This window comes from Talpa occidentalis, unplaced genomic scaffold, assembly GCF_014898055.3.
Source record: "Talpa occidentalis isolate TD23 unplaced genomic scaffold, MPIMG_talOcc4v2.1 talOcc4.14, whole genome shotgun sequence".
Classification (NCBI taxonomy): Eukaryota; Metazoa; Chordata; class Mammalia; order Eulipotyphla; family Talpidae; genus Talpa; species Talpa occidentalis.
The window spans coordinates 22,774,615-22,918,793 of NW_023601433.1; the positions used below are offsets into that span (position 1 = coordinate 22,774,615).

Below are 144,179 nucleotides of genomic sequence, written 5' to 3' on the forward strand. Positions count from 1 at the left end.
TGCTTTCTGCAGACTCGAATCTAATTATTCCCAAGTACAATAACTCTGGATATTATGATTAAATACTTCCATCATGGTTCTTTCAACCTTTGTATTGACTATGCTAATATTTGGAATGGTTGCCTTGGTAAGGAGGCATAACAGGAAGTAAATTTATAGCTATACTGCCTGGGTCAAGTTCTACCAGCCACTGTTCTCAGATAGTGAAGACTGAAGATGAAGAATTATGGGTACATGGATACCTATGAATACATAACATGAACACATGGAATCTGTGCATGAATGATCATAGCAACTTTATTCATAATTGCCAAGTCTTGGAAGTAGCCAAGATGTCTTTCAGTAGGTGAATGGACAAATACACTATGGTATATCCAGACAATGGAATATTACTCAGCACTAAAAGATATGAGCTCTTCATTCATGAAACGCATGGCAGAACCTTTAGCATATTACCAAGTAAAAGAATCCAGTGTGAAAAAGTTACACACTGTACGGGTCCATACAAATCTATGGAAAAGGCAAATCTATGTAGACAGTTGCCAGAGGTTAAGAATAGGGAGAGTTGGGTGCTATTCTATAAGACAATGGTGCTAAGATGCCTTTATACATGTTAAAATCCATAGGATGTATAGCACCGCGAGTGAACATAGTATAAACGCGGACTTGGGGGCTGATGCTGTGTCATTGTAGGTTCACGGTAATAAATGTAGCCCTCTGGTGGGACATGCTGATAGTAGGGCAGGCTGTGCAGGGGGGCAGTGGGTATTTGGCTGCTCTGTACTTTCTGCTCAGTTTTGCTAAGATTCTAAAAATTGCCCTAAATAGAAAGTCTTGTTGGAATTCTCACAGTAAATTTAATTTCTTTCATGACCAAACTTTTACAAGTGACTGATTGAAGTAAACCAGTAAATTCCTCTCTGCATTGTATTCAGCCCGTAGTGCCAGGAAGCAGGACCTACACCAGCCCATCCCTGCCATGTATGCTTCCTTGCCTCCTGACAGCAAATAGCTCACCTAAAATATTAAAAAATGAGTCACATGCCCTCTCTCTCACTAGTGAGCATATTATAATTTCTCATATTCTCTGCTTTTCTGATTGTGATTTTCAAGGCTGTAAAGATTAGGAACTTAAGGTTTGGGGTGGGGAGAGCAGAGTTGGCAGATCCTACTGCCAAATGCCTTCACTGGTAACTCAACATGGGTTGCTATGACAGATTCTAGCCACTAGGAGGCACTACTCTAATGTTCAATAGCTCCATTTGCTAAAAAAAAAAAAGGGACAAGCGCTCAGAGTGACTTGGATTACTATCACAGCAGTAAAGATGCCATTGGAATTTACATTGGAACTCACATTGGAACTCCAAAACTGAAATTCACAAATATATTGGTAAATATAATGGGTTATAAACTATGAATTTATTGTATTTTAGATATTTTATTGTTTATATTTTGTTAAACTTATATATAACATAAAAGTTATCACTTTGGTCATTATAAACATACATTTCAATGGCATTAAGTACATTCATAATATTGTTAACCATCACAACGATTTCTAAAATGTTTCATCATCTCAATCAGGAACTCTGCATTATAACTAATAAAATACATTGAGTAAGAAACACTAAGTACTAAATAAATATTATCTTATTTAAATATTACAGGAACACGAGGCAGGTACTGCTGTGTTATTGGCAAAGTGAAGGATAAGGAAGACCAAACAAATTCCTCTAAATATAATATGTAGTAGAATCATAATTCAAACTTAAGTGCATCTACACGAACCTGTAAGCCCGTGAGATTTTGGGGTCCAATACCTAGTACAGAAGTCTGACTACTAAATTATATTTTGTTTTCTCTGGTTACATTTCATCATTTTTTTTTATTTTTTAAAAAATTTTTATAAATTTTATTTTTATATTCCCCATACAATTGCAACCCCCTTATTTTGACCCCAATTCCTCTTCTCCCTGCCCCTCACCCCTCATAGAGTGTCTCTGGTTCATAGTTTTTGTTGATTTTGATTTTCACTTTCTTATAGTTATTCATTTTCCTGGTCCCTTATTTAAGTTTTCTAGATTCCTGCTATGAGTGAGACCATCCGGGATTTTTCTTTTTCTTTCTGGCTTATTTCGCTGAGCATGATCCCTTCCAGCGCCATCCACGTTGCTGCAAATTGCATGTGTTTATCTTTTTTGAATGCTGAGTAATATTCCATGGTGTATATGTACCACATCTTCTTGATCCAGTCATCTATTTTTGGGCATTTGGGTTGTTTCCAGAGCTTAGCTATTGTAAACAGTGCTGCTATAAACATAGGGGTGCAGGTGCTCTTTGGAATTGATGTTTCTGTGTCCTTTGGGTAAATACCTAGGATTTCATCTTTGTACCACAGAATGGCAAAATATAAAATTTCCAGTGTTACATACACTTATCACTATGAAATTATTAAGCTTCTTGGTTTTTAAATGTTTCCATTTACAGATTCTTTTAATAATAGCTCTAGGGAGTAATTAAGGGTTGCACTAGTTCAAAAGAGAGTAGAGAAAAAGCCCTTAGTTTTCAAACACTGCTAATTATAGGTTTCACAAAAGGAGAACAAAGTGGTTTTTTAAAATTAGAACATAAGTTGAAAAGATAAAATTTCATTAAATAAATTTATTTCAGGGCCTCCCTGGTGGCACAAGGTGTTAAGCACAGCACTATGAAGAAATCTGTAGACTCTGCAGCACAAGTTCGATCCCTGGTCGGCCAGGGAGCTACCCACATGGTGCAGCAGACCTCTCCTATCTGGCCTGCTGCTCCCCTCAGCAGTGTGTTTTGGTTGGTCCACCTGTTCTGTTCCTCACTCTGTCTCTGGTGAATCTTCTCACCCCTGCACCTCTGGCCTGTACCCCAGCTCTTGTTTGAATGGATGGGTCTTTAAAAAAAATAAGTTTATTTCACTTAGATGGACTTTAAACTGGAAGATAAATACATAGCCATTTCATGAGTCTCTAGACACTTAATAGTTATCTTTTAAAATTCTCAAATTCCTCAGGTAAATTCTCAGAGCAATATTTTATCACACCTCCACTCAAATCTGCCAATGAATTCCCATTTTAATTTGCCACAGAAACACATTGACACCCCCACGCCCCCTTATACTAGCAGGTGATTGCCACCAGTTTACCTTTCTAGCCTTGTATACCCGAATCTCCTCCTGGATCTCTCCTCTTTCCAGCATTTGCTCTCTTTCTAGACAACGTCTTTCTCATTCATAGTTTCAGTTACCAAGTTTTCATCAGTCACTCACTCTTAACTTCCTCTCCCCAGTCCAGATTTCCACTTTGAGCTCCAGACCTATGTCTCTTCTATCTTGGTGACTTTTGCCCAACCTGTCCCTCACAGCGCACAGCTCACAGAGACTGACAATACCTTCCATTCTGGTCTGCAGGCGAGACATTAGGAATTATCCTTGACACTTCATCTCTTATCACCACACCGACCCTATCACCAGGTCCACTTGGTTTTCCCAATATATAGGGTGATTGCATTCAAGTGCGAACACTTTTATATTATTTTTTTAAAGATTTATTTATTTATGCATACAAAAGCCGGGGCACAGGCCAGAGATGCAGTGGGTGAGTAGACCAACCAGAGACTGAGTGGGGAACAGAACAGACTTACTGAAACACACTGCTGAGGGGAGCAGTGGGCGAGGCAGGGGAGGTCTGCTGTGCCATGTGGGTAGCTCCCTGGCTGGCCAGGGATCGAACACGTGCTGCAGAGTCTGAGGATTGCTTCGTAGTGCTGTGCTTAACTCCTTGTGCCAACAAGGAGGCCCCAAAATGCGAACACTTTTGAGAATAAAAAAGGGTACAATTAATCATGCTAGGGCCACAGAGACCTGTAAGATTTCCTACTACCTAAGTCCTGGTTTCTCTCCTTGTCCACTACTACCATCAACCCCTAATGTCCAGTCTTGTGTCTCTGTCATCCCAATGGCCCCTTAAGTTGCTGATGATCCTGGATGGACACCTACGTTGACCCTTGGCTCCATACTGCACAGAAGACCAGGAAGGAAGGATAACTGTTTCTGACTCAGCATGCCTGAGAGCCACCCCAAGATCTCGTACACTCAGATTGCTCAGCTCTACCCAAACTTTCTGATTCAAGAGGTCTGGGAAAGAATCCCCAAACTGCATTTCTAGGATATTCCTCAGTGACACCCGAATTTGAGAAGCCTTGGCCTATTGTATGGATGATCCCTGCCAACAGAGGGCAGGGGCCAGGGCACTTAAGGGCACCAGGGACTGGGGGCAGATGGTGTGAGTGCAGATCCTAGTTCTGCCATTTATTGGTGAAATCATCTCAGACAAGTTGTTCACTTCTCTGCACATACAGATGTTTCCACATCTGTAACATGGAGATGATGATAACAGTGGCGGAGTTAAAAGATGCAAAGTGTTTAAGCCATGCCTGGCACAGAGTGAGCACTTGGCTATCATTTACATATTAAATAAAATACAAGTTCTGGAAATGGAAAAAAATGGCCAGGACTTTCTAGCTATGTGACCTTGTAAGTCAGTATAACGGCAGGAATGGACACGGTGCAGGTTTTCTGATCCAGCAGACCGGGTAAAGGAGGAGTCAGAGTCCTCAGTGGTTTTTTGCAGGTCTTTTATTGGTGTTCACCGGGCATGTGGCAGGCAGGGGCGCTGGCTGGGCCTCCCAGCCCCCAGCAAGTCTTCACTCTATCTGGGCTCTCTGGCGTTCGTTCTGCTGCTTCTCGGCTTCTCTTTCGGCTTCTCCAGCTTCTGCTGCTTCTCGGCTTCTTCTACTGGCATCCCCGTGACGCCGCCCTTAAAAAGCACAGTCTTAGCGCAGGTGTACCCACTTCAGGTGCCCGCCATCAGGCATGCATTCAGGATCACAGGGTTCCCTCATCTATCCTGATGTCGGGAGGGCAGAAAAGCCTGATACCTTTTACCTTACCCTACAGTCAGTTAACCATTCTGAGCTTCAGCTTTATTTGCAAAACAAGGTTAAAAACTATACCTGTTTTGTAGTATTCTCATTATACTAATATGTCACTTATTAACTCTTGGCAAAAGATCCTCTTAACCATGTTACTGCATACAGGTTTTGATTCGGTGGGTAACGCTGCCCTCTGCTGGACAATTTTTAAAATTGGTTGCTCTCAACTTCCTCATCTCATCAAGCAAAAACTTCAAGTTTATTTACTCTGAACAATTTTCTTTGGTTGCCGCCAGAAAACATGATATAAGTCATTGTCAGTTTACATGGCTTTCCTCACATGGTGAACTAATGATCAATTGGCAACTTTGCTTGCAGCCTAGTTTCTAAATTTTTAGAAGAGGAAATGTGTTTAAATATCGCTGTTTAGGACCTCCCTGGTGTACAGATGTTGCTTGTTTAACTGATCTCCTAAAAGGATAAGCACCCCACAACACATTTGGGGCTAGTTAGGCTACCTGTTATATCACAAGATCCCCATCAATGTCTCAAACATCCAGGAAGGCAGGAGCAGCCCCTCCTCCCACTACCTCCCTTCAAATGTTTCAAAGAAATCATTGCGGGGGCGGGGGGTGGGCACTGGGTGCTCCATCCAGTCAGTACTTTCTAACCTGTTCTCCTGTTTAACAAAGTGGCCTTTCCTTCCCAGCAATGGGTCTTAGTCCCTCCAAGATTCCTCCCAAAGGGTGTCCAAGCAAGGGAAGGCTTCAGGGGCTCAGGGGCACAGAGGCTGGAGCAGGAAGACTGGCTCCAACCAGACTCTGAGAGCAGATCAGACCCAGAGGCAGGTTATTTGCTCTATCTACTTCGAAAGCATACCTTGTTTCCAGGAACAACAAAAAAAGTAAGTACTGAGCTATGCTTTGTGCTGTGTAAAGACATTGTGTCACCTATGAAATTTTAAGAGGGTAAGTTATAAATTGTTAACAGATATGGACTGATATTAATAATTTAGTCGTGCTAAAATAATCATTTTATTTGTCACATTTTACTACAATGGTGAAACAGATAAATGGAAATGCTTACACCTGTTTAAAATGACTGTTTTGGAATCCAGATTTCCCAGATGACTGAAATGTGCTGAATCTCATTTACTATTCCTTCAGTAGCTTTCAACATATTTTAAGCATAATTTTATTTTTACTCATGTCAGTTTGAATTCAATTTGGAAATATTTTAGTGTAAAATCATGTTTTTTTTTTGTTTGTTTGTTTTGTTTTTCTGTGGAACCCTCGCTGGTAGCCGGGGAACTAACTGGAGCTGCCTTCGCAGCCCTGTGCTCAACCGCTGTGCCACCAGGGGAGGCCCTAAAATCATGTATTCTTAACAAAATTATCATCTCAATAGAAAAAACTCTCCACAAAGTGGGTATAGAGAGAACACATTTCAATATAAAACAAGGCCATAGCTAATTTCATCCTCAATGGTGAAAAGCTGAAAGATTAGAAACATGATAAGAATGGTCACATTCATCACTTTTACTCAACACAGTGTTGGAATTCTCACCCAGAACAATTAAGGAAGAAAAAGAAATAAAAGACATACCATAAAGGAAGAAGTAAAAGAGTCACTATTTGCACATGACATCATATATATAGAAAATGTTAAGAACGATACCAACAAAAACTGTTAGAACTAATGACATGATTTTAATAAAGGTGCAGGCTACAAAATCAATATACAAAAATCTGTTGCATTTCTTTACACGAATAATGTACAATTATACCAAAAAGATTAAAATAACTTGGAATAAATTTAACCAAGAAGGTGAAAGACCTGTACTGATATAGAAGTTGGAGAGGAAAAATGAAAGTTTTTTCATTTCCATGGGTTGAAAGTATCAATACTGCTAAAATTTCCATAGCATCCAAAGTAATCTACATATTCAGGTCAATCTCTATCAAAATTCCAATGGCATTTTTCACTGAAATGAAACAGGCAATACTCACATTAGTTTGGAACCATGAAAGACCCCAAATAACCAAAGAACAAAACTGGAAGTATCATGCTTCTGATTTCAAATTATATTACAAAGCCATAAAAATCAAAATAGTATGGTATTGGCTTAAAAACAGCCATAGATCATTTTAACAGAGTATTGAGTCCAGAAATTAACTTGTGTATATATGGCTGATTAATATATGATAAAGGAGTCAAGAATATATAATGGGAACAGTAGTCTCTTCAAAAAATGGTGTTGAAAATTGGGAAGTTGCATGCAAAAGAATGAAAATGGACCACCATCTTTCACCACAGGGCAAAATTAACCCACAGTAGATTGAAGACTTGAATGTTAAGACCTGAAACCATAAAACTCCCAGAAGTAAAGATAAGTATGTAAATTCCTTGACATCAGACTTGGTAATGGTTTTCTGACACCAAAAGCAAAGGCAACAAAAACAAGTGGCACTATATCAAATTATCAATTGTCAGCAAATAGTCAACAAAATGAAAATAATAATGTATATTAAATATATTTTATAAGGAATTAAAATAGTAGGGTAGGGATGCAAAAAGCAGAGGATCACTTAGTGGAAAAGAATAGAAAACCCAGAAGCAGAAAAGTGTATTTCAGAATTTAATGTTAGATAAAGTATTTTAAACCAGGTCAGAAAACATGGATTGTTTGGGACAAGTGAAACCCATTTTTAAAAGTTTTAAATGTTACATTACGCTCTAAAAGAAGTATCAAGTTAGAGATTTAATTCGATAAAATAAATGCAAAACAATAAAGTAAAAAAGAAAAAAAAAAACGAGTAATGCTGGGCCCAATGGGAGAGTTGAGGCATTCAGAAATGCATTTTCACTTCATCTGAAATACGTGCACTGATTTCTCCTAAATTTGCACTTGATGACGTACAGTGCCACAACCTCTGGAACCATGAAAACAAACAGCTTTCTGTTTCCTGTTGTTGTATTTGTTAAATTCCACGAAGATGTCCTGGGCCCTGGGTGATGGAGAAGAGAAATAAGCTGAGGAGCAAGCATATTTAGAACTATTTTAGAGGAGCTTTCCGGGGAACGAGACCTTAAGCATCTTTAAAGTCCACGACAGTCGCCGACGCCACCGTCTTCAGACGCCAACCCCGCGCCGCCAGCCGGCCGTCGCCGAGATTTGAGACGCAGTGCCCTCGCGCACGCGCACTGCTCACCCTCTGGGAGCTTCCCCTCGGTGCGCAGGCGCAGTGACGCCATTTTTCCGAGGCGCGCCCGCGCAGTTGCGTGTGGCGTCGTTGCTTGGCTACCGCTAGCCTAGTCCCAAAGATTTAAATCCGCCGCCGCCCGGGCTGCGGCGACCGCCGCGGCGAGAGCCGGTTGGCTTCTCTGTGGACGGGAATTGAGCTCGGGGGCCGGAGGAAAGCCACGGCGGCGGCGAGGAGTTTCTGACGCGATGAAGAAGATTTTTGGCTTTCGGAGCGGGAAGGGCGCGTGGCGCCGGGGCTCCTCCACCAGCCCGCAGAGCGGCGCCGCGGGGTCCAGGCCGTCGCCCCGAGGCCGCCCGGGTCCTGCGCCCGCGCCCGGGCCCTCGGGAAGATCCACCGGGCCGCGAGCGCGGGCGACTTGGCCGCGGGGCAGCAGCTGCTTCTGCTGGGGAAAAACGGCGTGAACGATCGGGCAGGATGTCCAGGCCACGGGGCAGCGGGCCGGCTCCGGGGCGGGAGGACCCGGGAGACGCGCGCACGTTCGCGGCCCGGCGGGGCCCGGCCTGTCCCCGCGGGCCCGGCCGTCCTCGCGCCGACGCTCGGCAGCCGCTGGCCCTGGAGCCGCCGCGGGGCCGCGCCCGCCCGTGGGGGAGAACAGCCCCGCCGGCGCTCGCGCCCTTTGCGTCCACTCAAAACTACCTTTACTGACAATTTTAGAAAGATGCAGCTAGTATCAGTTATAAGAGTCGTGTGCAACATTTTATTTTTGCTGTTTGCATTTTCATGCCATCACACTCCATACTGTAGAAAAGCGCAGAATGAGAGCGACCGTTCCCATCCTAGAGCAACGCCCAGGCTAGACGCGCTTCGGATGAACTCCAGGACCCACCTGGTACCAGTCTGTACCTATTTCTATATATTCTTATGGAGCGACCTTCAAAGGAAACTTTGAAGGGGGAAGATGGCCCTGGGTTCTTGAACAGAAAATGTCATTTTCTCTAAGTGCGAGTTCTTCCTGGTATTTATCAATTTTATATAAACCAAACAAAAAAAATAAGGTTTTAAAAAATTTGAGTTACATATGCTGTCTTTTACTGTTGTGATGAAACTTACAAAAGGTTTGTAAGATAGACAAAAGCTTGCCTTCTGGATATCAAAATGTGGTATAAATTTCCACTAACTAGTAATTGGTTCACAACTGAAAATACACATAAATAAATGGAACAGGATAGAAGATGCCCAAACATCCAAATGCATGTGAATTTACTGGTGAAATATTATAATGGTGAAATACCAGCTAATTGTGTTTGGAAGAAACTAACTAGATTTTTTAATCTCATAAAAATAAGTTCCAGATCAAATAGAAATTAAAAATGTTAAATATACAAAACTAGAAAAGCACCAGAAGGAAACACAAATGTGTATTTGTTCATTTTTTATGTTGTCCAGGACCTTCCTAAGAATGACTTCAAGAGGAAGAAGTTCGATTCAGTAACATAAAAAATTAAAGCTCTCTATATATCAAATCATATTAACAAAATAAAAATGTCTACAGCATATCTGTATCAGATGAAAAATATGTCTTCATTTTAAAGAATTCTTTGAAATCAACAAGAAGGAAACTAATGTGAAGATTGGGCAGATTTATTTTTGCATATCTGGTCACCAGTGGACATGGGAAAAAATATTTAGTGTCCCGGGTAGGAAATGAATTTAAGTTAATAGATGAGCAAAATCACCTTTTCCATCCGCAGAGTTTGTGATGATGAGGAGCTGTGGTTCTTACACAGTTGCTTAAAGTTTAAGCTGCTTTTGATTTTTCAGTAGGCAACTTGGTGATAACTAACACATGTACAAATATTTATTTTCCTTTTACTTATGTGTATTCTAAAAATATCTTTAGGAAGTTGAGACCTATAATGTACAATTTTTTTCTAGTGCTGCTTAAAATAGCAATGTATTAAGAAAAACTCATAACAGAGTTTATAATTACAGTGCGCCCATAATCTAGAGTATGACCTTTGAAAGTGGCATCCACATAGATGTGTGTTCACAATCAAAGATGTACTTTAGTAGATCATTTTGATCTACATTCACTTGGATTACACATACACATAGACTGTAGTGTAGTGTTAGCCAAAAACATGTACAAGATGTGATAAAATGTTATTTTTGAGCTTTTGTATTTTAAGTGAATTTTTCTTTTTTTAAAAAGTGTGTGATTTCTATGTGGAACATGTATAAAAATTCTAATGAGTTTATTATTAATGAAATATTCCTGGGGAAGAGCAGACATGAATTTTGCAGAGATTTCATTTTTTTACATTTTTTCTTGAAGGACTGATATCTTCTGATAACTTTTGACCTTTCAGAAGTAAATAGAATCTTTTTATATGTGCTTGTAGATTTTATTTAGCATACACTTAATTATATACATTTTTTTTATTATATAGCTTTATTTTAATTTGTAAACAATTTTTAGTTGTGTATGAATGTAAAAATAGTAAACATAAATGATGATTATCATTTCTTTGAAGATTTTGAACAAACTGCACCCTCAGCTCTTTTACACACTTAACCTGTACATTGTTTAAACCTATTGTTCTGAATTCCCAGTTTATAATGCAAGGATACAGGTAGACTTTGCTTCGATAACTTGAAAGTGTATAGTGTATTAGAGATCTTGGGGAACTTTACTAGAGCTGTTAATGGAGATTATATATAGGTAAATATATACTTATATATGCATGTGTATGTGTGTATATATGTATATGATCTATTTTGAATTCTCCATCTACATTTATCCATTCTTTTTGTTCATCAGATATAGCTTGAATACCTGTTATATAGCAGATGTATTCTACTACCTCCCAGGACTCTTTTTCATCCTTAGAAACTAAATGTTGCCCAGCCTAAGTTATGAAATTTAAAACTGAAGAATGTATTAAGACCTAATCTCATTTGAGGCTTTTTCTCCATCCTTTCAAACAAAAGCATTTTGGAGGGTAGGAAGTTGTAAAAGATAACTTTTACTTGCTCTTTTGAAAATTTATAGTAGTATTAAGTGCTAATGTTAATTATTGGAAAGGTCTGATTTTTCACACCATCCCTGACTCAAAATAATTGAATAAATGAGCTATCCATATTCATGCAAATGTTCAGTTTCCTTTGACTTAAAGTTTCCTGAAAATTGAAGTAAGATTGACTTTTTAAAAATATGCTTTTGTTTTGCTATTTAGTCCCCTTTCTCCAGAATTTTTAAAAGAACTATAATTTAGTTAAATGCCAACCATGTGATTAGAACTGCAACGTGAATATGCTGTACCTCACTGTGGATTGTGTAATGCCCCTCTATCTTATGTACCAAAGACATATTTTTTTAACTGCCTCAGTTATAATTGTAAGACATTATGAATTATAAATTGCATTCCAGTGTCAGGGGTAAAATGTGAGAAAGTGTGCATCTTAGAATCATTAAAGTGCAGTGCTCTCTTTAATCTTAAAACATACTGCAAAGTAGGTATATTTGTATTATTTTTCTTAGTTTAAATGTCTTTGTAAAGTGGTGTAATGGCAATAAATAGAGTAATACTATCTAACAATACTGAGTTGCTTTTTACTGCAGGGATTGTTTAGAACACTTTGAAAGATTGTAACTTAAGCATCACAACAGTGCCTGTGAGACAATTCCTTTTCATCCCCATTTTATTCAAGAGAAAATGAGGCATGGAGAGGCTGAGCAATAGCTAATAAGTGACAGAGCAAAGTAGGATTCAAACCCAAAGTGAGCTGAATCCACACTCTAACTAGTCAAATGAACTGCTCTTTCACTACTGTGATGAGCAATAAGGGCTAATAATGTTGTACTTTACAATGGGCATGTGTTTAAAGACATGGGAATTTTGGCATTTAATGTTTACAGTTTTGAGTTAGTACACTATAATTTCCTAAAAAGCCTTCTCACTTTCATAGGACTGCTCTCCATTTGGCCTGTGCCAATGGCCATCGAGAAGTGGTAACTCTCCTCGTAGAGAGAAAATGCCAGCTTAACCTCTGTGACAGTGAAAACAGGACAGCCCTGATGAAGGTAGGTGGTAGCCAACTGTGTCAGTATGAAATGGACTTAATTAATACAATAAACATGAATTTATCTCATTTAAATAAAACTAATGGGTGAAATGTTTACTTTGAATTCCTAGAATTGACTATCTATTTCTTGTTCTAACACTGACAGGCAGTACAATGCCAGCAAGAGGAGTGTGCAGCCATTCTGCTGGAGCATGGTGCTGATCCAGACCTCATGGACATGGACGGCAACACTGCTCTGCACTATGCTGTGCGGGGTCAGAATGCAGCCGTCGTAGCCAAGCTGCTGGCACACAACGCAGATGTTGAAGCCAGAAACAAGGTCTAGACCAACCAACTTTATTTACAAACTATTTGTAGTACTGTTGTGTCGACAACTCCTCACTGACCAACGGGAGTCGTAGAGCAAACTGTCCAGTGCAGGATGTTGCTGAAAGAGCAAGCTCCTGGCCTTTTATTGATAGAATAATAATACAGCATCATTTGTGTGGGATAGGAGAACAAGGAAAAAGGATGGGTGAAACTGAACAAATGTGCATATGTATCCAGGGTTTCCGGGGGAAGGCAAGTCTGCTGACAAGTGTATTTTTTTATCCACTTGGTGACTCAGTATTGAGATGGAAACTGTACCTCAGTCCCCCTACTCCTGGTTCCAATCTTATTGATAAGACCTTCAGCTTATCAGTCTCTGGGAGGGCAGGGTTATGCATCAGTCAGTGGCCCTGTGCTCGAGTTCCTAGTCATACCTTGTGATTCATACTCATTGTTCCGGGATGATCAAACATCCTGCTCCTGTTGAATATGAAAAGAGCCTTGTAGGGTCTGACAGTCCTACATTCTTTCAAATAATTAATTGACTGGTCTGGACTGACCTTGTATTTTTTTTTTCCTGACCTTTTATTTGAATGCAGAACTGCACATAACCAAGATGGTGGCTGAGCAGGCCTTTTAAATCTAGGAGACCCACAAAGTACATGTGTTTTGTGTTTTTTTTAAACCACAAAACATTTCATGCATTGCCATGGAAACAACTCTAAAGCCATGTGAGGGTTGTGTCCTCCAGCTTGATCTGTCCCTACTTGGTTCTTCACTTACTGGGTCACCTACTTTGCTTCCATTAGCACTGAGCTTACAGTGCTTGTTTTGTTGTGTATTTTTTTTTTTTTTTTAAAGATTTATTTATTTAGGGCCTTCCCTGGTGGCGCAGCAGCGATAGTGCCCTGGGCTGCGAAGCTGCCCGCAGCCTCTGCAGCACCGGTTCGATCCCTGGCTGCTGGCGAGGGTCCCACATGGTGCGCAGACCTCTCCTGCCACGCCTGCTGCTCCCCTCAGCAGTGTATTTTGTCGGTCTACCTGTTCTGTTCCCCGCTCTGGCTCTGGTGAATTCTCTCACCCTCCCGCTCTTCTGACTGTACCCAATGCTTATATAAATAAATAAAATAAATCTTTAAAAAAAAAAGATTTATTTATTTATACAAGAACCGGGGTACAGGACAGATGCGCGGGAGGGTGAGAGGATTCACCAGAGACAAAATGGGGAATAGAACAGGCAGACTGACGAAATACACTGCTGAGGGGAGCAGCAGGCCAGTCAGGAGAGGTCTGCCGCGCCATGTGGGACCCTCGCTGGCTGGCCAGGATTGAACCTGCGCTGCAGAGGCTGCAGACAGCTTCTCAGCGCGATGCTCAACCGCCTGCGTCACCAGGGGAGGCCCTTGTGTATTTTGATGAAGATTTCAAGATTTGAAGACCGTCTTATCAATTTATAGTATGTTTCATATTTTTGTTAATCTCTTATAAATGAGTTTGAGTGTTTCAAATTAAAATTTCTCAGTGTTTTTAAGAAGTATACTTACATGTACTCTAAATAATCATATTGTCAATCAAATTTCTACCAGCCTTGTTAGGTTAATCACAGTTGAATAGATTATGCATATTGCACATAACATTTTATCTTTCTCCTCAGTATTCATCCTTAAAAAAGTGCAAGTGATTTAGTAGCTTTTATTTTGCTAAAATAACCCAAATAGGTCATTATTAGAATTTTTGTTGGTAAGCCATTGTATTTTTATTTCTAATTAATATTTCATATACAATAGAAAGTGATTTTAAGTAGGAATTAAAAATGGAAATCAGAATAAAAGTGGATTTTTTAAAAAGTACATATGTATTAAGGTTTCAGAATTACTATAATTGATAATAAAATTACATACTGAGCTTTCTGACAGCTAAGATAAAAACTTACTAGCTTGTAATAAGGGAAGCCCCATTGGGCCATTTAATAATAAGCAATCAAATTTCATTTGAAACCTGTATCTTTCATTCAGCGCCCATTTCCCTAGTGCCTGAAGGCGACATCTGGGATCTTGATGCCATTGAGGGAAGAGACCCACACAAGCTCATATTACCTGGAGAAATGCTTTTCCTTTAGTGGAAAATTCTCAAAACTATCACTGCAATTCCTAATTCCTCAAATGTTTGTGTTTGCCACAAAAAAAGTACTATCAAACAGGGATTAAGCAAAGTTAAACAGATTTCATTATCACTAGAGGTATAATGTTTTAAAATATTTCCAAATTGGGGCCTCCCTGGTGGTGCAAGGGTTGGGACGTGGCCTGTGAGGCTGTCCGCAGTCTCTGTGACGTGAGTTCGATCCCCAGCCGGCCGGGGGTGACCCACGTGGCGCAGCGCACCTCTCCTGGCTCGCTTGCTGCTCCCCTCAGCAGTGTACTTCGGTTGATCTGCCTGTTCTGTTCCCTGCTCTGTCTCTGGTGGGTCCTCTTACTCCCTACACCTCTGGCCGGTACCCCAGCTCTTGTATGTATAAATGAATAGATCTTTAAAAAAATAAAATATTTCCAAATAATAGATGATCACGGAATGTTTCCATTGGGGTGTATTCCTTAATTTCTGGTAAGGGTACATATTCTTTGGAATGTAATTTAAGAAACACTAGTCAAGAGATACTCAGCTTGATTATGAATGCAATAAAAATACTTAAAGCATTACTAGTATGTGTAAAGTTTGGCGATAGAGAAAAAAAATTAGCCTGTGCCCCCAAGAAGCTCTTGGTTTAGATGAGGATGGTTTAGATGAGGAATAATAAATTAAATACAATATACCATGGTAAAGGCTGTGATAGAAGTATGATTCTTGGAGACAGTAAAAGTTTGGAGTTTGCATTTATTGAAAAGATGGAGCAAGAGAAAAAGGAGGAGGAGCACATGAGAAATTACAGAGGTGTGAGAACAGATGGGTCACTTTTTCTTACATTCTGTATTACATATTTTAATTCATATTATCTATAAGTATTAAAATTCAGTTTAAAAATGTGTGACTTAGAAATTCTCAACTGTTTTTACTGTTTTACAGGATGACCTCACACTACTTTTATTTGCTTTAAGTGAAAACAAACAGCAAATGGTAGAATTGTTGGGAAGGAGGGAAGGAAATAGACATGCTGTAGATAACATTATAAGGTACAGTAATTTTTTTTTTGAACTTTAGTATTGTTTAGAGTGGTAACAGTCACTCAAATAAGAAGGATTAAATCATTAAGAGAATTAATTTATAATCCTGACATATATTGAAAAATATCAATAAGTCATCAGGAGGAAAAACAGTTATTCTGATGGGCAATATATAAAAGTATATAGCAAAATTTATTCCTTTTTAATGTTGCTGATATCATTTACAATCTGATTCTTTTAGTCCTATGATTAGCTAATGGAGTATTAGCTAATGGGGCTTCATATTTTGTAAATTGTGGACTCCAACTTTTAGTTTATGGTACAATTGACTTTCTTAACTTTTGTGGTATTTCTTTAACCTCTACTTAATATATATTTTCCTTTAAAGCTGCATTTGATGCATAACTAAGAGTTGATTTGGTTTCCATTCACCCTACTGCTGCAGTATAGCTAGTCTGCTATGCTGCTAACAGGCTGGTCCTGCTGGTCTGGTAATGATTGACCTTTGTTCCCAGGATAACCTTGCTGGTCCAGATTCCTCAGCCTTCATGGTGATCTGCATTTAGACTTCAAAGCTGCAATTTTTTAAAATTCCCTACATATGTTTCCGTCACTGCTTCAAAGCACTGACAGGTGGGCCTCCCAACTTTAGTCAAAGATAACCTTTCCCCTTCCTTCAAAACCCTTATGCCCAGACCGTCGCAGTAAGTTATCCTTCCAGGATCTTCTTTGATTTTCCCGCTAGTAGATATTAGTTGGGGCCATTCTAAGCTGTAGAGGGGTTCAAACAATGCTGCAGGAAGAGATGAGACTTTCCCTTCTCCTGTGTTACCAGATGTGTATGCTACTGCTGCTTTACGTCCTGTGACACCTTTTCTTGGTTGTGGAAAATCCCATATCATTCTGAGATAGTGGGTGCCAACATGCCTGAGATTCCACAATTAAGACTGAGCTCTCCAGTGATCTATTTCCTATACAAATGAAAATTCCCCTACGTGACTTATATTTATGTCAAATTTCAAATTATTTTCTGATTCTGCCTTAAAAGGAAGCCACTCAGCAGAAATCTCTAGATCTAAAGTAAGTTAGTTGACAATGGGAAAGCTAAGACCCATCCATGATTCACCAGTATCCATGAGTTATAAAAGTTAGATTATATTTTCCAAGTCAGTTAGAGATGAACATGGCAGTGAACACTATTCCAATAAAGATCTGCTGGTTCAGGGTTTGAGTAGGTAGAGAAGGACTAGTAGTAGTCAAAGCCAGGTTTGTCTTCTTAGTTTTCTGCTCTTGTTGTGATTAGCTAAATTATGATATTTAATGAGGTGACATTTATAATAAGTTTAGTTACAGATTTGTAACAGCTAAAACCTTGAGCTACAAACTACAAAGAAAGTCACTAATAACCCAAATTAATAACATTTTCTTGAAACTGCAACATTTCGTTGTCAGAACGTATGAAAAAACACACATTGAGATTTTGGGGGAATTCCAAAGTTGTTCCAGTGGTAAAGTTCAAGAACAAATTATTCTATTGCTTCACTATTTGTCTTATCATTTTCGGGAGGCCGTATCATCTCATTAAATCTTCTAATAATCTGATTGCCTTTAAAATAAGGCAATCAGATCCCCGTTTTATGGAGAAAGGTTTTGAGCTGAAGGGAAGTGACTTTGAAGCTGAAGGAAGGAAATAGCTGTTGGTTATAGAGCCTTGGACTCGTTCTGAGTTCAAGACGTCTTCCACTGTGTATGAGCTTCTGAGTTATACTGCCCTCATTTCACGACTGCTTCACCTTCCTCTTTTTTCTTCTTTAAATTATGGTTTTGGGGCCTCCCCAGTGGCACAGCAGTTGAGCGCTGGGTTGCGAAGCTGCCCGCAGCCTCTGCGGCGCTGGTTCGATCCCCGGCTGCTCCCCGGCCAACAGAGGAGGGTCCCACATGGCGCGCGGACCTCCCCTGCCGCCCGCTGCTCCCCTCGGCGGTGTACGTCGGTCCTTCTGCCTGCTCTGTTCCCCACTCTGGCTCTGGTGAGTTCTCTCCCATGCTTCTGACTGTACCCAGTGCATGTATAAACAAACAAACAAATAAATGAAATTAAAAAATTAAAAAATAAATAAATAAATTATGTTTTTTTTAAAAAGATTTATTTGTTTATACAAACACTGGGTACAGTTAGAAGCGCGGGAGGGTGAGAGAATTCACCAGAGCCAGAGCGGGGAACAGAACAGGCAGAAGGACCGAAGTACACTGCTGAGGGGAGCGGCAGGAGTGGCAGGAGAGGTCTGTTGCGCCATGTGGGATCCTTGCTGGTGGCCGGGGATCGAGCTGGTGCTGCAGAGGCTGTCGGCAGCTTCGTAGCCCAGCACTCAACTGCTGCGCCACCGGGGAGGCCCCTTTTAAATTACGTTTTGTAAAAATTTGTAGACCATACAAATTTGAAGTATACAGGATAATTATCCTTTTGATATTATATGAAACTACTGTTAAAATAGTAATATGATTATCACCTTTTTTTAATCACAGCAATCATCAACTAATTTCTCAATATGAAGAAGAAAAGAGACTTCATTCTTCTTCAGCAATTAGCATTCCAGGTAAGACTTTAGATAGTGAACGACTCTTGGTGTTCCTACTATAGGTAAAGAAAGAAAAAATAAGGGAGTTTTGATAATGAAAAAGATTAATGTGCTCAATTACACGTATATTAAGTTCTTCATAGTCTGGTTTTCACAATTGTTTAGAAAATTAATTGTAGATAATTTAAAATCTGAGACAATGTTGTCTTTCTGAAAAAAAAAGTCACTTATTTAGTTCCCATGGACCCTAAAATACCATATAACACCTTTTATAAAAAAGAAAAAGGTTATTAGTTAGTATGCTATATGTTCTTCCTAATAGCATCATAACAAATGGGACTTGTTTTAAAAATGATCTTTATTCAGTTTTTCCAACAAGTGGATTGCATATGTTAAATGTAAATTAATTATTACATCATGCTTTTTCTCACTAAAGAAGTAACTATATCTTGGGCCTCCCTGGTGGTGTAGGAGGTTGAGTGCAGCGCTGTGAGGCTGTCCGCAGCCTCTGCAGTACCTGTTGTCCTGCCAGTGGCAGAGATACCCACATGGCACTGCAGATCTCTCCTGTCTCTCCCGCTGCTCCCCTCAGCAGTGTATTTCAGTTGGTCTGCCTATTCTGTTCCTCCCTCTGTCCCTAGTGAATCCTCTCACCTCCCGCACACCTGGCCTCTACCTCGGTTCTTGTGTAAATAAATAAATCTTTAAAAAAAAAAAACTATATCTTTAAAACTGGAGGCTCAACAACACCTGTCAGGTACTCTAAATAGGTAGCAAACAAAAAAACTGCAAAACTTAGCCAGTGTGCACCAATACCAAGAAGAGATCTTTTATTTATTTATTTATTTTTATTTATATAAGAGCTGGGGTATAGGCCACATGCTTGGGAGGGTGAGAGGATTCACCAGAGACAGAGCCAGGAACAGAACAGGCAGACTGATGAAATACACAGCTGAAGGGAGCAGTGGGCAAGACAGGAGAGGTCTGCTCACCATGTGGGTTGCTCCGAGGCCGGCAGTGGGGATCGAACCAGCACTACAGAGGCTGCAGACAGCTTCACAGTGCTGCGCTCAACCGCCTGCGCCACCAGGGAGGTCCAAGAAGAGATCATTCTTAAGATGATCTATTGAGGGCCTCCCTGGTGGTGCAAGGGGTTAAGCAAAGCACTGTGAAGCTATCCTCAGCCTCTGCAGCACGAGTTTGATCCCCAGCCGGCCAGGGAGCTACCCTGACTCGCCCGCTGCTCCCCTCAGCAGTGTTTTTTCAGTCAGTCTGCCTATTCTGTTCCCCACTCTGTCTCTGGTGAATCTGCTCACCCCCTGCACTTCTGGCCTGTACCCAGTTATTATATGTATAAATAAATTTTTACCAATAAAAGATACCTATTGATAGGATAGAAGTCAAAAAAGTAGTAACAAAAGTTACTTGTTTTTGTTTTTGGTTGCTGCTTAATAAGTGCCAGATACTTTAAATTCTTGGTAAGGAATTTGAGTTTTTAAAAAGTGAGCAGTAGTGCAAAGACTTTGATACAGGAGTTAATTTTGCCGAATTCATAAGGTGTTCGCTTTGTTGGTATGAAAAGTGTGCTCTGGGAATGGCTGGGAAAGAGGTGAATAACTAGCGAGGGCAAGCTGATGACAGCCTGATGGTAGTATAAAGGAAGGACTCCTCCCCTGAACCCTGTGCACCTTTGGAAATTTATCAGGTAGAAGGCTTTTAGCAACAGTTAACAGGTGACTTAAATAACAGTGGCTGAAATGATAGGAATCAGGATTGTTTGGGGGTTCAGTGATATCATCAGGATTCCAGTTGTCCCTCTTTCAGTTGTGGGGTTGGGGGTGTTTTGTTTGTTCTCTTGCCTGGTTGGCTAATAGCAGTGATTCCAAGCATCATATTCTCCCATAACAATATCCAGAGGCTAAAAGGCTGCTTTTTTTCATGTGTCTCTTTTAAACAGGAAGTAAACTCAGAAGCTTGCAGTAGACTTCCCCTAACACTGTATTGGTTGGATTACATCATAAGCACACCCATAAACCAGTCACTGGTAAAGGAAACGTGGTTACTGTGATTAGCTCAGGACAATCATTTCTCTGTGGAACTGTGGAGGGGCTCCAACTCGAGATTCTTCAACAATAGCAAAGAGAATGAGAATGGTTGGCTATTAGGGAAGGTGCTAGCTCTGTTTGCCACAGGGATTCATTGAAGAATTTTCAGCATTAGAGTAACAAGCTTGGACTTGAGAGTTAGGGCACTGTGCTTATTGTATTTTAAAGCAGGAATTAGAGAGCTTTTCCTGTAAAGGCCTGTTACTAAATGTTTTAATCCATGTGGTCTTTGTCATGTCTGCTCAACTCTGCCATTCTAATGGGAAGCAGTCACAGGCCATAAGGGACTAGATATGACTGTGCTCCAATGAAGCTTTATTTTTAAAATCAGATGCAGGGTGGAGTTTGTCTGTGGGCCAGAGTTTGCTAACCCTTCATGTAAAGGTTGAAGGAAATCATAAAGAGATTGTGAGATAAGTTTTTTGGAGCTAGTATTAGTCCATTCTGAAGTTTTCACATATCCATGCTGAAATAAGCCAAGTCAGCAAGCTCAATTTATTCCATTTAAAATGTTGATTTTTTTTCATGGTGGGTGAGTGGTGATATATACAATTGGTGTTGTAAGATATTGTACCCTTGAAACTTCTACAGTTTTGGAAACTGTTACCTCATTAAAATAAAAAGGGGGAAAAGGTGGGTTTTCTAGGCTTTCTGTCTCAGTTGTTTTGCTCTAAAAATGTATTCATTATGAAATAACAGTAATTATTGTAGGTGGTTTTGGGCTTTAGTTTGCGCTTATTTCCTGTGCAAGCCATAAGGGAAGAGCCATGCTTGCCCAGAACAATAGAGTGGAAATGTAAAGGAGAGGCAGGTAAAGAACTTAGTGATTATTGAGTATAAAAAGTTAAGGGAGCTAGAGACCAATCCAAGATGATTCATAGGTTTCTGGGGTGAGCCCTAGCATTTACCTTGGACAAGAATGAGTAGGACTTTGTCTCATGAACAAAGAAGAACATCAGGTCAGCAGGGAAAACCAACATTTTTTCTTGGCTACTTGGATAATAGAAATTTCTAGCTGGAGCTAAAGCTCAAGGTTAGAGATACATATTTGAAATAATCTTACAGTAATTATAAGGCAGCATCATAGATCTGAATGAACTGTCTGTGATGAAGAACATATGGATTAAGGAGAAGGCCATTGACAATACCTTGGGAATACCAGCCTGAATGGATGGTCAAGGAAGTTAATAAAATGACTGAAGAATGGACTCAAGAACAATAGTAAGACAAGAATCAGGAAGCAATGTTGCAAACATTTTTTCAAATTGGAATTTTAAGGAGGAGAAGTATCACTTGTATCAAGTAAATATATTGAAGAGTAAGTTGGATTTAATTTTTAAAATCTCTTTGATAGTAATTTTTAAAAGAACAATTTTAGCATCCTAGAACGACTATTTAAATGACTGGTACATTCAATGTCCAAATATGGAAAAGTAATCATATCTACCAAGGTCATGACAACCTTTTTTGTAAGGATAATGCTACACATACACCTAGGGTTGGGGAAAGTGTGTCCTAGTGAGTACACATGCCAACATTTTCCATAATTGTCAAAACCTTGGGATACACCGTGAGAAAAATGATTGTCTTTCCTACTGGCTTTTTGTGGAAATGCTTGTGTTTTTCTCACATTCTGGATGCATTCTCCTGAAGGCATACTGAAATGAAAATTTGGCCAACACAACCTCAAGCCTCTATCAGACCCTAATTTATAGGGGGTCATAACACAACCATGTTTTGATAATTTCATGTTTTGATCAGATTTCCTCTACAGACCCACAGTTTGGAGACACTGGGATCTCCGAAATATTTTATTGCAGAAAGTTAATATACCAGGAGAAAATAATATTTCTGAATATACTAGTTCTCAGTTATTTGAGAATTCTCATGATATTAGTAAAAAGTCAGTCCCTGACTATTTTAGTGCTATGTCTCAGGATTCTCTTTTCATTTGCCTACTCTTTAGTGTTGCCTTCTAAATGTCATCCTGTGGAAAATTGTCTTGGAATCTACCACAATCAGAACACATGAAAACATATCTATGTTTGACAAAGGTGTACATTTCCTTTTTAGGTCATTGGTTACCTAACCAAACGTTTATCTCATAGTCTGTTAGTTTCTTATGGTGAATATCTTTGTATCTGTATCACAATCACAGAACTACTGATGATGGTCTGCCAGGATTAAAGTGTCTTCTGGATTATCAAACACAAAGTTTTATCTGGCATAGTTTTATTGTGAAGTGCTTTTTTGATATTACATTTTTTCAGAAATTGATCATCTGTGGCTTAACTAGATTATGTACTCAATTAGATTACCAAACTTTCCAACCATCCACATATAAGATAACTCACTCTCCCTCAGCCATCAATTCTGTTGATTGTAAATGATCAAGCTCACTGTGTACAGGGTGGAATAACAACTCATCCTACATTTTGGGTGCATTTTTCTTTTCCTTTTTTCATTTTGACTCGTTCTGTCAACAACTTCCTTTAATAAGTGAGTGGTGGTTTTTGTTTCATGAATTAAGAAAAAGTTTAGAAACAAAAACTATGTAACAAGTAGTACATTGTTATACTACCTGTGATAGTTATACATTTTTCCATAATTATTTCAGTGACCTATTTGATTCATAACTATTATAAAAAGGACTTAAACCCTGCATAGTTGGAGAAAATTGAGTGTGTTGTCTTCATAGCTTTCATGGTATAGGCCATTTTGCCAATTATCAGTGCTTTTAAAAATTCTGATTAAAATAGGATTGTTGCTTATTTCACATTCTTTTCTGACTTCGTTTCCTGTATCCCTTTTATGCCTTTCTTCAAACTGACAGAAGTACAGGAACCTGAAAGATAACAAGAAAAACAGAATCAAAGAAAGGTGTTCTGTGAAATAACCGTCTGATGATAATTGTGTATAATATGTCAACCCAAATAATAAGAGTTTCATAAAATGCACTCATGGTAGAGGCTCCTCAAATCACACCCCATTGGTTATTTGGTGAGGACTAACAGGGCTCAGCATATATTTGTCCTCATGCCTGTCATTTGTTGTAGTGAAATGATGCAAGGCAAAATCAGCAAAAAGAAAGGTGGCTGGGGCAAAATGGAGGAAACCAGATTCAAGTTTGCAAGAGTCATTTTCCTGTGTAGTTACCAAGATCTGCTTAATTTCTCTGGCATGAAAATATGTTGTCTACTAGTGCCAGAGCCTCCTTAGAGACTGGGTGCCTGAGATTACAACTGCAGTCTAGTCACATAGGCTTTCTCTCCCAGCATGTACTGAAATCCCACAATCCCAAAAGGAAAGCCAAGTGTTCAGCAGAAACCACATTGTTTGCACACACAGTTGAGACACAGTGAGCCACCTTTATCAATCAGTTAGGGAATGGTAGACCCTTTCAAGTCCAAGTTCCCATTCACAACCATGGGTCAGCTATTCAAGCAGGACTTTCTAAAGATAGGCATCTCAGGCCTGCTTCTTGAAATGTCTGCATAACATCTGTAATCCTGCCTCAGCGTTTGCTGTTATCTTAAATTTATTTAATAGCAGCTAATATGATGATATGACATGGTTTTTGTGTCCTTTGGGTAGATCCCTAGGAGTGGAATTGCTGGGTTGTATGGTAGCTCCAGGTATACTACACTCTTAAATTCATGTAACATTGGTTCACGATACTCACTATAATTAGATTACTCAGCATTCAAAAAAGATAAACACATGCAATTTGCAGCAACATGGATGCTGGAAGGGATCATGCTCAGCGAAATAAGCCAGAAAGAAAAAGAAAAATATCGGATGGTCTCATTCATAGCAGGAATCTAGAAAACTTAAATAAGGGACAAGGAAAAAGAATAACTATAAGAAAGAAAATATCAAAATCAACAAACAACTATGAACCAGAGACACTCTATGGGGGGTGGGGGGCGGGGTAACAGGGGATTGGGGTCAAAATAAGGGGGTTGTAATTGTATGGGGAATATAAAAATAAATTTAAATTAAAAAAAAGGTGCAGAATCACACTTATTCAGATGCATGTTCCCACACTGCACCTACTACCAAGCTATCCATAGTCATCCGCTGTAGTCCCTTGGCTCTATTCTACATTGCTCTCCAACCTCCCTCCACCCTCTGCTACCCTCAAGTTTTCAGTAGGATTTCTAGCGGGTTTTTTTGGTTTGGATTTTCCTGATCCTTTGTTTTGTTTTCCTATGTTCCACATATGAGTGAAAATATTCAGTATTTTTCTTTCTCCTTCTGAATTATTTTGCTGAGAATAATTCCCTCCAGTTCCACCCATGTTGTCAGAAATGGCAAGAGTTCGTCTCTTTTTATAGCAAAGTAGTATTCCTAGTGTATATATGCCACATTTTTATATGCTCATCAGTACTTGGGCATTTAGGTTGTTTCCATACTTGGCTATTATAAATTGTGCTGCATATATCCCTTCAAGTTAAGTGTTTTTGCATTCTAATAGATATCTAGGAGTAAAATTTGCTGGATCATGTGTTAGATCTATTTTTAATATTTTGAGAAAACTGCGTACTCTTCCTATTGAGGCAATAGACAAGTTGACATTTCCACCAGCAGTGTATAAGGTCCCCTTTCTCAACATCTTCCTTAACAGTTGTTTCTGATCTTTTAAATATAGATCTTTCTCACAGGTTTGAGATGGTACCTCATCATGATTTTGATTTGCCTTTCCCTCATATCTAGTGATGATGAGCATTTTTTTCATGTGCCTATTTGTCATCTCTGTGCTTTTTTTGGAGGTTTTTTAGCCCTTGTGCCCATGTTTTGATTGGATTTGGAGGTTTTATTGTTGCTGTTCAGTTGTATGAATTTTTTGTAGATCTTAGCTATTGGCCTCTTGTCAGATATTTCATGTGCAAATATTTTCTGCCATTCAGTGGGGTATATTTTCATTTTAAGCACAGTGTCATTTTTGTCTTTAGTTTACTTATCTATTTCCTTGGTCAGGTTTTTATTTGTAGATTTTCTTCTCTGAATTAGAAGAGCTCCTTTCAACATTTCTTGCAGTTGGAGACTAGTGTTTACAAATTCTTTCAATTTCTGTTTGTCTGGGAAGGCATTTATTTCTCATATCTGAAGGAGAGTATTTCAGGGTATGTAGTATTCTTGTCTGGCAGTTTTTATTTTTCAGTATTTTGAATATGTCATTCTATTTTCTCTTTGCTTGTATGGTTGCTTCAGAGAACTCTGATGTAAGCCTGATTGGGAGTACCTTTACAGATGATCTGTTTTTGTTCCCTAGCTACCTTCAATATTCTGTCTTTGTCTTGAACTCTTGGAAGTTTCACATCTTCGTGTAGGTCTCATTACATTTAGATAACCAGGTGTTCTTTTAACTTCATGGGCTTGTATGTTTAGTTTCTTCACCAGCTTTGGGAAGTTTTCCTCTATCATTTCTTTGAACAAGATCTCTCTCTGTTCCTTCTTTCTCTTCTGCTCCTGGATACTTATGTTGCCTTTCCTAATGAATCAGTTCATTCTTGAAGGGTTTCTTGATTCTTTTTCTTTATATTTCTATTTCTTCTTCCTCCTGGGTCCTTTGTGCATTATAATTTTTGATGTCATTAATTCAGTCTTGCATGTGGTCTATTCTGCTTCTATAGCTTCTCCAGAATATTTTATTGCTTCTGTTGATCTTTTCACATCCTGCGTAGCCATTATTTTCTCATTTAAAGCTTCACCTTGTGTTTTCTGTTCATTAATTTTATTTCTCATGTCATTCATTTGCTTTTCTGAGTTTTCTTCCTGTTCTTTGAATTATTGATAGGGGGATAAAATCTTCCATGTCTTCGTGGTTGGATTTTGGAAGGTTATTCTTGCCTTGTGATAACATAGTCCCTTGATATGTCAAGGTGCCATGTGCTATATTTTTCTGTTAGCCTATTTTGCTCCTTTTGATTTCTGTATTTTTTTAAATGTTACAGTAGCAATAATTTAGACTTTTGCTGTTCTACTTTTCCAGCAGGTGGCACTGTCTTCCTCCCTCCTTCCCTCTTCTCTCCTCCCTCTCTCCTTCCCTCCCTCTCCCTCCTTCCTTTCTCCCTTCCTTCCCTCCCTCTCTCTTCCCTCCATTCCTCTCTCTCTTTTTTTTTTTTTTTTTTTTTTTTTTTTTTTTTATAGAGGCATGCTTTATTTATTTGTTTGCTGGTTTGTTTGTTTGTTTTGTTTATACATGCACTGGGTACAGTCAGAAGCGCGGGAGGGTGAGAGAATTCACCAGAGCCAGAGCGGGGAGCAGAGCAGGCAGAAGGACCGAAGTACACTGCTGAGGGGAGCAGCGGGCGGCAGGAGAGGTCTGCGCGCCATGTGGGACCCTCCTCTGGTGGCCGGGGAGCAGCCGGGGATCGAACCGGCGCCGCAGAGGCCGCGCGCAGCTTCGCAACCCAGCGCTCAACCGCTGCGCCACCGGGGAGGCCCTCTTTTTTTTCTTTTTTGAAGTTTTCCCAGCTTTATAATTTTAGATGTTGGCCTTTCCAGATCTTGAAGCCGTTGAGTCAGGGTTGGGGAAGGGCCTGGAGGGTCCAGGCTCTGGTGGGCAGGCGGCAGGGTGTTAGCTCATGCCTGTAGCACCACTGAATCCCTCCACTGTAGGGTTTCACACCCATGTCTCTGTAGACTGAGTGCTCTCAGCGAGGTCCACAAGGTCAGCACATCCTAAGGGCTATGGGAATGGAGACACAGCCAACTGCACTGTCATTATTCCTTTCACTGGGCACCCGGCCTGCTGGGAGAACCCCAGCTCCTCTGCACATGTCTCCCCTCTGACTCTATGTTGTGGCTCTGCACTGCTAGGCTCGGTCCCTTCTGAGGTATGCCAGCGAGGCAGCAGAGCTGTGGTTCGTAAGGCAGCCTTCCACCTGTGACCACAACCCCCAGTTGTCTGTCTCCACCAACTTCTGGCTTATGCATGAATCTTTTTGTTGTCCTTTCTGGTGTGGTCTGGTCTCCGATGTCTGAGACGTGTTCCAGTTTTGCCCCAGACATGGTTCCCTGGGTGCAGTTCCAATGTAGTTCAGCCTTTGGATCATCCTAAAGGCCTGCACTGAGGCCATCTTTGACTTTCCAGAATTTTTTATCTCCTCTATTGATCTTTTTATATTTTGCAACCCTGTTCTTTTCTTTTTTGGTCATTCATTTTATTTCTCATCTGAGTCATCTGTTTTTCTGAATTTTGTTTTTAACTTTACAGAGTTATCTCTTGGACTTGTTTTCTGCATTTTCTACTATTTCTTTCAATGTCTTTATCATGACAGTGTTTAATTCTGTACCAAGAGGAGGATAAAATCTTCCATGTCTTTGTGGTTCGATTATGGAGAGTTAATTGTTCTTTATCTATAGTGACATATTCCCTTGAGGTCTCAAGCTGTGCCACGTGTTGTTTTTTTTGTCTGCCCATTTTGCTGTTTTAGATGTCCCTATTTTTTTAAAGCACCTGAAACAGTTGCATAAATATTTGCACTACTTCTGCTTTTCCATCAAGTGGCACGGTGGTTTTATTTAATTTTAATTATTATTTATTTATTTATTGGTCTTTCTCAACTTCTTTAGGCCAGGAGGCCTAATCTTGAATACTGAGTGAGGGATGAAGGGAGGGCCCAGGAGGGACCATTATTGTTTGAAATGTGTCGTGGGGGAGGCACTGGATTGTTCTTGTGTCGCTGCCCATGCCCCTCCTCTCTGGGCTTCAGACCAGAGTCTGCAGGCTGCGCGCTGTCAGTGCGCTTCAAGAGGTCAGTACCAGTCCTGAGGGGTGGGGAAGGCTGAGTGCTACCCAGTGCACTATGGTCCTTATTCTTTCTACCGGGAACCTGGTTTGACAGGAGTGGCCCAGCTCCTCTGTACATGTTTCCCGTCAGTCAAAGGTGTGCACCTCCATACCGTTCAGGTCTCCCTGCCCCCGACCACAACTCGAGGAGATGCCCTCCTTGCACCTCTTGTTTAATGAAACATGAGTCTCTTCAGGTGCAGTCCATGCTGGTCGCCAATATCCAAGAGCTGCTCCAGTTTCACCCCAAGTCACAGGACCCTCCAGGTTTATTGCCTCTCTGTATAACTTTCAAATTATCCCCCTAAGAGTAATGCAACAGACCTCTTAAGATACCATCTTGATCGAATTCCTGCCTAGCCAACTGATAGCTGATGTATAATTAGAATAAAAATTGATCCAGTTCTGGTTCCTATTATGCTAAATCCTGTTAATTATAAAGTAAGAAATTCAGTCATATTGATGAGTAAAATTTTGCTGCCTAAGTATATGATCAGGCTTATTTACTTTGTGTATTTTTGTATACTTCAGTTGGGGAGATAATATCAACAGTCTGTCATTTTGATTTTTATCTTAATTTTCAAGGTGACTATATCCTGACAATATCAGTGATACATGGTAATACCAGGTTCAGATGATACCTTTTAAAAAAATTATTAACTCATTTGTATAGCAGTTTTAGGTTTATAGCAAAATTGGGCATAAAGTGCAGAGTTCCCACATGTCCCAGATCCCCATGCATGCACAGCCTCCCTCATTGTTGACATCCTGCACCAGAGGTACATTTGTTACAACTCCTGAGCTTACACTGATTGGTTCATTATTATCACCCAGAGTCTGTGTTTACCTTAGGATTCACTCCTGGTGTTGTGAATTCTATAGGTGTGTGCATTATGACAATGTATAGTGACCTATCCAATAATTGTAGTGTTATGCAGAATAGCTTCATGGCCGTAAAATCCTCTGTGCTCTGCCTACTCATCCCTCCATTTTCCTAATCTCTGGCGACCACTGATCTTTTTTACTGTCTCCATAGCTTTGCCTTTTGCAGAATGTCTTGTGGAATCCTACCGTGGCCATCTTTTTGAATGTTTAAAAAGTTAAAATCCAAGGAAGTTGAATGTAGTTTTTAAGATGTTCTTTGTCTTTTATGGTTTTTGCTGTTGTTCATCAGCATAGTATCTGATAAAATATACCTTATAAGCTGGAAAAGCATGCTTTCTGTTGACATTTGTCACATAATGAGGAGGGTTGAAAAAAATGGCATCATGCACTACTGCACAGCATTAACTGGACCATCCTGGTCTATGAGGTGGGTACAGAAAAAGATCCTACCAATGGAAGGAGACAGTTTGAGCAGGTTGCAGTTAATAAAACTAGAATCACAAAGTCCATACCTATCTTGCACTTGGAAGTAAAACTAGAGAATCTATTTCCCCTTTTGTCCTGCTACAAAATAAGTGACTGTAAACCGAACTTCCTTGTTATAGGGCGTTTCATCCTAAACTGAGCAGTCTCTACTAAAGAGGTGAAGTTGTGTTGTGTCGCAGCAAGATTATTATACTTCCTCTAACTACTAATAGTGGACAGCCACAAAAATCATGTTATTTAAGTTTGACATTGGCAATGTATGGCACTGTATGCTGGTTCTGCTAGTGATACCATTTCATGTTAGTTTCATTTCATTGTTAACAGCAGTTCATGTGTAGGTACCAAATTGTGGTAAATGATTTCAAGTTTCATGCATTTGATAAATATAAAAGGGCAAGGTCATAAGAGTTTTTAACACATTAATTACATACTGATAGTAGAATGATTACTCTAGTATAATCTCCAGGTGTGGCTCCAAAGACATGCATTTTAGCAAAACATCAGATTTACACTTGTGTTTTAATACTCTGTGTTTTTCTGTTATTGATTTAAAATGTATTTTACTTTTGTCTTTACTAGTGGATGAGAGTTCTGAAGAAGATTCTTTAAGCAGGTACGAGTTTATTGGTTAAAAATACTATTTGTTAACTAAGTGCAGAGAAAAGGAGCTAATATTTGTTGAGTGTTTTACCCTGCCTACACGCTGTATTATGTGGTTAACAACTTATCTCATATAGTAATCTCCATAGTTTTGCAAAGTAGCTGTGCTGCTATAGCTCTTTTTTTTGCTAACTAGGTAACTGTGGTTCAGGAATCTTGATTGGCTCATGATTCCATTGTTTACAAAGCTACTGACCCATGAGTTGACAGTCATCCTGCTCTCTCAAAAATCCATTGTCTTTCAGTGTAGATTGACATGTACTTGTGTAGCACTGGCACTGGAGAGAGATCTAAATCAGATCAGCTGAGAAAGTTAACTTTAGTTTGTGTTAACTTTGCTTTACAGTTCTTCTAAGAAACCTGGTTTGTCCAAGCATTTGACCTAAATAATTTGACAGTTGCAGTGTCAAATTACGTTGTTGTTACCTTCAAAAGTTTTAAGGCAGATCTCAGAAGCTATAGCCAGAACTTTAGAACTATGTACGCAAGCCCTAATCAGCCAAGTCTTCTTAGGTATAATGAGTGATACCTTACACTCCTTCAGATGGATTGTCTTACTGTAAATGAAGAATAGCTGTGGTCTCTCCGTGGTCTCTGGAACGGAATAAGCAGGGAAGTGGCATGTTTCAAGAGAAACGACACTGGGTTGGAGAGTGATAAGGGACTTAGAAAAGAGATGTGAATATTAGGGTTTATAGCAACTCAGATAAATTACAGGAGCAATGGACACAGTATGTTGGAAGTTGTGTAGAAAGGCACATGAAGTGGAGGGCTCAGGGAACCCTCAACAGGCTACTGCTAGTTTGTTTAATTGAAGGAACCAGCAAACTTTAAGGTGTCTGTTGAAATATATAATAACTTGAGCCATTTGTTATAGTAAATACAATGTGATATCCTCTCCCTCCACCTTAGGTTATAGAGGGTAGCTTAGATCCCTTCAAAAATTAGGAGACTTGATATTACTGAACTACATAAGTCAGGACTTTTGGTAAAAACAAAGAATTCTCAGACTTTGCCAATATATGGGCTGTCAGTTTTTGTGTGGGAACTAAGAATGTGATTTTACTGAATATTTTACATGTTTGGAGAGGTAGAATAAGAAACAGAAAACTGAAAACTTTTTTTAAAAAAACGGAGATCAAATTTAAATTTTATCAAGAAACTTAATATTTAGATAACCTACTTTTACTTGAATTTTTTAATACATAAATTAAATCACTCATATTTAGTCAGTATTTTACCTCTTAAGGCTTTCCAGCAAACCTGGCATTGATGATTCATGGCCTACATCAGATGATGAAGACTTAGATTTTGAAACCAAGGTAAAGTGTTCTTTTGTGAAAGTAATTTTCTTGCTCTTAATTTAGTTTCTCTTTATTATCTGAGTGTTGCTTTCATTCATGAATCACTGCCCCACAAGGCAGCTTCTTTTTTTTTTTTTTTCATTTTCATTTTTGCAACTGAATTTATACAATCATTTGTCTTCATCTTTCAGACAAACAAAATAGGAACTACTTACATTGTTTTCCATTCCAGCCCATCTATATAAAATACTGCTCAGAAGTAAATTCTCATTGTCCCCTACAATTAAAAATTCACACAAGTATAAATCAGACAAGCACATTTTGAATTATAATAAATAATAAATTCAAATTTTATAGTGTTAGTTTTTTTTCAATACTACTTTTAAGCTACTTACAGTTTTTATTTTTGGTTATCCTGATAAAATAATCTAATGGATATCATAGTATTTGTTTAGTAATAAGTTATAAAGGAAATAACATTTGGAAATATTATTGTGATATTATATTTATTTTATACAATTTGATACTTGCTATTCTTAAAGCTGTTATTTTTTTTCCATAGACTGTCCCGAAACTGAACTTTGCCAAGCTAATGTCTGCTTCTCAGCAATGCAGGAAAAACAGTAAGCCATTTGAAGACTATTTTTGTGTTATTCACTGATTTGAAAATACAGATATTCTTATGTACTCTTTACTTTGTTTTGACTATAGTACAAGCCAAATGCGCCATCATGAGACCAGAAAGTAGATCCTTATTTGAGGATAACAATTCTGAGAGTGAAAATGAAGATGTAGTTGAAACCCTTTCTAAGCCATCAATCAAAGTCCAGGACTTTTCTCATCCTGCCTTTCCATCACCTGAGCCTCTCAAGTCTTTAGCAGTCATGGATCGTACAAAAGTAAGTCATTTTGTTCTGTTTTTAAAACTCCTCCCCCCCCCCATGCTTGTGTACATAACATTCCCCTGATCCTTACCGTGATGGAAAGAATTCTAGAAAGAAATTTAATTCCTTGAGATTATAATAGAGCACAGAATAACCAAAGAGAGATGTGGATTGATGAGGAAACAATTCTTAAGTATACTATTGTGGACAGAAAAAATGAGAAAGCAACTAGGAATAACAGCTAGATGAATAGGAAGATGAGAAGGATGAAGGGGAGAATTCATGTGAGAATAAGATAAATATGAAGATTGGATAAGACAGTGAGATGAGAAAGATTATTAGTAAAACATGACAGAAATGTGGGATTAAGTGAAAGCAGGAACTCTATCATAAAATATATATAAATTATTTTTATTATTATTTTTAAAAAGATTTATTTATTTATGCAAGAACCGGGGTACGGGCCAGATGTACGGGAGGGAGAGAGGATTCACCAGAGACAGAGTGGGGAGCACAAGAGACAGACTAATTGAAATATACTACTGAGGGGATCAGCGGGCGAGACAGGAGAGGTCTGAGGCACCAGGTGGGTATTTCCCCGGCCGGCAGGGATCGAACCCTCACTGCAGAGGCTGTGGGCAGCTCCATAGCGCTGCGCCCAACCTCCGGCGCCACCAGGGAGGCACCGATAGAAATTATTTTAAATGCAGATTAACAAAGCCAGATCATAAAAACAATGTTCAGATTCTCCTGAATGTCTTATAGCTGATTTTTATGATGAATTGAAAGAAAACTTATTCCTCACTTTCTGTAAGGTTAATAAAATGATGACACAGTTAATATAACAAAACCTGTATTCATAGACAATAGGAAGTGAAATGTTTGAGGTCTTACTGATATTTTATGAATTTTGAATTTTTGGCTCTTCTGTTTCTTGTGGTTTCTTACTTTTGTTTGAGGGAGACTTTATTTCTTTAACTATCTTAGCTTACTGTTTGGTATAATCTTGGTGTAGGTATTTGATTTTTTTGAGAATAAAGAGAGGAAATAAGTTACCCATTTATTTTAGTCTTTTCAGTAATTAAAATTTCTCATTATGTAAATGAGGTTCTTAATCTCTATCCATTAATGAGAAATTAAATTTTAAGCTGCTGCACTCAAAGACAAAATAACATGGAAATAATTTTTTTCTGTGAAGATTCTGATGTATCTTTTCCTAATATTATCTGTGTGTAATGAATATATATATGCACATCAAATGAATGGAATCACAATTTATGATTTTTACCCCTAATATAAATATCCTTATTGTTAAAGAATCATAAGGAAGGATTTCCAACAGAACATGCAAAATTATTTCTGGAAGATGATTTTCACTTTTTACATATCTGTAGCAGTGTGTACATTTCCTGCTATTCTTGGGAAACTTTATTTACCTTATTTTTCATAGTTGTTAAGCCTAACATGTCAAGTCTTTCATACTGATCACTTTATTATTTAATCCCTTTCTTCTTTCCTAGGTGAGTGTTGGGTCTTGCTTGATAATTGTAGATATATTTGAAGACTTTTACATCTTCAACTTATATAATGGCAGTTTTATTAATTTTTTATGCTAGTTCCTTTCTCCAGTATTACCATTCTATGTGGCATAAGCAGAAAATGAGTTATTTTTGTGCTGTTCACAGAGGATGGAAAAACCATTTGAATTTTAAACTAGTGTTTTATATATTTTCTTGCATCAGAGTAATACTTAAAAGCACCACTTAATTCTATAATCACACAAGCATATCTCCTTTAGACTTTAAAACTTGCCTTTTAAAATTAATTTTAAAATGGACTCTTTTTGTAGCATCTTGAACTAGTGTTTTATAATGAAATCTTTTCATTAAGCTTAAAAATGTATATTACTGTGACATCCCAGAAGTGAATATTTGTTTTTACTCGTGAGGAGTACATTTTGTATCCTTGGAACAAATGTGAATTATGTAGCTGAAAAAATCCCACTTTCTCCCCCCTGCTCTTATTTTCATTTTCAAAATTTTAGTGTTCAGTGTAGGCTTGCATAATTCTACCAGTTTAGTATAATTTACGAATACTTATCTTCTTAGCATGTTTTCCTAAGTAGGGAACATCATTGCTTCCTGTAGTAGAAATATTTCTAATCCAAATGTATTCATGCAACTTTTCTTCTAAGTCTCCTGGTTCCTCAAATTTGGAGCCTGATGACGGAAAGAAAACAGGTAATTTCAGCCCTTAGAATCCCCAGTAACCGGCGACAGTTGCGCGGATTTTTGGGTATGGCTGGGTTTTGTAGGATTTGGATTCCTAATTTTGGACTAATAGCAAAACCTTTATATGATGCTCTCAAAGGCCTGGACTCTGAACCTTTGTCTTGGACTCCGGAATGTCAAAAGGCTTTTGATGAAATAAAAGTAAAGTTAATTTCAGTACCAGCATTAGGGCTTCCGGATCAGAGGAAGCCATTCAGACTTTATGTACATGAGAGACAGGGGGTTGCCCTAGGAGTGTTGATCCAATTGTTGGGACCAGAAATGCAGCCCGTCGCATATCTGTCCAAACAATTGGACCACACCACTAAGGGATGGCCTCCATGTTTGCGTGCTGTAGCTGCCACTTGTGTCCTCCTACACGAGGCAGAGAAGTTTACATTGGGTCAGCCCATCACTGTGTGTGTGCCACATCAGGTCTTGACATTGCTGGAGCAGAAAGGTGGACTTTGGTTAACCGCTGGGTGAATGGGAAAATATCAAGCAGCTCTGTTGGACAATCCTAATGTGAAACTGCAGGTTTCTAGTTCCCTGAATCCTGCCACACTGCTTCCAAGCAATGCAGACAGACTTGAGGATGACACTTTAATCCATAACTGTTTAGAAACTATAGACACAGTGTATGCCAGCCGACCAGATCTAACGGACCAGCCTCTGCCGGATCCAGAGTGGGAGCTATTTACAGATGGCAGCAGCTTTATGGATCAAGGCCGTCGATGTGCTGGATATGCAGTGGTGACGCTCCAGAACACTGTGGAAGCCAAGGCTCTTCCGGCAGGTACATCAGCGCAGAAAGCCGAATTAATAGCCCTGACCCGTGCCTTGGAACTCTCAAAAGGTAAAAGAGTCAATATATTTACTGACTCAAAATACTCTTTTATAATTCTCCACATGCATGGGGCCATTTGGAAGGAGCGGGGACTTCTTACAGCTAGCAACAAGGATGTCAAACACCCATTAGAAATCCTGGCCTTGTTAAAGGCAGTAGCTTTACCATCAGCTGTCGCTGTGATGCACTGTCCTGGCCACCAAAAGGGTGGGTCTGACTTGGCAAAGGGCAACAGGGCAGCTGGTCGGGCAGCTAAGTCCACTGCCCGTTCTGCCCTCCAGGGTGCACTCATCCCTCTTGTGGACCTGACTCAGTATGCTCCTGAATACACCGAGCGGGATGAGGAGAGAGCTCGTGCATGGGGATTTACTGAGTTTGACCCCAGCTCCACTTGGAGAGTAAACTCCCATGGGATGATACTCCTCCCGGAGGCCCTGGTTTATCTGGTGCTAAAACATCTTCACGAAGGATCCCACTATGGGAGAGATGCCTTATTAGAAACTGTGCGCCCATATTTGAAGGGACCATATTTACATAGAATAGCACAACGGATCACCCAAGGTTGTCAACTATGTGCCAGGAATAACCCCAAGACTGACTCCCACCCTAAAGCCATTGGGGTTCAATACCGAGGCAAGTGCCCTTTTGAGGACTGGCAGGTGGACTTTACACAAATGCCTAGAACAACAGGCAACTTCAAATACCTGTTGGTTTTTGTGGATACGTTCTCGGGATGGGTGGAAGCATTTCCCACAAAGAGGGAAAAAGCTTCCGAGGTTGCAAAACAGCTGCTGAAGGAGATAATTCCTCGCTTTGGGTTGCCGGATTCTATCCAGAGTGATAATGGGCCAGCATTTGTCTCTGATGTTACTCATGCAGTAAGCAGTGCGTTACAAATCAACTGGAAATTGCATGCTGCATGGAGACCGCAGTCTTCTGGACAAACGGAGAAAATGAACCACACCTTAAAAAAAACCTTGGCAAAACTGTGCCAGGAAACACAGCTTCGTTGGGACCAGGTACTATCCCTTGCCCTCCTCCGCATAAGAGTGGCACCTAGAAGTGGGCTACAATTAAGCCCCTTTGAGATTGTGTTTGGAAGACCCTTCCAGGCCTCAGTTCTGAAAGCCAGTCCGGAAATAGCTCAAAATTGCCGGATCACACAATATGTGAAACACATCCAGGAGGTTCTGGCAGTAATTCATAACTTTGCAAACTCAAGGATCTCTATGCCTCCTAATCAACCATTGCATCCCTTCAAACCTGGAAATCAGGTCTTACTGAAGACCTGGCAGAGTGGGGATGCCCAAAACCAGCTGTCAGAAAAATGGACTGGTCCATATGACGTTTTGCTAAGCACACATACTTCTCTGAAACTTGCAAGTATAAAACCCTGGGTACATCATTCCAGAGGTAAGAAAGCACCAGAAGGAACTGACCCAGAGACGAAGTCCCATTGGTCTTGTGAACCCATTGAAGACTTGAGATATTTGTTTAAGAAACAAAAAAAACCTTGAATGTTACTGACTTCTTTTCCAGTTATTGTTGCAGGATACCCAAGAACTCGTTTTTTTTTTTTCCTGAAGAAACCCTGAGGGGGAAAAAAAAAACTAACATGCTCTAACCAATCTCTTCCTTTCAAAGTTTAGGAAATGTAAAATAACATCTAGGATCATGCATATGCTGACAGTATTTTTTTACATAAAAAGGTTTTTAATCCTGATTTTGTTATTTCCTATCAACTTTTGTTTTTTTTTACTTTGAAGTTTTTTTTTTTTCTGCTTGTTTTTTTTTATTGTTACTTTGGCCTATCAGACAAACTGCAGTTGCATGGAATATCCCACGCGTGATGAATGGTAACTAAAGAGCTCTTTGTGTCTATATGTTGTCTGTCTGTATGTCCTTGTGTCTAACCGTCTTGACCACAGGTAATTGACAAATTGGTATACATGGTGCCCATCGACGTTAGAAAGAAAAAAAAGAGTCTCCAGTTATGAAAAAAAAAAAAAGTTATGGTTTAATTGTCAACATTGTCCTACTAAACTAAGCCGGTGCCTTCATAGAGATTGAATATTGTTTCTGTTAATTTTCTGATATTTATGGCAAAACTTCCCAAAAATCTAAATTCAAGTACAAATTTGGTAGCCTGTCATTTGGCTAATGCAAGGAAATTTTGTGGAACCTCAGTAGAGCTCCTGATACACTCCACAAAGTTTCTCCCTTTCCTCCTGGGAAAGGCATTAAATAAATTTGTTCTATTTGACTTACCTAATGAAGTAACACTGGAAGGGAAACATTGTCACTTAAGGAAATGGTAAAACTTTGGTATGTACAGAAATGTTAACAGTGGTTTTCTAAAATGTGTATAAAAAAACCTCTCAGTATCTGGTATGTATGTAAATTGTCAATGGTGATTGTCACCTTGTAATATTGTATAATTCAATTGTTTCACATCTACAAAAATTGTTTCTGGAAATATAGGAAAAAAAGGTCTCAACAGATTCCTATTGATGGAACTGTTGAGAGTAAAAAACTTGCCTACAAAGGACTAAATAAACCTGGAAATACACCTAACATTTACTAAGTGTTCTTTGACATAATACTGGTAATTTTTATGCATTCTGTCCTGAATCCACAAAGTTTTTGTTTTGTTTTGTTTTGTTTTGTTTTGTTTTGTTTTGAGTAACCAAAATCTGCAGCAAGGTTGCAATTTTTTTCCAGCAAAGCTAACTTGTCACATTTTCTCTCCCCTTGATACCAACACGGCATACAAATAGTGGTAGTAATTTTTGCTACTTATCTTAGAGACTGTTTTTGCATAACTTCCATAAAAATTTTGTCTGTTTTAACAAAAAATTGAACGTGAGTTTAATTGTGTGGCTTTGTGTGAAGTTCTTCTAAAAAGTTTAAAAAAAGCTAAACCAAAAAGAGAAAAACCTGTTTGCCTTGTTTGTAGGGTTCCAGAGACCTCCAAAGAAGGTAAGGAAACTTGCCTCCATTGACAGAACTGGACAACCCGGCCAACAAAAAATGCCCTGGTACCCTCAAAAAGAGAAAAGCCCAGGTGGAGTCTAATGAGACCAACTTTATACCTGAAGCCTACATCGACTGGATGCCACCGATTCGCTCTGATCCTGTGTGGAGTATTTCAACAAAGCCAGCTAAAAATTGCTGTTAGTTATTTTCTGCCCTGTGATTTTATACAAAAATAGGAAAAATAGTTTAAAAGTAAATTTAGTTTGCAAACTTTTGCTATACTGTTAAATGTTTGGGATCAAGGTTAAGAAAATTTGTGTTTTACATCAGTTGAACCATTTTAAAATTTTTTTTTCCTGTGATTTTTACATATCTACTGTCTTGTTTTGGCTAATGCCTTCAGATGTTTTTTTTTTTTTTTTTTTTTTTTTTTGGCTTAAACTGATAAACTATTTTTCCTGGAGTAAAGGACTTTTACTTTCCACAATGGACAAATACCTAAAGAAACTGGTTTTCTTTCACACTGAAACCTAAAAAAAATGTTCATCTGAAACTGCATCCCAACCTCCATATATTTGATCTTCATCACCATGAAAATGGTGGCAAAAAGTGTAAGGGGGGAATTGCTAGGGGGAAAAGGATGTCCCAAAGCTAATTCCATACAGGCTTTGTGGACTCCACCCCCACCCCAGGTCAAAGACAAAGACACTGGGAACTTCAAATCCCATCACCACCAAAGGGAAGGTGGCTGGGACCTGAGGGTGGGGTTAAGCAGCCAGGTGGATATAAAAGGCAGACACGTGGGCTTTGGGGGGACCCATTTTGGCTCTCCGCCAGCTTGCAGCGTCCGAGCGTCCGGCCAGCTCTGAGAGTGACTTTGGGTTTCCAGGTCGTCGGATCGGGTAGGACGCATTAAAGACTTTATTTCCCTATTTTCTCCCTGAGTTGTACATTTTCCTTATTTCCTTTCCTCTTGTAAATAAACTTTTTATTAACCTTTTTGTGTGTGTCTGTAATAGAGTATTCATAAGTCCCTTTAAAGCGCGTGGGTGAGGACCCACAGCCAGGAACCTGTTTAATATCGGGGTTGCTCTATAACAATTGTCCCTAAGATTTTCCTCTATCCTGACTCTTTGTAATTTACTTTGACATCTGTTTTTGCCATTCTAGCAGATAGCACTCCTGAAACCCCAAGAAGCAGCCAAAATCTTGGTTTTCAATCTTCCTTGAAATCATCAATTCAGTCACTCACCAAACAATATTTTTGCTTGCTTACCATTTTTGATATCTTATTACTGTAACTTACTTTCTCACTATAATTCTGAAATACTTTTCTCGTTTGCTTCCCTTATATCGTCTTCACAATGCCAACAGTAACTTTACTAACCTATATTTGCACTGATGTAACACCATTGTTTATTTAATCCATACTTGTACTTGAAGGGAAAGTTCATATGCTCACATGACACTTGACTTTTTTTGGTTTGTCTCTGATTCTCTACTTTTATTTTTCCATCCCACTCCCAATAACTGAGTTCCTGTGTTACCACATTACCCTGATAGTGTTGTTGACTCTCTTGCTTTGTATGTCATTATTTTGCTCCTATCACCTTTCGAGAATACTCTCACTCCCTTCTCCCTGAATTTGTTGTATATTGCAAGATACAACCCTATCCTGTCAGCTGTTCCTGAGCTTTCCAGGTACAACTAACTGTGCTCTCCTTTGTGCCCTGGTTGTACTTTATTCACCTCAGTTGAAGAACTAGTGAATTAACACTTTTCTGTTCTTAATTTTCTTCATGTATTTCTACCCTAACTGAAATATTGGGGAGAATTTGTCTTTTATTTATATTTCCAGCTTTTTCCAGGCAGGGCTGGTGCCTATACTTCAGTATAGTAAATGTTGTGGTCTTACTGATAGATTAGTTCAGTGAGTAAGCATATGAATGAATGGTTGTTTTCTGAAGTTGGGTTTTTGTTTTGCCTTTACAGGAAGAAGCAACAAAGCCAGCAGTTGGAAATGAAGAAAAGGGTAATGATATTATTGATATTGCTCCACAAGAGCACATAAATAATTACAATTTGGCTTATGTTGATGGAGCACACAAAAATAATAGAAGTGGTGAGTGACTATTTATTAATATATTTCTATCCTTAAATGGTGGTATAAACAAAACTAAAGTTTCTCGATCGAAATGAGATATCCACTTCTTTCTATTTTTTTGAAGCAACATTGTTTTACAGCATGGTTTGTGTTTTAGAGGTACAGCGTCTCCCCCTTTAGGTGTTGTCTCTACGCCACATCCCCACCAAAGCCCCCATAGTCCTCTGGGCTCCCATCCCACTTTGGTCTTGCCCCTTCCCCTCTCCCCCTCTAGTAGCCTCAGTAATAAAGTCAGCTTCCTAGGTTTTGTTATTGGTTTGACTTTATCTGACCCTTTGGTTTGTTTCTCTGTTGCCACATATGAGTGACACCATTCAGTATTTGCCTTTATTCTTCTGTCTTATTTTTTCTGAAAGATGTATTTATTTATGCATGCAAGAACTGGGGTACAGGCCAGAGATGTGGGGGGTGAGAGGATTCACAAGAGACAAAGTGGGGAACAGAACAGGTAGACTGACTGAAATACACTGCTGAGGAGAGCAGTGGGCGAGTCAGGAGAGGTCTCCCGCACCATGTGGGTAGCTCCCTGGCCGGGGATCGAACTCATGCTGCAGCAGCTGCAGATAGCTTCATAGGTTGTGTCTTAACCCCTTGTGCCACCAGGGAGGCCCCTGTCTTATTTTGCTTTGCTAATTCCCTACAGCTCCATCCATGGTATCTCAAATGGCAAGAGTTTATCTCTTCTTAATAGCCCAGTTGTATTCTATTGCACATATATACTATATATCCTGATCTTCTCATCTGTTTTTGGGCACTTAGTTTCCATAGCTTGGTTGTTGTCAATAGTGCTGCAATAAGGAGTGCGTGTGTCCCTTCAAATTAGTATTTTTCTGTTCTTTGGATAGTCACCTAGGAGTGGAATTATTGGGTCATATGGTACATCCATTTTTAATATTTTGAGAAACTTCCAAACTATATTCCATAGGGGATGGACGGACCAGTTTACATTCCCATCAACAGTGTATAAGGGTTCCTTTACTCCACATCCTCACCAATGCTTGTTTCTGGGTTTTGAGATACATATATATGTGTGTGTGTGTGTGTGTGTGTGTGTGTGTATATTATATATATATATATATGTGTGTGTGTGTATATATATATATATTTATATATATATCTCCTTGCTTGTAATTCATCTGCTCAGATTTTCTTGTTTCTTTGCTGTTCAGCCTGGGATGGTTGTATATTTCCAAGAATTTATCCATCTCCTCTAGGGTATTCAGCTTACCAGCATACAGGAATGTTCATAGTAAACTCTTATGATTCTCTGAATCTCTAAGATGTTTGTTATAAGTTCTCTTCTTTCATTTCTGGTCCTATTTGAATTCTCCCTTCTTTCCTTTGTGAGCCTATTTACAGGTTTGCCTATTTTGTTTATTGTTTCAAAGTACCAACTTTTGGTTTCGTTAATCTTTGGGACTGTCATTTTGACTTTAACTTGATTTATTTCTGCCCTAATTTTTATTATTTCCTTCTTTCTATTGGCTTTTTTTTTCTTGTTTTTTTTTTTTTTCTAGTTCCTTACAGTGAACGGTAAGATTATTTGATCTTTTGTTCATTTTATATATGTGGGCCTGTGTTGCTATATGCTATATTCTTCCCTCTTCATACTGCTTTTGCTGTGTCCCATAGGTTCTTAAAGGTTTTTCCTCATTTTTGTCTCAAGGTATTTTTTAATTTATCTTCGATTTCTTCATTAATCCAGTAGTTACTCAGTAGTGTATTATTCAGTCTCCACATCCACATATTAGAGGTTTTTTTCCTCCCTTCATTTTTGATTGACTTCTAGTTTGATACCATTGTTGTCAGAGGAGAAGCTTGGTATGATTTCAGTTTTTATGAATTTGTCGATACTTGTCTTGTGACCCACTCTGTGGTCAATCCCAGAGAATGTCCCATGTGCACTTGAGAAGAATATGTATTGAGCTTTTGGGAGGGTGGGGTGCACTGCCCTACAAAAGTCTTTTAAGCCCATATGGTCTAATTCTTTATTTAAGGCTACGGTGTCCTTACTTTTTGTGTGGTTAATCTGCCCATTGGTAAAAGGAAATGTTGAAGCCCCAGACATGAATGTGTTTTTTTGCAAAGTCTATATTTGATAGTGATTACCTTATATATTTTGATGCTCCTTGGTTTGGTGAGTATAATATTGATGAGTATTATGACTTCCCGATGTGTTTTTTCCTGAAATCATTTATTGTGTTTATCCCTGTCTCTTCATGTTTTTCAGCTGGAGATCTATTTAATCTGCTATTGTCCCATTTGCTTGTGGGATTGTTTCCCAACTCTTTAGTCTGAGCCTGGAGAAAGCAAAAAGTTAGATTCTGTTTTCTAATCTAATCAGTCACCCTGTGCCTTTTTGAGCTCTGTACTTGACAGGAATAATGATCTTGCATGTCTTTGGTTAGGCTCTCGAGTGTTCTTTCTCTGTGGTGTAGTGTTCCTCTGAGAACTTAGGTTGCTGCTTGTAGTGTTTTTTCACCTCCCTGTTATTTGCTTTCTAAATATTAAGGCTACAGAGCTTCTACATTTCCAGTTGATGGCACTGTATGTCAGGGAGAAGTAAAATGTAGCTGGGTCATCAGTGAGTCGGGGCGGGGCTGAGGGGGGGGTCCCGAAGGAGTCCGTCACTAGTGATAGTTGTGCATGTGGGCTGGGCTTATGCCTATGTTACCTCCATTTGTACATAACCCCTAAGGGTGTGTTCCTCCTTCTGAGTCAACCAGTCAATATCTATTTCCTTTAAGTATTTTTCTTTTGCTTTCTTTCTTCATAAGTATACCAGCTTTTTCTTCCTGAAATTTCTTCAACCTTCTGAAATTCCTTTCTGCTATAATATTTTATGGAAATATTCATAAACGTAGACTTTTTTTTTTTAAAGATTTATTTTTATTTATTTATTTATACAAGCACTGGGCACAGTCAGAAGCGTGGGAGGGTGAGAGAATTCACCAGAGCCAGAGCGGGGAACAGAACAGGCAGAAGGACCGAAGTACACTGCTGAGGGGAGCAGCGGGCGGCAGGAGAGGTCTGCGCGCCATGTGGGACCCTCCTCCAGTGGCCGGGGAGCAGCCGGGGATCGAACCGGCGCTGCAGAGGCTGCGGGCAGCTTCTCAACCCAGCGCTCAACCGCTGCGCCACTGGGGAGGCCCTAAACGTAGACTTTTTAAAAATAATTCATAGTAATAGACATTGTCCTTAATGTATCTGTACCTATGTTTTATAGATATGATGTCAGCATTAGGATTAGGAGAAGAGGAAGATACAGAATCACCTTGGGATTCCGAGGTACTGTCTTCTATTAATTTTTTTCCCACTGTAAGCATTGAATGACATTAAAACATAAAAGACTCTGATTTGACTTTATTTTCTCATCTCTGTATTTTCCCATTAAATTATTTCATTGTAGATTTAATATATAATTAATAACATGCCAAATTTAATACTACTTCATAGTACAATTCTGCTAATTGGCAAGAGTGAAATTTTATCATACAGGAATCTAAGAAGTAGAATAAAAATAACAAATTAAACACAAAGGATGTAGTAGGGGAAAGTATATTAAGAAAAGAACAGAAATTCATGAAATTGAAAAACATGTACTAGAAAAAATAATTTTTAATAATATTGTTAAATATCTAGCAAAACTGATCTTAAAAAACAAGTGAAAATAAAAATCATCCATATCTAGTTCACACACTTTTTTTTTAATTTTAACATTTATCATTTTTTACATTTTTTTAGACCATATTTTCTTCCCCCCACCCCCTCAGATTTAGTCCCCATAGACTCTCCTTCCCCAAGGCACCCATGTACCATCACCACAGTCCCCTGTGCTCCTCCCTCCCTCCCTCTCACCCCACCTCTCTCCTCCTCCCCTGCAGTATGTCTCTGATTTATAATTGTCTGCACACAAACACTTTTAAAGGGAGATAAGGTGCAACTTTGTGACATTAAATTTGAAAATTTAGGTGAAATGTACAAACCATTGTGGGGGAAAATAGGAAATCTGAGTAGTCTATTTTCTGTTAAAGATGTTTAAATTGTAATAAAACGGGAATGACAAAAATTCTCCCCACAAAGAAAATCCCAGGTCCAGAGAGGTCAAAAATAAAATCTCCAGATATTTCATCTAGACTTATTGGTATCTCAAACAAAATCTTCCTTCAAATAGAGAAAATGGGAAAACTTATAATTTATTTTATGAGTCCAGCATAACACTGTTATAAAACCTTGTTCAGGACATTTAAGAAAAGAAACCTTAAAGTCCAATTTGTCTCATATGCTGAGATGCAAAAATCCTCAAGAAAATAACCTCCCAAATTTAGGTTTATTCTGTGAAGGATTGCAGTGTGGCTTTGACATATCAAATAATGTTATCTTCTACATGAATAGCACAAAGAGATAAAATACAGTAGTCTTGAAGATGCAGAAAAAAACATTTGATAAAATGCAATATATATTTTTCACTTTAAAATAAATCCTGTAGGAAAATAGTTTTCATTGGAGACTTCTTTCATCTATACAATAATCTATAAGAAAGGGCATATTTTATGATAAAATGATAAAAGCATTTGCCCTGCATTTGAGAATGGGAGAACAGTGCCTCAAGTCACCCACCATTCCTGTTCAACACTACTGGAGGTGGTGTCACTGAGCCATCCCCCAGAAACTGGAACATTTCAGGATCTGGCATTAGCTCTGTATCTGTGATGTTACTGTACCTGCATCAACCAGGAACATCACTCTTGTCCACTGCAGAACTTCTGCTTATACTGACTTTTTGTCCATTGATGTCTTCTTTTCTCCTGTGTTTTCTATTTTATTTTCTGTTTCATGTCAGCTCACCTGCACTACCACTAACTCACATTCTACCTGTAGTTCACAATCAAACTCCATAGAAAGGATTTATACCATCATACTGGAAAGTGATTGAGTATTATCTTGAAAGGCAGAATATTTGCATTCCATACAACCCAGGAATTTTACTCCTGAGTGTGCCATGAGGAGAATTTTGTACCTTTATATAAGGAGCAATTAGAAGCTGTGGCAGCACAGAGCACAGATTATTTTCTGTTATGGGATGTGACAGATTTGTAACAGAATAGATTAATTAATCTGTTATAGAAGATTAATACAATTAAGCACACAACGATGAAAATAAACACACAGAAACAATTTGCCATTTATCTATGAAAAGAACAGAAATGCATTTAAAATATGGGAAGTAATTTCATTTTAAGCTTTAGTTGTTAGATATATCACACAAATAACCAATGTTACCTTAATAAAAATAAATTTACAAAACATTGCCAAATTAGAGAGAAAAGGATTACTTTGTCCCCATGTTGAGCTAAAGTAAGATGCATGCAACATTTTAAAACTTACATTCTTCCAAATCCTTGTTTTCCAAAATGAAGTAAGCTCTACAGTGTTCTTTCTTTTTCTTTTTTTTTTTTTTTTAAAGATTTATTTGTTTATTTATACAAGCACTGGGTACAGTCAGAAGCACGGGAGGGTGAGAGAATTCACCAGAGCCAGAGCGGGGAGCAGAACAGGCAGATGGACCGAAGTACACTGCTGAGGGGAGCAGCAGGCTCTGCAAGAGAGGTCTGTTGCGCCATGTGGGACCCTTGCCGGCGGCCAGGGATCGAATTGGCGCAGCAGTAGAGGCTGCGGGCAGCTTCGCAGCCCAGTGCTCAACCACTGAAGCATCAGGGAGGCCCTACAGTGTTCTTTTTTATAGGGAACAAGACATGCACCAAAGTTTTTTATGCCAAGTATGTTTTAACACTAAAAGAATGTCTATTATTACAGATAGTTTAAATTTATAACAAGTATACTCATTAAAGAATTTGTTTAAATATATATATTTTTAAATATTCTTTTATCTTGTTGAGGAATGAAAATTAAAGGTAAGTGTTTTATAGAAATATGCTGGCAAATTAGTATTTTGTCAATGAAAACACTCCTATCTTCTTTGCTCAGTTTACTAAGTCAATTGCCAAATAAAGATGAAAGATAGAATTGACCTAGAAAGCATAGATGAGGTTTTCAATTTAAGTGTTTTAGATTTTAATACATGCTTCTCTTTGTTTTTTAAGTTTAAAAATGTTTAAGCTAGGAAATTCAAATGTTTTCTTAGAGATTAGGAAATTTTCTCCCACTCATTATTTATTAATATCAAATTTAACAGAGTATTTCTGAGAGTCTTCCACAGAAATATGTTGATCATTTATCTGGAGCTGCAGACCAAAGAGGAAAAAATATGTTAACTGGAAAAGTAGATGGTAAGAAATTTATTTTTAAAGGGGTCATTTGACTGCATGTTGAGTTAAAATAAGAATAGCGATGTATTCTAATAGCCAAAGATAATCACCTAATAAATGCATACTAAGGTAAAAGAGAAGTGAAAAGGAAATAAGTTTTGTTTTCTTATCAGGTGTCAACAACAGATTACATTGAAAGGCTTTTCTTCTAAAGGGGTGTTAGTGTACTTTAAGATACTCTGAGAGCTAGGAAAATTAGGAAATAAAGAAGAAGAAAAGTGGGGGTGAAGAATGAATGAGAAAGGCAGAGAGTGGAGATAGGGGCTAAATGAAGGAAAGAGAATTGGGTGTATATATAGAGGGAGGTGTTAAAAAAAAATGGCATCATTTCTCCAAAGTCTGTGCACACTTTGTAACTGTATGTCACATGTTGGTAATTCTCAAAAATACGTCAAACTTTTTCGTTATTTTAATGTCTATTATGGTGATGTATGATTTGTAATCTTTGATGTGACTGTTGTAATGTGAGTGTTATATATGGCCTGTGTCCATAAAGGCGTTGAACTTACTCAATAAATATATGTATTAACCAGAAAAAAAAAAAAAGGAAGAGCAGAGTGTTCAAACTTGGGGAGAATGTAAGGTGAGTTCCCAGTACCAAAACTCATGGAGAAGCAGGACAAAATCTCCCCATTCTTACTGCTTTCCTCATTGTTGGGAAGACATTAAAGATTGAGATCATTTAATGCTATGTTTTATTTTCCATGGGTGAGCATCATGGATGTGGCCAACTATAAATGTGTATGCTTAAATGTTAAGTAAAATGTTGCTACCTCATAGGATAGGATCATCTAGGACAAAATAAGAGAATTGAAGAGAGGAGGGTAGAGTCAGTTATGGAAAGATTAAGGAAGCAATAGCCTGATTAAAAAAAAATTCATTGCAAAGTTCATGACCTCTAATGCAGTTTCAGTTTTGAGGAAGTGATAGTGAGGAACTTGAAACTAGATTTTAAAAGGATGAGTTACGGTAAAATAAATGTGACAGCAGACTCAGTATAGATTACAGTTTCTCAAATGTTAATGCATCACTTGGGTAACTTGTTAAAAATACACATTCTGAGTGTTGTGGTGGAAATCTGCATTTCTAACAGGCTCTCAGGTGATACCATTGTTGCTTTTCCTTAGACCTTGCTTTGAGTTGCCAGGGTGTAAACTTCTCTTTAGAGAATTCTGGAAGAAGAGTCACTGGATAGCTCAAGATATAAAAGGATTAAGGAAAGCACTTCGTTTTTATTTCTGAACATGTTTATAGTCAGAGGGAAACAGATGAAGAATTAAAACTATAGATAAAAGATATTGCTGCTAAGCAAAGAGAAAAGAGAAGTGGTGAGGATAATATGTAATACATAAATTATGTATAGTCATATATATGACTAGATACTATATACATATATATGAGTACACACACACACACATATAATCCATGTAAAAGGTGAAGATCAAGACCACAGATCTAGAGATTTCTTTTGAAGAGGAAGGAGGATAGTGAAGGGCAGGAGGGAGGAAAAATGGTTAACTTGGTAGTTTTAGAGTTGATGAAACTTGAGAGAACTCAGTTTAGATGACTTCAGTGTATTTGCACTCAAAAAAAATTTTATCATTGCTTCTCCAGATGGTACTGGAAGCAGGAGAGTGTGCTGGAGTTGGGGTAAACCTTAGCCACTAATTTACCTCCTAATAACTATCAGACATCAAAAAATACATGTGGTTTCCTGCTATGAGTGAGACCATCCGGTATTTTTTCTTTTTCTTTCTGGCTTATTTCGCTGAGCGTGATCCCTTCCAGCTCCATCCATGTTGCTGCAAATTGCATGTGTTTATCTTTTTTGAATGCTGAGTAATATTCCATGGTATATATGTACCACATCTTCTTGATCCAGTCATCTATTTTGGGGCATCTAGAAAACTTAAATAAGGGACCAGGAAAATGAATAACTATAAGAAAGTGAAAATCAAAATCAACAAAAAACTATGAACCAGAGACACTCTATGGGGGGTAGAGGGCGGGAGGGGAGGGATTGGGGTCAAAAAAAGGGGTTGCAATTGTATGGGGAATATAAAAATAAAATTTATTATAAAAAAAATACATGTGGTGATTGGTGCCACGTATATTTTTCAAATTAATGAAGTTAATTTGAATATAGTAGTAGCCTTGACTTTTTTTCTTTGATAGTTATTTTTTTTTATAACTTTCATAAAAATCCTTTAAAGAGTATCATGATATAGCAAGCCAAATTCATTTTGGAAATGAAAGAAATTAAAGAATTTTTCCCCCTACATAGTAGTAATACTGTTATTTTCAGTAAACCTTACACTGATTTTGAAATATAAAGATTTAAGATATCTGATAATTTTCTTGCAATTAATTTTTTTCTTTTGATAACCATATTTTAGAATTGAAATTTTATATACATTATTTCTTAGATGTATTTTATATACCTTCTTGCATGAGCGGATCAACAAATTTTAAGATGTCTGAAGTAGAGGATACAAGAAATGTAGGCATTCCAGTAGCCCAGCTGGGTATGGAAAAATGTGAATATTTTTATTAACTATTATTCTACAAGTGTATAACCATGCTGATCAATTCATAACACTCTCTCTAAAGAGTGACAAATTATGCAATCAATTGAACTGTCATCACAGCTGTGTACTTCCTAAATTATAAGATAAATTGAAGATATGATAAGAATATAATATATATGGTATGAGAATGATAATATGAAATATGATAAGTACTTGTAGTATAATGGTTTACCTGATTCTGATGTCTTGCACTAAATACATGCTGTTTCATTCTACCATCAGCTCTCACGTTTATCCTCTCAGCGTCATGGTTTTTTCTTGTGATTAAATAACACTTTTTCCCCATCAATCAGCATGTTCACACTGAGATATTGATACTTTTCTATTTTAGTTATAATCATTTGAAACTTAACCTTAAGTTCTGAAATATTAACTGCATGTTTTGTTAAACCTATAGTCTTGTTCTTCATTCAGTGTTATTCTGGGCTCACATTTCTGCCTGTGGCTGTCCTAACCTAAAGCCAACCAACCAAAGCCTGATGTGATCATTTCCAAAGCCCAGCATGAGGATTCAGCTTGATACTAACTCTGCCTGAATGTCTTGCTGGCTTTCATATTTACATATGACTGATCATGTGTCCCTTTTGCTTTCCAGATTCTCCTAAAAAATACCATCACTTGAAGGTAGTAACTTTAATTTTTTCATTATGAATTATTAACTATAGGTTGTATGAAATGCACATTATTAATCATCTTGTTTCAAAACCCGTTCAGCCTACCATTGAAGTGAAAGATGTTGTTCCTAAAAATGCAGTAGGAGTGAAAGATGTGCAAACATCTCAATCAGGTAAGTTTTGCAGCACAGATTTAACATTTTAGTCTTTTCTACTGCACTTTGCTCTGGCATTCTCAACTTCTGATGATTGATGCCTTCTTCATCCTGGTATTTTAGACAAATATGTGTCCTTCTGTGTGCTTCTCTCACTGTCTTGCTATAGCCTTGAATACTCTTCTCCTCTCCTGCCCCTACCCCTTTGAGTCTGGCCAACCAACTTTTTAGGTCTCATTTCAGGGATTATCTCTAAAAAGCCATGATCTCAAATAATAGCTATTGAGCAAAATAAATAGTTTCTTTATATAAGGATAATCCAAGAGATTAATCCCCATAGTGTAAGAACAGAGGGGATAGACATGTAAAGAAATAAATTGCAGTTCAAGTGATGAAGATACAAAAGAAAAATCTGTACAGTGCTATGTAGCCACAAGGAAAGAGACATCTATTTATCTGGGAAAAGTGTCATAATCAAGGAGGACTTAACATAGCAAGCTGAATCTAAAAAGATGCAAAAGAATTTGTCAGAATAATACAGGAAAACATTTCCAATTATGGAAAGCTGTGCACTGATAAAGGCAGAAAAATCAACAGTGATTTTGGAAACGATGAATAATATTGCAGTTAAAGCTTCATGTGCTATTTAATAGTGTGACTTTATTGGTTAGTAATGTATACTTTAAAATTGTGTTTCATATATAGTTTTTCCCCTTGATGTTGAATGGGTAAATTTGTGAGTGAGTGAACCCTTGAGCTGTTTGTACCTGGAATCAAATTTTCCCAGATGATCTTGAAGTTTTAGATAGTTAGAAATAATTTCTTTTTTTTTTTTTAAAGATTTATTTATTTATTTATTTATACAAGCACTGGGTACAGTCAGAAGTGCAGGAGGGTGAGAGAATTCACCAGAGCCAGAGCAGGGAGCAGAACAGGCAGAAGGACCGAAGTACACTGCTGAGGGGAGCAGCGGGCGGCAGGAGAGGTCTGCACACCATGTGGGACCCTCACCCGGCAGCCGGGGATCGAACTGGCATTGCAGAGGCTGCGGGCAGCTTCTCAACCCAGCGCTCAACCTCTGTGCCACCAGGGAGGCCCAGAAATAATTTCTTTACGAAGCCAACATTCAGTTAAACATTAAGCTTAACTTGAACTTTATTTTATTTATTTATTTATTTATTTATTTATAGAGGCATGTTTTATTTATTTATTTATTATTTTATTTGTTTGTTTTGTTTATACATGCACTGGGTACAGTCAGAAGCGCGGGAGGGTGAGAGAATTCACCAGAGCCAGAGCGGGGAGCAGAGCAGGCAGAAGGACCAAAGTACACTGCTGAGGGGAGCAGCGGGCGGCAGGAGAGGTCTGCGCGCCATGTGGGACCCTCCTCTGGTGGCCGGGGAGCAGCCGGGGATCGAACCGGTGCCGCAGAGGCTGCGGGCAGCTTCGCAACCCGGCGCTCAACCACTGCGCTACCGGGGAGGCCCTTAACTTGAACTTTAAATAAAATGTTACGTTGTGTTTTTGCCTAAGCATTCTAAGTAGTTCATTTTAACAACATATATAGATTTGTCAGAAGAACCAGACTTAGAAATGACATCAGAGGAAGGTCAAGAAAGGCTTGATGGAAGTGAAAATGACCACCCACTGGTATGTAGAAATTTATACTTAATTTCTGGTTTAATATTGTTTTCTGTGCTTTAAACATAGCGTAATACAAATCAAATTATTTTTGGACTAGTTTTTTAGACTTAATAGATCATAATTTAACGTTTAGTTTTGAAAATATTTGTGCTTGTTGAAAACTTAAAATGTTTTTAGAATCTAGTAACTTTATCCTTGGAATTGAGAGAAAAAATTCCTGAATATTGCTTGCTTCTTGCATTTTTATAACTTCCCTACATGATTAACAAGGTAGAAATCCAGTGCTGAAACATGATAATCCGTTGAAATTATGAACAGTGAAACAGTGATGTCCATTGAGTTGGAAAAATGTAAAAGGAATAATCATTCCCACTGATTCAAAATTTGCAGTTTCATATTGCCAGTCGCCAACATCAAGGTGAAAGACTTATTCTCCTGTGATCTCTATGCAATTGACTTAGAGTCTAATTTCAAACAGTATATGGGGTCAGAAAAAGAAAAATACCGGATGGTCTCACTCATAGCAGTAATCTAGAAAACTTAAATAAGGGACCAGGAAAATGAATAACTATAAGAAAGTGAAAATCAAAATCAACAAAAAACTATCAACCAGAGACACTCTCTAGGGGTGGGGGGCGGGGAGGGAAGGGATTGGGGTCAAAATAAGGGGGGTTGCAATTGTATGGGGAATATAAAAATAAAATTTATTAAAAAATAATAAAAAATAATAAAATAATTATGTGCCCAAAATGCAAAACAATATCATAGAAGGTGATGCTGGATAATTTTTTAAATGATGTGTCATATGTTTAAAGAGTTTATTTTCGGGCCTCCCCGGTGGCGCAGCGGTTGAGCGCTGGGTTGCGAAGCTGCCCGCGACCTCTGCGGTGCCGGTTCGATCCCCTGCTGCTCCCCGGCCACCAGAGGAGGGTCCCACATGGCGCGCAGACCTCTCCTGCCGCCCGCTGCTCCCCTCAGCAGTGTACTTCCGTCCTTCTGCCTGCTCTGCTCCCTGCTCTGGCTCTGGTGAATTCTCTCACCCTCCCGCGCTTCTGACTGTACTCAGTGCATGTATAAACAAAACAAACAAACAAACAAATAAATAAATAAAAAAAAAAAAAAAAAAAAACATAAAGAGTTTATTTTCTTTAGCAGCAACTTGTCAAGAAGTTGAATTATCAGTTTCTTTTGTTTAAGAAAAATCATCCTGGAAATGACTTGTTGAATTTGAAGCACTAATTAAAGACTTAATTAGTTGGCAAAAAAAAGAAAAAAAAGAAAAAGAAATAATCCAACTGCCTATTAAGAGAATCACACCTTCTAGGGTGGGCTTTTTCTTGTTCAGGTACAGGTAATATTTTTCTATCTCAGTGTGGGTAATGAGTACATATTAAAATATTTTAATCCACTCTCATTAGTGTATATTAACTTGGCTATTTAAAGACGGTAAAGACGGACAAGGTCACATTGTGCTGAAGTCTATTTGCCATCTGTCAGTCAGATGGCAGGGGTAAATATGTTAGGTAGTGAAGAATGGGTGTGAATAAGAGCACAGATTTAAGAAAGCCCTTGTAGGAATTTTGGAAAGGTCTTTCTTGAGTCAGAATGAAGCAGAATTTACAAAAATCTCAATGATCTATAATGATAAAAATAAAGGAAGCACACAAAAATATCTGTATTGGATAAAATCACAACCACTAGTCAGAAGATAAACTAATGAAAACAAAAATAATTATTTTTAATGAATAAAGTAATAGTAATTTCCTTAATATCAAACTTTTACTGAAGGTTGAAGAAGAAAACAAGATGCACAAAAATAGTGAAATGGAATTATCAGAGAATATTTGTGATGTTGCTATTGATAACCGTGGATTAATTCAACAAACAAAGAATGGGAAAACTGATAACCAGCACTTTCCTATTATGGAGAATGAAGATTCTGATAGGTAAACCTAGTTAGCATATATTTAATAGTAGGTACTTGTTATTTTTTTATAAAACAAATTATAATGTGTGCTAATATCGTCATTAACAAATTTTATATTTTTACTGGAGACATTCAGGCCTACTTTAAAAGTAAGATTGCCCTCACCACCCAAGATAGTCTGATTTCTTCTTTCATATTATATGTGCCTCACGCTATTTTAAAAATAATGTCATTTAAGTATTACTATATTTTAAAATAAAAAATACAGTGGTGATCTAATTAGTACTACAGTGTCTGAGAGTCATTACTTTAGGCACCTCACTCTCAAGCTTTTGCACAGAAGCTTCACAATTTCCTAACTCATCACTATAAAATTCTATCACATAAAATTCTATGAATTTTATACTTCTCCTAGTCTTTGTGCATTAAAGACTCTCCATGTATAATGTTTTTTTCTCGTGCGTTTTTTTTCCTGGTGACCTTCTCTGCCATCCCTCTTCTTAAAGCCTTCCTTGTGCTCACTTAACATTTCATATGACAATTCTTCTATAGCACATTATATCATAATTGTATATCTGTTTTTGAAGCAAGAAAAATATATTTCCTTGCTTACAGATGGTACTTCATACTTCTTGTGAATTAATAGACAAATGAATGTAGATAAATGTTGGAACTGTACAAAATATCAGTACTGTACAAAATAACTATTCTAAATATTGACCTTTTTGTGGATTTTTAAAAGTAGTAATCCTGGCTTGCCTATGAAAGAAGTAAAGAAAAATGAAAAATAGCAAATGGACAGTCAAAGCATCTGTGACTACATCCATGTTTGAGAAGGCTGGTTCCCTAACTGGTGGTGTGCTTCAAGTGAATGATGACAGCAGCTTAAGTGAAGTAGATCAGAATGATGGAAGGTAAATTCTCTAAGTTCTTTATTTCTAGGTATAGGAATATTAGCAGTGATTACTTTTTCTGGGAATAAAACAACTATAATGTAGTGTACAGTCCCCGACAAGAGAGTTCTAGAGAATATCAGAGAAATACTGTTGAGAGGTTACAATAGGACCAGTAACTTTGATGAGAAAGTTTCAATAAATAGTTGCCCTTCAGCCAGTTTGTGGTGAGTGAGTGTGAATTGCTCCTTTATAGAAGAATATATACGGAGAAAGACAGTAGAAAAATGGATAACTTCAGAAGAATGTGGAGTTCGAGGGAGTTTTCTTTCTTATCTTAGATATTTATTGCCGCGGACCAGCACAGCGATGGACGATGAGGCCGTCTCAGGGTTGAGAGACTGCGCAGGGTGGTCAGGGATTCGATGAATAAATGACACACAGACACACTTCAAGAGAGTGAAAATCTGAGTGCATCTTTATTAAGCTAGTGGTCAGTATATATATGTTTTTCTAAAAGCATAGGAACAGTGAACATCAAAGAGATCAGTTTGCTCATAGACTTAGCTTAATTGACAGGGCAGTGATTTATGTCCGAAGTTACATCTGGACCTAGCCTCATTCCTAATTGGACAGGCTATAAATTCTTTCTGCTGTTTTATATAATTATTTTCTAGTTGCACTAACTATCATTTTTACTCATAATTAATTGTCATGGGTGAATTTATTTTATAATGCAGTTAATATCAAAGGTACTAAAGTTAAGCACATAATAGAAAGATTATTAAACTAACAATTCTATTATAACACAGTGTTTAGTAATGTTTCATTTGCATTAACCTAATTATTAAATTAGGTATGTTTTTTAATTAGCAATCAATGACCAGAAAAAAGGAAAGATTTTAGAAAGACAGTTGTAGCAGAATAAAGTTTGTGGGCCTTGAGAAAGCGAGATAAGGTTCCAGGTGGTCAGCATTTCTTTTAATCATCTTTGTGGCAGCTTCTGGTGGTCATTATTTCTTGGCAGGCATTCGGCTTCTCTGCATCTTAGGGAGTTTGCTGTTCTCCCCCTGCGCGCATGGTTCCTTGCCCACGCCGGACCTCAGGGACCATGGCAACAGCCATTAGCCCTGAGGGTCACTGCAGGGGGGGGGGGGTGCAGCAATTTATGCTCTTGGAAATGATCCAGTAGAGAAGAACATGTTTATTAAATTTGATTTTGTTTGTATTACCAATGTTAGAAACTTGTTGACTGTCAGCTTGATCTATATTTAATGATTTGCTAATATTATTTGTAGTACATTTTCTTTGTTCATTAATATTACTCTTTATGTATTGCTTAATCCCCTCTCTAGAAAATTAATTACATTGCAGATATTTATTTAAAAAAATCTAGTCTCAGTTATTCTCTGTATTAAAGTAGTTAACATGCATCTGAAATAGGTGTTTGGTTATTTTTTTTAGGCTTATAAAAAAACATCTAAAGAAAGGAACAAGGTACAGTAAAAATTAATTGATAAAAAATATTATCCTGGGACCTCCCTGGTGGTGCAGGGGTTAAAGTCTCAGGGCTATCAAGCTAGTGCCAGCCACTGCAGCATTAGTTCAATCCCCAGACCCGGGGAGCTGACCCACATATGGGGCAGCAGACCTCTCCTAAATCACCTGCTGCTCCCCGCAGCAGTGTATTTCAGTAGATCCGCCTGTTCTGCTCCTCACTGTGTCTCTGGTGAATCCTCTCACCCGCACCATGCCTCTGGCCTATAGTTCTTATATGCATAATAAATAAAAATAAATCCTTAAAAAATATTATTCTGTTGTGAAAGAAATACATTATAAAAGGTAGAATGAAAAAATAGAAAGTTTTCCTAAACTTCAGAGAGGTTTATTTTGAAAGAGTGATGTATAACACTAGTTATATATAAAGGTAGTCTTTTGATAAAAACAGTAATTAAAAAGAAGTCTCTTTTTGCTTTTATATAAAGATGGATTTTTATCACCCTTGCATATTTAGTATGTTTCCTAAATATTTTGAGAACATTTTGAAATAGCATTGCTCATTTGTAGGTCAAGAAGCAAATTAATTCTGTGGATAACCTGGAGGACTTAACTCAGTCATCTGAAACAGCTTCAGAAGATAGTGAATTACCTTACTCTAATTATAAGAATTCTATGTTGCTAATTGAACAACTTAGCATGGATTGTAAAGGTAGGATTTTATAACTATAAAGTCTTTTCTTTACACTGTGGGGTTTTATACACCATTTATCTAGTACTGCATCATAAAGCACAGGTATAATGTTATTCATCTCAGAACTGTTTTATATTAAATTGAAATGAAAGCAATTGTATACACTCAGCCAAAGAGCTTTGAGAATTCTCATTGTACTCTTGCTGACTCTGGTGTCTCCTAGGCCTTCATTCAAGGTCATGTACCATTATTTCCCTCGTGAAATACTGAAATAACCTCAGAGCCGTTCTCCCTGCCATTCCACTTTCCAAAACCTTGATTGTGATATATTTTCAAAACTTCAGATCTCATCATGTTAACCCCTTCCTTAAATCCAGCTATTGGAATAAGGTTAAAGACCACAGTCTTCTCACTGCATCTCTTGTCCTTCTTTATCCATCTGCGTCTCAGGCACTGCCATGGTGGTTCTTTCTTGCAATAAGACTTTTTGTTTGTTATAGTTTAGTGATGTAAACTGTACATATAGCAAGTGTGTCCCTGGGTCACTTGACCATGTCTGTACACGGGAAACCATCACTGCAATCAAGATACTTAATGTATGCGTCACCTCTAAAACATCTCCTCACGACCATTTGTATTCCTTTCAGCTGCTGCCAACTTTTTTCCTCAAGTAGCTGTGCCATTTGTTTTCCATTTTGTGTCTATTTTCATTTTTTAAGAGCAAAAATGTTTGATGTCCGATTTAGGTGGTGGTTCTTTACATGCCTTTTGCTTTGGGTGTTCATTTTAAGAAAACTTTGCTTAGCACAAGGTCACAAAGATTATGCTACCTTTTATAAATTGTATAGTTTGAGGTCTTGCATTGAGGTCATTTTGTTCTATTGACCTTGTGAGCTTTTTTCACATCTGTTACAAAGTATGGAGATGTTGTATTGAGACCCTCAGACCATGCGCACCTAGCACCTAACGGTGATACTGACATATAGTTGGTTTCAATCTGTCATCATGCTGTTGGATTTCTGTTCATCCTATCTGCTCCTTGTTCCTCTTTTTTTCCTGCCTTTTTTTAGCTTAAGTAATTTTTATGATGTAGTTTTATTTCTCTTTTGGGCTTATTAGCTATATCTCTTTTGTCTTGTTAGTTTAGTGGTTGCTTTAGAGTTTATAGTTTTTGAGTAGGTAATCACAATTTACGTTCAAGTAATACTTTACCATATTATATACAGTGTGTGAGAAAATGACAATAGTTTACTTTCATTTCTGATCTTTTTTAGATCTATGGGACAATAGGTTTCATTAACTTTGGAGAGTTCTGGCCATTTTTTTCTTGAAATTTTTTTTCTTTCTCTTTCTCCTACCTCTTGGGAATTGTATATTAGCCACTTGGATTTTTCTCACATTTCACCTATATCATACTAACTCTTTTTTTTTTTGTAATGTCTAATATGTGTTTACCCCCACCAGTGTGTTTGATCTCTGACATTTTGAATTCTGGCTCTATAAGTCGTGTTTTTTTTGTTTTTTTGTTTTTTTTTTTTTAATAGCTGCCTTATCTTTTGGAGCTCTGTTTTAGGACAGTTAAGTTACTTTTCAACAAGGCTGATCCTCCTGTACTTGTTCTTATGATTAATCCAGTGACTCTGAAGCAGTGCTCAGCCCCGGCTTGGGTGTTACCCACTAGCCACTGTCCTGCGAATGAGGAGTTTTTCCAGCCTAGCTAATGGAGCAGACACTATTCCTGGTGCTATGTGAGCAGCCAACACTGTTTCCTCTACTTTTTTCTGATGGTTTTCCCCACTGGTCTCTGGTGCTTTCCTCACAAGGGTATATACACTATTGATTGGTTTTGCTGAATACCCTGAGGGACCCCTCTGCAGATCCCTGGGGTTCTTTCTCTCCACGGTTGTGACCTGTGATCTCCATCTACCTTGTTTTCACAGACTCTGTTTCATCAGCCCCACTGCAGTTCCTGCTCCCTGTGGCATGGCCTGGAAATTCTTGAAGGCAGTGAGCTGGGGCATTCATTAGATTAACTTCAGAAATCATTGACCTTCACTGCCTGAAGTTCTTTATCTTGAAAATTATTTTTGAATGTATTTTGTCTGTTTTGTCTTTGCTTGTTTCAGTAGGAAGTACCTGTTATTCCATGTTGGCTAGAAGCAGATCGCAGTAGAACTTCAGCACATGCTGTAAACTCCTAGAATGTTGTTCTTTCTCCTTTGCTTAATTGCTTCCTGTTTATCCTTCATTTCTCAAGGTAGCCATCTCTTCCTCTTCCTAGATCATGTTCTGTTAGTGATCATAGAATTCAGTTTGCTTACAGTATCTGTCAGAACTTAGCATTTTATTTGTCTTCCTCTGTCATTAGACATTAGCTAAACAATAGACAGAGTTCTTGTTTATTTTACCTACAAAGTTGATTATGTCTTCTACATAGTAGACACGACACTCAATATATAAAATAAATACATGAAGAAGTGAATATGAAAATCCACATCCTTTGTACACCAAAAGTACTTATATATTTATTTCTCTGTTTGTTTTCTCCCTGAGCAGATTCTGTGAGCTTATTGAAAATCCAGGATGCACTTCTTTCATATGAAAGATTAATAGAACTTAAAAAAAAATCACTGTCAATTGCTTTCGGGAAAAATTAAAAAAATGAAAAATAAGGTTAGTGGCCTACAAAAGGAGCTCTCAGAAACCAAAGAAATAAAATCCCAGTTAGAGCATCAAAAAGTGGAATGGAAACGGGAACTCTGCAGTTTGAGGTATTGATCATTCTGAATTTAAAGTAATGTATTACAGAGATGTAGCATAAGTTTTGTAAAACTTTCTAATTTACCTTCTGGGATTTTATAGGGGAGAAAACTTTACTACTATTATGATATAGAAATTCTTGTAAATAATATAGCAGCTTCTTAACATGACCACTTTTACTAATAATTTATTTTTTTTTAAATTTTTTTTTGGGGGGGAATAAGTCCATTTTATTTTCATTTGCAGGCCCTTTGCTTTTACACAAAAAGCAAAAATTTTGAGAACTTAATGAAAGAAAAGCAATATTGAAATTCATGAATCAGGTGACAATGCTTCCTCTAAGGTAACACATTCCTTTGTTATTTCTATTTCTTGGTTATAGTCTGACAGTAGGGATTCAAGTAGTGATAATTTGACAAATGCTCAAGATAAGGAGAAATCTGTCACCATTCACACACACAAAAGAATCTGTTAGAACAAGTTTCTGAGTACACTCATTGAAGCAATTTCTTGCTTTATGTGTTTCTAGTTTACAGTCATATACAATGCCAGATTATATTAGACATTTGATAATTTTACAGTGACAACAGGATATTTTATATTTACAGTTTTTTTCCCCATTTATATTGTCTTTTTATTTTTTTTATTTTTTTAAATAATAAATTTTATTTTTATATTCCCCATACAATTGCAACCCCCCCCATTCTGACCCCAATCCCTCCCCTCCCGCCCCTCACCCCCCAAAAAGTGTCTCTGGTTCATAGTTTTTTGTTGATTTTGATTTTCATTTTCTGATAGTTATTCATTTTCCTGGTCCCTTATTTAAGTTTTCTAGATTCCTGCTATGAGTGAGACCATCCGGTATTTTTCTTTTTCTTTCTGGCTTATTTCGCTGAGCATGATCCCTTCCAGCGCCATCCATGTTGCTGCAAATTGCATGTGTTTATCTTTTTTGAATGCTGAGTAATATTCCATGGTGTATATGTACCACATCTTCTTGATCCAGTTATCTATTTTTGGGCATTTGGGCTGTTTCCAAAGCTTAGCTATTGTAAATAGTGCTGCTATAAACATAGGGGTGCAGGTGTTCTTTGGAATTGATGTTTCTGTGTCCTTTGGGTAAATACCTAGGAGTGGAATTGCTGGATCATATGGAAGCTCTATGTTTAGTAGGTCCAGAAATCTCCACACAGCTCTCCATAGTGGTTGGACCAGTTTGCACTCCCACCAGCAGTGCAGAAGAGTTCCTTTTTCTCCACACCCTCGCCAACATTTGTTGTTGCTAGTTTTTTTAATATGTGCCATTCTCACTGGTGTAAGATGGTATCTCATGGTAGTTTTGATTTGCATTTCCCTGATTACAAGTGATGTTGAACATTTTTTCATATGTCTGTTGGCCATTTGCATTTCCTCTTCAGAGAAGTTTCTTTTTAGCTCTTCTGCCCATTTTTTGATGGGATTATTTTCTTTGTTGTTGAGTCTCATCAGCTCTTTGCAGATTTTTGTGATCAGTCCTTTATCATTAGTGTTGTGTGCAAAAATGTTCTCCCAGTTGGTGGGGTTTCTCTTTGTTTTTGTTATTATCTCTTTTGCTGTACAGAAGCTCTTTAATTTGATGTAGTCCCAGCTGTTTATCTTTGCCTTCACTATCACTGCTTTGGGTGATGTGTCTGTAAAGATGTCTTTGAGGTGCAAATCATGTAGTGTTTCGCCTATATTTCCTTCTATATATTTTATGGTTTCAGGTCTTATGTCTAGTTCTTTAATCCATTTTGAGTTGATTTTTGTGTATGGTGTGAGGTAGTGGTCAAGCTTCATTCTTTTGCATGTAGCGACCCAGTTTTCCCAGCACCATTTATTGAACAAACTTTCTTTGCTCCAATGCATAGTCTGTGCTCCTTTGTCAAAGATTAGTTGACCATAAATCTGTGGGTTTATTTCTGGATTTTCTATTCAATTCCATTGGTCTGTGTGTCTGTTCTTGTTCCAATACCATGCAGTTTTAATGATTATGGCTTTGTAGTTAGTATAGTTTGAAGTCTGGGAGTGTGATGCCTCCATTCCCTTCTTTTTTTTTCAGGAGAGCTTTGGCTATTCGGGGTTTTTTGTGATTCCATATGAATTTCATCAATAATTGTTCTATTTCTTTGAAGAATGACATTGTAATTTTGATTGGAATAGCATTGAATCTGTATATTGCTTTTGGTAGGATGGCCATTTTATTTTTTTTTTTTTTTTTTTCTTTTCATGTCTTAATTTAACTTTTTTTTTTTTTTTAAATATTAAATTTTATTTTTATATTCCCCCATACAATTGCAAACGCCCAATTCTGACCCCAATCCTTTCCCCCCGCCCCCAAAAAGTGTCTCTGGTTCATAGTTTTTTGTTGACTTTGATTTTCACTTTCTTATATTCATTTTCCTGGTCCCTTATTTAAGTTTTCTAGATTCCTGCTATGAGTGAGACCATCGGTATTTTTCTTTTTCTTTTTGGCTTATTTCACTGAGCATGATCCCTTCCAGTGCCATCCATGTTGCTGCAAATTGCATGTGTTTATCTTTTTTGAATGCTGAGTAATATTCCATGGTATATATGTACCACATCTTCTTGATCCAGTCATCTATTTTTGGGCATTTGGGTTGTTTCCAAAGCTTAGCTATTGTAAACAGTGCTGCTATAAACATAGGAGTGCAGGTGCTCTTTGGAATTGATGTTTCTGTGTCCTTTGGGTAAATACCTAGGAGTGGAATTGCTGGATCATATGGAAGCTCTATGTTTAGTAGGTCCAGAAATCTCCACACAGCTCTCCATAGTGGTTGGACCAGTTTGCACTCCCACCAACAGTGCACAAGAGTTCCTTTTTCTCCACATCCTCGCCAACATTTGTTGTTGCTAGTTTTTTTAATATGTGCCATTCTCACTGGTGTGAGATGGTATCTCATGGTAGTTTTGATTTGCATTTCCCTGATTACAAGTGATGTTGAACATTTTTTCATATGTCTGTTGGCCATTTGCATTTCCTCTTCAGAGAAGTTTCTTTTTAGCTCTTCTGCCCATTTTTGACTGGATTATTTTCTTTGTTGTTGCTGAGTCTCATCAGCTCTTTGCAGATTTTTGTGATCAGTCCTTTATCATTAGTGTTGGGTGCAAAAATGTTCTCCCAGTTGGTGGGGTTTCTCTTTGTTTTTGTTATTGTCTCTTTTGCTGTGCAGAAGCTCTTTAATTTGATGTAGTCCCAGCTGTTTATCTTTCTCTTCACTATCACTGCTTTGGGTGATGTGTCTGTAAAGATGTCTTTGAGGTGCAAATCCCGTAGTGTTTCGCCTATATTTCCTTCTATGTATTTTATGGTTTCAGGTCTTATGTCTAGTTATTTAATCCATTTTGAGTTGATTTTTGTGTATGGTGTGAGGTAGTGGTCAAGCTTCATTCTTTTGCATGTAGCGACCCAGTTTTCCCAGCACCATTTATTGAACTAACTTTCTTTGCTCCAATGCATAGTCTTTGCTCCTTTGTCAAAGATTAGTTGACCATAAATCTGTGGGTTTATTTCTGGATTTTCTATTCGATTCCATTGGTCTGTATGTCTGTTCTTGTTCCAATACCATGCAGTTTTGATGATTATGGCTTTGTAGTATAGTTTGAAGTCTGGGAGTGTGATGCCTCCATTTCCTTCTTTTTTTTTCAGTAGAGCTTTGGCTATTCGGGGTTTTTGGTGATTCCATATGAATTTCATCAATAATTGTTCTATTTCTTTGAAGAATGCCATTGAGAGGAGGGTTCTTGGTTTCCTGAAGAAGTTAGCAAAAAAGCAAAATAATTATTTATCAACATCAAAATCTGTTGGCCAAATAAACAAGAAGAGTGGTCCTGCCCTTCCAGTGAATGTGGATAGCAGGAGTCCTGACCAAGTTGAGATTCCCAAAAGGTAAAATCTATAAACTTTCCTTTCAGTTTAAAGGAATATTAGCAGTGATTACTGTGTGGGAAACAAGCAGCATAATACAGTTGACAGTCCAAGGCAAGAGAAATCTCACCCTGATCAGACTAATACTGCCAAACTATGAACTATGGGAATCACTTAGTGTTTTGCCCCTTTGTTGAGGGGACATTCATTTACAACCTGCGTATGATTTAGGGGATAAGTTCACACCTCATCAGATGGATGCTACCACAGGTCACCCTCCACCATCACACCCACGCTGCTTTACTCTAGACCGTAGGCCCCTCCTTTGTGTTCTCAACCCCTCTAACTTTCCCACTCTCACTCTCAATTTTTCAGTCCTATGTCCTAGATTTGTTTTTGGTTTTTTTTTGTCATTTGCTTTTTTTAGTGACTTTCTGAGGTCTGTTGCTGTAAATATGTTGAGCTCTATTTACAGTGATCTACAAGTTCAATTAATAGAAACATTCAGAATATTTTGCTTATAAGATTTTATAAATTTTTATTGTTCCACCATTTTGTTGTCCATTGAATGTCACAAAGAGGTGGTTTGATATAAAGTAGAGTAGTACCAAAAATACTAAATAATTCTGATTGGGTATTGCAAAATACAGCCGAAGAAGAAAATGGTCTCCTCCATGTCTGTGACACTAACCTAAGTCCTACAGAACTGTCCATCCCCTAATTTTTCTTGTGTTCACTCTGGTGTGAGAAACAATATCAGTAATTCAATTGGAGAAAAGTGAAACTTGCATAACAACAGCCATCCATCAAAAAGAGTGAACACTTTTGCATAATGGAAATCTCTTCTTCAAAATAATTTCTTCATTTGCTTCTCGGGACTTGTATTTTCTGAGGTTAAACTCATGTATCAGGTTCCCCCCAAGCATTTCTTGTTCTTCCATCTTAGTCTGTGTTTCCTATTTCTCTTCAACTGCATCCTCCTTTTATCCAAATTGAGGAGGAGCATTAACATTCAGTCCTTGATCTTCTGTCTTCTAACAAAAACATGACTGTTACTTTCTTGTATGTGCTAGTGATCCCCAATGTTATATTTGAACTGCAGACCTCTCCTGTCTCACCCGCAGCTCCCTTCAGCAGTGTCTTCAGTCTGTCTGCCTGTTCTGCTCCCTGCTCTGGCTCTGGTGAATTCTCTCAAACTCCCATGCTTCTGACCTGTACCCCAGCTCTTGTATAAATAAATAAATAAATCTTAAAAAAAAAAGAAAAGAAAACAGGACCCAATGTGCTTTTTGTCACTTCATGCAAGAGATAATGGCTTACAAGCCTGTGTATGATTTCGGTGCTAGTTTCATAGTTCATTAGATGTGTGTTACCATAAAATACCCGCTACCAAAGCACCCATAGTACTTTACTGTAAACTTTGGGCCTCTCTCTCTTCTGTCTCATCACCTTACCTTCAAATAGATTTAATTCTCCAGTTATATTTCCAGTGTATGTTTTGGTAGTGTTTCCAATTCCTATTTTGGTTATTTGTGGAAAAGCTTATTACAATAAATTTCTCAGTTTTCTATTCATGAATTCAATGAATAGAATCAATTCAATAAATAGACACATTCCAGAGACCTTTGCTTTTATTTGCAGGTATTATATGAATGCTTTGAATTGTTTGCCATTTAGTTGACCTTTGAGTGTAAATGGATGTGACTAAAAAAAGCATTGCAATACAAAAATAGTAAATAATCATGATTGGGTATTGCAAACTACAGTCAAAGAAGAAAATGGGATCCTCCACAGTCACAGTACAAAGCTTATGAGTCATACAGAACTGTTTGTCCATCCCCTAGTTCCTCTTTTATATTCACTCTTGAACTTGCACTTTTAATTTCTCCACTTACCGCTCTTCCAAACTGCCTTTGATCAGTCACCACCAAGTGTTCATTTTATCCACACATACTTTTTACACTGATGGGCTATATTTTCTTCAGTGGAAATCTCTCTCCTCCAACATCATATCTTCATTTAACTCCAGGACTCTTTTTTAAGGGGGAGAACTCATTACTAGGTGTCTGCTGTGCACTTCTCATTCTTCCACCTCAATATATTTGTCCAATTTCTTCAATCCCACTTCCTATTTTAGGGATTGAAGTATCCCAAAATTGGCTTTGATCTTTTGTCTCATGACTGCCACTTTTTATATATGCTAATGTCCTCCCAAATTTTCATTATTCTTTAGACCTCTTGTCTTAATTCCTCACCTTATACACTGCACCTAAGTCTCCTCTTAGATCCCTTGGTGTTGGTACTCGAACCCGCAGATATTAGAAAGGCCTATTTTTTTTTTCTATGAGTGATGCCAAATTGTGGTTCTTGGTGGGGACCTGATGAAGTAAAACTTATTTGGTCAGGACCCTGATGTCTTTCCAACAGATGGTTGTTTTAAAAGTTAATCTATTCTCACCCATGAGATATTTCTTAGAATTTTTCCATTATACCTGTTTCATACTGTTGGACTCTTGGAAAAGTCATGATACATTTTTGCTTGAAAAACACAGAAAAAATATGTCATGACTTTTCCAACAACCCAAAATTTTTCAATCAGTTGCACATTATTGCATTATAAATGGCCAGTATCACATGACACATCTTATTAGTACATTTTGCCTAGAGTCAATAGTATTTGGCAGTGAACTTAAACACTTGTGTAGCTTTCAAGATATATCAGAATTTCTGGGTCACTCATCTCTCAGTGTTTTGATCTTACACTTTCAAGTTTTTGGGAACACATAGTTGTGATGTGCCTTATATTTGTATGCATGTTGTAACCTCCATGTGGAATGGTTTTCTTCCCTCTGTGTCTTCTTACCTCCTCTGCAAAGCCTCCGTTGTGCTCACTTTCAGCATGCCATATATGTGCTCTTAGCTATCAGATAGTATCATGATTGCATATCTGACTTTGCAGCATGGGGTTTGTTTCCTTGCTTTTCATTTTTACTTCTTCATAAATATTTCAAAAATTAATTAATGACTAAGTTGTGGTATTTATAAAAGATGTTTTATTAGTCTTTATCAGAAGATTTCTTAATAAACATTAGCTTTTACATGGTTTGTTTTTTAAAGGACGGATCCTAGCTTGCAGAAAAATGTAGTAAAGGAAAGCCAAACTGATCCATGGTCTTCACCAGATTATGTGGGTCAAGTCAGCGAGCAGGCTGGTGCTGAACTTCCAGTGAATGTAGATGCCAGGAGATATGACTCAGATGAGAATGCCAGAAGGTAAAATCCATAATTCTCCCTCTAATTTTAAAGGAATATTAGCAGTGATTATTTGTTTGGAAATTAAGCAGCATGGTATAGTGTGCTAGGCAAAGTACGAGAAGGCTCAGCCTTTTCAGACAAATACTGCTAAAAGTGGAAAGAGGAGGTCCAGTGACATTTTCTTATTTCACTGAGGGAGCATTGTTTTTCAAGCCTCTGTATGTGTGGTGGGATAGGTTCACACATCGCAAGATGTACTTTACCACAAGACACCCACCATCACAGCACTCATAGTGCTTTAGTGTAGATCTGGGCTCCCTCTCTGTTCTGTTTTCTCTGTCTCCTGTCACCGTATAGTAGCATCAGTTCTGCAGCCATATTTCCAGGGCCTGTTTTGGTTTAATTTTGCTTGTTTCTTTGTTTAGTTATATTGTGGAGGAGCTTTTTTACATTAAATACTTTGTTTTGTATGAAAGATTCAATGAATAGATTCATTTCCATGAATGGAAACATTTCAGAAACCTTGCTTTCTTAATTTTATAAATATTTTGAATTGGTCTGCCATGTTTACCAATTATTACCACATTGAAAATTAAGAAAAATTTTAGTAATAAAACGTCCTGAATAATCAATATTGGGTGTTGGAATCTACAGTAAAACAAGAAGAGAACAGGATCCTCCACTGTCATACTACTTAGCTAAGTCCTAGAGCACCATCCATCCTCCTCATTTTCACTTTGAATTCGCTCCAGTAAACTTCTTACCCACCCCTCCTCCAAAGTTGCTTTTTAAAGATTACTGCCAATTTTTCACATCACTGTATCCACACATACTGTTTTAGACTGATAGGCTAAATTTTCCTTAATGGAAATCTCTTTACTGCAGCATTGCTTTCATTTGATTACAGGTCTGGCATTTTCAGAGGGAGAACTCACTTACCTGTGTCCCTGATGTATTTCCTTTTCTTCTACCTCAGTCTGTGTTTCCTAGCTCTTCAACTCCACCCTACTTTTGAGTAAAGTAAAAATCCCAGGATTCAGTCCTTGATCCTCTGTCACATGACTTTTATTTCCTTGTATTTATTAATGATTCCAAAATGATATTTCCACTTCAGATCTTTTTTTCTTGATTACTGAAATCAAATCCCTTGCTGGATATCATTCTTTTTGATGGATGGTTGTTGTTATGCAAGTTTCCCTTTTCTCCAATTGAATTACTGATATTGTTTCTCACACCAGTTCTTCTGTTCATGTCTTCACTCTTGCAGAGTATTAGTTCCTTAGTGGCATCTCTTGTTCTGTCAATGTGTTGGGTGTCACTTCGGTTGTTATCTTTCTCTTTCTTTTGCTTCTGACATTGAATCTGATGGTCAATCTTGTCAGGTTTCCCTGCCAAATATATCCCGAAGCCAATATCCTGTTACATGTTGAATCCCAAATCATCTGCTCTCTTTACTAGTGTCCAAAACTTTTATTTGGTTTCTTAGTATCTGTCTTTTTTACTCTTTAAAATCAGTGGCCTATTTTGACATAGCAAAGATTATGCTGTTCCTCTGTTTTGACTCCCTCTTCAGTCGCAGTACATGCCAATGTTCTTCAAATACAAAGCAACCCCTACACTTTCTGTTCCCCTTAGATCAGTTTTTGTCTCCCTGAAGTCTCTGTCTCTCACTGTCACTTGAATTTCCGTATTCTAGGGGGCCTCCCTGGTGGCACAAGGGGTTGAGCACAATACTGTAAAGCTATCTACAGCCTCTGCAGCATGATTTTGATCCCTGGCTGGTCAGGGAGGTGACCCATATGGCACAGCCACCTCTCCTGTCCAACCCGCTGCTCCCCTCAGCAGTGTATTTCAGTCAGTCTACCTGTTCTGTTCCCCACTCTATCTCTGGTGAATCCTCTCACCACCTCCTGACACCTCTGGCTTGCACCTCAGTTATTGTATGCATAAATAAATAAATCTTAGAAAAAAAGAATTTCCATATTCTGTCCCTTCCGTTGTGCTCCAACCACGTTGACCTTTTCAACATTCTGTCACCCTGAAGACATACCCCTGTACTTGCTATTGATTCTAACTGGAATGATTTATCTTCTGATATCCTTATGATTGCTCCTTTCATTCCTTCACAAGCTACTTTCTCAGCAATATCTGAGGGGTTGGCCATTTTGAGTCTTATTCTTATGCCTTCCCTGCTTACAAACCTCCAAATTTCCTTATCTCTGCTATAGTATACTCTAGCAGGATATATGTTTTGACATCGAGTTCATCATCTGTTTACTTCATTCTCAAGGGTAGGATTTTGGTCTGATCTCTTCTATTATTTCAGTGCCCAAACTGGGCTGGAATATTATCCCCTGAAGGCTCACTGAGTGAATGGAGTTTAATCTGTGTGTTTTATTTTATATTTTATACTAATTCTCACTTAGACTAAACAGTTTTGTGTGGGTCCCTGGTGAAAGTCTACTTGTCAATTATATGCTCTTTGGGATTCCTTTGGCTCTCTGCAATATGCAGTATTTGCTCTATGCATGTTCTGCATTGTGTGGTTTAAGCTCAGTCATATATTTCCTCACTTTTAAACCTTTTACTTGTATATGGTATTTTATATAAGGTCAAATGGATCTGATGAGTAGAAAAACTATTTATATGCTATTACTTAAAGAAGCAACTAGTAAATTATAGGAGTTTAAAAACATTCTTGCCACAGAATTATGAACTGTCAGTATGTAAAATTAACTTACGATGTTTGTCTGTATTGTTCCCCATGGTAGGAGAAATGTATGCTGTGTGACATGGTGTTTTTGAACACAACCACCTGTTCCTCTAAATAGGCTTTGGGGAGAATGGAAATTAAGGTCTGCAGTTCAATGAATGCTGCCCCATCTGGAGAGATTGCTGAAGGCAGGGTTTTCCAGCTGTTCCTGGATGCAGCTTAAGAGTGTGTGGAGCCAAGTCTTGGGCCCTGCAGGGTCCACTGCTGAGACTGGTCTGTGAGCCTGTACACACTACAACGAAGCAGCCATCCCTCTGAGATCTCTTGTGTATAGGACTGGAGCACTCAACTCTCAGAAAGGCATTTTGTTTTGTCCATGGGTGACACCAAATTGTTCTTGGAAGGGGGCATGATGAATTATGACTTATTTGATCATGAACCAGAAGTCAAACCAACATATAGGCATTTTCACCCCAGCCCCAGCATATTTCCTGGATTTCCTCATTCATATTGTATGTGTCTAATAGTATTTTTCCATTTACATGTTATTATATTTAAAAAGAAATTGATAAGCATCGTATTTGGCTAATTAGTATTTCCACATCTGTGTGTCATAACTTTGAGTCAGTGAACTCTAGGTTTTAAATTTAGCATTTAGTAGTTTTCAAAATTACTGTGGTGACTTCTGTTCCAGTATTTTACATTTTGTATCCTGATTGTTCTTCCGTTTTTGTTTTTCCTGTTTCTCTTCAACCCTTCCCATTTTATTTTTATTTTACAAAAGTTGTTTTTTAAATCATCATAAGTATTTTTTTTAAATTAGCTTTATTTTGTTTCTTTTTCAAAAGTAATATTCCTGGCTTGCATAAAAATGGAGTAAAGAAGAGCAAAAATGAAACATGTAATTCACCAGTATCTGTGCCTAAAGTAAACAGGAAGACTGGTGTTTTGCATTCAGTGACTGGTGACAGCAGAAGACATGAATCAAGACAGAATAATGGCAGCAATGTCTATAATTTCTTCCTGTATAGGTAAAGGAATATTAGCAGTGATTACTCTTCTGGAACTCAGACTGTATGATGTAGCTTATAGGCTAACACAAGAAAAATCTTACACTTGTCAGACAAATACTGCTGAGAGGTAACAATGAGGACCAGTCAGTTTTGGGTGACTTCATCGAAGGAACATTGGTTGACAAGCCTGTGTATGTTTGAGGGGACAGGTTCCCACCTCATCAGGTGGATGTTACCACACGATCCCCACCGCCAAAGCACCCAGAGTGCTTTATCCTAGACCGCTGGATTCTCATCCCTGTTACTTTGTCACCTTCTCCTCTCCTTCCCCTCTTTTAGCCTCAATTCTGTAGTCAAATTTCTAGGGTTTGTTTTGTTAGTTAGCTGGTTCCTTGGTCAGGGTCTTTTGTTAGTGATGCAAGGAGTATGTTTCCTTGCCTATGGTTGTTACTTCATCCTGGCTTTCCGAGTCAATAAATGAAGTAGGTTAGATAAGTTTTGGAATTTTTCCTTTTTTTTTTTTTTTAGTGTTTACAATAGATTTCCTCTAAAACAGTTTCTTATGGATTTTTAACTAGAGTTCCTGGCTTTACTAGAAAAAAAGGAAAGAAAAGCACCTATGTAATTAATATGCCAACAGAACCTCTGACAGTAACACATGAGACGGCTGGTGTAGTATTTCCGGAGCAAGGTGACAGCAGGAGACATGAAAACAATCAGGATGTTGGAAGGTAAAATCTATAAATTCTTCCTGTCTTGACAAAGGAATATTAGCAGTGATTACGTTTTACTGAAAATAAAACAGCATAATCTGGCATACTTACTGAGGCAAGAGAAAATGAACTTTATCTGAAAGATACTCCTGAAATGCGATAGATGAGGATGAGCGATTTTTTTTTTCTTTTTATTGTAGCATCTCATTTACAACCCTGTCTATATTTTAGGTGATAGGTTCATATCTCTTCAGATGTATGTTACCATACATACCACCACCATGATGATTTAAAAAGGTTTCTTTTCATATAAGGACTTGAACAATACTTCTCAGTTAGGTTTTAGTACCAGTGAAAGCTTGTTTTTTATTGAAAATGACCACCACAAAAAACCTGAGAATATGTTTCCTATGAAATCATGTAAATAACATTGATTCTACTTTTTGTCTTTTGATTGTTAATTTGAAGTAATTTAATAATTTGTTAATATTACAGTACATTTTTGGTCTTTAATGTTATTACTCTTTTTACTTGGTGTTTAATCCCTTTTTAGGAACGTATGGGTTAGAAGATTTTATATAATAACAATAGGTTTTGATATTCTTTATAGTTGGCTATTTACTATTTGCCTGAAAATAAATCTTTTCTTTTTATAGGCCTGTAAAGAAAACATCTAATGAGAAGAAGGTATAGTAAAGAATAAATAAGGACAAAAATTATTTTGTGGTAAAAATACATTTTAAAAGATATAAGGAAAAACTTGAAAGTCTTAAATCATTATAAAAATGTTTACTTTAAAAATAATTTATAAATAATAATCATATATAAAGGTATCCTTTTCATGAAAGTCAGTTCCTTTAAGGAGTACCTGTGTTTTTGCTATTATAAAAAGGTGAATATTTATCACCTCTGTACACTTAGCATATTTATTGATAGTTACTGAGCATTTTGAAATATTTTTATTTGTATGTCAAACAGGAAATCAATCCTACAGATGACTCTGATGACATAACTCAGACATCTGAAACAGCCTCAACAGGTTGTGATTCGTTTTACTCAGAACATGAGAATTGTACGTTGTTAATGGAACAACTTTGCATGAATTGTAAAGGTAGGAGCATTGTTTACTTATAAAGGCTTAACACATATACTGTAGTGTCACATGCACACTTTGTCTAGTACTTCACTATAGAGCACAGATCTGTTCTCATGTTATTCACCTCAGAAATATGTTTTATATTGAGATGAAATGAGAGCTATTGATTACTTCCAGCCAAAGAGCTGTGAGAATCCCCATGATAGTTTTTGTTGACTCTCCTCTCTCCTAGGCCTTCCCTCGAAGTCAGATTTCCATTATTTCCCTCCTAGAATACTGAAATATCCTCAGATATGTTTCCCCTGACATTTTACCTCTGGAAACCTTCTTCTGTACTGCACACATAATTGCCATATATATTGTTTTAACTTCAGATCTCATAATGTTACCCTTTCCTTAAAATCCAGCTAGTATCTCTCAATGCTCTAGGTTAAAGGCCACCATCCACTAGTTGCATTTTGTGTTATTCCATGTCCTTTTCTCATCTGTGTCTCAGTGACTGCGTAGTCTTTCCTACAATAAGACTTTTTGTTTTCAACAGCTTTTGTTAGGTAAACCACACCTATAGAAATTGTATAATTTGATAGTTTTGACATATGTATACAAAGATGAAACCATCCTCACAATCCAGATAGTTAACTCATCTATCACCCCTCAAAGTCTCCTCAAGTCCCTTTATATTCCCTTCTTAAGAAACTACCAAATTGTTTTCTAAAGGGCTTGTACCATTTTCCATTCCCACCCAAAGCTTATGAGATTTCTAGTTCTTCCATATCTTCATCAACGCTCAGTGTTGTCAGTTTTTTTTTTTTAAAGATTTATTTATTTATGCAAGAACTGGGGTACAGTCAGAGGCACGGGAGGGTGAGAGAATTCACCAGAGACAGAGCAGGGAGCAGAACAGGCAGACTGACCGAAGACACTGCTGAGGGGAGCAGCGGGTGAGGCAAGAGAGGTCTGCCTCGCCATGTGGGTTTCTCCCCAACTGGCCAGGAACTGAACCCGCACTGCAGAGGCTGTGGACAGCAGGGTGCTCAAGCACTGGGGAGGCCCTGATGCCAGTTTTTTTAATGTTACCATTCTGATAGGTGTTCAAATGTGTATTTTATTATGGTTTTAGTATGCATTTCCCAAATAACCAATACTATTGACTATCTTTCTGTTTGCTTATTTGCCATCTGTATATCTTCTTTGAACTGTGTCTAAATCTTTCATCATTTAAAAATTATGTTGTTTTCTTATTAGTTGAGTTTTGAGAGTTCTGACATTTTGAAAATAGTTTCTTGATCAGCTTTGTTTTTACAAGAATTTTCTTCCAGTCTGTGAATTGCCTTTTAATTTTCTTAAATTGCCTTTTTTTTATAATGTATAGTTTATTGAATAATATAACATTTTTAATAAGTCAACAACAAACAGACTTTAAGTCCAAGACATAGCTATTTGTGATAGTAACAAATGATAAAAGGAAACTTCAAAAAGACTAGAGAAAGAACAACAAAGAAAAATAAGGAAGCAAGGAAGAAGGGAAAAAACGGTAGTCAGAGAAAAGAGAAAGATAAATTAGAGAAATGAATCATTTATTTTATTTTTTTCTTTTTATATTTATTTATTTTTATTTTTGTTTTTTTAGTTTTGTATATTTTTTACATCATTTTTCATTGTTGTACAATGTATGCATTCTCATCTTGGTTATAGTCCCCAGACAATTCCCATCCCCGTTGTTTTGATCCTACTCCTTTCTCCCCCTCCCTGTATTGGGTGTCTGGTTTATAGATGCTTGTTTTTTTCTTTTTTTAATGATTATTTATTTATTTATTTATTTATACATAAATAACCGGGGTATAGGCTAGATGCATGGGAGGGTGAGAGGATTCACCAGAGACAGAGCTAGGAACAGAATAGGCAGACTGATGAGATACACTGCTGAGGGGAGCAGCTGGCAAGACAGGAGAGCTCTGCCGCACCATGTGGGACCCTCGTTGGATATGGGGATTGAATTGGCACTCCAGAGGCTGTAGACAGCTTCACAGTGCGGCACTCAACTGCCTGCACCACCAGGGGAGGCCCTATAGTTGCTTGTTGATTTTGATTTTTACTTTATTATAATTAGTCTTTTTCCTGATCCCTTATTTAGGTTTTCTTAATTCCTGCTATGAGTGAGACCATTGGGTATTTTTCTTTTCTTTCTGGCTTATTTCACTGAGCATGATCCCTTCCATTTCCATCCATGTTGCTGCAAATTGCATGTATTTATCTTTTTTGATTGCTTAATAATATTCCATTGTGTATATGTACCACAGCTTCTTGATCCAGTCAATTATTTTGGGGCATTATGATTGTTTCCATAGCTTACCTATTGTAAATAGTACTGCTATAAACCTAGGGGTGCAGGCGCCCTTTTGAATTAATGTTTCTGTGTCCTTTGGGTAAATACCTTAGGAGTGGAATTGCTGGATCATATGGAAACTCCATCTTTAGCAGATTGAGGAATATCCACACAGCTCTCCATAGTGGTTGGAACAGTTTTCATTCCCACCAGCAGTGGAGGGTTCCTTTTTCTCCACATCCTCCCCAACATGTGTTGTTGCTACTTTTTTTAATATGTGCCATTCTCACTGGTGTAAGATGGTATCTCATTGTAGTTTTGATTTGCGTTTCCCTGATTACAAGTGATGTTGAACAATTTTTCATATGCCTGTTGGCCATTTGCATTTCCTCTTTGGAGCAATTTGTTTTTAGCTCTTCTGCCCATGTTTTGACTGGGTTGCTTACTTTGTCTTTGTTGTGTCTCGGCAGCTCTTTGTAGATTTTTGTGATCAGTCCTTTATCATTCGTGTTGTGTGCAAAAATTTTCTCCCAGTTGGTGGGGTGTCTCTTTGTTTTGGTTACTGTCTCTTTTGTGGTACAGAAGCTCTTTAATTTGATGTAGCCATAGCTGTTTATCTGTTCCTTCACTATCACTGCTTTGGGTGATGTGTCTTTCAAGTTATTACTGAGGTGTATGTCGTGTAGTGTTTTACCTATATTTCCTTCTATTTATTTTATAGTTTCAGGTCTTATGTCTAGTTCTTTGATCCATTTTGAGTTGGCTTTTGTGCATGGTGTGAGGCACCAGTCAAGCTTCATTCTTTTGCATGTGGTGACCCAGTATTCCCAGCACTATTTATTGAACAAACTTTCCTTGCTCCATTGCATATTCTTTGCTCCCTTGTCAGAGATTAGTTGCCCATAAATCTGGGTTTATTTTTGAATTTTCTATTTCGTTCCATTGGTCCGTGTGTCTGTTCTTGTTCTAATACCATGCAGTTTTGATTATTATGGCTTTGTAGTATAGCTTGAAGTCTGGGAATGTGATACCTCCATTCCCTTCTTTTTTTTTTTTTTCCTGGAGAGATTTGGCTATTCTGGATTTTTGGTGGCTCCATATGAATTTCATCAATATTTGTTGTATTTCTTTGAAGAATGTCATTGAAATTTTTATTGGAATAGCATTAAATCTGTAAATTGCTTTTGGTAGGATGGCCATTTTGATAATGTCTGCTTATTAAATTACTATCATTTTTATATATTGATTTTGAACCTGCCACTTTGCTATATTCATTTTTTGTTTCTATATTCATTTATTGTTTTTTGATAGAGTCTTTGGGATTTTTCTAAATATAATATATTATCTGTAAGTAGTGATAGTTTCACTTCTTTCCGACTTGTATTCCCTTTGTTTCTTGATTTTGTCTGATAGTTCTGACCAAAACCTCTAGTACTAAGTTAAAAAGAAGGGGTAACAATGGGCATCTTGCTTTGTTCCCAATCGTAAGGGGAAAGTTATCAGTTTTTCACCATTGAATATAATGTTGGTTGTTAGTTTGTGGTATATAGCCTTTATTATATTAAGGTAGATTCCTTCCATCCCCATTTTGGTTAGAGTCACTATCATGAATGGATACTTGCTTCATGCATTCTATAGCTAGTGTTAAGTTCATAAACGTAGAGGATTATTATCCTTCCTATAGATTGACCCTTCTATTGTGAAATTGTCTTGTTTATTGCTGATTATAGTCTGTGCTCTGACAACTACTTTGTCTGGTATTAGCATAGCCACACCAGCTCAGCTTCCTTTTTTGTCAGGTATTAGTGTATATATCTTTTTCCATGCTTTTAACAAATGTGTGCCTTTATTTTCAACTTGCATTTCTTGTTGGTGGCATTTAGTTGGACTTGCTATTTGATTCAGTTTGATCATATGCCTTTACATTGAAGTTTTCATATGATTTTCTTTTAATGTAATTTCAATATATATATATATATATATATATATATACAGTTAGGTTTAATCTGTTATCATGCTGATTGATTTCTGTTTGCCTCACCAGCTCTTTGTTCCCCTTCTTTTGTTTCCTTCTAGAATATCAAGTGATTTGTATGACTTAGTTTATTTCCTTATATTAGATAATTAGCTATAACTCTTTTGTTTCACTCTTTTAGTGGTGGTTGTAGTGTTTATAGTGTAAGACTAACTTATCACTGTCCACATTCAAGTACTACTATACCATATCGTATGCAGTATGACAAAATTACAGCAGTTTACTTTTGTTTCTCCTGTCCTACACAGATACTACCTCGGCCTGTGGAACTACAGTTCTCATGAAGTTTAGAAAGTTTGTGGTCATTTTTTCAAAATACTTTTTTTTTTCGTTCCCCTAACTCTTTGGAGAATTGTATCATGGCCATTTAAAATTTTTCTCACAGTTCACCAAGGTCATCCTTACTAGTCTTTTGTGTGTGTGTTTGATTATAATATATGTTTATTCCCAACCAGAATACTTGTCATCTCTGAGATTATATTTTTCATATAATCTCATTATATTTTTCATATAATCTGCTACTTATTTGGGAAAAAAATAGCTTCCATGACTTTACTCTTCTTCTTTTTCTTTTTTTTAGTTAAGTTACTTATAAACAGTTTGATCCTTCATGGTCTTGCTCTTTTCATCTGTTGGGTGAATCCAGAGTAATGCCCTCAGGCTAATTATTTCCCAATACCAAGGCAAGACCTTTCTCACTGCTCTATTCATTGCCCTGTTAATTATGAATTTTTCCAAACTAGCTAAAGGAAGCACCACTATTCCTGGTGCAGTTTATTCTTTTCAGATATTTTTTCTCCTTGGTCTCAGGTGGCTTCTTCATATGAATTCACTGCTTATTACTCTGTTGAATACTCCAGAAGGCCCCTCTGTAGATCTTCAGAGCTCTTTCTTGATCTTCCCTTTTCTCTTCAGTGATCTGACCTGTGATCTCTATCTTCTTGGTTTCACCAGACCCTCAATTTCATCATCTCACCTAAGAGTATCTGGTAGATGTCACCTTAGTACCTTCTCCCTGTGTCATGATCTGGAAATTATCTTAAGCTAGTGATCTGCTGGGGCATTGTCTTTCATTACCTGAAGTTCTTTGTCTTGAAAATCATTATTTTTTATTGTATTTTTTTTTCTGTTTTGTTTTTGCTTGTTTCAGGTAGGAGGGTAAATTAGTACCTGTTACTTTCTCTTGGCTAGAAGCAGATTGTAATAAAACTTCAGCACATGTTGTCCCCTACCTAGAGTGGCTTTCTTTCTCCTTTGCTTTCTGCTTCTCCTTCATTCCTCAGGGCAACAGTCTGTTCCTCAGGGACCTCTTCCCTGGGCCTAATCTAGATCAAGTGCTGTCATGTGAGCATAGAATTTTGTTTTCTTGTAGTATCTGTATGAATTTAGACTTTACGCTAAACTTTATCTGTCCCTTATGCTAAATAAGAGCCAGTGTTCCCATCTGTTCTGTCTGCAGAGTTTAATATATTTTTTTCCACTTTGTAGGTACTCAATATGTATGTATCTGTTTAAGGTATGGATGAGTGACTGAGAAAATGTACCGCCATTTATATGCAAAAAAAGAGTACTTATATATTTTGTTTTTCTCTTTGTGTTTTCTCCCTGATTCAGATTTTACTAACTTTTCAAAATGCCAGGATTTAATTTGTCCACATAAAAGATTATGTGAAATTAAAGATAATCACTGTGAACTACTTAAGAAAAAATATAGAAAAATGAAAGATGAGAATTGTGCACTAAAAATGGAGCTATTAGCAACAAAAGACATAAGCTCACAGCTTAAGCAGCAAAATTTGAAACAAGAATACTGCTGCTGCAATTTGAGGTATTGAGCATTTTGGTTTTAAAGACATATTTCAACTATTTCGTTTAATACTACAAATACATAAGAGAAGTTTTTTTTAATTTTTTAAAAGGTTTTTTTTCAGATTTATTTATTTATTTATACAAGAACTGGGGTACAGGCCAAATGCATGGGAGGGTGAGAGAATTCACCAGAGACAGAGCAGGGAACAGGACAGGCAAACTAACGAAATACACTGCTGAGGGGAGCAGCGGGTGAGACAGGACATATCTGCTGTGCCATGTGGGACCCTCACTGGTCGGGATCAAACCAGTGCTGCAGAGGCTGCGAACAGCTTCATAGTGCAGCGCTCAACTGCCGGCACCACCAGGGGAGGCCCAAGAGAGAAGTTTGTAATTGCCAACTTGTCTTCTAGGATTTTTCAGAGTAGAAACCTTTATTAAGTGCTGTGGAATATGAAATTCTTGGAAATAGTATAGCAAGTTTTTGATAGTGAATACTTTTGCTAATAATTTACTGTGTAGTCTTCCAAATCATGCTTTTAATGACCATATAGAAGTATACCATATGGAATACTGTGTTATAACTATTGCTGCAAGGATTTCCTTTTGTATTAATCTGTATACTGAAGAAAAAAAATCTTCAGTATAGTATTTGGCTGAAGTGCAGCAATGCTGAAATGTCTCTGATCTATATTTCTAAATTGTTCTCACGAGAGTTTATATGAATTTCCATTTCCAACAACACACATGAAATGACCACTTTTCTGAAGACAGAAGATGTTTTTAAAAATGTATAGTCCATGGGTGATGTGGTCGTGGGAGATTTATGGGGACTACATATGAGCAGGGAAATCAAATATTGTATAAAGATAAATAATCATGTTAAAAAATAAAAAGTTTAATAAATAATAAAATTACTGCAAACAAAAAATTATGTAGTCTTATTCTTAAACTATGCATGGAATAAAAAGAAAAGTGGAAAGTGATTACTGAATAATGTATTCAACAATTCTCTCCTACTATATCAAATTATTTCTAGGTCTGTGCTAAAAGCACATATTACTTTTTATTATACTTAGTGAATATGGGTTGTCTTTTTCCAAAAGGAGTATAAAAATGATTTCTAAAATACCTAGTAACCAACAAGCTCAGTGGAAAGTGTTGCAAAAGTAGAAACATAAAAAGAGTAGGGCAACAGCTAACAGACTCCCTCACCTAGTCTTGGATTATAGTGATCTACAGATGGATGTTGTGTGAAAGAAATCTGCAGATGCTGTCTACACTGTGAATCATTTTTAGTAGTAACTGTAATATTTTGTGAAGTTGAACTTTTTTTCCTAGTGTATTTGTAAGCTTGTTTAAAAAAAAAAAAACTTCCCTTTTAAATTTGTAACTAAACTATGCAAAGACAGTACCAATAACTATGTGGAGCAAAAAGGTTAACTTTAACCCTAACTGTACAGTATCATTTCAAAATTTTTCTCTCTGCAATACTTCCTAGAGTCATATGTACCTTTCATATACTGACTTTTTATTGGAACACTTAGGGATCGACTGCAAAGAGAAGAAGAGCACTATAGGAGTGGCGATCAAGTGAAGCAGCAGCTGGAGTCCACACTGTCAGCAGTAGCTGTGGAACTGAGAGCTCTAAGAAGTGATTTAATGAAGGCAAGTTCCTCCCTGGCAAACTTTTAATATTTCTAACGCTATAATCCAAACTAGTTATAGTATCATGTTAATTTGATGTCTATTGTTCAGGTTTCAAACATTCCAATCAGATGCTTAGGATTTACAATGGTCCAGTCAGGCTTGTAGAAGGGGGTGCCTTGAAGGAGATACCAGGCAGAGCAAAAGCCAGCTTGAGTCAGTGTGCAGCCATCCTCTGAAGAGTGAAGGATTCATTGAACCACCTCTGAAGAAGCATTCTGCTCCAAGCTTCAGAAGAAAGAAGGAGTCATATTGCTGTTTGAAGAGAAAGCTTTCATCAAACCATTTTCAAAGAAGAAAGATTCTGCTTCTGGACTCTGAAGAGAGATGCATCAAGCAGTCCACCTCCATGGGACTCACCAGACCTCTGTAGAATGTAAACCTTGTAGACTTTAGACTTCCACACGTCAATAGACCTCCACAGAAACCACTGCTGCATCTGCCTCAGGCTGGCTCTTGTTCTGCCTTGTATCCCCTTCAGGGGCCCCCACTGAATAAGCCTGAACAGGCCATTTTCAATCCTAAGCATCTGATTGGACCATTTAGCACTAATAGCTCATTTTCCATTTTTCAATCTGAATAATTAATGAAGTAGACTGGAACTTCATTGGTTCTCTTAACTCCCTCCTGATTGGTCCATTTTGCCCACACCTGATTGGTTCAGTTTTGACTCCTAGAGCCTGATATTAAAGGGGGAAATGTCCAATCTGATCTGCACTCAGGTCAGGGCTTTTTGGTTCCAGAGAGGTGTGGCCAGAGCTAGCCTAACTGGGGTCTGGGGCGGGGACCATCCACAGGCAGTGGGCTGAGGCCAGCACAATTTACCCCAACACAGTCACCTTGCTTCGTAACCTCTGGAGGCTGCAAGGATCCAGTTACAAGACTGCAGATTGAAGCAAAGATCTGTGGTGGTCTCACAGTCTGCAGCGGTCTTGGAAGTGTTGAAGACTATGGAAGTGTCAGTGGTCCCTACAAAATTCTACAGAGAGCTGTGGGGTTCTCTGTGAAGATCTGTGGAAATCTTGCTGTCCCGTTAAATTTGTCTGTGAAGGGTCTGATGAAAGGATCTGCTCAATGCATCAAGTCAGTTGTTGTGCGGGCTTTTATCCTCATCAGGGTTCCCACCTTTCAAACACCACCTTATTGGCTAATTTAGAATCCTCAATGGGCTCAAAAAATCCTGGAATGGAACCAGTCAGATTGGTCCATTGAGAGCTTAAACATGATTGGTCCACTTCAATCCCAGTGTCGTATTCAAAAAGTGCAACTGTGACTGCTTGTCCAGACCTGACAAGCAAGCTCATTGATGGTGGGCCTCAGAACCAGCTTTAGTGGGGCTGGAGTCTTGAAGAGCTGGCATGCTTCAGTGGGGCTAGGTGTGGTCGTGCATATGGCTCTGCAGAAGAGCTTTTTGATGAGTCTGAGCTGTTGGAGAGCAGGCCACTGTGCCGAAGACCAGCTCCAGCAAAATGTCAGGTCAGGTGTCCCTGAAAGGATGCGACAGTGTTGGCGAAACTTGAGGGCTGAGGGGAAAGGGAGTGAGGCAGACACAGACACTCTCTCTGGTGCAATTATCTCTGCTGAGGGTCTCAGCAGATCTTTATACATTAAGGCAAGCGGTGGGATTACATCATTGTATGCATAGACACAAAACAGAAACAATCAGTACATTCCTTTCCCATGGACCTTTGGTGCCCACGTGTTTTGAGAAAAGAGGTGACCTTTAAAGTTAATAGATAATTAAAACTTACACTCATTATTTCAGCCTAAACAACTACCTAAGACAGCTAATAGTCCTTGGCACCTCCCTATCCGCCAAGGCTACAGTATCAGGAGACTCCTCTATCTATATGGCCTGCAGCTAGAGACCAGTTGCTTCCCAGTTATCAGTTATTATAACTTTTTTCTACCTAGAAACTCCTAGCGTAATCAACTTTATGAATCATTAGGAGGCTTCTTTATGGAACTTCCATATAAGGAAAATTGCGGCCAGCTCTGGGTTACTTATCAGGCATGCCCTTGCACAATAATAATTTCCCATTGTCAAGTGGGCCAAATTATTGAGTGTTTAATTTTTAAGTAGGTAATTCTCCATGCCATGTATTTACAATATTTTTATATGTATAATTTATTGCCCAATGTATTTACTGAGAAGTTCTTTCTTCTTATGACCAAGAACAAAAAACAGAGGGATGTTTAATCTTCAGCCCCACGGTGTGAGGCACAAGGACTCTTCAGCCCCATGGTGTGAGGCTCTTCAAAAGTCTTTGGCCCCGTGATGAGGCCCTTTTTCTTCAGCCCCACGTTGTGAGGCTCTTTGAGCTTCGGCCCCACTGTGTGAGGCCCTTTTCTTAGCTGCTTGCCAGTGTCCTATCTGGCTGGTGCAGCAAGGACTCCTATAGCACCACTGCTCAGAGCCTGCCATGATGGCCATGTGCACAGCCTGTAGGACTCTTTCCCCCAGCTCACTCTGGGCCTGGACAAGTCTCACTGCCAGAGCCCCAGGACTAGCTGGTAGAGCAAGGAACCCACCACCGCCACTGCAGTTGGAGCCTGCCAGGCTGGGGGTTGAGAGAACATGGATGAGGTATGGAGTGGGGGAAGGGCTGCCCCCATGTGGCTGCATGCCAAGCCAGAGAGCCCCCAAATCACCATGCCTTAAGGCCTTTAGGTGCCATGGGGCTCTTGTTTTCAGTCCTTTTAATCCAGTTTGCTAAGATTTTTGTTGGGAATTTTTGCATCTATGTTCGTCAGAAGTATTGTCAAAGATAATACTTTGGATGTAACTTTCCTATTTTCGAGAAAAGTAACTTTTTTTTTTCCTCTTAAATAGCAACTATGTCCATATAAGGAGTTTTAGAAATGATATGCCATAATATATACTTAGTGACAATTTATCAATAATTATTTTATTACCACAAATTCTGCAGTGGTTTTCTATTTCACATTTTAAACATTTTGAAGAAGAAATAAAACTAACAGCACCAGGGAATAATCTCATGATTTTGAAAGAGAGCATATAAATTTCACCTTATTTACCTTTAGTGCTTTCAAACGGAAGACTTCTTTTGTATCAATATATTTACTCCAAGGAAGCAGATGTGGTTTGGTACACTAGCTAGTAGAGTCAGAGGACCTGGGGAAATCCTGTAGTTTGCTTGTATTTTTAACTTCTCCCTTCCCGAATTGACATCTAAATGAGTCCATTCATATGTGTAGCTTAGAAATTCAGGCATACTACCATGCCTGGGTTTACCAGTTAACAATAGATTGAATCCTTATAACTGACCTTAAAAATGCTGAAAAAGTACAATGTAATTGGAATCTCAGGGAAGAAGAAAACTTTTAGGAAATTGAATCAGTCTGAAGATATACACTAATCTTTTATGCCTTCTGCATTTGTTGTAATTCATAGCTAGTCTCTTTCCAATTCTGAGATTCTTAGTTTTCTCATGTTTCCTTTTTTTATCGTCATGGACTCAGTCTTCAGTTAAATTCCTGAACTTTGGGGCAGTTATACTTATGTAAATTTTGATGTCCAACTGATTTTTTTTTAGTTGGATAGCCTTTATTGCCATCTTTACATTTATAAGCATATCATTTGCTTTTAATTTCAGAGAAATTGTAATTTTGTTGACTGCTAACAAAATCTATATTTTACTTAGGCTTCTGAGAGTAATGAAAGAGAGAAAGATCCAGTACATAAAAGCCACACTTTGCAGGATGAAATCAGTATGCTAAAACTGGAAATAAATACAATGAAAAATAAAAACCAGGAAAAAGAAAAGACCATTGAAATTTTAGAAGAAATGAATGATTTTCTGCGAGAAACAATACAACTGAGTGAGGAAAGACTTACAAAAACGGTATCTCAACATTGTGAACAACTTCTTGTTCTAAAGTGTGAAAATAACTTGCTAAGCACTCAATTGGAAAATGAAAAACTAAAAACAGAAACACTGAAATCAGAAGTTGAATCCTGCCGTCGTAGACAGGATGCTGCTGTACAAGATCGTGGTCAAAGTCACAAGTCCGAGAGAGACCTAGAATGTCATTTCCAAGGGACAAGAGAGGAGAAGCTACATTTAGAGGAGAGATTATCTCAAATACAAAGGGAAAACATGTTGCTTCAACAGCAACTGAATGAGGCTTACAACAAAGCTGACAATAAAGAGGAGATATTAGTGAATATTCAAGGCCAGCTTCAGGACACTATAAGAAGGCTTCAAACTGAAAATGAGAAGCAAAAAGAAACAAATGTTGAGTTAATTGATGAATGTAATCGTTTAAAAATAAGAACATATAAGTATGAAGAGGAAAAAGCAGCAAGAGAAGTAAGTATTCCATTAAGAATGATATTTTTCAAACTTTCTGAAGGAAAACTCAAAAGAAGTAATTGGTTAAGGCTAAAGATTGAATCTAGTGAATGTGAGAAATATATAGACTCTATAATCATATTTGCTTTGTCAGCTTACAACCATCTATTGTGTTCAGTAAATAAAAATTAGACTTGAGAGGTGCTTTACACAATACAAAGGCATGGAGTCACCTATGAAATTTTATTTTATTTTATTTTATTATTTTTTTAAAGATTTATTTATTTTTATACAAGAGCTGGCGTACAGGTCAAGGCGTGGGAGGGTGAGAGGATTCACCAAAGACAAAATGGGGAGCAGAATAGGCAGATGACTGAAATATACTGCTGTGCCTCAATAATTTTAATAGACTTTTTTATATCAACATGTATTTTTAAAATTATTACTGAGTAGTATTGCATTGGAGAGATTTACTACAATTTGCGTATCTAATCACCCTTTTTGTCCTCAATTTTTTTTTTTAATTTTTATGTTCCCTATACAATTGCAACCCCCTTATTTTGACCCCAGCCCCTCCTTTCCCTGCCCCTCCCCCATAGTGTGTCTCTGGTTCATAGTTGTTTGTTGATTTTGATTTTTTCTTTCTTATAGTTATTCTTTTTCCTGGTCCCTTATTTAGTTTTCTAGATTCCTGCTATGAGTGAGACCATTCAGTATTTTTCTTTTTCTTTCTGGCTTATTTCGCTGAGCATGATCCCTTCCAGCTCCACCCATGTTGCTGCAAATTGCATGTGTTTATCTTTTTTGAATGCTGAGTAATATTCCATGGTGTATATGCACCACATCTTCTTGATCCAGTCATCTATTTTTGGGCATTTGGGTTGTTTCCAAAGCTTAGCTATTGTAAACAGTGCTGCTATAAACATAGGGGTGCAGGTGCTCTTTGGAATTAATGTTTCTGTGTCCTTTGGGTAAATACCTGGAGTGGAATTGCTGGATCATATGGAAGCTCTATCTTTAGTAGGTCGAGGAATCTCCACACACCTTTCCATAGTGTTTGGACAAGTTTGCACTCCCACCAAGAGTGCAGGAGAGTTCTTTTTTCTCCACATCCTCACCAACATTTGCTGTTGCTAGTTTTTTTTAATATGTGCCATTCTGGTGTGAGATGGTATCTCATGGTAGTTTTGATTTGCATTTCCCTGATTACAAGTGATGTTGAACATTTTTTTCATATGCCTGTTGGCCATTTGTATTTCCTCTTTGGAGAAGTTTCTTTTTAGCTCTTCTGTCCATTTTTTGACTGGATTACTTTCTTTATTTTTGTTGAGTCTTATCAGCTCTGTAAATTTTTGAGATCAGTCCTTTCTCATTAGTGTTGTGTGTAAAAATTTTCTCCCAGTCCGTGGGGTTTCTCTTTGTTTTAGTTATTGTTTCTTTCGCTGTGCAGAAGCTCTCTAATTTGATGTAGTCCCAGCTGTTTATCTTTGCCTTTACTATCACTGCTTTGGGCGATGTGTCTGTAAAGATGTCTTTGAGGTGCATGTCATGTAGTGGTTTGCCTATATTTCCTTCTGTATATTTTATGGTTTCAGGTCTTATGTCTAATTCTTTAATCCATTTTGAGTTGGTTTTTGTGCATGGTGTGAGTTAGTAGGCAAGTTTCATTCATTTGCATGTAGTGACCCAGTGATCCCAGCACCATTTATTGAACAAACTTTCTTTGCTCCAGTGCATATTCCTGCTCCTTTGTCAAAGATTAGTTGACCATAAATCTGTGGGTTTATTTCTGGGTTTTCTTTTTGGTTCCATTGGTCTGTGTGTCTGTTCTGGTTCCAATACCATGCAGTTTTGATTATTATTGCTTTGTAGTATAGTTTGAAGTCTGGGAGTGTGATGCCTCCATTCCCTTCTTTTTTTTTTCAGGAGGGTTTTGGATATTTGGTGTTTCCGTGGCTCCATATGAATTTCATCAATATTTTTTTCTATATCTTTGAAGAATGACATTGAAATTTTAATTGGAATAGCATTGAATCTGTAGATTGCTTTTGGTACAATGGCCATTTTGGTAATGTTAATCCTTCCGATCCATGAGCAGGGCATGTCTTTCTATTTCTTTGTGTCTACTTCTATTTCTTTTAATAGCCTTTTATAGTTTTTTTTTTTTTTTTTTTTTTTTTTTTTTGTATAGGTCCTTTACCTCTTTTGTTAGGTGTATTCCCAAGTATTTGATTTTTTTGTTTCAGTAATAAAAGGTATGGTTTTCTTGAATTCTTCTTCTTCAGATTTATTGTTTGTGTGTAGGAAGGCTACTGATTTTTGTGCATTGATTTTGTATCATGCCACTTTACTAAACTGATTGATTAGTTTAATTAGTTTTGGGTTTTTTTTAAGATATTTTTTTTTATTTATACAAGCACTGGGTACAGTGAGAAGCGTGGGAGGGTGAGAGAATTCACCAGAGCCAGAGCAGGCAGCAGAGCAGGCAGAAGGACTGAAGTACACTGCTGAGGGGAGCAGTGGGCATGGCAGGAGAGGTCTGCGCGCCTTGTGGGACCCCACTCCAGGGCCAGGGAGCAGCCAGGGATCGAACTGGCGCTGTAGAGGCTGCGGGCAGCTTCAAAACCCAGCGCTCAACTGCTGCGCCACCGGGCAGGCCCTAGTTTAATTAGTTTTTCTGTGGAGTTTTGGGGTTCTCTATGTATATTATCATATCGTCCACAAATAGTGATAGTTTAAATTCTTCCTTGCCTATTTGGATTCCTTGTATGTCTTTCTCTTGTCTTATTGCTGTGGCTGGGACTTCCAGTATTATGTTGAAAAGCAGTGGTGAGAGTGGACATCCTTGTCTTGTTACAGATCTTAATGGGAATGCTTTCAGCTTTTCAACATTGAGAATGATATTGGCTGTTGGCTTGTCATTGATGGCCTTTATGATGTTGAGGTATGTTCCTTGTATCCCGAGAATTTCAAGGGCCTTTATCATGAATGGGTGTTGTACTTTGTCAAATGCTTTCTCAGCATCTATGGATATTATCATGTGGTTTTTATATTTCTTTTTGTTGATGTGTTGGATTATGTTGATTGATTTTTGGATGTTGAACTATGCTTGTGTCCCTGGAATAAATCCTACTTGGTGAATTATCTTATGGATGCATTGTTGGATTCTGTTGGCAAGGATTTTATTGAGGATTTTTGCATCAATGTTCATTAGGGAGATTGGCCTGTAATTTTCTTTTTTTGTGATGTCTTTGTTGGGTTTTGTTATTAGTGTAATGTTGGCTTCATAGAATGCATTTGGTAGTATTCCTTCTTTTTAAATTTTTTGAAAGGGTTTATGCAGGATAGGCACTAATTCACTGCTGAACATTTGGTAGAATTCATTTGTGAAGCCATCTGAGCCTGGGCTTTTGTTTTTGGGGAGTGCTTTGATTACTGCTTCAATTTCGCTGCTTGTAATTGGTCTGTTTAGTTGTTCTATTTCTTCTTTGTCCAGCTTTGGATGATTATATCGTTCTAGGAATTTGTCCATCTCTTCCAGGTTGTTGAATTTGTTTGCGTATAAGTTTTCATTGTAATCTCTGATTATTCTTTTGATTTCTACTGAGTCTGTTGTGATTTCTCCTCTTTCATTTATTATCCTATTTATATGTGTTTTCTCCCATTTTTTTCTTTGTGAGCCTTGCTAGAGGTTTGTCTATTTTGTTTATATTCTTTCAAAGAACCAACTTTTGCTTTCATTGATCTTTTGGTTGTTTTTTTAAATATCCATTTCATTTATTTCTGCTTTGAGTTTTATTATTTCCTTTCTTCTACTGGCTTTAGGGTTTTTTTGGTTGTTCTTTTTCTAGTTCTTTGAGATGTGAGATTAGGTTGTTTCTTTGAGTTCTTTCTTGTTTGTTGATGTGAGCCTGTATTGCTATATATTTTCCTCTTATTACTGCTTTTGCTGCATCCCATACATTCTGGTAAGTGGTGTCCTCCTTGTCATTCAACTCAAAGTATTTTTTAATTTCTTCTTTGATCTCCTCATTGGTCCAGTGGTCTTCCAGTAGTGTGGATTTCAATCTCCATGAAGTTGGAGGGTTCCTTGTTTTCTTGTCATGATTTATTTCTAGCTTGATGCCTATATGATTGGAGAAGATAGTTGGAATGATTTTGATCTTCATGTATCTGTTGATATTTGTTTGTGGCCCATTATGTGATTGATTCTGGAGAATGATCCATGCACACTTGAGAAAAATGTGTACTTGGATTTTTTTGGGTGCAGTGTCCTATAGATGTCTGTTAAGACTGTGAGTTCTATGTCTTTATTTAGGTCTGTAGTGTCTTTGTTTATTTTTTGTCTTGTTGATCTGTCCGTTGGTGAGAGTGGGGTGTTGAAGTCTCCCATTATATATGTATTTTCTTTAATATCTGTTGTCAGAGCTGATAATAATTGTCTAATATATTTTGGTGCCCCTTCATTTGGTGAGTATATGTTGATGAGTATTATATATTCCTGATATATTGTCCCCTTGATCATAATGTAGTGTCCATCTATGTCTCTTTTTACTTTTTTTAATTTGAAGTCTATTTCATCTGATATAAGTATGGCTGTTCCTGCCTTCTTTTTTGGTCCATTTGCTTGTAGGATTGTTTTCCACCCTTTTACTTTCAGTCTGTGTTTATCTTTTGTGGTTAAATGTGTTTCCTGGAGACAGTAGAAGGTTGGATTTTGTTTTTTAATCCAGCCTGCTACTCTGTGTCTTTTTATTGATGAGTTTAATCCATTTACATTTAGAGTTAATATTGATATGTTGGCTTCTGTGTTTGCCATTTTGTTTGGCTTTTTTGTGATTTTATTCCTTGCTGTATTCTGTTCTTCTTGTTCATTCCTCTGTTGGTTTTGGCTTTAGGACTTCTTGTAGAATTTTTTGGAGTGGGGGTTTAGTTGTAATGAATTTCTGGAGTTTCTGTTTGTCTGAGAAGGTTCATATTTTTCCTTCGTAGAGGAAGGAGAGTTTTTCAGGGTAAAGTATTCTGGTTGATGTTTGCTGTGTTGAACTTTGCTGAATATATTATTCCATTCTCTTCTTGCCCGTAATGTTTCTTCAAAGAAGTCAGAAGTTAACCTGATTGGTTTTCCCATATAAGTTATCTTTTCTTCCTCCTTGCCAGTTTCATTATTTTTTCCTTGTCTTGGACACTTTCAAGCTTACTACTAGGTATCTTGCTGTGATTTTCTTTTCATTATGGTAACTGGAAGTTCTTCTCACTTCTTGTATGTCTGTATTCATTTCCTTTTTCATGCTTGGGAAGTTTTCTTCAATTATCTCCTTGAATAATTTCTCAGTTCCTTTGTCTCTCTCCTCACCTTCTGGAATGCCTATAACTCTTACATTTCCTCTCTTCATGGAGTCTGATAATTGTCTAAGAGTCTCCATATACTGTTTCATTTGCACTTCTCTCTCCTTTTCTCTTTTTGCTCTTTTTATTTCTGTATCTTTGATAGTACTAATCTGTTCTTCCATTTCATCGATTCTTTTTTCATTGCTTTTCCCAGAGTTTTATCTCCTCTAGTAATCTTTTTATCTCCTGCATTTCTTTTCTTTCCTTTCTTAAGGTCTCAGTTTCATTCTTCAGTTCAATGATTATTTGTCTCAAATCATTTTCTTTCCTTTTCATTTTTTTTTCTGCTTTTTAATCAGGATGATTATTAATTCTCTATCTGATAGGCCGAGAAGTTCCATGTCATTGTTGAGTTCTGGTGACTGTATTTCTTTTTGTGTTGTGTCCTCCTGCGGGCTTGCTTGGTTATTTATGTTTTTTCTTCTCCCTGTTGTTTGCTTTCTAATTAGTTCTATGCGTTGGGACGCTGTGCCACTGGTGTTGGTGGGCATCTCTTTGGAGTGCTCCTTTAAGGGTGTCGGAAACTGTTTACCAGACTGAGACCAGCACTGGTAGGCCAAAACTCCACCTGGCGTTGATGCTGTAAGCTGGGCTCTGTCCCTTACATTCCCTCCCTCTATATTTACTCAGTTCCAACAGAGAATCAGCTAGTTAGTGATTTAGTTCTGGTAGCGAGGTGGCACCAGAGGCCCGTGCTTGCTGACCCATGCTTTTTCCGAGTGGTTCTCTGAGTAGCAGAGGGAGTGCGGAGGGGAGCATCACAACACGGGCTCTTATTCAAGCTGGGTGCTGTGTCTGCCCTGTGTTCACCCGGTGTTCTTCCACTGCTGTATGAATCCCGCACCCTGAATTCTGCACTCTATGTCTCAGTTCCTGGGCTATCAGATCCAAAACACTGGCTGTCACCCTGTGCAGTGGCCACTGCTATGGCACGTCCCACGCCCTGGATCCTGTGCCTAGCTCTCAGTTCCACGATGGGGTCTTGCTCCACGCCTTATTTCCCTCCTTATCCCCGTTTGCGTGGCCCACATGCTCTCAGTGCCTGAGAGAGGGTTTCCAACTATAGGGTGTTGGTGATTTTTTTCTGGTCGCTAGTTGGCCCCAGAGCTCTTTGCTAGTGACCTTAGGGAACTTTTTTTTTACCCCGTGGGAGTGACGTGGAGTGCCTCAACGGCATGGGGGTCTGCATCTGCCTTGTGCCCCACCATTGTGAGGTTCCCATGCCCCAAATTCCATGCCCCGGGTCTCAGTTCCAAAGCCCTCAGGTCTAGGATGCGGGCTGTAGCCCAGTTCAGTGTCTGCAGAAATGGTGCCTTTTGCACCCTGCTCCCATATCCATGTGCCTGATTACTTAGTGAGGGAGATTCACCTCAATGAGGGCTCCTGAGCATCTTCCCTCAAGCCTAGGTCGCAGGCTCGGGGACCTGGGCAGTTGTGTCCCGCGTATGCTTTTCAAGTGCACCGCTTTTCCGCACAAGCTTACCAGCTGACCTTGGACTATTTGTAGGTCTCCGCAGAGTCTTTGTTTTCTCTAATCTCACCTATGAAATTTTAAAAGGCCAAACAATAAGTTGTCAATAGCTACAGACTGATATTAATAACTTAGTCATTCTGCTAAAATAAAAATATGAATCTTTGTAACTCCAGTTTTGTACTATGATGAGGCAGGTAGGTAAAATCGCTCATACCTAAAATGAATATTTTGGAATTAATAGTCAAGTAAGTGTATTACCTGGACAGTCAAGGTTTTCCAGATTTTTCAGATGAACTGAGATGTAGAGGCTGCATCTCATAGAACTTTTCTTTCAGAACTTTACTATTTTTTTTTTTTTTGGTTATTTTAGATAACAGTTGATATAGCTTTATTTTTACTCATGTCAGTTTGAATTGAATTTGAAAATATTTTAGTCTCAAATTATGTGTTCTAAAGACCTGCTCAGCACTTTAAAGGCATCTATTTTTCATGAAATTATAATTTGAGACAAATGTTGGCAAAATTCTGATTTAATCTTCTCACTGTGATTTATACTTTGAACATTTTTATAAATAATTTTCTGATAATTCTCATTTTAAGGCTCAATTATTATCATTTGGACCTAGATTATCCAACACTAAGAGAATTGTATAACTCTGTGATATGTTACTTTGGCCCCAGACCCCCATTTTCAGACAAATGAGGGGTGGCAGTGTAGGAGGGAAAATTTGTAGGGGTTGAGGTCAGGAAGGTAGGTGGAGGCAGAGTCCTAAGTGTCTTGAAGGCCATTGGAAAGTCTTCACTTTTATTCTGAGACAGAAGGATTTAAGCCGAGAATTGAAGTTAATGTAAAGATCTAATACAAAAGAGGGAAAATGTTCCCCAGTGTGGAATTTGCCACCATTAGTCTCGCCTCCATCTCCACTTCCCTTTGAGAGTTTCAGTGGGTTGTCAAGTTTTGCAAATTGATCAGGGAAGAATGGTTAGGGGTTTGAATCTGTTGTCTAAGCTCCATAGCAGTTTAGGCAAGAGGATAACAACTTCTCTTACTTAAACTGAATTCAGTAAAGAAGAAGTTGTATGATAAAGAAGGTCAATGGATGATATTTTTCAAAGTACACATGTTAGCATTGTATATTATTTACATAATAAAGTCATATTGATGTAAAATCAGGAACAGAAATATCTTATTTAGGTAGCTGCAAGAAAATATGATGATTTAAAAGTAGTACCATGCTGTCAGACTATTCTTAATTTATATTGTTCAATTACCATCTTTTAAAATTGATTCTATTATTCTTTGGATTATCAGATTACATGAGTACAACTATGGGCATGATTCAATTTCATTTCTATAATTCACAATGAATTCAGTTGATATTGGTATTTTTAAACTAACTTTTTCACATTTGAAAACTTTTTTAAAAATTTTCAATTTTTTAAAATTTATTTTTGCTTAGAAGAACCGGAGTGTAGGCCAGAGGTACAGTTGGCGGGGGTGATGTTTTAAGAGATTCACCAGAGACAGAATTGGGAGCAGAACAGGTAGATTTACTGAAATACACTGCTAAGGGGAACAGCAGGTGAGATAGGAAAGGTCTGTTGCACCATGTGTGGGTTAGCTTCCTGGCCAGGGATCAAACTCAGGTCACAGTGATAGAACTGATAACTTAACCCCTATGCCACCAGGGAGGCCCTTCATGTTTGAAATTGCTCTCTGAATCACTGACTCAGAAAGAAACTTGTATAATTAACCAGATTATAAGCATTTAAAATGCTTTTTAATTTTCTTTAGGCACAAATAGAACCCCAAGAACTGTTTGGAGATACTCAGACTACTTCAATAAGTCAAATGGAAGTCAAAAATACAAATTTGGAAACTGAAAATTGCAGACTGAAAACTGAATTAGAGTCACAGAGAATAAAATTGGGAAAATACATGCAACTCTATCTAGAAGAATCAAACTCTAGAAAATCATTGCAAATTACCGTAAACACGTAAGTTGTAAAAACAGGAATTATGGGAAAGAAACTTAGTTCACTTATTTACCTCTAAAGCATAATTGTTATAGATCCAGGTTCATGTAATTACTAAGAGGTTATTATTTGGAAAATAATGTTAATAAGTGAACTTATCTTTAAAACGTTGCTGCAGGACTGTTTGAATCTCCTCTTTTGTTGATTTTACATGACTTAATTTTTAGCCCTAAATAATTTCATCTAGTTAACCTGATCTAATAGACTTTAAGATAAGGATATTTGAAACTTTATAACTTAAATAGTGTTATTGTTATAAAATTGCTTGTCATAATTCTCCCAGTAGAAATATTAATGAGTTTATTTTTTTTGAAGATTACCATTTTAATTCAAGTGGTCTTCAAGTATCACTACACTTAGCACAGTTTGGTTACTGGTGAATTAATTTTCTTAATGTGATCTTTGACACTATTGCTAGAGGGCACCCTGAGACAAATTATCCTTCACAGTTTTAGATTTTCTGCTCTCCAGAAAGGCATACAAGTGAAATGAGGAAAGCTGCAGGAGGTGAAGGGTAGTATCATTTACAGACTGACTACAAATAAATATTGGGTTCTGCTTCTGCTTGAGGAGGTGTGTGGAAGCCCAAATGGGTAGATCTCAACACCAGTGCCTTTGTAACAATATTAGGGGCTTTGTTTTCCTTGGAGCTGTTTAGTTCTCTTTAGTCAGCCACCAGGCAGCTCTCCTGTTCTCCCCTAGAAGTTGTTGTTCTAAGTTAATCTTCAGTGCCAAAGGTTTAACTGTCAGAGGTACTGAGTGAAATGTGTACGGATAGTGAAAGGAAATGCTTGGCATTATCCCTGAAGCCGCCTCCAACACTGCCCACCCTCCCTGCTTTGAATTACTTATTAGGAACCCTCCCGGAAACATGGGCTTCTTTACCACACTTTTAAACCCCTAATTGTAAATAGTAGGTATGCACCAACACGTTTTGAGTGTTAAAACATTGTTTTATGGGAAATTCATGTTATGGCAACATTTGTTTTTAAAGTGCAAATTATTTAGGCAAAAATAAAATATAAGGATTTGGATTTTTCAGTCTTCACGGGGCCATCAAGAAGCTAACAGAAGTCAATACTGAACCTCTTGTGAAGGAAACACATCACGAATATGTATTCAACGCGCCTCCTCCAAGGCTAGACCTACTGCTATCTTCTGCTACACATTCTATTAATAGTCTTAATAATCGTTTCATGCTTGATAGTTATCTTACAACAAGAGGAAATTCAACAACTTTTCCTACCTTCAACCCATGGCCTTAAAATGAAAGCACAGACACATAACTATGACAAGGTTAGTTATATTACCTTTTGACAAATTTTATATTACCTTGGGTTTCAAATTTCTGATGCAATATTCATTTGTACTTAGACAAAATTCTTAGTTGTTCAACTGACTTATTTATACACGCTAAGTAAATGTCAGTTACTTGTGCTAATAAAGTAGACATAAAATTTAAAATTACAAGTCCCTGGTGCTCTCATTTTCAAAATCACTGACATTATTGAATTAGATGTAACTAAATCAACACATTTAAAATTTCTTGAAAATCTGTGTTTAATTAGATCTTAGAAATTAAATATTAATGCTTGATAACTGGAAGTATACTTTGAGATACTTTGGCTTACTTTATGATTGATTTCAGTTGGACTGTGGTTCATAAGAATTTTAAAGTTTCTCTGTACATTACCTGTCTCATTTTTCCACCATGCAATAAGTTTATGACTGACATCTAAACAGATGTTATCATTTACAGTAACTCCTTTTTATGAATTAAGCATAAATTAATTATTAAAAATTAATTTCTGTTGTCACTATCTTACATAAGAATACATCCTTAAGCACAATTTTATCTTTTAACATTTTTAATCTCTTTTTATAAAATATGGACCACTTCCCAAATAGTCAAATCAAACAACTATTTGAATTTTTATTTTATTTTAAAGATTTATTTATTTATATAATAGCTGGGATATAGGCCAGAGGTGCAGGAGGCTGAGAGGATTCACCAGAGACAGTGGGGAGCAGAGCAGGCAGACTGACCGAAAGCACTGCTGAGGGGAGCACTGGGCAGGACAGGAGAGGTCTGCTGCTCCATGTGGAAATCTCTCTGGCTGGCCGGGAATCTAACCCACGCTGCAGAGGCTGGACAGCTTCACAGCCCTGTGTTCAACCCACTGCGCCACCGGGGAGGCCAATATTTGAATTTTTAAAAACGAGTTAACTTATGTTTCTATAACTTGCAATCACTGAATGACCACTACAAGAACAATGTAAAGGAATCTTTTAATACCAGCTAGCTTTATTGGCTATCATTTTTATTAAAATTTCTACTTCAATCAATGCACATTAACTTATGGTTTTGATGGTGTTTTCATGTTCTTCTTAATGAACATAAAAGCAGCAACAGCTCATTTTAAAAGATCTCACATGATTTTTTGCATTTGGGTTCTTGTCATAATAAATCATGGCACAGTAAAGCTAAGAATTCTTACTCAGCTTTGCAGCTAAATGGGTGTGGAAACTTCAAAGTTGTGAAATTGGATTATTTGATAGAGAAAGAAAATGAAAGTCAAATATGGCTTTAAATTGTTAAATATTCTTTTTCTCATGAAAATTTTAAAAAATCAGATAATGTATCATTTTATAAGGTAGAGTATACATACAGAAGCAATGTTAGAGAAGATTTTTGAGGAAATTTCTTTGCCTGTTTTTGGGGAAAAAGTTGATTGTTTTTAATATTTTTAGATAAGTGAAAAAGCAGTTTAGGTTTAATGTTGTGGTTCCAAGTCCGTGGTCCACTGGTTTGCCCAATTATGCTAGTCTCAGTAAGAAGGATCAAAAATCACTACTCTATCAAGATACAGAAAGACATGTCTCCATAATGACTTCAAATGCCTCAAAAAAGTTGTCTAAGAGTTACTTTGGATGAGTTCTTTGTATACCTGAATATCAATCCCTTGTCAGTTGCATGCTGTGTGGATATTTTATCCATTCTGTGAGATGTCTTTTTCCTCTGCTAATATGTTCTTTTGCTGTGTGAAAGGTTTTTATTTTGATGTCATCTCATCTGTTTATTTGGCTTTTGTTTCCCTTGCCTTAAGAGTATAGACTCCAAAGACATCTATGTCAGTGATGCCTTGAAACCTATCAACAATGCTCACCTCTATGTATTTTATTGTTCATCCTTTATGAACTTATCATTGTACTTGGAGTTAGAGAGTGGGTCTAAGGTCTTTCTTCCCCACATGTCTGTCTGATTTTCCTGCCCCACTTGTTAAAGAGATGTCCTTTTCTCCATTGCATGGTTGTGGCGTTTTTGTCATAAATTGGGAATTGATAGATGTGTAGCTGGATTGCCATGCCTCTGATTCCGTTCCAAAGCTTTGTGTCTGCTTTTATTCCTATACACTATTGTGTTAATTACTAAATCGTAGTGTTTAAAATCAGGTAACGTGCCTCCATGTTTCCTCTTTCCTCAGGATTGCTATAGCTCTATTTATTTCTGGCTCTACCCTTCCTTCACTTCTTTCATCCTTGTGGAAATAGCAACCTGCACACAGAAAAAACTTTTCTCAGAAAAGATGGGCTTCATCAGCTTCTTGTGTGTCTAGTAATAAGGTCCAAAACAAAACAAAAACCTATACTCATCGACTAGTCCTCGGTCCAGCAATAGCTGTCACTTGATAGGTGACATTTAAATCTACACTCATTTAGTTTGTCATGGGTTTATCTTTTGCCCCCAGGGGAAGTTCCAGTATCCTCAGCATGGAATAAAAGCAGCCAAATAAATTTGGGTCCTGCCAACTTACATATCCTTATCTCCCACTACTTCCTTTGCTGCCCCTTTACTTTAGCATCTGACCGACCGAGACTGTATAAAGCCACAGTGCATTACCTTCTCTACAGCTCTTTGGCTCCGCATCTCTTCTCTGTCTGGCATATCCTTGCCTTGCCCTTCAGGTATCAGTTCATATATCACCTCCACCAAAAAGCTGGAAAATAGTGACACAAAACCGTGAAGTTCCTTCTGTGTTCCAGTAGCACCCTGTTTATACCTGTCATGCTGCATACATGATCACTGAGGAGCGGACCGTGCCATCTCTGTATTGTCATTCCAGTGGTTGTCACAGTACCTTAGCACATGCTTGCTGAATAAATGAGAAATGAGAAAATCGGAAGCTCTGATCCTTAGCCACAATAACCATTGATTCAATGTGCAATGGACAAATTACATTTGCCGTCTTTTATTTTGGAATGTAGTGGCACATAAATAACGTTTCATTTGAATACTGATGAAGGGCTCTGCTTTATTTTCTTTTTAACAAGTTATCTTAGTCATCGACAAAGTATTTATTTAAGAATCATTTATTTATGCATTCAAGATTATAATTCTGTGTAGTGTTTTTCCAAACATGAGTTTTGAGTCATGTTCCTTCCAAGACTAGGTCACCCAAGTAAACCATTGGCTTCATCCCACAAACCTGTGTGCTTTCACATCTGGCCTCTTATTTATTTGTGCTTTTTTTTTTTTTGAATAAAGTAACCAGCCAGGTCGCCTTCTCAAAGTTCAGCTCACTGGGAGGGATTTTCTTTAAAAATGTGCTACAGGTGTCTCAGAGAGAAACTGTAGTGAGGTAGCTATGTGCATAATGATCATACCTGCACATTGTGAGGAACTAGCAAGAAAAATGCATGTGATCAATCCATAGCTGCACACCAGGTAGCAGAGGATGTGTTCATTTGTCCAAGAATTGTAACCACATCTGCGACAGCAGCTGCAGTGGGAGTCACCACCTCGTTAACCATATGATAATCCATCGTCACTGTCCAAGAATATCTTCTGTGCAACACGACATCAAGCATGTGGTTGGAATCACCAACTCGGCATTTTTTGAGTTCTTCGTGGTGATACTAAAGCTTGCATTTCCTCTAAAAATGTGATATTGCTTATGTCTAGGTAGGCACCAGTCTAGAAACTTCCAATTTGCCATAATAGTCTTCTCGCCAGAGGTCAATCGGTATCAGCCAGTAACCTTTGTTGAGAATCTATCAGCTTTGAGTTATAACTTATCCTGATCATGATGTATGGAACTTGGAAGAAAAATATAGGGTGGGTTTGGGGACCCTCTGGGACATTTATGCACTAAAACCACACAGTTAGCACCCAGTCTCCATAAATGTGTGCTCTGGTAGACAACAGTTACATTGTGGTTCCCTGGAGTCAATGTTAACTCAGAATTAATGCCCTGTGTTCCCAAGGTTTCTGGTTATTTCCATTTCCACATTGCGCATTCACCTAATCAAGGATTAAAGGTCCTTTTGGGGATGACAGGAAGACAGATCATAGGATAATTTTTGGCAGTTATCAGGGGTTTTAATCAAGTTGACCTGGCTGTCTTCATTCAAAGAACCGTGGTATCATAAACTGACTCACTTCTTGGAATGGATTTAGGGGCCATGATAATTTATGTTTATGATTCAAGTGACACTTTGTTCACTTGACCTGTAACTTGTCAAGTAAGAACTCTGTAAAAAAACAAACAAACAAACAAACAAATAGTGATGGGCTCCAGGTGGACTGAGGACTGAGCCAGAGTGACAGGGACCAGGCAGGCGGCATAAATGAGGGACTTGGCAACCAGCACTCCAATCTCCTGCGTCTTAGACATTGGCAGATGATTCAATCCTTTAAAGAACAACACTGCAGATGGGCTCCTACCACTCCCAGCTGGGAGTGGAATGTGGGACCATGTGCAGGTCAGTCTGCTCCAACACTTTCTTGTGGTTCCCTCCTTCGATTGAGGCCACCAATGGAAAGGAGTCCTCCTAATGGTGCAGGCACCATGCACCTGCCCTTTGGTCACATGTGGCTAATGAGAAATGGCACGGGTGCCAGCAGGTACAGGAGATGCAAGGGAAAGACAAACTCGTGTTTGAGGATGGCTTGACACTGGTAGATTTTTACCTATCCTGCAGATCCTGTATTCTTTGTATCACCGACGCTGATTTGGTGGCAGGGAATGGCTACAGAAAGTGGCTTGTTCGGGCTAGAAATTCTAATACTCTTCAAGGGATTGTAGCAGTTGAAAAAACTCAAATGAGTGAACAGTACTTCCCAGCCATACAGAAGTTTACTGTGTTGGACCTAGGGATGGTCTTGCTTCCAGTGGCCAGCCAGAGGGAGGCATCCTGCCTCATTATGAAGTTAGTTCAAGAGCAAACCAAAGATCCCAGTAAAAACCCTTTTCTCATGAAGAAACAGGCTCAGATTTCTGAGCCCCACCTTCTTAGAACCGTGCAACAGATCCCAGGGATTGGAAAAACTAAAGCTCCCCTACTGCTTCAGAAGTTTCCAAGCCTCCAGCAACTCGGTAAAGCTTCCATCCAACAACTGGAGCCAGTGGTCAGACCAGCAGCAGCACAGCAGATTCACTCCTTCTTCACTCAGTCCAGGTGACACTTGCCGCCTTCGTTCTGCAGTGTTCTTTTAGACCACAAGGGACAGGATCCTGTTTTCTTTTCATATTTCAAAGCCAAAACAAAAGAATTCCTCTCCAGCAACTAGTGGAAGAGTCCAGATTGGAGCCTGCCTGTTGTCCCGCCCTACTCTCTGGGACCAGATATTTCAGCTAGTGCGTCCCTGGGGGCACTGCCCTCCTCCTGCTGGCCTGAAGAGGGCCGGTGGGGCTCTTCCAAAGAGTGCATTTAATTAGAGATGCTCAGACTCAGCAAGAATCCAGCTTGGGAAGATTTTTATGTGACCTTGATCTGCATGTATCATGAAAAAGGCTTATCAAGTTTCAGGTGATAGATAAGACTATCTGAAAGAAACAAATAATGAAGAACTGTGGACCATAAGCCCCTGTTCCTGGTGGCAGAGCTGCTGTTCTCCAGGTCTGCGCTTTGAAAACTACTGCCAGTGTAAATAAACAGTGGGACTGCCTTTTTTCTTCCTCCCTTCCTCCCTCCCTCCCTGGTGGCTGCACAGTTTGTTTATAACATGAGGCACATCTTCCGAACACACAAAGCCGGAGTCTGGAGTTCCTATTTAAAGATAAAAAGCCTCGGGTGTCCCTGGTGGCACAAGGGAGTTAAGCACCACACTATGAAGCGATCTGCAGCCCCTGCAGCATGAGTTCCATCCCCCGCCGGCCAGGGAGAAACCCACATGGTGAGGCAGACCTCTCCTGTCTCACCTGCTGCTCTCCTCAGCAGTGTGTTTCAGTCAGTCTGCCTGTTCTGCTCCCCATGCTGTCTCTGGTGAATCCTCTCACTGCCCCCGGCATCTCTGGCCTGTATCCCAGCCCTTGTATGTGTAAATAATCTTTATTAAAAAAAATAAAAAAATAAAGATAAAAAGCGAGTGTGTGTGAGGGAGGAAAAGAATGTTTGTTAATGTATATCCCAGCAATGGGAAGATCTACATGGGGCAGCTGAATGCAGAGAGGAGAGCCAGGGACCAGGGATGCAGCCGCTTGTTCAGAAAAGTAAATACAATTAACAATGTGTTCAAAAAAAAGATCAAGTAAGAATTCTGTAGGCTTCGTATCAATCTCACTTCTGGAAACACCTGGACAATGCCAATGTGCCTGAGTCAGGTGGATCTGATTGCTCCTTGTACCCAGCCATCTATTATGTTCATGAATGAAGAAATGTGTTACATCATTACTTGTAAGTGCTGAGTAAGCGGTATGCCTAGCAAACCATTAGTTTTTTATAAATCAATCTAATCATTATCAAAAGTCTAAAAGCATTCCATGATTTTTGAACCGTTTGCTGAATTTTCATGTTCAAATGTGACATTGACATTCCATGTAGAATGGAAAAGTCCTTTCCCTCCATAGGACATAGTCCAACCAACTCAACTGTCCGTCGTCATCTATGCTGCTTTTACACACTTGTGGATGATGCGACTTTTCTAGAATGTACTATAGGAGAAAGGGTTATAACATTAAATGTGCTTGACTATTTATACATACATATGACTACACGCACACATGCTGTTAGGCACCTGCATGGACCAGGAGTCCTTCTGGAAATGAAAACTTTACAGGAGTCTAGCACAGCATGTCAGCATAGCAATCTCTGGTAATCAGGCTGTGAATGTGGGAATAGAGACAGTGACCACATGAGCTGGGGGTCTCAGGGCTTTGGGCCCTGGTGAATGTGGGCCCCATGACCAGCAGGTGGCACTGTGGGATGGCCCCTGGGCAATTCACTCAGAGGAGCCAGGGCCTGGGGGCTGAGTGCTTGGCTACCTGATGGAGATTGAACTGTTGTGTCCTCCCTGGTCCGGCACAGCCCTCTGAGCAGGGCCCTGTGTGTGGTGTCAACAGGTGCTTCCTCCCAGGGCTCTCCCAAGGGGTGAAGCAAACCCTCGTCTTTCTCAGTGTGGGGTGTGAGCTGAGCTGCAGCACTAAGGCTCAGGGAGGGCTGAGAAGTCCCTGGATGGAAGCCCATTTGCATGCACAGCCCCTCCTGTGGCAGAGGGTGGGGAAGAAAAGGAGGCCTGGGGAGCCCAGCCCCATGTGGGGCTCAGGGGCTGTGAGCACCATGGCCTGGACGCCTCTCCTCCTCGTGATCCTCTCTCACTGCACAGGTGGGGACAGGCCTCAAGGACCAGGTGTCACTGCAAGCTTTTTCAGTCTGTCTCACACAGTAATTCATAAAATTGTATCTGGTCCTTGTCCCTTCACCCATGAGTGTCTGTACTTGCAGGTTCCCTCTCCCAGCCTGTGCTGACTCAGTAGCCCTCCCTCTCTGCGTCTCCTGGAGCAACAGCCAGACTCACCTGCACCCTGAGCAATGACGTCAGTGTCCAGAGCAAAAAGATATTCTGGTTCCAGCAGAAGCCAGGGAGCCCTCCCTGCTATCTCCTGAACTACCACACAGACTCAGATAAGGGCCGGGGTCCCGGGGTCCCCAGCCGCTTCTCTGGAGCCAAGGACACCTCGGCCAACGCAGGGCTCCTGCTCGTCTCGGGGCCGCAGCCTGAGGACGAGGCCGACTACTGCTGCATGGTCTCCCATGGCGGTGATTCTCACAGTGACACACACAGAAGGGGACATGGGACAGGAACCTCAGCCTGCTCACAGTCTTGTTATGTGGCCATTTTTAAATAACTGTGCATATGCACACTATACGTTGAAATACCTCTGAGTTCATAATGGATCTGCTACAATTAAACATTCAGTGTTTCTAAAACCTCAGGAAAAATAACTAACATTAAGAATAAACTAACGAATGACTCTGGAAGGCTGCCAAGTTATTAATGTGATTAATCGTGAAGCTGCCCTTTTTCTCTTACCCAGGTAAGGAAGAGGAGACTTCCCCACTCTCATTCTCAGTGTCCAGAGACCCACCCCCCGCAGGTGCACAGTCCTCACAGCAGGGACTCTGCTCCCCAGAGACACTTCCCTCCCAGGAAGTGGGGGAAGGAAGGGCCCACAAGATTGTGTCCCAAGAAACAGGCACGAAGAGATGAGATGCCGTGTGAGGATCAGGCCCAGCAGGAATTTCAGACAGAGCTGCCCTGCGCTCTCATGGGCACCTCAGCCTTCAGTTGTGGAGTCGGGACGGGGGTCAGGCATAGGGAGTTGATGACTCAGGACGTGAGGACAGCAAACCCCCTTGTGGGACATGAAAGGGTAAGAGCGATTCTCCACAATGTGAACCAGCCGAGTCTACACCAAGGAAAGGGGTGAAATAGAGACGCTCTTAGAGCTGACACCACACCGGACCCCTGGGGACTCCCGTGAGTGGTGTGCCCCTCTCCTGTCCAACAGCGCAGCGTGTGGGGTGGGCTGTGAGCATCAAGAGCAGGAGCTCCCCAATAATGGTCTGTGAGCCTCCTCTGGTGAAGCCTTTCATGAGTCCAGAATCCAGGTGACATTCTCCTGCCCAGGGAGCAGAAGAAACATTGGGGGTCCCCATGGCAATGTTACCTAAGCCTCAAAGGCATACTCCCTGCTGAGTGACCCAAGACAGATGTTACTGACCCCTAGATTCAAACTCATCCTCTGGCTCCTGGTGTCCACACCACCTCTGTTATGAAGGCCATGTCCTTGTTGCAGACCCAACGGCTCAGTTTGGGCCCTGCTGGCACGGTAGCTGTGAGCTCCGTCAGGTCCACCCCCTTCCCTTGCTCTGTCTTCACAAGGGAAGTGACAACGTTTCTTTTCTTACTGTTCTCCCAGTGCAGATGCATGCAGTTGCTACCAGATACAAAATCCCATTGATGGTTGGCAAAGAAAACAGACGTCCCACCTCTGGGACCTGGGAGACCCAGGTGTCCTCTCCCAGCACCTGCATGTCCCCACTCCGGGTCCAGGCCTTCTTCTCCCCCCATAACCCTGACCGTGTAAGGACGCTGGGCTTCTCTCTTGCCCTGCAGACTGCTCTCCTGAGCTGCTCCTGCTCTCTGGTCCCCAGGAGACCCCTCCCCACTGGGACAGGTCTCTCAGACCTGACACTCACTATATCACTTCACCCCTTATTCCTAATTCCTTTCCCTCATTAGGGATGATATTGGATATATATCACTTCTCTAAACCTAGAGCTCACCAGATAGAATGATTACCACTGTTACCAACACGTGCTCTGGGGATCGTAAGCCTGGACCTTGGCTCCAGTTCGTGATGTTTTGGTTATGAACCAGGGACAATGTAGCAGCAAACCCAGTGGCCAGGTCATCTTAAACTATTTGGTGACATAAATGTTACATTTTGCTACCTATTGGTCCTCAGTGACCTGAAAAAAACAATGTCTCAGATGCGCACACCTTGGAAGCGACCTACTCTTTTTTTTTTTTTTAAGATTTATTTATTTATACAAGCACTGGGTACAGTCAGAAGTGCGGGAGGGTGAGAGAATTCACCAGAGCCAGAGCGGGGAGCAGAGCAGGCTGACTGACGAAGTACACTGCTGAGGGTAGCAGTGGGCGGCAGGAGAGGTCTGCGCGCTCATGTGGGACCCTCACCCAGGGGCCTGGGATCGAACCCCAGTGCTGCAGAGTGTGCAGGCAGCTTTTCAGCCCAGCGCTCAACCGCTGTGCAACTGGGGAGTCCCCTGAAGCGACCTACTCTTTCTACTGCCTCAACTAGTGACAGTCAATGACGTGAGAACATCAGCACCCACCAGGAGAGCTGGGAGTGTGAAAAGCATTAGAAGATGTGCTATATTCTGAGCCTAATAGGGGGTGCTGTGGACTGGTGCTGAGAGCTCAGGGGACCTGGATAGGTAGGCTCAGAAAATGCATCATTGACTCTTGCATACTTGGGACAGCAGTGCCCGCCCTGCACTGAGCCACATGGGCACTCAGCACTGACTACTCCCTGCCTCCTACCTCATCTCCTCCCATCTTGGAGTCGTTGCCCAAGCTTATTTTGCAGAAAAGGATGATGGACCATCACACCGCAGGGATAAATGTTCATGAACTGTGATGGGTGAGGCTGTCTGGACACAGCACAGCAGATACTTGGAGATGCAAGAGGCTCAATTCCAACAACAAGACCTCCACAAGCAGAGCTCTGGGGCTTCCCTGCCAGGACACAGGCCCCTCCCATCATAACCAAAGGCATTCATTTCACTACAGGATCGCTGTGGTGGGGTGTGAAAGGATGTGATGGGGGTGACATGTCCACTGCCTTTCATCCTGGCACCCTGCACAAGCAGTGGGCCATCTGTTCTTTCTGTCACCTTCTCCCCTTAATTCTAGGGTCCTGGGCCAGGCTGTGCTAGACCTGTTGTCTTGCACAAAGTCTGTGTGTGTGTGTGTGTGTGTGTGAGAGAGAGAGAGAGAGATGAGTGAGCACCATCTTCTCTAAAACTCTTCTAAGCCAGAGGCATCATGACAGAGTTTTACTAAATATGCAAGGAGCTATTCTAAAGACATAAGAAAGAGGCCATCTTTTATGTCTTTAGACATAATAAAAACCAGGACATCCAGTCTCACAAGAACTGTGTCATATTTGAACTTTAAGGACAATATCATTCGTCATTATAAGTGTAAAAATGCCTCACTTTATTTTTGTAGAAAAACCAGGACATCCAGTCTCACAAGAACTGTGTCATATTTGAACTTTAAAGGACAATATCATTCGTCATTATAAGTGTAAAAATGCCTCACTTTATTGTAGAGACCATGTTATAGCAAGAAGGATCTATCTTGGCCTCCAAGGAGGATTTGGGTTGAGGCTCAGGCATTTGAGAAGTCTCAAATGGAGAACATGGATTTTGAGGGAGAGCAATCAGTAGTGTAAGTGAGGCATATGTCAGACATAGGTCCGTTCAGGAAAGAACTTCAGTGCTCTCAGCAGTGGCGTTTTGACACGCTGTAGGAGAAAAGGATACATTTTTTGGATGCCATGCTGTGTAACTCCTGGATTCTGGAGCCTGAGCAGGGGGACAGGCATCAGCCTGGACCTTCAGATGGAAAAAGCACAGGCCAAAGAAAGCACATCCCTGGGTCAGGCAGACTCACCCAGAGCCACCAGGGGGAGCAGTTCTCTGTTCCTTCCTGCCTTGGGATGGCCTCCTGGGCCCTGGTTCTGTCATTTGCAACTTTCCAATCCTCAAGTCACCCCTACCTCCTGATTGCCACCCAGACTCCCCCACCAGGAAAGAATTGGTTTGGACCCTGGGGCCCTGAGGATAACTGAGACAAAATGCAAAGGTGACACAGGGCTCCCACCAGAGTTCGGGGGCCTTTCTGGCAACTGTGATGATGCAGTTTACTCATGATGATCATGGAATTAATGTTTTAGTATTACAACTGTCATTTTCTTTGTATGTTACTTGCCTGCTCTTTCTCATTTATTTCAGGGAGCATAACCAATGGAAAATCAACATAAAAATTGTTGTTGCAACTGTAAAAGAGAAGAAAAACAAATAGCAAAGAGAAATCACTAGATACATGATTGATGATGAATGGATGGATGGATGGATCTATCGCTCCATCATAGGTTGATTTATAAACAGGGAGTAGAGAAATAGATAGATGAATTTGATGACGTTTCTAAACTTCAAGTTTAGGAAAGAATCTTCTAAATTTCCAGAGATCACTGAGAGAATTCTGTTCACTTGTAAAGAAATACATAAAGTCACACATTCTTGGAAATATTAGATGCAGAATTGAAAGGGACAGGTTCTCAGATTTCTGAAGAGGGAAAGATTTAGGTTGATTATATTAAAGCAAGTTATTATTTAAGACTGAAAGAAAGAGGAAAACAGTAAAATTTCAGAAATTAACTGTAAATTTAAGATTATCTAAAGATTGGTACATCTCGATAATGAAAATGGAAATGGTGAAGCAATTTTAAAGTACAATAAATTTAGAAATAGAGCAATATTTAAATAATGTACAATGTTTTGCTTTCAAAACTGAATTTTTACTAAAAAATAATGATTCAACTAACATTATGGGCTAAAAGTAAAGCCAAAGACTTTGCTGAAAAAAAAAAAAAAAAAGAAACCAAGCAAGATTTAGATGGGTTTGGAGATGGAAAAGAGTTAGAAGACTATGGGACACCTTTTCCTGCTTCTTTTAAGAATACCATTTTAATGTTTCTTTTAAGGCATGGGTAGTGAATATATATACATATGACTCATAATTATAGATCAGTTTTCCATTAGAAAACAGGCAAACATAATTTTTAGTACCATTGGACACACCTAAGAGTATACAGAACGTATTCTGGAAAAACAAAATATGAAAGTAAGATGCCAAACAAACACATATATATTGTATATGATAAACTTTTAAAAGAAAAAAGATACATTTGAGGAGAGCGTACACATGAGTTGAATACATAGCACACAGCAAAAACTAAAGGATGTTGAAAGTCAAGATTAAGAAAATCGGGCCTCCCCGGTGGCGCAGCGGTTGAGCGCTGGGTTGCGAAGCTGCCCGCGGCCTCTGCGGCGCCGGTTTGATCCCCGGCTGCTCCCCGGCCACCGGAGGAGGCTCCCGCATGGCGCGCAGACCTCTCCTGCCGCCCGCTGCTCCCCTCAGCAGTGTACTTCGGTCCTTCTGCCTGCTCTGCTCCCCGCTCTGGCTCTGGTGAATTCTCTCACCCTCCCGCGCTTCTGACTGGACACAGCACAGCAGATACTTGGAGATGCAAGAGTCTCAATTCCAACAACAAGACCTCCACAAGCAGAGCTCTGGGGCTTCCCTGCCAGGACACAGGCCCCTCCCATCATAACCAAAGGCATTCATTTCACTACAGGATTCGCTGTGGTGGGGTGTGAAAGGATGTGATGGGGGTGACATGTCCACTGCCTTTCATCCTGGCACCCTGCACAAGCAGTGGGCCATCTGTTCTTTCTGTCACCTTCTCCCCTTAATTCTAGGGTCCTGGGCCAGGCTGTGCATGTACCCAGTGCATGTATAAACAAACAAACTAAATAAATAAATAAATAAATAAATAAATAAATAAATAAATAAAAACAAACATGCCTCTATTTAAAAAAATAAATAAATAAATAAAAAGATTAAGAAAATCTTTCATGTGATTTAGAGGAATGAGAACATGAAAAATCATGTATCACAATGCTTATGTCAGATACCTTCTAATTAAAATTAAAAATTTTAAAGTAGACCTGGGCTTTTCAAGTGATTATAGGGACAATCTACAATAAAGCTGTGGGTAGTGATAGAAAAATAATGGATATACAGATGCATGTAAAAATGTTTGAAACTCAAAGAACTATAACATGTTATGCTGTTAGATATCCATTAACAAACTCCTTTATATACTCAAGAGAGCAATATGAAATCAGTAGAGAAAAAAATCTGAAAAAAATATATTAATTTTTATGTTCCTATTAACTTCTTTTGCCCTGGAAAGATAAAACACATTTTTGTCTGCTTTGGGATATTTGCAAAAACTCTCTCCAAAAAATGTCTGCTTCCAGTTTTATCAATGAACTTCATGAGATCTTTGTCTTCTTCTATTTAGAAATTTTAATGTCAATTTTTACAAGATTACTGTATTTCTTTCCTTGAGTTCCATTTTCTCTTACCTCATGATTTGTCTTAAGAGAAAGCTGGGGCCTCTCCTGGAGGCGCAGCAGTTGAGCGCTGGGCTGCAAAGCTGCCCGCAGCCTCTGCAGCGCCGGTTCCATTCCCAGCCCCCGTCGAGGGTCCCGCATGTCACACAGACCTCTCCTGCCATGCCTGCTGCTCCACTCAGCAGTGTATTTTGGTCGTTCTGCCTGTTCTGCTCCCCGTTCTGGCTCTGGTGAATTCTCTCACCCTCCTGCGCTTCTGACTGTACCCAGTGCATGTATAAATAAATTAATAAATCTTAAAAAAAAAGAGAGAAAGCTCAGTCCACCACATAAGAGATATCAGACCCTATTCATCATCTGTGCCACTAAAACTTCTTTAATTATAGCAGTACCTAGTAAATGTCCCTTTATGTTTCCATTATAATATCATGTTGCACATTGTTGGCTGTGTGACCAGACCATTTTATGTATGCATGCGTGCTCATTTGTCTGCCATTCAAACACCATGTATTTACATTATGAAGTTTTATTTTTTCCTTTGTTTTCTAAGATGTGTGGTCTCATTATTTGTAATTGCTGAATGTGGTGTCGAGGCCAAGTGCAGAGATCTGTGTGCTGTATTGCTGAAAGTGATGCTAGCTGCAGATTTATTTCAGGAAAAACATACTCCATTATTTCTACCTTTATTTCAATGAGGGACAATTTAGTTGTGAAACATCCAACAATCATCAGAGGAGGCAGCTTACAGAGAGTGTTTTTTCAGGCTTCCAGCAACAATCACTAAGCAACCATCCTTTCGTATGTTCATTTCTATTTTGTCTACATCTACTTTCCACAGACTGAGGAGTTATCCAGCTGCATCATCGCCTTAGTTGTCACTCATGTCTAGAAGAAGGGGATCTGGCTAGACTTAAAAGTCGCTCCAAAATTTTGGGGAGAAAAAGAATGCAATGTGACTCTACTGGAAGCTTGTGATAATATAAGGGATTTTTCCCAGGACCTGCACAATCACTGAACATAAGGAAACGTAGACGCCCATGCCCTTTGTAACATTCAACCTTGAGCCATGAGCCTGTGCTCATCTTTGGGGCTCAGATGGGTCTCCTGGGGACTGCATAAACTTGGGTTTTGTTTTCTGAACCGAGGCTGGCCTCTCTCTGCTCTTGGATTGGTGAGCTCAGTTGATTTCTGTTTTTTAGGGTAATTATTGATAAATGAGAATAGAGGATTTTCTACTGCCTCTTTGACTTTAGTTTTCTAGTCCTATTTCCCTGCTCAGCATTTTTTTTTTTATGAATTTTCTTCTCTTTGAATTATACAGGGGATCTCTTTTAAACATTTCTTTCAGGGAAGATCAAGTGTTAGCGAACCACTTCTTCAGCTTTTGTTTGTCTGGGAAGAACATTATTACTCTCTCGTCTCTGTTAGGAGAATCCTGCAGGTGGTGATATTTGTGACTGGTATATTTTATCTCTATTCTGAATATGTTATTTCATCCTCTCCTTGCCCTCTGGAAGAGAACTTGGTCATCATATTGCCTCAGTTGGGATCATCTGACGCCCTTGTGATCTTTTAAAGGGCTGGTGAAAGCAACCGGGAGTTCAGTTTCAAAAACCCACATCACGGTTTGTTTCCTCTTTTTCTTTTTTTTCCTTTTTTTTAAAGGTGTATTTATTTCTACATACAATAACTGGGGCACAGGCCAGAGTTTTGGGGGGTGAGAGAATTCACCAGAGACAGAGTTGAGGACAGAACAGGCAGATCGAGCGAAACATACCACTAACGGGAGCAGCGGGCAAGTCAGGAGAGGTCTGCTGTGCCATGTGAGTCACCTCCCTGGCTGGGGATCGATCTTGTGCTGTAGTGGCTGTGGTGAGCTTTATAGGTTGCATCTTAACCCCTTGCATCACCAGGGAGTCCCGTCCTCTTTTGCTATTTCAGGAGATTTTTCTTCAATTAAATTTCAGTGGCATTTTTTAGATCCATCTGAAAAGTCACTTTCTACATTTGGAAGAAATGAATATCAATGTATTGAATAATGAACAATGGCATAGGATATCCACACCGATAACATTCTGTGCAAGTGGCTCCTCTTCACGTCCTAGAAAACTTTCCTATTGTCCATAAGACCCCCGAAACTTGCTCGACATACAAATCCCCAGGTCCTGGGTCAATGATTTGATTCAGAAATAATGAAGTTTATATCTTGCCAAAATCTACCTTGATATCTTGTTGTGGGTGAGTTTTTCTGTACTTACTCATTAGACTTCTCCAGTAACAGCAGAGCTTAGACTAAGATGAAGCTGGAAGGGATGATGCTAAGCTAGGTAAGTCAGAAGAAAAAAGATAAATATTGGATGATTCCACTTATATATGGAAAATAGAGAAACTGAATAAAGGGTCAGAAAAAAGACAGAGTTTACAAGCTGACCATATAACTTGAGACAAACAGCAGGGAAGGAGCAAGAGGAGTCAAAACAGAGGAGGGAAGAGCACAAGGGACTGTGGTGATGGATCATGGGTGCTGTGGTGGTGGAAACTACACTTGAAGGGAGAAATTAAATACAGTCCAAATTTAATAGTGATGTAAGAAAATAAAACTATTTAAAAAAAGACTTGTGGCCACTAATTTCCAAAACGGATCCTGTGATTTCATTGTTTATCAAAATTGTTGATCAAAATTCCTCTCATGGAAAATGAATAGACATATTCTTTTCAAAAGTTACATATCCTAATGAAATAGGCTGTCTTGTAATACAGAGGGTGGATGACAACCTTTTTTTGTAATAGGTCACATAGAGTTTTAAGGGAAGCATGCCTGTAGACAACTTGGCAACTGCTTCCTCATGCTGTTAAGTGCCAAAGCAGCCAGGATTGAACATGGCCATGTGCACTCTGAAGGTTCAATTTCTTATAATCTTCATATGTCACAAAAAGATTCTTCTTGTGATTTCTTATTCCACCTTGTGGAAATGTAAATGACCATCCACACACAAATAGGAAACATATGGGATCTGGCTGACAAGCTCGTTTCCTGACCTCTGCTATAGGATATAAACTAGAAAACATATTTCAGAAAATACTCATCATCAAGTGTTCAATCTTTCTCCTTGCCTCTGGCGATAAGCACAAAAACACTGATGGAAATAAGTGGGAACCAGTCACTCTGATCTCTCAATCCCAGGCTGAAAATTCACAAATGTCCTTGGCTCATATTTAAAAATCAGGGACTCTTTCAAGTCCCTGACAACTTGGAAATGCTTTGCCTCCATTCTTTAACCTTCCTGTCAAGGCAATGGCTCCTGCATGGTTTCTTGGCCACTTTTGGAGAATCTGCTGGTATTCACTTATTCCATATCCCACACAGGGGATCAGTAACTAAGTCCCAGAGTAGAAAGTAAGTTTGACAGTCCTCTGCTTGGGAGTACTGAGCAGTACTGGAAGGGACTGCTCTTATTTAATGGAATGTCTGCTCTTATTTAAGAGCATGGAATGTCTGCTCTTATTTAAGTCTGCTGTAATGGAAGGTCTGCTCTTATTTAAGTCAGCTATGAAGGAGAAAGTAAAATTAAGTTTAAGTTTAATTTTTTAAACTAAAACAAGACCAAATTCTAAAAGTAAAAAATCCTAACGAACCCTATGTTCATTGCAGCGCTATTTACAATAGGTAAAACCTGGAAACAACCCAAATGCCCCCAAACTGGTGTCTGCATCAAGAAGATGTGGCCTACATACACAATGGAATAACTATTGAGCAATGGAAAAGATAAAATCATGTCATTCCCAGAAATGTGGATGGAGCTAGGAGAAATTATTCTCAATGAAATAAGCCAGAAGGTCAAAGAAAAAATATTGGATGATATTGCTTATAGCAGGAATATAGGGGAACCAAATAAAACTTCAGTGTAAAAAAATAATAACAATAAAAAAACACAAAAGGCAAAACCAGACAATTATAAATCAGAGATATTCTGTATGAAAGAGGTTGGAGAAGGATCAGAGGGAGGGAGCGAGGATCACAGGAGACTGAGCTGATGGTGCATGGGTACGTTGGTGAAGAAAATTCTGTGGGGACTACACCTGAGGTGGTGGGGGAAAGCAAATATTTTTTAAAAATGAACAATGATGTAAAAAATTCAAAAAAATTTAAAAATCCTAATGACTGAATTATCCTCCTCTACTCAAATCCTGATGATTCCATTATTTTCCTTTTTATTATGCTATCTCTTTCATCTGGCATAATTCTTCTGTTTACTGCAATGGTGATCTTGCTATTTTATTTACCATTGCTCAGCATAATCTCTTGGCTTGCTGTGATGGCTTAGGCAGTTCATATAAACTGTCAGGTCTCTCTATTTGTCTTCCTGCTTCTAACCAATACAGTTGTGTCCCGTTGTTTGTTTAAATCAATACTGACAAAATCACGACCACACAAGTATCCTTTACTTTAAGTCAAATAATCCAAAGCTTTTCCATTTTCCCTTTAATCAGTTTCTCTTATTATGTTTATTTCTCTGTGGACCTATTGTTACTCTTCACACTATCCAATAGACTCACATGGCTTCTCAATGCAGTTTTATAAAGGAAAATTCCTGCCCATTAATATGTTCACTATATTCAATCCCCCTTCACAGTTTCTTGTTTTCTTTCTTAAATCAGAATCACTATGTATCCAAAGATGCCCCTATATCTGATTTTTCTTGTCATCTCATTATCCAAATACTCCTTAACATTGTCCTTTGTCAAATGTTCTGTATTCAGGATCCCATATTTGCCTTTTCCAATATCTAGATACTGAGATTTGCAGGCTTCCTCATCTGACGAAAGAGATCATTAGAGCAGAACTTTTGGAAATTTGCTGAAAAATTTCTTTATTCTCAAAATTGATACATTATTTGACCTATGTGTATGTAAATCAAGAATAAGTACACGATATTTCACCATTTGGGGGATATTTATTCATTTCTTCTAGCACCCTCTCCTATTCAAAATCTTTTTTTAATTGCCTTAATTTTTTTTCTCGTTGTAAAATGTTGTGATTCTGAAACTCTACATGGATATGAGCTGCCCTTGCACACAGGTGTCTAATTCACAATTTATGAGCTAACTCATAAAAGTGTTTCTCTTTGGATGAAAAATCATTGTTGACCGTAGGTCATTTTATTTTATTCTATGGTGGAAATTTCCTAGAATTTACACAGGTCTCTTGACACAAGCTAATGAAAAGCTCACCAGTGAACTTCCATCCCCGATCTTGGGCAGGTGAAAAGGAGCTGGGAAAATTATTTGCGAAGTGAATCATTCCATTGCGGTCATAAAAACTACTTTTAAGGGTGAATCGATGGCCCTCCTGCCAGTCAGGCAGTCGTGGGCAGAGCAGCTTCACCTGAGTGAATGTCAAGGTCATCTCATTGATGGTAGTGAGTGGGTTTGTGTTTCTGCCCTGAACCTAGGCTCCTGCTCACTTGTAAATCCAAAGAAGCACATTTTGCCTTTTGAATTTGTTTTTAAATTATCAATGTAGTCTTTTTACCCCACAGCTTTATATGCTTTGATTTAGAAAAATAAAAAGGGAAATTAAGACAAGCATTCACATTCCAGACCCTTCCAGCTTTCTAATACAAGAGTTCTGAAAGCTGTTCATACCTATGTAATGAAAAAGACCAAATGATGAATGGAGCCATGACTTTTCATAAAACAACATTTGAAATAGCTGAGAGAGCCTCCCTCTGCCTGGTTCATCGCCTTTACCAAAAAACAAACCACAAAAAAGACTAGGACAAAATAGGGCTTCCCTGGTGGGGAAGGGGTTAAGAGGCAGCTCTGAAGTTATCCACTACATGCATTGGATCCACTGGAGGGAGGTGACACACAGGGCAGAGCACACCACCCCTGACTGGCGGGCTGCTTCCCTCAGCAGTGTGTTCTAGTCCCCACTCTCTCTCTGATGAATCCTTTCACACCCCACACTGCTGGCTTGTACCCCAGTTCTTGTAAGCATAAAAAAAAATAAACCATTCCAAAAAAAAAAAAAAAAAAAAGAATGGGCAGAATAGAATGAAAATTCTTGTGTTCCAGATCAACTTGCCCACATTGGTAGTCATCCCCTGTGCCCCTGTGTCCTGACAGATGGCATGCTGTCATTTTCTGTCTCCTCCTAGAACTCAGATCATGATGATGGTGGCAGAGATTCCACTATGGTGGCAAATAATGAGGAGCAGGTTGTGGGGAGCAGGGAGCAGGAAGGGGAGGCCAACATGTGTGTCTGAAACCTTGAAGAAAACTGCTGGAGGGAGTGAAAGGGCAAGTGGAGGCCAAGAAGAACCTTGGACTCTTGCTCTCCCCGCGCCACATCAACACGTCAACTCCTACCGCCCTTCTGTAGGGACCAGGGAGTTGGGAATTCGGAGCTTTCCTTGTCAATGGAAAGAATCCTTCTCCTTTGGAAAGAGCTACCTAGGCCTGGAGAGGGACAAATCATCGGTGACAGTCTCCGGGAGGATCCCAGGGAATGGGTCCATCCATCGCCACAGATCCAGCCCAGGAAGACACTCTGCGTGTGTGTGTGTGTGTGTGTGTGTGTGTGTGTGTGTGTGATCTACTTGAAACATGAGGTCATGATATGTTGGAGACCCCTAAGGCACAAAGTACTGAGACAAGGAAACTAACAAGGTCATGGCTGTGGCTAAAAGACTCATAACCCCAGGTGGGAAGACTGGCCCGAGGACCATCAGGATGCTCTTTCTTGTGTCAGCAGAACTGCCTGGGAGACAATCTAGATTAGAAGAAAGAACCGAATAACCTGGTCACGCAGAACCTTGGTGGTGCATGTGTGCCAGAATAATGCTGGATACTAAGAAATAAAAGAATAATCCATTGTCTTGTAGGAAGTAGGGGGCAGTCTATCCCAATAAATATGAGTTGCTCCAGGCACTCGGACGCTGGAGCATGGAATGGGAGGCCTGGCGTGCCCTGGGTCCCCCCCTTAAACTCTATTTTATGCCTGTCATTTCTTTATTCCTCACTTCTTTCAGATTCCTCTCTCAACCCTGTTCACAGAGCTGGACTCCAGCAACAGGTGCCCGAACTGGGACCTGAGGGAGGATAAGATCTGCCCACTTGAGTGGGGGAAACACATGGGGAAATGAAAAAAGAAACGCAGGCGACTGAACACCCAAAGGTAAGCCTTCCTGGGAGTAAAATACGCTTCGGAATTCACAGGGGAACCATGGAACAAAATAGAAGTAAAAAATCTGAATCCGTGAAGCTTCTTAAAACTTTGCTGACAGGTTTGGGTGGAGAGGGCATGCGTCGTCCTTTCAGGAACTCTTTTGCTTTGCAGAAGCAACTTGTTCTTCTTCCCGTGGAGGGGACAGTAGAAGTGAAACCATGGAAGGAAATGGGTATATGTTTGAGAGTTGCTCACCATCAAGAGGAGGCTATTCTGCTATCAGTTTGGTCATTATGGAATCTGATCTCCTTTGCCGGGAGATGGGGAGTCCTCCTTGGAGTCTATTGAGGGTGAACACGTTTTCATGAGTGCAGAGAGCCAGGCCAGAACACAGCCAGCGCTTGTCCTCCTGCGCCACAGCGGCAGTATGGGTGCGGCCCAGACCCAAAAGCAAGAACTCTGTCTCCAGGAGATCTTGAGGCACTCATTGAAAAATGTTTCATGAAAAACAATTGGAGGGAGAATTGCTTCAAGCTTTTCCTGTTAATTGTTTGAGGAGGAGGCCAGGGTCCCCGAAACTAGGGTTTAGCCATTTGTTCTTTTTTAAGAAAAATAAAAATGATATTTCTAAAAATGGTATTTAAAGTTCATTCGCAATTATTAAGATTCTAAGAAATGGATATAACATGACTATATGAGACTAAAAGACTTTTATTAAAACAGTATCACCCCACTGCGGCAGGCTGGAATTTTTCTCCAATGTGGAGATCACTGGCATGTCTCTACTGCCTTCCTGCTGTGGGGGACTGGACTCTCCTTTTGTCCATCTCGAGATACTATCCTAGTCTGTTCAAAAGATAAAAAAGTAGATTACATTTCCCTCTTTGTCCTTCAACATGCTTATTGGTTGAGTAAAACCTTTTTTATTTGCTTATTGGGCCTGTAAAAGTCTCAGTTTTTTGGTTAAGATTAATGAATCTGGTAAAATACAGAGTGAAAATGCAACATTTTGGAGTTAAATCTGAACCCCAAAATTGATAAATGTCTAAAAACGGGTAAACTGTAAAAATGTACCTCTTCTCCTGTCCTCAGAAAAGTATTCTTTCTTGCCTTAAAAATATGCTTGTTCTCAGTGCGATAAAAGGGTAACAGCTTAAAGCCAAAGGATCCTTTCTTTAAAATATAAACTCCTTATGTAAAAAAAGTTAGTAAAAACTGCTTGACTTTAAAATTGTTGTGGTCTCGAGCTGTAGGTCCTTAGTAACCATTAAGATTAGACACTTATTCCAAGTAAAGAGTTTAGCTTCTATCTTATTGAAAACCTTCTTCATATAAAAATGTATTTAAAAACTTGGTAAATTAGAGTATCAAACTTAAAATAAAATCTGAGGTATTTCAAAAACTAGGTTAAGGTGTTTTATGAAGTCTCTTTTACAATTTAAAAGAAATTTTTTTTCTGGTCTTAAAATACTAATGTAAATTCTCTGTGCACAACTTCCTTAAAGCCAAAGAGTCACTCTTAAAATACAAATTTAGGACATGGTTGATCGAAAGGAGTTGCTAAAGGACTGAAATTAAATCAATAACAGGTTTCTTAGTGTCTTCACAAATATTGATAAAATGACTATCTCTTAAAATTGGTAGACATGGCCAAAATTTTAAATGTATATCAAGAGATCTCTGTGTCTGTTTGTGTTACCATGTTGGGTATCAATACTTTGTCTAGTGTGTTGACTTCAAAAGCAACTACTGGTATAAAAGGTACTTTTGTCTTTCCTACTGAGTCACATGTATATGGAAAATATGCATAGTATTAATATGTCCGCAGAAAACGGAGAATTACAAATATAAAGGTTGATGCACAATGTTTAAAAAAGTGATAGGTATCCACAGTCATGTGTGAAGTCTTCCAAAGCCTTTATTGTCACCAATCACTGAGAAAAAAATCTAATCTGTACCCAAAATTAGATAATTTTTGGAAATATTTGCTGAATTGTCCTCTTTTGAATATGCCATTTGTTTATTCTTGGGAATTTCTATTCTGTGCCACTTATCTGCCCTTCCTCTCAAGTTCTTCCAACCAGCTCTCTCTCCCTTATTCTGTGTTATCTGATGCTCATTTGGATCATTTTGTTATTTCTCAAATGCAGTCAAATATATTCTGAATGCACATGTTTGCACCTCCATGGACTAAGAAACTTGTTGGAAAAGAACCTACAGTAACCAGTGCCGTGTCCTGGAACCACAGCACCCCTGGATCAGACCTGGGTGTGCGACCAGAGACAGTGACCTGGTGGCAGCAAACATTTAATAGCTGGGCTCCCAGGGCTCTGGGCCATGGTGTGTGTGAGCCCTGCGACCAGCAGGGGGCACTGCGGGGCTGCCTGTTTGAGCTACACAGCTGCTCAGTGATGATGATTCACTCAGAGCAGCCTGGGCCTAGTGTTGGTGCTTATGTTCCCTGATGTGCAATCAGCTGCTGTGTCCTCTTGGCCTGGCACAGTCCCTGAGCCACCCATGTGTGGCAGCAGGTGCTTCCTCCCAAGGCTCTCCCAAGGGGTGAAGGAAACATCCCCACTCCTCAAGTGTGGGTTGTGAGCTGGGCTGCAGCATCAGGGATCAGGGAGGGCTGGGAAGTCCCTGGATGGAAACTCATTTGCATGCACATCCCCTCCCTTGGCAGAAGGTCAGAAAGTAAAGGAGGCCTGGGGCAGCCCAGCCCTTTGTGGGGCTCAGAGGCTGTGAGCACCATGGCCTGGATGCCTCTCCTCCTAATGATCCTCTCTCACTGCACAGGTGAGGATCCATAGGGCCTAACTTTTCCTCCTGACTCTAGACCCCAGCATCACCCTCTGTGCATCTTTCCCACTTCCAGGATCCTGGGCCCAGTCTGAGCTGACTCAGCTGTCTTCAGTGTCTGGGGCACTGGGCCAGAGCATCGTCATCACCTGTGCTGGAAGCAGCCTCAACATGGGGGGTTATAATGTGCAATGGTACCAACAGCTCCCAGGAACAACCCCCAAACTCCTGATACATGATAACAGCAATAGACCCTCAGGGGTCCCTGATCGATTCTCAGGCTCCAAATCTGGCACCTTGGGCTCGCTGACCATCACTGGGCTACAGCCTGAGGACGAGGCTGAGTACCACTGCCAGTCACAAAGCAGCAGGTGGGGTGGCACACTGTGCTCCAGGACTGTGGGGAAGTGAGGCAGGAACCCCTCGGAGGGGATTCATTCTGTACTCCCTCTAACAGCACAGCTGCTCCCTGTTTGTTTGGTCAAAAATTGCAGTGTGAGGGCCTCCCCGGTGGCGCAGCGGTTGAGCGCTGGGTTGCGAAGCTGCCCGCAGCCTCTGCAGTGCCGGTTCGATCCCAGGCTGCTCTCCGGCCACTGGAGGAGGGTCCCACATGGTGCACAGACCTCTCCTGCTGCCCGCTGCCCCCTCAGCAGTGTACTTCGGTCCTTCTGCCTGCTCTGCTCCCCACTCTGGCTCTGGTGAATTCTCTCACCCTCCCGTGCTTCTGACTGTACCCAGTGCTTGGATAAATAAATAAATAAATCTTTAAAAAAAAAAAATTGCAGTGTGAGACCCAGTGAATTTGGTAAAATCAAGTCCTCATCCTCACAAAAGCTGACCAGACAGCTTGTCTTTGGTGATAACAAATTGTCTGATTGTTCAAATTGAGCACAGATTAGGGTTTTTTTATTTTATATTTATTTTTTAAATTTTATGCCTTTTTTACATCATTTTTCATTTTTGTACAATGTATACCTTTTCATCTTGATTATATCCCCATGCAATTCTCACCCCTCTTATTTTGACCCTAATCCCTCCTCCTCTTCCTCCCCGCCCCTCCCACCCCCGTGGTGTGTTTCTGGTTTATAGTTGCTTACTGATTTTGATTTTATTATAATTAGTCTTTTTCCTGGTCTCTTATTTAGGTTTCCTAAATTCCCGCTATGAGTGAGACCATCCGGTCCTTCTGGCTTATTTCGCTGAGCATGATCCCTTCCAGCGCCATCCATGTTGCTGCAAATTGCATGTGTTTATCTTTTTTGAATGCTGAGAAATATTCCATGGTGTATATGTACCACATCTTCCTGATCCAGTCCTCTGTTTTTGGGCATTTGGGTTGTTTCCAAAGCTTAGCTATTGAAAACAGTGTTGCTGTAAACATAGGGGTGCAGGTGCCCTTTTGAATTAATGATTCTGTGTCCTGGGTAAATACCTGGGAGTGGAAATGCTGGATCATATGGAAGCTGCATCTTTAGCAGGTTGAGGAATCTCCACACAGCTTTCCGTAGTTGTTGGGCGGGTTTTCAGCACAAATTCTTTTTATTTATTTATTTATTTATTTATTTATTTATTTAATTTTTTTTAAAGAGGCACATATTTTATTTATTTATTTATTTGTTTGTTTATTTGTTTATACATGCACTGGGTGCAGTCAGAAGCGCGGGAGGGTGAGAGAATTCACCGGTGCCTTAGCGGGGAGCAGAGCAGGCAGAGGGACCAAAGCACAATGCTGAGGGGTGCAGCGGGCGGCAGGAGAGGTCTGCGCCATGTGGGACCCTCCTCCGGTGGCCGGGGAGCAGCTGGGGATCGAACTGGCGCCGCAGAGGCCGCAGGGAGCTTCACAACCCAGCGCTCAACCGCTGCGCCACTGGGGAGGCCCATTGAGCACAAATCTTAATGGGGGATGGTTGAGTTGGGGACAGTTCCTTGAGGGGTGAGCTGGTTGGCTGGAGCCCCCTTAACAGAATGGAAGGTTTAGCCAACAGCAATTCATTTGACCCACTGCTGGAGTCTGGAACCCAAAATCAGGAGTCAGCAGGTTTGGATTCTCTGCAATCTCTCTTCTGGATTTCAATGGCTGTGTCTCATGGTGCCCCCACATGGGCTTTTCTGTGGGGCTCACCCCTGGTTCTCTTCCTCTTCTTATAAAGTCACCTGCTCTTCTCGATGAGGGCATCACCCTCATGACCATTTTTATCTGAATCACCTCCTTCCATGCCTTGTCGCAAATGCAGTGATACTAGGGTTCAGGGATCCACAGACCACACTGAGGGGACACAGTCATCAATATCAAATGCTACGGGCAGCACCAGGGACACAGAGTCCACCTGTGACATGGGGGAGCTGACTCCCAGGTGGGGTGCTTCCACACACGTACTGAACACCCAGCATGTGCCAGATATGGGTCTAGGGGCTCAACACACAGTTTGGACAAGAAGGGCCCTTGCACAGGCTCAGGGGGCTGCCACTGTCTGAGGGGACATACAGGACAAACAAGCAAATTGGTGTGTCCAGGCTGACTTCCCAGAGGGGATCATTTGTGTCTGGTTTCCCAGACATCACACCCACACAACAACCCTCCACAGTGAGGGGTCCCTGATACTGAACCCATGCTTTCAGGATGCCTGAACCCCATCACTCTCCTCATCTCTGCTGATACTGTCCTGCGAGCCAGGAGGGGGCTCTCTGGTTTGGGTAACACAGGGCAAGTCTCCCTGGACCTGGGGGTAATTGCATAGTTGGGAGAATCTGGGTCTCATAGGAGATAACAGTGATGGCTGTTTCACTGAATAGTGAGTCATCATTAGGTGATTAGTTAGCGTCTCATCATTAGTTCAGGTTGGGTCATGTGCCATGGACACCGGGGTGTGGGCAGGGACATGGGTCAGGCAGCAGCTCGGCTCCCTGTCCAGCTGATGTTCCTCCAGCTTTAGGCACTGTGGAGAGCGGATTATAGTGCGCCTCGACTATGCTGTGTCTTTGCCTAGATATTTCTTTGCTTTCACTAGCCTGTGCCTCTCAGTATGCAGAAACAGGGAAAGTTTGAGATAGGGAACCTCTCAGGGCAAAAGTCCTGGTGGGAGGATCCATACATGCCGAAAACAGCAAGTGCAGAGACAGCAACAGGTGTTATGGCTAGAGTAGCAGCAATACTCAGACTTTCCATGACTCTCTCTCTGGGAATCCAGTATCTGCTGAAAACAGCCGGCAGACTTCATGGCCTGATTAGCAGAACCTGCTAGACCACCTTGACAGGAAGGTAAATGAGAACAGAAACTAGAGTTCACATGCTTTGATCATGGGGAAAAAATGGAGTCCCCCAGGCACAGCTCCTATTCTCTCCCCCTGAGCTTGTGCCAGACCTTGATGGATCCCAAATGCACATGTCCACCAGGACACCCCACGACATACTCAACCGCCTACCCTGAGCCTGCTCCTCGATAAGGGTGAGACTGCACTGTACAAGGCGCAGCACGTCATGAGGGGCTGTCCCTCCAGGCCTGCTCTGCTCCGGGTGTGCGCCCCTCTAGGTCTCTCTCTCTCTCTCTACTTGGACTTTGAGTTGTCTTTCCCCCATCTCGCTCTGCTCCCAATGCTGCTGCCCTGCGAGGCTCTTGAGGCCTTGCCTCACGGTGGCGACCATATCACACTACGGCATTGCCAAAGCTTATGGGAAACTTAATTATAATAACAGAACCCAATTGTGCATGTACTGAAAACATTTAGGAAGTTCGGGGACCCAGTGGAGAGCAGAATATGGCAAAATCCACCATGAACCAAACCTTGAGAAAACCTTTGGAAAAATCCATGCAGGAACACATTTGTGTCAGGGTTAGGTATTGTGCAGAGCCCTCTTTGGGTAAGAGTGGCTCCCAGAAGTGGGCTGGGGTTAAGCCCCTTTGCAATTGTCCTTTGGAGCACCATTCCAAACTTCAATTTTGAAGATTGTGTCAGACACAGAGCAATTATGTAGCATCAAACGGAGTGTAACACATAACCCAGGAGGTTTCAGCTGTACCTCATCACTGTCTACGCACTAGGATGTCTATGCCTCCCAATGAACCATGGCCTCCTTTCAGATCTCGTGATCAGGACTTACTCCAGACCTGGTAGAATGGAGATGTTTCAGATAAATAGTACGGTCCTTATGAAGTTTTGCTAGCTACTCACATTTCCTTAATACTTGCGGTCATTAAAACCTGGGAACATCACTCTAGGATGAAGAAACCCCCAGTCTTGTGAGCCCACTGAAGATCTAGATACTTAAGAAAAAGACAGAAATTGTATTTTAAAATTTCAGTTTCTATGGCACCCCAAGATTAACTTTGTGGTGAACACTGGACCCTGAGACAACACACACAGTTATGAACTTTTCTTGGTAATTGCTGCAACCAAACTCTTTTTCTCCATCCAAAGTCTAGGTAAGGTGTCCAGGATAGCATCTGAAACCACATTTCCTCTGCTCACACCTCTCCCCAATTTGGGAATTTGGTTTTGATTCCATGGGGGGACATTTTTTATTTTGGCTTTAATATTCAATTTTAAGTGAATCTTTTGTCTCTATGCTTTTGCAGGTAGATTTGGCGAACAGACTATTTCAATGAGAATAAAAATGCCTTTCCATCAGGCAGTGGTGAAAAGAATCTAACTTCAGAAAACTATGGTTTGTCCTCATAAGGACTCAGAGAGGAAGCTCTGTGTCTTTGCTGTCAAGAGCAAAAATGCAGTTACACAAGACATTTCATTTGGGTTAGATAAAAACCTAAGGGAGCTGTGTCCGTATGTACATGCCTGCATGTCTTTCCAGTCGAGTCTAATTGTTCTGGCCTCAAGAGGGTATCAAGATGGTGGAAGCTCTTCAATTTGATGTAGTCCCAGCTGTTTATCTTTGCCTTCACTATCACTGCTTTCGGTGATGATTCTTTAAAGATACTACTGAGGGACCTCCCCTGGTGGTGAAGTGGGTGAGCACTGGGCTGCGAAGCAGCCCCAGCCTCTGCAGCACTGGTTAGATCCCCGGCTGCCGGCGAGAGGCCCACATGGCAGGCAGACCTCTCCTTCCGCCCATGCTCCCCTCAGCAGTGTACTTGGTTGGTCTGCCTGCTCTGCTCTCCGCTCTGGCTCTGGTGAATTCGCTCACCCTCCCAGGCTTCTGACTGTACCCAGTGCTTGTATAAATAAATAAATCTTTAAAAAATAAAATAAAGAGACTACTGAGGTGTGGTGTTTTGCCTGTATTTCCTTCTATATATTTTATGGCTTCAGGTCTTATGTCTAGTTCTTTAATCTATTTTGAGTTGGTTTTGTGCATGGTGTGAGATAGTGGTCAAGCTTCATTCTTTTGCATGTAGCCACCCAGTTTTCCCAGCACCATTTAATTATGCTAACCCATGCAATGCAATATTATATAGCAATTCAAAATGATTTATAGGCACATAGGTATTGCTTCTGAATGATGTTGGAAATGTGAATGAGGAAAGCAAAGTGCAAAATATTTGTATATTTAGAAATGTTTGTGCATAGGAAGAAGAAAAAAGTCTTAACAATGTTTATATTTCTGTGGTAGGACTAAGGATGATTTAATTTTTCTTCTGTCAAAATTAAAAAAAAAAAAAAAAGGCTTGAAGACCCTATTCCCGGAGAGGCGCGCGGGCTTATGGGAACGTCCCGTGAGCATTTTGGTGCCAACTCCGGAGCCGCTCAGGCCTTCTGCGCATGTGCGCTGTGGTTCCTGGGCTCAGGGTTCAGGGGCCGCGGGGCCTGCGGAGAAGGTTCTGGAGCCTTCTGCGGCTGGAGGCCCAGGCCAGGGTACCCGCGAGGAGCGCGCTGGGGCGGGCGGCTGGGAAGCCCCGCCGGGAGGGCGGGTGGAGGAGGACGCGGCTTTGCTCCTGGCCCCGGACTCCTGCCCCGTCTCACCAGGGGGAGAGGCGGCGCGGCCGGCGCGGGGACCAGCGACGCCTCATTGCTGGTCTCCGAGGGGGAGGGTCGTGCAGGCTCCGGATGGGCTGGACGAAACTGACCCGGTGCAGGCCGGTGAGCGCTTCTCTCTCCCCAGGACGTCGTTTGCCGCTGCGGGGTTCGCGGAATCCCGCCGCCATCTGTGGCCAGCGGCCAGCGGCCATTTTCACGGGAACAGCCTGGGGAGGCGCCAGGATCACCCCAAGTGCAGGCCACGCGGGCCAGGAGCGAGGGCGGATGCCCTTCTCGCGCTCTGCCCGCGGGCAGGTGGGCCTGAGCCACCGCGGCCCTTGGCGGCCTCCTGGCCTGAGCCTGCAACAGAAGTGGACGGGGCATTAGGTTGGGGGGATCTTCTTTCTAAAGACCCTGCGGGCATGGCACATAAACAGGCTGGACTGCACCCCACGAGCCCCTCCTGCCCTGCCTGTGCCCTCAGAAGCACGCTTTGCGTTTACAGAAGCCCAGCTTATTATGGTCAAGGTGACAGGACGATCCAAGAGCTTTAGACCTTGGTTGAAGATTTTAACTAAAAAGATTTTAAACATAGACGTTCAATCAATGTTTTGCGTGCTTGCAAAGAGAGCAGTCTTAAGACGCACCTAGCGGCTCACTTTAGAGAAGTCTCAAGGAATTAGCTGAGGAAAACAGCTAGACAAATTGACAACCATTCAGGAAAGGCTTAACCTGTTCGAGGCTGTAGATCTGAAAGGAATGTGCCTGGTCATAAGCTTCTTACCTACAACTATCCTGTAGTCAGTTGGGTCAAAGACATTTGCATCACAATGGTTAAACAATATTGGACTTGAGAGGAAAATAGCAAATGTGGGATGGTGGCAACAGTTGGTAAATAATCCGGATTTATGTGCCTTGGAAGATGGGTTTTAAATGTGGTCCAGCTTTCTCGGAACAGAGCAGCTCTTGTGAGGTCAGAGGGGGAGCCCAGGGGCCGGAATCCCTCCTAGGACAGCCAGTTGCCTGAGCCTTAGTAGAGAGCCAGGGCCTTGCTGGAAGGAGCAAAGACTCACCTGCTCAGCCAGAAACACCTGGGACCTTCCTGCTAGAACCTCTGTCATATCCAGTGAGGGCGAAACTGTGAACCAACTCTCAGGAGCCCTGTGAGCAACGGTTGGGAGAGGAGGCCAAGGCAAAAGGAAAAAAAAAAAAAGACTCTCTTAGAGACTTGTGAAGGCATCAGGTGGAAGGAAGCTCACACAGGGGAGATAAAGGAAAGCTCCTCCTTTTTCTCTTCATTCTCTACTCCTTGGAGATTCTGAGCTGCTTGCACACCATGGCAGGATTAGAGTCATGCTAACGCTCCCCATATCCTGGTCTTTCAGAATAATCAGAGGAAGTACTGCGATATAGGTCTTTAATTCTGACCTATTTCTTTGACTAAAAAGACAGGATGTGATGTGGTGGGCAGGAAAAGGGTGTAAAATGTTAGGTGCCTGCTTTCAGCCACATGTTTTATTGTGACAGAATCAACAGCAGACACTGAGTTTTTTCATAGCCTGGGCAGGTTTTTGAGATAAGTCAAAACCAAAACCAGATTTTTTTTTTTAATCAAAAGATAATTTACAGAACCTATAACCAAAAGTTTGATCATTAAAACGCCCCATTCCTTTTTTTCAGGACCTTGTTGAGATTCTGTGTTTTATAACAGAGAACATAACCGTCCAAGAATATTTTTTTTCCTCAGCATCAGTTGCACTGAAAACATTTTGTTCCAGTCCTGGACTTTTCCTAATTTGCTTAGTTGCTCATTGGGTTGTATACTTTTTTTTTTTTTTTTCTAGGTTAAAGGAGAACATGTACTGTTAACAAATCAGTAGAAATGCTTTTTTTTTTTTTTAAGATTTATTTATTATTGGGCCTCCCCCGGTGGCACAGTCAGAAGTGCGGAGGGTTAGAGAATACACCAGAGCCAGAGCGGGGAGCAGAACAGGTAGAAGGACCGAAGTACACTGCTGAGGGGAGCAGCGGGCATGACAGGAGAGGTCTGTGGCACCATGTGGCACCCTCGCCGGCCAGCTGGGGATCGAACCGGAGCTGCAGAGGCTTCGGGCAGCTTCGCAGCCCAGAGCTCAACCACTGCGCCACCGGGGAGGCCCAGAGATGCTTTTACATTTAAAAAGTAGTGTATCCAAGCACTATATAACAATCCAAAGTTGTGCATGGACATGTGGGTCCCCCTCACTTCTGCCCCTTTTGAAGGCCTCTTCCTTCAGAGGTGTTTTGCCAATGCCTATGTGGAGTGTTATCTCATGCTCTTCACTTCTTTCTCAGCTGCACCCTCACAGACCCTTGGCCCTTCCAGGACCAGCAAAAAATGATCACATACCAGGTGAGTTGTTTATTTATTCACAGTTTTGCTTAGCATGGTTATGTGAGATTTATAAGATATCTGCAATTCATAGTAAAGAGTAGAAACAAGTAACAGTTAACATCAGGGTAAGTGTAAGTCAGAACTCAGCAAATTACAGTTCCTGGGCCAACTTTAGCCTGCTGCCTTTCCCCCTCCCCCCACCATGGGCAACAAACTAAAAAAATTTAGATGGTTGAGAACCAAAAGGAATGTTTTATGATGTGAAAATTATACAATATCAAAGTTTTATTGGGACACGCCATGCTCATTTTTTTTTTTGACTGTGACTGCTCTTGCATTTCGAGGCAGATTTGAGTGGTGTGACAGACTGTTCAACTCAAAAGCCTAAATTTACTGTGTGGCCACTTACCATATATTCGGGCAGAATGCCATGTAGGTCAGTGCAGGTCTCCCAACTTACTGAGTTGTGAACATAAAAACATTTCTTGGTGGGCTCCATTAGGTGACTTTGTGAACCTTCCAATGATGATTATGCAGTTACCTAAAGAAGTGATAGAAGTAAAGTGACCAATTCTTGTTTAATCCAGGGGAAATGGAAAGAGATGTCAAAAGTATGTGATGACGTGATTCAAATGAAGTGTGCCGACATAAGGACTCATGGTTGTTTAAAGAAGGGGTGAGGCTGTGCAGGCCCCAGCTGATCTAGGGTGGTGAGTAGGGGGAGGTAGGCTCTGCCCTGGGAAATGGGCAGAATCTGAAGCTTTGCAGAGTCTGACAAAAGATTCCACTTGTAAAAATTGTGGTCAGGGCCTCCCCGGTGGCGCAGCCGTTGAGCACTGGGTGGCGAAACAGCCCGCAGCCTCTGCAACACCGGTTCGATCCCCGGCTGCTCCCTGGCCACCGGAGGAGGGTCTCACATGTCGCACAGGCCTCTCCTGCCACCCGCTGCTCCCCTCAGCAGTGTACTTCGGTCCTTCTGCATGCTCTGCTCCCCACTCTGGCTCTGTTGAATTCTCTCACCCTCCCGCGCTTCAGACTGTACCCAGTGCTTGTATGTATAAATAAATAAACAAATCTTTAAAAAAAAATTGTGGTAAAATACATATTAACGTGAATGCACATTTTAACCATTTTAAAGTGTGGCATTCAGTGACACTGAAAACATTTCCAGTGTTGTGCAACTGTAACCATTGTTTATCTGAAGGTAATCTTATTGATGACCTCTATTTTTTTTTTCATTTTTATTTATTTATTTATTTATTTTTTAAATAATAAATTGTATTTTTATATTCCCCATACATTTGCAACCCCCCCATTCTGACCCCAATCCCTCCCCTCCCACCCCCATTCCCCAAAAACTGTCTCTGGTTCATAGTTTTTTGTTGATTTGATTTTCACTTTCTTATAGTTATTCATTTTCCTGGTCCCTTATTTAAGTTCTCTAGATTCCTGCTATGAGTGAGACCATCCGGTATTTTTCTTTTTCTTTCTGGCTTATTTCACTGAGTATGATCCCTTCCAGCGCCAATCATGTTGCTGCAAATTGCATGTGTTTATCTTTTTTGAATGCTGAGTAATATTCCATGGTATATATGTACCACATCTTCTTGATCCAGTCATCTATTTTTGGGCATTTGGGCTGTTTCCAAAGCTTAGCTATTGTAAATTGTGCTGCTATAAACATAGGGGTGCAGGTGTTCTTTGGAATTGATGTTTCTGTGTCCTTTGGGTAAATACCTAGGAGTGGAATTGCTGGATCATATGGAAGCTCTATGTTTAGTAGGTCCAGAAATCTCCACACAGCTCTCCATAGAGGTTGGACCAGTTTGCACTCCCACCAACAGTGCAGAAGAGTTCCTTTTTCTCCACACCCTCGCCAACATTTGTTGTTGCTAGTTTTTTTAATATGTACCATTCTCACTGGATAATTTTCTTTGTTGTTGTTGAGTTTCATCACCTCTTTGTAGATTTTTGTGATCAGTCCTTTACCATTAGTGTTGTGTGCAAAAATGTTCTCCCAGTTGGTGGGGTTTCACTTTGTTTTGGTTATTGTCTCTTTTGCTGTGCAGAAACTCTTTAATTTGATGTAGTCCCAGCTGTTTATCTTTGCCTTCACTATCACTGCTTTGAGTGATGTGTCTGTAAAGATGTCTTTGATGTGCATGTCATGTAGTGTTTCGCCTATATTTTCTTCTATGTATTTTATGGTTTCAGGTCTTAAGTCTAGTTCTTTAATCCATTTTAAATTGGTTTGAGTTGTTTTTTGTGCACAGTGTGAGGTAGTGATCAAGCTTCATTCTTTTGCATGTAGCAACCCAGTTTTCGCAGCACCATTTATTGAACAAACTTTCTTTGCTCCAATGCATAGTCTTTGCTCCTTTGTCAAATATTATTGACCATAAATCTGTGGGTTTATTTCTGGATTTTCTATTCAATTCCATTGGTCTGTATTTCTGTTCTTGTTCCAATACCATGCAGTTTTGATGATTATGGCTTTTTAGTATAGTTTGAAGTCTGGGAGTGTGATGCCTCCATTCCCTTCTTTTTTCTTCAGGAGAGCTTTGGCTATTCGGGGTTTTTTGTAATTCCATATGAATTTAATCAATAATTGTTCTAATTCTTTGAAGAATGACATTTAGATTTTGATTGGAATAGCACTGAATCTGTATATTGTTTTTGGTAGGATGGCAATTTTAATAATGTTTATTCTTCCAATCCATGAGCAGGGGATGTCTTTCCATTTCTTTGTGTCTTCTTCTATTTCTTTTAACAGTGTTTTATAGTTTTCTTTGTATAGGTCCTTTACCTCTTTTGTTAGATTTATTCCCATGTATTTGATTTTTTTTGTTTCGATAATAAAAGGGATGCTTTTTTTTTAATTTCTTCTTCTTCAGATTTATTGTGTATAGGAAGGCTACTGACTTTTGCATGTTGATTTTGTATCCTGTCACTTTACTGAACTGATTGATGAGTTGAATTTGTTTTTCTGTGGAGTTTTTGGGGTTCTCTATGTATATTATCATATCATCTGCAAATAGTGATAGTTTGACTTCTTCTTTTCCTATTTGGATTCCTTGGATGTCTTTCTCTTGTCTTATTGCTCTGGCTAGGACTTCCAGTATTATATTGAAAAGCAGTGGTGAGAGTGGACATCCTTGTCTTGTTCCAGATCTTAATGGAATTGCTTTCAGCTTTTCACCATTGAGAATGATACTGGCTGTTGACTTGTCATAGATGGCCTTTATGATGTTGAGGTATGTTCCTTGTATCCCAGGAATTTCAAGGGCTTTTATCATGAATGGGTATGGCACTTTTTCGAATGCTTTCTCAGCATCTATTGATATTATCATATGATTTTTATATTTATTTTTGTTGATGTGTTGGATAACGTTGATTGATTTTCGGATGTTAAACCATCCTTGTGTCCCTGGAATGAATCCTACTTGGTCGTGGTGAATTATCTTGTGGATACATAGTTGGATTCTGATAGCTAAAATTTTATTGAGGATTTTTGCATCAGTGTTCATTAGGGAGATTGGCCTGTAGTTTTCCTTTTTTGTGTTGTCCTTGTTCGGTTTTGGTATTAGTGTAATGTTGGCTTCATAGAACGTGTTTGGTATTGTCCCTTCCTTCTCAATTTTTTGGAAGAGTTTGTGAAGGATAGGCACAAATTTGTCTCTGAATGTTTGGTAGAATTCATTTGTAAATCCATCAGGTCCTGGGCTTTTGTTTTTGGGGAGGTTTTTGATTACCATTTCAATTTTGCTGCTTGTAATTGGTCTATTTAGGTGTTCTACTTCTTCTTTATCTAGCTTTGGGTGATTGTAGAGTTGTAAGAATTTGTCCATCACCTCCAGATTGTTGAACTTGTTTCCATATAACTGTTCATAGTAGTTACTGATTATTCTTTTGATTTCTGCTGTGTCCGTTGTGATTTCTCCTCTTTCATTTATGATCCTGTTTATTTGTGCTTACTCCCTTTTTTCCTTTGTGAGCCTGGCTAGGGGTTTGTCTATTTTATTGATTTTTTTGAAGAACCAGCTCTTGGTTTCATTGATCTTTTGGATTGTTTTTTTAGTTTCGATTTCATTTATTTCTGCTTTGGTTTTTATTATTTCTTTTCTTCTACTGGTTTTGGGGGTTTTTTTGTTGTTCTTTTTCTAGATCTTTGAGCTTCAAGATTAGGTTGTTTCTTTGAGTTCTTTCTTGTTTCTTGATGTGAGCTTCTATTGCTATATATTTTCCTCTTATTACTGCTTTTGCTGCATCCCATACATTTAGGATATTGGTGTCCTCCTTGTCATTCAATTCAAAGAATTTTTTAATTTCTTCTTTGATCTCCTCATTAGTCCAGTGGTCTTCCAGTAGTGTGGTTTTTTTATCTCCATGAGGTAGGAAAGTTCCTTGCCTTCTTTTTATGGTTTATTTCTAGTTTGATGCCTTCATGGTCAGAAAAGTTGGTTGGTATGATTTCAGTCTTGGTGTATCTGTTGATGTTTGTCTTGTGCCCCAGTATGTGATCGATCCTGGAGAATGATCTATGTGCGCTTGAGAAAACTGTGTACTCCGTTTTTTGGGGGTTTAGTGTTCTATAGATGTCTGTTAAGCCCAAATGCTCTAGGTCCTTATTTAGAGCTTTAGTTTCTTTACTTATTTTTTGTCTTGTTGATCTATCCATTGTTGATAGTAGTGTGTTGAAGTCTCCCACTATGTATGTGTTTTCTCTGATGTCTGTTTTCAGAGATGACAACAGTTGTCTGATATATTTTGGTGCTCATTCGTTTGGTGAGTATATGTTAATGAGTGTTATTTCTTCTTGAAGTATTGTCCCCTTGATCATAATGTAGTGACCGTTGGGGTCTCTTTTTATTTTTTTTTTGAGTTTGAAATCTGTTTTATCTGATATAAGTATAGCTGTTCCTGCTTTCTTTTTTGGTCCATTTGCTTGTAGGATTGCTTTCCATCCTTTAACTTTGAGTCTATTTTTATCTTTTGTAGCTAAATGTGTTTCCTGGAGACAGCAAAAGGTTGGGTTTTGTTTCTTAATCCAGGCTGCAACTCTGTGTCTTTTTATTGAAGAGTTTAGTCCATTTACATTTAGAGTTAATATTGATATGTTGGCATCTGTATTTGCCATTGTGTTTGTTTTTCCTTTGATTTTATTTATTTATTCTTTTAATAACTTTTTTTTTTTGGCCTTCTTTCATTGTTATTCGTCCCTCTGAGGTTCTGTCTTTAGGACTCCTTGTAGTATTTTTTGGAGTGGGGGTTTAGTCGTAACGATATTCCAGAGTTTCTGTTTGTCTGGGAAGGTCCTTAATCTTTCTTCATAGAGGAAGGAGAGCTTTGCAGGATAGAGTATTCTTGGTTGGCATCTGTTTTCTTGGAGTCTGTTGACTATGTCCCTCCACTGTCTCCTTGCCCGCAGTGTTTCTTCAGAGAAGTCTGATGTCAGCCTGATTGGTTTTCCTTTGAATGTTATCTGTTTCTTCCCTCTTGTCAGCTTCATTATTTTTTCCTTGTCCAGGATTCTTGGGAGCTTTACTATTATGTGTCTTGCTGTATTTTTCCTTTCGTCGTGGAAGTTTGGTGTTCTTCCTGCTTCTTGTATATCAATTTTCAGCTCCTTCTTCACATTTGGGAAGTTCTCTTCAATTATCTCTTTGAATATTTCTCTGTTCCTACATCTTTCTCCTCTCCTTTTGGTATTTCTGTAACTCTTATATTTCCTTTCCTCATGGAGTCAGATAGTTCCCAACGTCTTTCTTCGTTCTTTTTCCTTTGTACATCTCTTTCCTTTCTGTTTTGGTTCTTTTTATTTCTGTGTCTTCAAGAGTACTTATTCATTTTTCCATTTCATGTATTCTGCTTTCATTGCTTTTCCCAGAGTCCTTTAGTTCCTCTATTAATTCTTTGATCTCCTGCATTTCTTTTGCTTCCCCCTTTAGGGACTCAATTTCATTCTTCTGACCATTGTTTTCCCTCTTTAGGGACTCAATTTCCTTCTTCTGATCATTGTTTTCCTTTATGAGTTCTGTCATTTTTTTAATCACGGCAATTTTAAATTCTCTTTCTGGAAGGTTCAGAGTTCTTCCAAGTTACTGTTATTGCATTCTGGGGGGTGGTTTTCTTTTCGTGGTGTGCTTTCTTCCTGAGGAGTTGTTAGGTTCCGTGTGGTTCTTCTACTCCCTACTGTCTGTTTTCTTTTTTTTTTTTTTTTTTTTTTTTTTTTTTTTTTTATCAATTGCTCTTTATTTGGTTACATCAATTTTATTGGTCATACACCCAGAATTCATATATAAATCTTTCAAAATAACTGGTATTACAAGAATAGTTTATAATTCAGCTCTGATTGCACAAATACTTGACACAGGAAACCATTTTTACAAATACACGTTTTCTTATAAGAATACTTTTAATAAAGAAAATAAGTCTCTATACATCTTACAGCAAATTTTATGCAGTTACTTTTCCCACAGACTTTCTATCACAGAAAATCCATCCCATCCAATAAGCCCAATGGCATTTGCTGTTGCTTCTCCTTTTCAACTACTACTTAGATTCACACCACTGAGAGTTTTTAGGCTTTTTCTAATTGGAAAGAATTCACATAATCAGGTCAAAAGAGGTGATTTAAACAACATTCCTTCTAAATGTAATTTGCATCCAGTTAATCACTGTGCTTGGCGAGTGATCTTTCCATTTCTCACTTAGGCTAGACCAGCCAGTAGTTTCACCTCCATATGAAGCAGAAGGGTTAAAATCTTTATGTTCCTAATAGCTTCTAAACTGCAAAAACGAAACCCTAGAAACAAAAGTTAAATATAAGCATTAAGGAGGCTAAAATATTTGTTACTGATTGGATAACACATCTAAATTCAAGGTCTCTCCCAAACTAAAGATGAAATCAAGCATAAGGAATAAGGTATATAGTATACTACATACTTGATTAAAGAAATAAAGCATATGGATGTGGCAGTAGTTTTATAAAACACTGAAAAAGGTTAATCACTTAGGTCAGTGGTGTATCATTTCCAAAGTGCCAGAAGATATAGAAGCTCAGACTCTGCAGCTAGCTCAACTCAACAGCTGACATCCTTCTTAGGCTGTGGCTTTGAAATTGCCTAGTAAACACTCACTTGCCCACAAGTAATCACTTAGGCCAGGAGAACTTTGCAGAATACTGACCACATTTACCTAAAGAGACAGGGCTCACCAGGGGAAGCATTTGGCATTCATCTCATTCTTCCACCGTTACTGAAAAGTATGCCCACTTGGCAAAACATGTCTGACTTTTCAGGCAGCATGAATTAAAAACAAGAGACTAGCAATACTCTACAGTCAAGTTCCTGAGTACTCGGCTCCAATTATCCAATATTCTTGAAAGGATTTTTTTCATCAAGTCCTCGTCCAATAAGAGATTTAACAGTATGTGGGGACTGTGTCCCATTTCCCTTCTATTTCCCTTGATTTCTCTTAGCCCAGTGTAACAAACTGCTACAGGTGTTTACCAAATTACTATAGCAGTAATTGGAAATGAGACATTTTGTACTACTGAATCACATTATAATGGGTCACATTGGCATGTAACTAGGAGATGGCCAGATATCTCTACTGTAGTGATTTTGCAAATTCGGCATAGTCGATGTATCCATCATTGTTCTTGTCATCGTCTCTCAAAACACCATCTATTAACTTAACCAGTTCATCTTCACTCATCGGTGGGGCATGTTCACTCCCTTCCTCCTTATGAACATGAGTGATGGCTGTGGAGAGTTCTAGGCCGTCAAGCAAATTATTGCCGTCATAATCATGCATTTTGAAATAATGGAGCTGCAGTTCTTGTGGGGACATCTCTGCCTCTGGTTTGTTGATGACACCTTCTAGATGCTCCATGATATGCTCTTGGTCGTGCACTGTGTTCTTATCCAGGCCGATGCCACCGGGATGGGAGATGCTGGCCCTGGGCTCCTCAGCCCTGGCACCTGGAACACAAAAGGCCCAGAGCAGGCCACATAGGAAGGGGGTTCTGAGCAGCCGCAGAGATCTCATGGTCACTGGTACCCGCGCGACGCCCGCGGCCAGCGCTCCGGGACGCGCAGCGCTCCCGCCTGGGCCTCGCCCCCTACTGTCTGTTTTCTAATTTGTCGTATGCATTGGGACACTGTGTTGCTGGGACTGTCCGGCATCTTGGGTGAGCTTCTCTGCTCCCCTCTGGCTCCTCCAGGAGCCATCTGTTGGATTCAAGCAGTGTTCACTGAAGAAAGGTCCCTGTTCTAAAATGCCGATGTGGGGACACACTCCCCTGTGCACTTGCTCTGCTCCGGTGGTGGGTTCCCGCCCCCCCCTCTGGGTTTGGACTGCAGGCCAGAAGGGGCCTGGCATGGGTGAGCTTCCCCTCTCACCTCTGGCTCCTGAGGGAGCCTTCTGCAGGCAGTCTTTACTGAAGAAATGTCCCTGTTCTAAAGTGGCGATGCGAGATGCACTCCCTGCGCATCCGGTCTCAGGCATGGTCTTCTGTGCGCCCGGTCTGCCCCGGCCGTGGGTGCCCGCTCCCCCTGTGGGCTCAGACTGCTGGTCTGAATGGACCTGGGGTGGGCTAACTTCCCAGCTGGCCACGCCACTTTCAAGCTGACTTTTCTGAAGAAAGGTGTCATTGACTTTTTTTCTGGTCGCTAGGTGGCACCAGAGATCTCTCCTATTGTTCTTGGGGAGCTGCCTTTTTCACCCCGTGGGACAGGGAACAGAGTGGGAATGGTAGGGAAAACCTCAACGGCTTTGGGGTGCTGTGTCTGCCTTGTGCCCCACTGATGTGGAGGACCCACGTCCCGAATTTCGTGCCCTGGGTCTCACTTCCAAAGCCCTCAGTTCCAGGACGCGGGCTGTAGCCCAGTTCAGTGGCTGAAGCAATGGCGCCTTTTGCACCCCGCTCCCATGTCTGGGCGCCTGGTTCCTGATTACTCAGTGAGGGACTTTCACCTCATTGAGGGCCCCTGCGCATCTCCCCGCAAGCCTAGGTCGCAGGCGCGGGGACCTGGGCAGCCGCAATCCCAATTCTCGTTTGCTTTTCCAGCGTGCTGCTTTTCCGCGCATGTTACTTGCAGCGTCTCCTAGCCGCCATGTTGCTCCACCCTCACGCTTATTGATGACCTCTTAAAGGTGATGATTTGCTTCTTTCTTTCTACTTTTAAAATTTGCTCTTTGTCTTTTTTTTTTAATAATTTTTTAAAGATTTATTTATTTATTTATACAAGCACTGGGTACAGTCAGAAGTGCGGGAGGGTGAGAGAATTCACCAGAGCCAGAGCGGGGAGCAGGACAGGCAGACGGATGAAATACCCTGCTGAGGAGAGCAGCAGACAGCAGGAGAGGTCTGCGCACCATGTGGGACCCTCACTGGGCAGCTGGGGATCGAACCAGTGCTGCAGAGGCTATGGGCAGCTTAGCAACCCAGTGCTCAACTGCTGCGCCACCGGGGAGGCCCTGCTCTTTTTCTTTTGAAAGTTTGATTATAATGTATGTTGGTGTGGGTTTCTCTGTACATGTTATTTGATTGGAGTTTGTTGGACTGCTCATATTTCTGCTCACAGTTTCTGCATGCTCACATTCATGTATTTCATCAAAAATTTGAAGGATTCACTAGAATATTATTTCTTCGAATATCATTTGTTACTTGAATTTCTTCAAATATTCTCTATACCCCTTCCTCTCTCCTCCTTCTTGGTTCTCCTCCTCTAATGGTTATTTTGTTTTGTTCATTTGTGTCTCACAGGTTCATTTGGTTCTGTTCACTTTTTTAAAAAAAGATTTATTTATACATAGAAGAACCAGGGTGCAGGCCAGGTGTGCGGGAGAGTGAGAGGATTCACCAGAGTTAAGAGTGGGGAACAGAACAGGCAGATTGACTGAAATACACTGCTTAGGGGAGCATTGGGGGAGGCAGGTGAGGTCTGCTGCACCATGTGGGTATCTCCCCAGCAGGCCAGGATCGAACCCGCACTACAGAGGCTGTGGACAGCTTCACAGCGCTGTGCTCAACCGCCTGTGCCACCAGGGAGGCCCTGTTTACTATTCTTCAGTCTTTTTTCTTTCTTCTCCTAAGCCTCAAAAGTTATTTATTGTTGATATAAAAATCTGCCTGGTTGTGTGTGTTGGTTTGGTTCTTCGTGACTTTGATGAATTAATTTATTAGATCTGTAGCCTTTTTATTTTGGTGACTCTTTAGAATGTTCTCTGTACATTGGATAACATATGCAAAAATATTTCTGCCTTTTATTTTTGAGTTCCCGGTCTCTCGCATTAAGTTTCCAGTTTGTTGTAAAATTCTGTTTCTCCTTTCAAATGTATCAGTGTTTGTGGTATATGAGTTGGTTCTCTCTTCTTTAGCCCTTACATATTTATGATTGATCTAGTTCCTTCATGAATTGCCAGTGTATAATGTCTTTCTTTAGCTCATGGAATAGTTTTTCACTCACAGTGTACTTTTTTCCTGACATTAGTATAATTGTCCAGTACTCTTTTGGTTACTATTTGCATAGATATGTTTTTTTCATTCTTGTACTTTTCACTTTCTATAACTTTGAGTCCATATTTTTGTTTGTTATTATCCATTCTGACAATCGCTGTATTTTGATTCCAGTGAATTTAATCCATTTACATTTAAAGTAATTATTCATATTTAAGTTTTCTAGATTCCTGCTATGAGTGAGACCATCTGGTATTTTTCTTTTTCTTTCTGGCTTATTTCGCTGAGCATGATCCCTTCCAGCGCCATCCATATTGCTGCAAATTGCGTGTGTTTATCTTTTTTGAATGCTGAGTAATGGGACCAGGAAAAAGAATAACTATAAGAAAGAAAATATCAAAATCTACAAACGACTATGAGCCAGAGACACTCTATAGGGGGTGGGGGGCAGGGAAAGGAGGACTTGGGGTCAAAATAAGGGGGTTGTAATATTATGGGGAATATAAAAATAAAATAAAATTTAAATAAAAAAATTATAACTTTTTAAAAAACTCAAAAAAATAAATTAAATACTAGTATTTAAACTAGTATTTAAATTAAAACTAGTATTTAAATTAAAAAAAGTCAGAAAAAGAAAAAAACTTATTCATAAATGCTGACTTCTGCAATTGTGCTATTTCTTTTCTGTATACATTATACCAGTATTGTCCCTAAAATTTTTCATTTGTGCTTTCTTTTCTTTTCAGTTGATTTGTTTGTGCACTGATTTGATTCATTTTTCATTTCCTTTTGTGTACATATTTACATATTGGAGGCTGTCCAGGGGATTACTATTAACTATGAAATTTATAATAATCTAGTTTGAATTGAAAGAACACAATTTCAATTGTATAAAAAGAACTTTACTCCTGACTCAGCACTCAGGAGGAGATGCACACCCCAGTCTGGGACATGTAGGACCCAGATCTTTAATACAGGCCCCTAGCTGCACCCAGGAAGTGCATTCTGTGAGCTTCTAGTGGGCTCTGAGACTTGGGACGCTGATTGTGAAGGACCCACTAGACGGGGGACTGCTGTCAGCTACAAGGCATTCATTCTCTATTTTTCATAGCATGATTATATAAGAATTGTGAACAAAGACATCTGTGTTTTATCATAAGTCAGAGAAAGCCAAAACAACCTTGCCTCGCATGCCATGTACTTGAGTTCATACACACCATGTGTGTGAGCCCTTGGGTTTATGGGACATGCCTGTCCTTGTGAGCCTCTGTTGCTAAGTTATGACTGAGGAGACTTCCAAGGATGAAGCACATTTGGGGCGTCCCTCCCAGGTGGTTATCTGCCCTGGTACACGCGAGTTTTCTCAGCGTTTGGGTGAGCCCTTCCCCTTGCCATCCGCAGGTCGCCTCTCGATCATCCTTTTGCAACACATTCCATTCAGTGCTAAGCCACTTGCATTTTGGGAGCAGACTCATGACCCAGCCTGGGCTTTGCAGGGCATTGCTCTACATAAGGGATCTTAAGCAGCCATCTGATAAACAGTGTTGATTCCACGTCCAGTCTCTTACTCCTCAGGAGCAGACATGCACATTAGGCCAGGCCTTGCAGAGACTAGCTCTTCAATGCAGGTCCCCAGCCATACCCAGCAACCCACTCAGAACTCAGACATCAGCACCTGAGAAGAAGATGCACACCCAGCCTGGTCCATGCAGGGGCCAGTGCACTTTAATGTGAGTCCCTAACTGCACCAGAATAGTGCAGTCCACTAAGAACTCAACTACCCTTGCTTCTGGAGCAGATGCATGCTCCAGTCTGAACTGTGTAATGCTTTACTCATAACAGGGATCTCCAGCAAGCCCGGGCCTCCCAACCACCAGAAACAGGCCCAGAGCCACCACGACTGGGTGAAGTAAGGTCACAGAAATTCAGCCTCACAACCCAGTGCCCCCCACCACCCTTTCCAGAGACACCAAAACAAGGCCCATATATGCTTTTGGGGAAGGCCCTATAAGATCCCAGTAGTTGTAGTCACCATCAAGCAAATGCCTATAACAGTGGGAGAGAAGGACTCATACGCAATAAAATCACAAATTACAGCAGTGCCAAACCAAGCAAAAAATAGGGAGAAAGATGAATACAAATGACACAGCTCTTGTGGGAAGAGTACACCACAGAGAGAAAACAAAACCCTTGAGCCAAACCACAAAGACATAGAAAAGCTTTTTCACCTATCAAACATAGAATTCAAGATGGCCAGGGTTAAGAAAATTCAAGAATTGGGATAATGCAAAAAAAAAAAAATCAAAAAGATAAGAATGCTATATGAGGAGCACAATAAACAAGCAAGATTGAAACTTAGCCTTTAAAAGAAGATAATAGAGTTGCAGGAGGAAGCAAACATTTTAGGAGAAAGCCATAGAGATAGAATAAATCAAATGGAAGCATGAATCAGTGATCTCAAAGATGATAAAGGGGTAAGAAGCAAGATAGAAAAAGAGAAACAAAGACACCAGACTGAATAAACACTTCGCGAATTATCTGACACCATGAGAAAAGTAAATGTAGGAATCATAGGAATCGCAGGAGAAAAGAGAGAGAAGGGAACTGAGGATCTGTTTGGGGAAATAGTGGAGAAGAAATTCCCAAACTTGAAGAAGGGACTGAACATAAAAAATAGAAGAAGCACGAAGATCACCAAGCCACCTTGCTAAAAGGAAAACTATAGCAAGATGTAGAATGGTAAAACTCGCAAGAGTCCAAGACTAAGAAAAAATAACATGCTGATGATGTGGAAGAAACAGATAACCTATAAAGGAACACCAATTAGGCTAACATTGTATTTTTCTGAGAACCACTAAGGGCAAGGAGAATGGAATGATATATTCAAATAATTCCAATTGAAAAAAAGCCAACCAAGAGTACTCTACTCTGCAAGATTCTCCTTTTTGTATGAGAGAAAGAGGTAAGGACCATCTCAAACAAAGAAAATCTTAGGGAGTTTGCATCCACTAAACACCCCCTCCCTCCAAAAAATATTAAAAGAAGCATTAGGATCTAAAATGAAGAGAGGAACAAACAAACAATTAAAGAAGAAATCAAAAGAACCACAAGCTCGGGACAAAATGGCAGTGATGGACTTTCACATATCAATAATCACTCTAAACGTTAATGGACTCAACAATATAAAGACACAGAGTACATAGTTGAATCAGGAATCAGAATTAAATTGCTGCTGTTTCCAGGAAACACATACATACCAAGGATAAGCATAGACTTAGAGTAAAGGAACAGAAAACATTCCTGACAACAAATGGCACCCAAAGGAAGGAAGGAAAAGCCATACTTATATTAGACACAATAGACTTCTAGCTTAAAAAAGTAAAAAGAGACAAGGATGTTCATTATATATTGATATAAGGAACCATACCAGAGGAGGACAAATACTCATCAATATGTACTCACTAAACAAAGGAGTGCTAAAATACATCAGACAACTATCAGATCTAAAAACAGACATGAAAGAAAATACATATATGTTTGGAGATTGCAATACCCCACTCTCACCAAGGGGAAAATCAGTGTGACAGAAAGTAAATAAGGACACATTTGCCCTAAACAAAGAAATAGGCCAGCTGGATCTAATAGACATTTACAGGGTACCTCACACCTACCCCGCCTCCTGAAGTGCCCATGGAACCTTCTCTAGGATTGACCACATGCTGGATCGCAAGTCAAATATCAACAAGTTGATGAAGATAGAAACCATACCAAGTATCTTGTCTGACCGTAAAGGTACTGAGCTACAAATCAACTACAAAAGGAAAACAAGGAAATGTTTACTACATGGAGACTGAACAGTAGACTACTGTATGCTCACTGGGTTAATGAGGAAATCAGAATATACCTTGAGACAAATGATAACGAGGGCACAACCTTTCAGAACATACAGAACAGAGAAAAAGCAGTTCTAAGAAAGAAGTATATAGTGATACAGGCCCACATTAAGAAAGTAGAAAAAATGCAAACAACCAACCTTGTTTCCTCATCACAAGGAAGTAAAAGCTTGAGAAATGACTTTGTCAATGGTGGCTCAGCCCTGTTTCTGGTGGCCAGGAGGGCAGAGGGTTGCTGAAGATCACTGATGTAGAAGGAGGCCCTATCAGGCCCTGCTATAGAAGGAGGCCCTATGAGCTCTATGGGGTTTGAGTCTGCTCCTTAGGTGCTGATGGTTGAGCATTGTTGGCATTCATTGGGCAGGTGTGGCTGGAGGCCTGCAGTGAAAAGGAGAGCTGGTGCCAATGGGATGAGCCCAAGAAGTTTGCCTTTTCCCCAGTACTTCCTGCCTGCTCTCTGCCACCTTGCAGTACCTATTTCTTGAGCTGCTGGTCCAGGCCATTCAAGCCACATTTCTGCAGCAGAAGAATCACTGCACTCCTGCTACATCACCGGCAACCAGAGCTCTGTGGATCTTCTTGAGACCTTTGTCTTTGATGTTGCCATAACTAAGCTGCCTTGAATCAATACGGTTACTGAAGCTTTCCTTTGAGAATGGAGGAGGAGCCCCAGAAAGACCAGTCAAGAGAACCTCTTCATGGCACAGCCCAGGACTTCAGAGAAGCCTCCCCTCTTCCTGGGTGGTTTGCTGCCTCTAACACCCAAAACTGGCAGTGCTAGAGGAATCAACTACTGATTCAAGAGCCAGAGATCTCGCCACAACCCACCAGCAGCCAAGCTCCAGGAGGGTTTGGAAACTTTCACTTGGGATAACCAGGGGTTGCGAAGCAATGCCAGTAAACAGCAATGTGTGAAAGTGTGTATGAGTTCTTTGCATATCTTGGATATCAGCTCAAGCTGCCCAGAGTGCATGTTTGAGACCATGGAGTTCATATCTCAGCCACAGCTTGCTTGTGGGCACTCCTGAATATTCTTGAAGCCATGTGGAGGTGGGTACTCGCATCTAACAGTTGGTAACAGCTTGATAGTGCTGAGACTTAGCCCCTGTGCCGCCAGGGAGGCACCCCTCCCCATCTAACAGTTGGGTAGCCACCTGTATGTCTTCTTTGAAGAAGTGCTCACTTAGCTCTTCTTCCCATTTTTGTTTAGGGTTATTTGTTTTCTTATGGTTAAGTTGCATGTATTCTTTGTATATCTTGGCTATATCTGCCCTTTGTCAAACATGTTATGAGCAAATATTTTCTCCAATCTTTTATCTATATCATTTTATTGGATTATTAATCTTGTTTCATAGAAGCTTTAAAATCTTTTTTGTCTTCTGTAGCTTTGAAAATATCTTCTTTTTTGTATCACTCTCTTATTTATTTCTTGCAACCTTTATTTTTTTTACTGACTTTTTTTTTTACTTTTTACATCACTGTTTATTTTTAAATAATATTTGCTTCCCCCCACCCCTTCAGGTGTAGTCCCCGTAGGGTTTCCTTCACCAGTGTACCCTTGCACCATCACCACAGTCCCCTCCCTCCTCTGATCCCTCTACCTCCTCGTACCCTGAAGTATGTCTCTGATTTATAATTGTCTGTTTTTGCTTTGTTGTGTTTTGTACTGTTGTTACTTTTTAATGCTGATGTCTTACTTGGTTCCTGATATAAGTGAAACCATCTGATATTTTTCTTTCTCCTTCTGGCTTATTTTGCTGAGCATTATTCCTTCTAGCTCCATCCTTGTTGCTGTAAATGGCATGAGTTTATCTTTTTTGGATTGCTGAATAATATTCCATTGTGTATATATGCCACATCTTCTTGATCTATTCATCTATTTTTGGGCATTTGTGTTGTTTCCAGGTTTTCCCTATTGTACATAGTGCTGCAATAAACATAGGCGTACAGGTGTTCTTTTGAATCAATGTTTTTGTGTCCTTTGAGTAGATCCCTAGGAGTGGAATTGCTGGGTCATGTGGTAGCTCCATTTTTTGTAGACTGAGGAACCGCCAGACAGCTTTCCATAGTGGTTGGACCAGTTTGCACTCCCACCAGCAATGTAGGAGAGTTCCTTTTTCTCCGCATCCTCATTTGTCATTGCTTGTTTTTTGATATGTGCCATTCTAACTGGTGTAACTGGTATATCTTAATGTGGTTTTGATTTGCATGTCCGTGATTATAAGGGGTGTTGAACAGTTTTTCACATGCTGTTGGTCATTTGCATTTCCTGTTTGGAGAATGTCTTTTAAGTTCTTCTGCCCATTTATTGACTGGATTGTTTATTTTTGTTGAGTCATGTGAGTTCTTTGTATATCTTTTTGATCAGTCGCTAATCACTTGAATAGAGTGCAAAGATTTTTTTTTTTTTTCCCAGTCAGTGGGGTGTCTCTCTGTCGTGGTTAATGTCTCTTTGGCTGTACAGAAGCTTTTCAGTTTGATGTAATCCCAGGTGTTCATCTTTTCCTTGACTTTCTTTGCTTTGGGTGATGAGTCTTTAAAGATGTTATTGTGATGTATGTTATTTTTTTTGAGTTTGAATTTTTTTATTAATATTTTATTTTATATAATTCTTACATCATTTTTCATTTTTGTATGATGTATGCATTTTCATTTTGGTTATATTCCCCATACAATTACACCCCCCCTTATTTTGACCCCAGTCCTTTCTCTCCGCTTCCCTGGCCCCCCCTCCCTTTGCATGGAAATGCAAATCAAAACCACACCCCCCCCCCTGTGGTGTGTCTCTGGTTTATAGTTGCTTGTTGATTTTGATTTTTACTTTGTATTGATTAGTTTTTTTCCTGGTCTCTTATTTAGGTTTTCTAAATTCCTGCTATGAGTGAGACCATCCGGTATTTTTCTTTTTCTTTCTGACTTATTTTGCTGAGCATGATCCCTTCTAGCTCCATCCATGTTGCTGCAAATTGCATGTGTTTAT

General features: G+C 39.5%; 3 protein-coding genes, 1 long non-coding RNA gene and 1 pseudogene across 6 annotated transcripts in view; 4 read left to right on the forward strand and 1 right to left on the reverse strand.

Annotated features, from left to right (window-relative positions):
- Positions 1-8,412: 8,412 nt before the first annotated feature.
- LOC119244417 (ankyrin repeat domain-containing protein 26-like) lies at positions 8,413-56,931 on the forward strand (the record flags this gene model as incomplete). The annotated part of the gene is made up of 19 exons (XM_054695460.1): positions 8,413-8,525; positions 12,138-12,252; positions 12,400-12,573; positions 15,624-15,730; positions 18,245-18,315; positions 30,151-30,184; positions 31,481-31,553; positions 32,098-32,158; positions 32,247-32,434; positions 40,505-40,634; positions 43,903-43,964; positions 46,873-46,966; positions 49,432-49,530; positions 50,189-50,217; positions 50,308-50,380; positions 51,930-52,012; positions 53,795-53,952; positions 54,676-54,847; positions 56,894-56,931. Coding segments are annotated over 18 exons (1,713 nt in total), but the record flags the coding sequence as incomplete, so codon positions are not given.
- A 3,152-nt stretch (positions 56,932-60,083) lies between these two features.
- Positions 60,084-103,032, forward strand: LOC119244411 (ankyrin repeat domain-containing protein 26-like). Its single transcript, XM_037510198.2, has 13 exons — positions 60,084-60,120; positions 63,539-63,705; positions 66,802-66,957; positions 70,501-70,683; positions 71,244-71,396; positions 72,035-72,065; positions 72,357-72,489; positions 78,450-78,663; positions 80,192-80,312; positions 84,017-84,685; positions 93,328-93,530; positions 94,612-94,865; positions 102,294-103,032. The coding sequence occupies exons 5-12, from the start codon at positions 71,296-71,298 to the stop codon at positions 94,832-94,834; spliced, it is 1,695 nt and encodes a 564-aa protein (XP_037366095.2). The 5' UTR covers positions 60,084-60,120; positions 63,539-63,705; positions 66,802-66,957; positions 70,501-70,683; positions 71,244-71,295; the 3' UTR covers positions 94,835-94,865; positions 102,294-103,032.
- Positions 99,103-100,034, forward strand: LOC119244412 (Fanconi anemia core complex-associated protein 24-like; annotated as a pseudogene).
- A 21,496-nt stretch (positions 103,033-124,528) lies between the features above and the next one.
- The window catches only part of LOC119244413 (uncharacterized), a 68,840-nt gene continuing 49,189 nt past the window's right edge, over positions 124,529-144,179 (forward strand). The window contains exons 1-2 of one of the 3 annotated variants that reach the window (XR_005125000.2): positions 124,529-124,590; positions 126,802-126,859. This is a non-coding gene — a long non-coding RNA (uncharacterized LOC119244413). Of the gene's footprint in view, positions 124,591-126,713; positions 126,860-144,179 lie in introns of those variants that run through there. The other 2 variants (XR_005125001.2, XR_008551718.1) reach the window with 2 other exon arrangements.
- LOC119244418 (multiple coagulation factor deficiency protein 2 homolog) lies at positions 133,087-134,957 on the reverse strand. Its single transcript, XM_037510207.2, has one exon. It carries the CDS (start codon positions 134,891-134,893, stop codon positions 134,453-134,455), a length of 441 nt encoding a protein of 146 aa, XP_037366104.1. The 5' UTR covers positions 134,894-134,957; the 3' UTR covers positions 133,087-134,452.

Excerpts from the sequence above, each read along its gene's own strand:
- LOC119244411 (XM_037510198.2), top strand. The coding sequence starts at position 71,296 with ATGCCAACAGAACCTCTGACAGTAACACATGAGACGGCTGGTGTAGTA. Across the intron at positions 72,066-72,356 it reads AAACATCTAATGAGAAGAAG|GAAATCAATCCTACAGATGA; the intron begins GTATAGTAAAGA and ends TATGTCAAACAG. Across the intron at positions 84,686-93,327 it reads AGGAAAAAGCAGCAAGAGAA|GCACAAATAGAACCCCAAGA; the intron begins GTAAGTATTCCA and ends AATTTTCTTTAG.
- LOC119244418 (XM_037510207.2), bottom strand. The coding sequence starts at position 134,893 with ATGAGATCTCTGCGGCTGCTCAGAACCCCCTTCCTATGTGGCCTGCTC.